At 49.7% G+C, this 105,059-nt stretch overlaps 2 protein-coding genes across 3 annotated transcripts in view; both read left to right on the forward strand.

The window, feature by feature from the left end:
- Nucleotides 1-11,305: 11,305 nt before the first annotated feature.
- On the forward strand, nucleotides 11,306-68,632 carry CFAP91 (cilia and flagella associated protein 91). Its single transcript, XM_073576968.1, is given in 18 exon segments — nucleotides 11,306-11,354; nucleotides 11,357-11,449; nucleotides 21,057-21,133; nucleotides 30,988-31,145; nucleotides 35,579-35,659; nucleotides 35,830-35,886; nucleotides 35,995-36,164; nucleotides 36,294-36,471; nucleotides 46,942-47,099; nucleotides 48,638-48,820; nucleotides 49,528-49,667; nucleotides 52,000-52,116; nucleotides 52,198-52,269; nucleotides 53,014-53,160; nucleotides 63,786-64,007; nucleotides 65,360-65,508; nucleotides 68,139-68,230; nucleotides 68,337-68,632. Coding segments are annotated over 18 exon segments (2,265 nt in total). The 5' UTR covers nucleotides 11,306-11,320; the 3' UTR covers nucleotides 68,474-68,632.
- Nucleotides 68,633-100,604: 31,972 nt separating this feature from the next.
- The window catches only part of NR1I2 (nuclear receptor subfamily 1 group I member 2), a 69,865-nt gene continuing 65,410 nt past the window's right edge, over nucleotides 100,605-105,059 (forward strand). The window contains exons 1-2 of one of the 2 annotated variants that reach the window (XM_073576973.1): nucleotides 100,617-100,727; nucleotides 102,330-102,516. The gene's annotated coding sequence lies outside the window, so the exon portion shown is untranslated. Of the gene's footprint in view, nucleotides 100,728-102,329; nucleotides 102,517-105,059 lie in introns of both variants that reach the window. The other variant, XM_073576972.1, reaches the window with a different exon arrangement.

The raw sequence follows: 105,059 nt of genomic DNA on the forward strand, positions 1-105,059 counted from the left end.
TATCCTGATGTATTTCTTCATCGTTTTCCTGCGTGAGAGCCTGGTACTGGTTTCTGAGCAGTATGGGTGCTGACTGCCTCCTGATCCTCCTGCTTCTCTGGGTCACATGTCTCCATTCCTCTGTTTCTTCAGGTGCACTTCGAATTTCTTCTCTTTCTGTAACATGAAGTGTGTGTGCACAGTGTGTGTGTCACTGACATGTGTATATACAGTACATGTGTGTGTCACTGACATGTGTATATACAGTATATGTGTGTGTGTCACTGACATGTGTATATACGGTATATCTGTGTGTGTTACTGACATGTGTATATACAGTATATGTGTGTGTGTCACTGACATGTGTATATACAGTATATGTGTGTCACTGACATGTGTATATACAGTACATGTGTGTGTCACTGACATGTGTATATACAGTACATGTGTGTGTCACTGACATGTGTATATACAGTATATGTGTGTGTGTCACTGACATGTGTATATACAGTATATGTGTATGTGTCACTGACATGTGTATATACAGTATATATGTGTGTGTCACTGACATGTGTATATACAGTATATGTGTGTCACTGACATGTGTATATACAGTATATGTGTGTCACTGACATGTGTATATACAGTATATGTGTGTCACTGACATGTGTATATACGGTATATGTGTGTGTCACTGACATGTGTATATACAGTATATGTGTGTGTCACTGACATGTGTATATACAGTATATGTGTGTGTCACTGACATGTGTATATACGGTATATGTGTGTGTGTCACTGACATGTGTATATACAGTATGTGTGTGTGTCACTGACATGTGTATATACAGTATATGTGTGTGTGTCACTGACATGTGTATATACAGTATATGTGTGTCACTGACATGTGTATATACAGTATATGTGTGTCACTGACATGTGTATATACAGTATATGTGTGTGTCACTGACATGTGTATATACAGTATATGTGTGTGTCACTGACATGTGTATATACAGTATATGTGTGTGTGTCACTGACATGTGTATATACAGTATATGTGTGTGTCACTGACATGTGTATATACGGTATATGTGTGTGTGTCACTGACATGTGTATATACAGTATGTGTGTGTGTCACTGACATGTGTATATACAGTATATGTGTGTGTGTCACTGACATGTGTATATACAGTATATGTGTGTCACTGACATGTGTATATACAGTATATGTGTCACTGACATGTGTATATACAGTATATGTGTGTCACTGACATGTGTATATACAGTATATGTGTGTGTGTCACTGACATGTGTATATACAGTATATGTGTGTGTGTTACTGACATGTGTATATACAGTATATGTGTGTGTGTTACTGACATGTGTATATACAGTATATGTGTGTCACTGACATGTGTATATACAGTATATGTGTGTCACTGACATGTGTATATACAGTATATGTGTGTCACTGACATGTGTATATACAGTATATGTGTGTCACTGACATGTGTATATACAGTATATGTGTGTTACTGACATGTGTATATACAGTATATGTGTGTCACTGACATGTGTATATACAGTATATGTGTGTGTGTCACTGACATGTGTATATACAGTATATGTGTGTGTGTCACTGACATGTGTATATACAGTATGTGTGTGTGTGTCACTGACATGTGTATATACAGTATATGTGTGTGTCACTGACATGTGTATATACAGTATATGTGTGTGTGTTACTGACATGTGTATATACAGTATATGTGTGTGTCACTGACATGTGTATATACAGTATATGTGTGTGTGTCACTGACATGTGTATATACAGTATATGTGTGTCACTGACATGTGTATATACAGTATATGTGTGTATGTCACTGACATGTGTATATACAGTATATGTGTGTGTGTCACTGACATGTGTATATACAGTATATGTGTATGTGTCACTGACATGTGTATATACAGTATATATGTGTGTGTCACTGACATGTGTATATACAGTATATGTGTGTCACTGACATGTGTATATACAGTATATGTGTGTCACTGACATGTGTATATACAGTATATGTGTGTCACTGACATGTGTATATACGGTATATGTGTGTGTCACTGACATGTGTATATACAGTATATGTGTGTGTCACTGACATGTGTATATACGGTATATGTGTGTGTGTCACTGACATGTGTATATACAGTATGTGTGTGTGTCACTGACATGTGTATATACAGTATATGTGTGTGTGTCACTGACATGTGTATATACAGTATATGTGTGTCACTGACATGTGTATATACAGTATATGTGTGTCACTGACATGTGTATATACAGTATATGTGTGTGTCACTGACATGTGTATATACAGTATATGTGTGTGTCACTGACATGTGTATATACAGTATATGTGTGTGTGTCACTGACATGTGTATATACAGTATATGTGTGTGTCACTGACATGTGTATATACGGTATATGTGTGTGTGTCACTGACATGTGTATATACAGTATGTGTGTGTGTCACTGACATGTGTATATACAGTATATGTGTGTGTGTCACTGACATGTGTATATACAGTATATGTGTGTCACTGACATGTGTATATACAGTATATGTGTCACTGACATGTGTATATACAGTATATGTGTGTCACTGACATGTGTATATACAGTATATGTGTGTGTGTCACTGACATGTGTATATACAGTATATGTGTGTGTGTTACTGACATGTGTATATACAGTATATGTGTGTGTGTTACTGACATGTGTATATACAGTATATGTGTGTCACTGACATGTGTATATACAGTATATGTGTGTCACTGACATGTGTATATACAGTATATGTGTGTCACTGACATGTGTATATACAGTATATGTGTGTCACTGACATGTGTATATACAGTATATGTGTGTTACTGACATGTGTATATACAGTATATGTGTGTCACTGACATGTGTATATACAGTATATGTGTGTGTGTCACTGACATGTGTATATACAGTATATGTGTGTGTGTCACTGACATGTGTATATACAGTATGTGTGTGTGTGTCACTGACATGTGTATATACAGTATATGTGTGTGTCACTGACATGTGTATATACAGTATATGTGTGTGTGTTACTGACATGTGTATATACAGTATATGTGTGTGTCACTGACATGTGTATATACAGTATATGTGTGTGTGTCACTGACATGTGTATATACAGTATATGTGTGTCACTGACATGTGTATATACAGTATATGTGTGTATGTCACTGACATGTGTATATACAGTATATGTGTGTGTGTCACTGACATGTGTATATACAGTATATATGTGTGTCACTGACATGTGTATATACAGTATATGTGTGTGTCACTGACATGTGTATATACAGTATATGTGTGTGTGTCACTGACATGTGTATATACAGTATATGTGTGTGTGTCACTGACATGTGTATATACAGTATATGTGTGTGTCACTGACATGTGTATATACAGTATATGTGTGTGTGTCACTGACATGTGTATATACAGTATATATGTGTGTGTCACTGACATGTGTATATACAGTATATGTGTGTGTCACTGACATGTGTATATACAGTATATGTGTGTGTCACTGACATGTGTATATACAGTATATATATGTGTGTCACTGACATGTGTATATACAGTATATGTGTGTGTCACTGACATGTGTATATACAGTATATATATGTGTGTCACTGACATGTGTATATACAGTATATGTGTGTGTCACTGACATGTGTATATACAGTATATGTGTGTGTCACTGACATGTGTATATACAGTATATGTGTGTGTCACTGACATGTGTATATACAGTATATGTGTGTGTCACTGACATGTGTATATACAGTATATGTGTGTGTGTCACTGACATGTGTATATACAGTATATGTGTGTGTGTCACTGACATGTGTATATACAGTATATGTGTGTGTGTCACTGACATGTGTATATACAGTATATGTGTGTGTGTCACTGACATGTGTATATACAGTATATGTGTGTGTCACTGACATGTGTATATACAGTATATGTGTGTGTGTCACTGACATGTGTATATACAGTATATATGTGTGTGTCACTGACATGTGTATATACAGTATATGTGTGTGTCACTGACATGTGTATATACAGTATATGTGTGTGTCACTGACATGTGTATATACAGTATATGTGTGTGTGTCACTGACATGTGTATATACAGTATATATATGTGTGTCACTGACATGTGTATATACAGTATATGTGTGTGTCACTGACATGTGTATATACAGTATATGTGTGTGTCACTGACATGTGTATATACAGTATATGTGTGTGTCACTGACATGTGTATATACAGTATATGTGTGTGTCACTGACATGTGTATATACAGTATATGTGTGTGTCACTGACATGTGTATATACAGTATATGTGTGTGTCACTGACATGTGTATATACAGTATATGTGTGTGTCACTGACATGTGTATATACAGTATATGTGTGTGTGTCACTGACATGTGTATATACAGTATATGTGTGTGTGTCACTGACATGTGTATATACAGTATATGTGTGTGTCACTGACATGTGTATATACAGTATATATGTGTGTGTCACTGACATGTGTATATACAGTATATGTGTGTGTCACTGACATGTGTATATACAGTATATGTGTGTGTGTCACTGACATGTGTATATACAGTATATATATGTGTGTCACTGACATGTGTATATACAGTATATGTGTGTGTCACTGACATGTGTATATACAGTATATGTGTGTGTCACTGACATGTGTATATACAGTATATGTGTGTGTGTCACTGACATGTGTATATACAGTATATGTGTGTGTGTCACTGACATGTGTATATACAGTATATGTGTGTGTGTCACTGACATGTGTATATACAGTATATGTGTGTGTCACTGACATGTGTATATACAGTATATGTGTGTGTCACTGACATGTGTATATACAGTATATGTGTGTGTGTCACTGACATGTGTATATACAGTATATGTGTGTGTCACTGACATGTGTATATACAGTATATGTGTGTGTGTCACTGACATGTGTATATACAGTATATATGTGTGTGTCACTGACATGTGTATATACAGTATATATGTGTGTGTCACTGACATGTGTATATACAGTATATGTGTGTGTGTCACTGACATGTGTATATACAGTATATATATGTGTGTCACTGACATGTGTATATACAGTATATGTGTGTGTCACTGACATGTGTATATACAGTATATGTGTGTGTCACTGACATGTGTATATACAGTATATGTGTGTGTCACTGACATGTGTATATACAGTATATGTGTGTGTGTCACTGACATGTGTATATACAGTATATGTGTGTGTGTCACTGACATGTGTATATACAGTATATGTGTGTGTGTCACTGACATGTGTATATACAGTATATGTGTGTGTGTCACTGACATGTGTATATACAGTATATGTGTGTGTCACTGACATGTGTATATACAGTATATGTGTGTGTGTCACTGACATGTGTATATACAGTATATATGTGTGTGTCACTGACATGTGTATATACAGTATATGTGTGTCACTGACATGTGTATATACAGTATATGTGTGTGTGTCACTGACATGTGTATATACAGTATATATGTGTGTGTCACTGACATGTGTATATACAGTATATGTGTGTGTCACTGACATGTGTATATACAGTATATGTGTGTGTCACTGACATGTGTATATACAGTATATGTGTGTGTCACTGACATGTGTATATACAGTATATGTGTGTGTCACTGACATGTGTATATACAGTATATGTGTGTGTCACTGACGTGTATATACAGTATATGTGTGTGTCACTGACGTGTATATACAGTATATGTGTGTGTCACTGACATGTGTATATACAGTATATGTGTGTGTGTCACTGACATGTGTATATACAGTATATGTGTGTGTGTCACTGACATGTGTATATACAGTATGTGTGTGTGTCACTGACATGTGTATATACAGTATATGTGTGTCACTGACATGTGTATATACAGTATATGTGTGTGTCACTGACATGTGTATATACAGTATATGTGTGTGTCACTGACATGTGTATATACAGTATATGTGTGTGTCACTGACATGTGTATATACAGTATATGTGTGTGTCACTGACATGTGTATACACAGTATATGTGTGTGTCACTGACATGTGTATACACAGTATATGTGTGTGTCACTGACGTATATATACAGTATATGTGTGTGTCACTGACGTGTATATACAGTATATGTGTGTGTGTCACTGACATGTGTATATACAGTATATGTGTGTGTGTCACTGACATGTGTATATACAGTATATGTGTGTGTGTCACTGACATGTGTATATACAGTATATATGTGTGTGTCACTGACATGTGTATATACAGTATGTGTGTGTGTCACTGACATGTGTATATACAGTATATGTGTGTGTGTCACTGACATGTGTATATACAGTATATGTGTGTGTGTCACTGACATGTGTATATACAGTATATATGTGTGTCACTGACATGTGTATATACAGTATATGTGTGTGTCACTGACATGTGTATATACAGTATATGTGTGTGTCACTGACATGTGTATATACAGTATATATGTGTGTGTCACTGACATGTGTATATACAGTATATGTGTGTGTGTCACTGACATGTGTATATACAGTATGTGTGTGTCACTGACATGTGTATATACAGTATATGTGTGTGTGTCACTGACATGTGTATATACAGTATATGTGTGTGTGTCACTGACATGTGTATATACAGTATATGTGTGTGTGTCACTGACATGTGTATATACAGTATATGTGTGTGTCACTGACATGTGTATATACAGTATATATGTGTGTGTGTCACTGACATGTGTATATACAGTATATGTGTGTGTGTCACTGACATGTGTATATACAGTATATGTGTGTGTCACTGACATGTGTATATACAGTATATATGTGTGTGTGTCACTGACATGTGTATATACAGTATATGTGTGTGTGTCACTGACATGTGTATATACAGTATATATATGTGTGTTACTGACATGTGTATATACAGTATATATATGTGTGTTACTGACATGTGTATATACAGTATATGTGTGTCACTGACATGTGTATATACAGTATATATATGTGTGTTACTGACATGTGTATATACAGTATATGTGTGTGTCACTGACATGTGTATATACAGTATATGTGTGTGTCACTGACATGTGTATATACAGTATATGTGTGTGTCACTGACATGTGTATATACAGTATGTGTGTGTCACTGACGTGTATATACAGTATATGTGTGTGTTACTGACATGTGTATATACAGTATATATATGTGTGTCACTGACATGTGTATATACAGTATATATATGTGTGTCACTGACATGTGTATATACAGTATATGTGTGTGTGTCACTGACATGTGTATAAACAGTATATATGTGTGTGTGTCACTGACATGTGTATATACGGTATATATGTGTGTCACTGACATGTGTATATACAGTATATGTGTGTGTCACTGACATGTGTATATACAGTATATGTGTGTGTGTCACTGACATGTGTATATACAGTATATGTGTGTGTGTCACTGACATGTGTATGTACGGTATATATGTGTGTCACTGACATGTGTATATACAGTATATGTGTGTCACTGACATGTGTATATACAGTATATGTGTGTGTCACTGACATGTGTATATACAGTATATGTGTGTGTGTCACTGACATGTGTATATACAGTATATGTGTGTGTGTCACTGACATGTGTATATACAGTATATGTGTGTGTCACTGACATGTGTATATACAGTATATGTGTGTCACTGACATGTGTATATACAGTATATGTGTGTCACTGACATGTGTATATACAGTATATGTGTGTGTGTGTCACTGACATGTGTATGTACGGTATATATGTGTGTCACTGACATGTGTATATACAGTATATGTGTGTGTCACTGACATGTGTATATACAGTATATGTGTGTGTCACTGACATGTGTATATACAGTATATGTGTGTGTGTCACTGACATGTGTATGTACGGTATATATGTGTGTCACTGACATGTGTATATACAGTATATGTGTGTCACTGACATGTGTATATACAGTATATGTGTGTGTCACTGACATGTGTATATACAGTATATGTGTGTGTGTCACTGACATGTGTATATACAGTATATGTGTGTGTCACTGACATGTGTATATACAGTATATGTGTGTCACTGACATGTGTATATACGGTATATATGTGTGTGTGTCACTGACATGTGTATGTACGGTATATATGTGTGTCACTGACATGTGTATATACAGTATATGTGTGTCACTGACATGTGTATATACAGTATATATGTGTGTGTGTCACTGACATGTGTATGTACGGTATATATGTGTGTCACTGACATGTGTATATACAGTATATGTGTGTGTCACTGACATGTGTATATACAGTATATGTGTGTCACTGACATGTGTATATACAGTATATATGTGTGTCACTGACATGTGTATATACAGTATATATGTGTGTCACTGACATGTGTATATACAGTATATATGTGTGTGTCACTGACATGTGTATATACAGTATATATGTGTGTGTCACTGACATGTGTATATACAGTATATATGTGTGTGTTACTGACATGTGTATATACAGTATATGTGTGTGTCACTGACATGTGTATATACAGTATATGTGTGTGTCACTGACATGTGTATATACAGTATATGTGTGTGTGTCACTGACATGTGTATATACAGTATATGTGTGTCACTGACATGTGTATATACAGTATATATGTGTGTCACTGACATGTGTATATACAGTATATATGTGTGTGTGTCACTGACATGTGTATATACAGTATATATGTGTGTGTGTCACTGACATGTGTATATAAAGTATATATGTGTGTGTGTCACTGACATGTGTATATACAGTATATGTGTGTGTCACTGACATGTGTATATACAGTATATATGTGTGTGTTACTGACATGTGTATATACAGTATATGTGTGTCACTGACATGTGTATATACAGTATATATGTGTGTCACTGACATGTGTATATACAGTATATATGTGTGTCACTGACATGTGTATATACAGTATATGTGTGTGTCACTGACATGTGTATATACAGTATATGTGTGTGTCACTGACATGTGTATATACAGTATATGTGTGTGTCACTGACATGTGTATATACAGTATATATGTGTGTGTTACTGACATGTGTATATACAGTATATGTGTGTCACTGACATGTGTATATACAGTATATATGTGTGTCACTGACATGTGTATATACAGTATATATGTGTGTCACTGACATGTGTATATACAGTATATGTGTGTGTCACTGACATGTGTATATACAGTATATGTGTGTGTCACTGACATGTGTATATACAGTATATGTGTGTGTCACTGACATGTGTATATACAGTATATATGTGTGTGTGTCACTGACATGTGTATATACAGTATGTGTGTCACTGACATGTGTATATACAGTATATGTGTGTGTGTCACTGACATGTGTATATACAGTATATGTGTGTGTCACTGACATGTGTATATACAGTATATATGTGTGTGTGTCACTGACATGTGTATATACAGTATATGTGTTACTGACATGTGTATATACAGTATATATGTGTGTCACTGACATGTGTATATACGGTATATGTGTGTCACTGACATGTGTATATACGGTATATGTGTGTGTCACTGACATGTGTATATACAGTATATATGTGTGTGTGTCACTGACATGTGTATATACAGTATATGTGTTACTGACATGTGTATATACGGTATATGTGTGTCACTGACATGTGTATATACGGTATATGTGTGTCACTGACATGTGTATATACGGTATATGTGTGTCACTGACATGTGTATATACAGTATATGTGTGTGTCACTGACATGTGTATATACGGTATATGTGTGTCACTGACATGTGTATATACGGTATATGTGTCACTGACATGTGTATATACAGTATATGTGTGTGTGTCACTGACATGTGTATATACAGTATATGTGTGTGTGTCACTGACAGAGAGCGGCTCTATGTAAACGCTCTTGATAATATCGTACTGCACTCGGATGTAAATCGGATGCTTGGTGTGAGAAACTGGATTGCACTCACATACTACACGCCTGACACTCGTCCGACCCTCCTGCATCAAGTTCGGAACGATTTGAGGCTGTGTGCACACGCTGCGGTTTTTCATCTCTACAATGGAGGAGATGGTAAACCGCAGTGGAATCTGCAGAAAAGAATGACATGTCAATTCTTTCTGCGGACTGAAAACCGCAGATAATCCGCACAGAAAATTCCGCACCGTCTGCACAGCGGTTTCCATTTCCCATAGGGAATCATGGTACTGTACACCGCAGCACAATCCGCAGCGTGTGCACACAGCCTCATAGCCTCCGGCCACGTTCACACCTCCAGGGTTTGGTGAGTTTTTCACCCCAGTAGCTGCAGAACCAGGAGAGGGTGATGAAGGCGGTGCCGGCCTCTGTCCTGTGTGCACACCGCAGCTGCAGGGATCCGGAGCTATGGATCTCCGGAGGTCACAGATCTGGAGGGGGGTCGTGGATCTCGGGGGTATCACGACACATTGCGACAGCCCCCCGCAGGCTGCGCTGTTCTCGTCCTCAGTCCAGGCCATGCTGGGACTTGTAGTGCACAAGCCGAAGCTTGGACGATCATCCCACACAGCAGAAGACTCGTCACAATGTCTCAGGGTAGGATAACGTGTGGATGTTACTGTACCGAACCCTCAGCGCTGAGCACAGGATCTGTGGTTTCCAGTCACAGACTGCAAGCAGAGGGCGGAGTATGAGACGCGGCTTTCTGCATTGATGGACGCCATGTGACAGAGGAGCGGAGGGAGATGGAGGGCGCCGGAGACTCCTCGGTGCAGCCCGCGGTGCTCGGCCTCGTGCTCTCCTCCTCCCGTTCCGTGCGCACAGCTCCTCCGACCTCCGCAAGGCTCCATATCTCCATGGTTACCATGAACACCCCTCATATGGGCGGGGCCTGTTGTCACGTGTCCACCGCCCTAAGCTCTACCCAAGTAAGAAGGCGGAGCTACGCAGTGCGCATCCTCGCACCTTCACCGCTCAGGATGCCGGGAAATGTCGTCAGCAACACCGATCACGTGACCGCTGTGTCCCTGGTAACGCAATACCGCGACCCTCAGTCTCCATGGTGACAGGTGACACTGATCCTCAGCGGCCGGAGCCCACAGCAGCACCATGAGCCGGACCCTGACCCGAGCCCCGCCGGGCCCCAGAGCGCGGTACCGGGCCGGCCGCAGCTACGACTTCCTCTACGGTACCGAGACCGACGGCACAGACGCCCCGAACTAAGACCCCGAATTCACACCGACACCCCGAAATTATACCGAGATCCCGAGAGCTGACACCCGAGACCCCGAATTATACCGAGACCCCGAGAGCTGACACCAGAGACCCCGAGAGCTGACACCCGAGACCCCGAGTTATACCGAGACCCCGAGAGCTGACACCCGAGACCCCGAGAGCTGACACCCGAGACCCCGAGAGCTGATACCAGAGACCCCGAGAGCTGACACCCGAGACCCCGAGTTATACCGAGACCCCGAGAGCTGACACCCGAGACCCCGAGTTATACCGAGACCCCGAGAGCTGACACCCGAGACCCCGAGTTATACCGAGACCCCGAGAGCTGACACCCGAGACCCCGAGTTATACCGAGACCCCGAGAGCTGACACTCGACACCCCGAGTTATACCGAGACCCCGAATTATACCGAGACCCCGAGAGCTGACACCCGAGACCCCGAGTTATACCGAGACCCCGAGAGCTGACACTCGACACCCCGAGTTATACCGAGACCCCGAGTTATACCGAGACCCCGAGAGCTGACACCCGAGACCCCGAGAGCTGATACCAGAGACCCCGAGAGCTGACACCCGAGACCCCGAGTTATACCGAGACCCCGAGAGCTGACACCCGAGACCCCGAGTTATACCGAGACCCTGAGAGCTGACACCCGAGACTCCGAGTTATACCGAGACCCCGAGAGCTGATACCAGAGACCCCGAGAGCTGACACCCGAGACCCCGAGTTATACCGAGACCCCGAGAGCTGACACCCGAGACCCCGAGAGCTGACACCCGAGACCCCGAGAGCTGATACCAGAGACCGCAAGAGCTGACACCCGAGACCCCGAGTTATACCGAGACCCCGAGAGCTGACACCCGAGACCCCGAGTTATACCGAGACCCCGAGAGCTGACACCCGAGACCCCGAGAGCTGACACCCGAGACCCCGAGAGCTGATACCAGAGACCGCAAGAGCTGACACCCGAGACCCCGAGTTATACCGAGACCCCGAGAGCTGACACCCGAGACCCCGAGTTATACCGAGACCCCGAGAGCTGACACCCGAGACCCCGAGTTATACCGAGACCCCGAGAGCTGACACCCGAGACCCCGAGTTATACCGAGACCCCGAGAGCTGACACCTGAGACCCCGAGAGCCGACACCCGAGACCCCGAGAGCTGACACCCGAGACCCCGAATTATACCGAGACCCCGAGAGCTGACACCCGAGACCCTGAGTTATACTGAGACCCCGAATTATACCGAGACCCCAAGAGCTGACACCCGAGACCCCGAGTTATACCGAGACCCCGAGAGCTGACACCCGAGACCCCGAATTATACCGAGACCCCGAGAGCTGACACCCGAGACCCCGAGAGCTGACACCCGAGACCCCGAATTATACCGAGACCCCGAGAGCTGATACCAGAGACCCCGAGAGCTGACACCCGAGACCCCGAGTTATACCGAGACCCCGAATTATACCGAGACCCCGAGAGCTGACACCCGAGACCCCGAATTATACCGAGACCCCGAGAGCTGACACCCGAGACCCCGAATTATACCGAGACCCCGAGAGCTGACACCCGAGACCCCGAATTATACCGAGACCCCGAGAGCTGACACCCGAGACCCCGAATTATACCGAGACCCCGAGAGCTGACACCAGAGACCCCGAATTATACCGAGACCCCGAATTATACCGAGACCCCGAGAGCTGACACCCGAGACCCCGAGTTATACCGAGACCCCGAATTATACCGAGACCCCGAGAGCTGACACCCGAGACCCCGAGTTATACCGAGACCCCGAGAGCTGACACCCGAGACCCCGAATTATACCGAGACCCCGAGAGCTGACACCCGAGACCCCGAATTATACCGAGACCCCGAGAGCTGACACCCGAGACCCCGAATTATACCGAGACCCCGAGAGCTGATACCAGAGACCCCAAATTATACCGAGACCCCGAGAGCTGACACCCCAGACCCCGAATTATACCGAGACCCCGAGAGCTGACACCCGAGACCCCGAATTATACCGAGACCCCGAGAGCTGACACCCGAGACCCCGAATTATACCGAGACCCCGAATTATACCGAGACCCCGAGAGCTGACACCCGAGACCCTGAATTATACCGAGACCCCGAGAGCTGACACCAGAGACCCCGAATTATACCGAGACCCCGAATTATACCGAGACCCCGAGAGCTGACACCCGAGACCCCAAATTATACCGAGACCCCGAATTATACCGAGACCCCGAGAGCTGACACCCGAGACCCCGAATTATACCGAGACCCCGAGAGCTGACACCAGAGACCCCGAATTATACCGAGACCCCGAATTATACCGAGACCCCGAGAGCTGACACCCGAGACCCCGAATTATACCGAGACCCCGAGAGCTGACACCCGAGACCCCGAATTATACCGAGACCCCGAGAGCTGACACCCGAGACCCCGAATTATACCGAGACCCCGAATTATACCGAGACCCCGAGAGCTGACACCCGCGACCCCGAATTATACCGAGACCCCGAGAGCTGACACCCGAGACCCCGAATTATACCGAGACCCCGAGAGCTGACACCCGAGACCCAGAATTATACTGAGACCCCGAGAGCTGACACCCGAGACCCCGAGTTATACCGAGACCCCGAGAGCTGACACCCGAGACCCCGAGAGCTGACACCCGAGACCCCGAATTATACCGACACCCGAGAGCTGACACCCGAGACCCCGAGAGCTGACACCCGAGACCCCGAATTATACCGAGACCCCGAGAGCTGACACCCGAGACCCCGAATTATACCGAGACCCCGAGAGCTGACACCCGAGACCCCGAATTATACCGAGACCCCGAATTATACCGAGACCCCGAGAGCTGACACCAGAGACCCCGAATTATACCGAGACCCCGAATTATACCGAGACCCCGAGAGCTGACACCCGAGACCCCGAATTATACCGAGACCCCGAATTATACCGAGACCCCGAGAGCTGACACCCGAGACCCCGAGTTATACCGAGACCCCGAGAGCTGACACCCGAGACCCCGAATTATACCGAGACCCCGAATTATACCGAGACCCCGAGAGCTGACACCCGAGACCCCGAGTTATACCGAGACCCCGAGAGCTGACACCCGAGACCCCGAATTATACCGAGACCCCGAGAGCTGACACCCGAGACCCCGAATTATACCGAGACCCCGAGAGCTGACACCCGAGACCCCGAATTATACCGAGACCCCGAGAGCTGACACCCGAGACCCCGAATAATACCGAGACCCCGAATTATACCGAGACCCCGAGAGCTGACACCCGAGACCCCGAATTATACCGAGACCCCGAGAGCTGACACCAGAGACCCCGAATTATACCGAGACCCCGAATTATACCGAGACCCCGAGAGCTGACACCCGAGACCCCGAATTATACCGAGACCCCGAATTATACCGAGACCCCGAGAGCTGACACCCGAGACCCCGAATTATACCGAGACCCCGAGAGCTGACACCAGAGACCCCGAATTATACCGAGACCCCGAATTATACCGAGACCCCGAGAGCTGACACCCGAGACCCCGAGTTATACCGAGACCCCGAATTATACCGAGACCCCGAGAGCTGACACCCGAGACCCCAAATTATACCGAGACCCCGAGAGCTGACACCCGAGACCCCGAATTATACCGAGACCCCGAATTATACCGAGACCCCGAGAGCTGACACCCGAGACCCCGAATTATACCGAGACCCCGAGAGCTGACACCCGAGACCCCGAATTATACCGAGACCCCGAGAGCTGACACCAGAGACCCCGAATTATACTGAGACCCCGAGAGCTGACACCCGAGACCCCGAGTTATACCGAGACCCCGAGAGCTGACACCCGAGACCCCGAGAGCTGACACCCGAGACCCCGAATTATACCGACACCCGAGAGCTGACACCCGAGAGCTGACACCCGAGACCCCGAGAGCTGACACCCGAGACCCCGAATTATACCGAGACCCCGAGAGCTGACACCCGAGACCCCGAATTATACCGAGACCCCGAGAGCTGACACCCGAGACCCCGAATAATACCGAGACCCCGAATTATACCGAGACCCCGAGAGCTGACACCCGAGACCCCGAATTATACCGAGACCCCGAGAGCTGACACCAGAGACCCCGAATTATACCGAGACCCCGAATTATACCGAGACCCCGAGAGCTGACACCCGAGACCCCGAATTATACCGAGACCCCGAATTATACCGAGACCCCGAGAGCTGACACCCGAGACCCCGAATTATACCGAGACCCCGAGAGCTGACACCAGAGACCCCGAATTATACCGAGACCCCGAATTATACCGAGACCCCGAGAGCTGACACCCGAGACCCCGAGTTATACCGAGACCCCGAATTATACCGAGACCCCGAGAGCTGACACCCGAGACCCCGAATTATACCGAGACCCCGAGAGCTGACACCCGAGACCCCGAATTATACCGAGACCCCGAATTATACCGAGACCCCGAGAGCTGACACCCGAGACCCCGAATTATACCGAGACCCCGAGAGCTGACACCCGAGACCCCGAATTATACCGAGACCCCGAGAGCTGACACCAGAGACCCCGAATTATACTGAGACCCCGAGAGCTGACACCCGAGACCCCGAGTTATACCGAGACCCCGAGAGCTGACACCCGAGACCCCGAATTATACCGACACCCGAGAGCTGACACCCGAGAGCTGACACCCGAGACCCCGAGAGCTGACACCCGAGACCCCGAATTATACCGAGACCCCGAGAGCTGACACCCGAGACCCCGAATTATACCGAGACCCCGAGAGCTGACACCCGAGACCCCGAATTATACCGAGACCCCGAATTATACCGAGACCCCGAGAGCTGACACCAGAGACCCCGAATTATACCGAGACCCCGAGAGCTGACACCCGAGACCCCGAGTTATACCGAGACCCCGAATTATACCGAGACCCCGAATTATACCGAGACCCCGAGAGCTGACACCCGAGACCCCGAATTATACCGAGACCCCGAGAGCTGACACCCGAGACCCCGAGAGCTGACACCCGAGACCCCGAATTATACCGACACCCGAGAGCTGACACCCGATACCCCGAGAGCTGACACCCGAGACCCCGAATTATACCGAGACCCCGAGAGCTGACACCCGAGACCCCGAATTATACCGAGACCCCGAGAGCTGACACCCGAGACCCCGAGTTATACCGAGACCCCGAGTTATACCGAGACCCCGAATTATACCGAGACCCCGAATTATACCGAGACCCCGAATTATACCAAGACCCCGAGAGCTGACACCCGAGACCCCGAATTATACCGAGACCCCGAGAGCTGACACCCGAGACCCCGAATTATACCGAGACCCCGAGAGCTGACACCCGAGACCCCGAATTATACCGAGACCCCGAGAGCTGACACCCGAGATCCCGAATTATACCGAGACCCCGAATTATACCGAGACCCCGAATTATACCGAGACCCCGAATAATACCAAGACCCCGAGAGCTGACACCCGAGACCCCGAGTTATACCGAGACCCCGAGAGCTGACACCCGAGACCCCGAATTATACCGAGACCCCGAGAGCTGATACCAGAGACCCCGAATTATACCGAGACCCCGAGAGCTGACACCCGAGACCCCGAGTTATACCGAGACCCCGAGAGCTGACACCCGAGACCCCGAATTATACCGAGACCCCGAGAGCTGATACCAGAGACCCCGAGTTATACCGAGACCCCGAGAGCTAACACCCGAGACCCCGAATTATACCGAGACCCCGAGAGCTGATACCAGAGACCCCGAATTATACCGAGACCCCGAATTATACCGAGACCCCGAGAGCTGACACCCGAGACCCCGAGTTATACCGAGACCCCGAGAGCTGACACCCGAGACCCCGAATTATACCGAGACCCCGAGAGCTGATACCAGAGACCCCGAATTATACCGAGACCCCGAATTATACCGAGACCCCGAGAGCTGACACCCGAGACCCCGAGTTATACCGAGACCCCGAGAGCTGACACCCGAGACCCCGAGTTATACCGAGACCCCGAGAGCTGACACCCGAGACCCCGAGAGCTGACACCCGAGACCCCGAGAGCTGACACCCGAGACCCCGAGTTATACCGAGACCCCGAGAGCTGACACCCGAGATCCCGAATTATACCGAGACCCCGAGAGCTGACACCCGAGACCCCGAGAGCTGACACCCGAGACCCCGAATTATACCGAGACCCCGAGAGCTGACACCCGAGACCCCGAGAGCTGACACCCGAGACCCCGAATTATACCGAGACCCCGAGAGCTGACACCCGAGACCCCGAATTATACCGAGACCCCGAGAGCTGACACCCGAGACCCCGAGAGCTGACACCCGAGACCCCGAATTATACCGAGACCCCGAGAGCTGACACCCGAGACCCCGAATTATATCGAGACCCCGAGAGCTGACACCCGAGACCCCGAATTATACCGAGACCCCGAGAGCTGACACCCGAGACCCCGAGTTATACCGAGACCCCGAGAGCTGACACCCGAGACCCCGAATTATACCGAGAGCTGACACCCGAGACCCCGAATTATACCGAGACCCCGAGAGCTGACACCCGAAACCCCGAATTATACCGAGACCCCGAGAGCTGACACCCGAGACCCCGAATTATACTGAGACCCTGAGAGCTGACACCCGAGACCCCGAATTATACCGAGACCCCAAGAGCTGACACCCGAGACCCCGAATTATACCGAGACCCCGAGAGCTGACACCCGAGACCCCGAATTATACCGAGACCCCGAGAGCAGACACCCGAGACCCCGAATTATACTGAGACCCCGAGAGCTGACACCTGAGACCCCGAATTATACCGAGACCCCGAGAGCTGACACCCGAGACCCGAATTATACCGAGAGCTGACACCCGAGACCCCGAGTTATACCGAGACCCCGAGAGCTGACACCCGAGACCCCGAATTATACCGAGACCCCGAGAGCTGATACCAGAGACCCCGAATTATACCGAGACCCCGAGAGCTGACACCCGAGACCCCGAATTATACCGACACCCGAGAGCAGACACCCGAGACCCCGAATTATACCGAGACCCCGAGAGCTGACACCCGAGACCCCGAATTATACCGAGACCCCGAGAGCTGACACCCGAGACCCCGAATTATACCGAGACCCCGAGAGCTGACACCCGAGACCCCGAGTTATACCAAGACCCCGAGAGCTGACACCCGAGACCCCGAGTTATACCGAGACCCCGAGAGCTGACACCCGAGACCCGAGTTATACCGAGACCCCGAGAGCTGACACCCGAGACCCCGAATTATACTGAGACCCCAAGAGCTGACACCCGAGAGCTGACACCCGAGACCCCGAATTATACCGAGACCCCGAGAGCTGACACCCGAGACCCTGAACTATGCCGAGACCCCGAGAGCTGACACCCGAGACCCCGAATTATACTGAGACCCCGAGAGCTGACACCCGAGACCCCGAATTATACCGAGACCCCGAGAGCTGACACCCGAGACCCCGAATTATACCGAGACCCCGAGAGCTGACACCCGAGACCCCGAATTATACCGAGACCCCGAGAGCTGACACCCGAGACCCCGAATTATACCGACACCAGAGACCCCGAATTATACCGAGACCCCGAGAGCTGACACCTGAGACCCCGAATTATAACGACAACAGAGACCCCGGATTATACCGAGACCCCGAGAGCTGACACGAGAGACCCCGAATTATACCGAGACCCCGAGAGCTGACACCAGAGACCCCAAATTATACCGAGACCCCGAGAGCTGACACCAGAGACCCCGAATTATACCGAGACCCCGAGAGCTGACACCCGAGACCTCGAATTATACCGAGACCCCGAGAGCTGACACCAGAGACCCCGAATTATACCGAGACCCCGAGAGCTGACACCTGAGACCCCGAATTATACCGAGACCCCGAGAGCTGACACCTGAGACCCCAAATTATACCGAGAGCTGACACCCGAGACCCCGAACTATGCCGAGACCCCGAGAGCTGACACCCGAGACCCCGAGAGCTGACACCTGAGACCCCGAATTATACCGACACCAGAGACCCCGAATTATACTGAGACATGAGACCCCGAATTATACTGAGACCCCGAGAGCTGACACCCGAGACCCCGAATTATACCGAGACCCCGAGAGCTGACACCCGAGACCCCGAATTATACCGAGACCCCGAGAGCAGACACCCGAGACCCCGAATTATACCGAGACCCCGGATAATCACTGACTTAGACACTATATATCTCAAATAACGAAGTTATGACATCACGTTTCATTAGAAAACCTAAAAAGACCAATCAGAAATATATGTACACAAAACAGCGAGTGTGCGGCCAGGCCAGCACAGCCCCTGGTACCACCACAGGGAGCATAAGAGGACCCCATAAAGACACTGGTGTCTCCCTACCAGTCCGCGGAGGATGGCACCCTACCCTATGATGCAGCCCCCTATCATACCCAGATGGCCCTAATAAAGGGGTGAGAGAAGACCTCGAAATGACGGGCCTGCAGAACGCAGCACAGTGTGGAGTGTGCGGACATCATACGCTGGAGAGAAGGACACAATGACACATTCATGAATCTCTGCCACCGCCACAGGGGGCAAGAGAAGATCACGGGGTAATAATCTGCATAGAAAACTGTTCCCAGCATTGTTAGGTGCTGAGTATGCAGGACACCCGATATTTCTCAATGTCTTACCCCACCAATGGGATCCTCAGGTGACAGAATCGGGAGAAAAACTTAGATGGTCCACTATGCATCGGGGAAGGGGGTACAATGTCCTCCTCCCATTCTCCACCATCCTCCCCCTTCTCTGTTCTCCATCCTGCTCCTCTGTCCTCCATCCTCCTCTTTCCTTTCTTTCCTCTGTCCTCCCCCTCCATCCTATGTCCTCTTTCTCTTCCTCCTCCATCCAGTTCCTCCACTTAGTCCTCTTCATCCTTCCCCACCTCCATCCAACTCCTCCTCAGTTCCTCTCTATCCTCCCCCTCCTCTGTCCACCTCCTCCATCCTCCCCTTTCCTCATTCTCCACTGTTCTCCCCCTCATTCTCCATTATCCTCCTCCTTCATCCTCCTTTTCCTCTGTTCTCCATCCACCTCCTCTTTCCTCCCTTTTGTCCTCTGTCCTCCTTCCACCTCCTTTTTCCTCCTTCTCCATCCTCCTCCTCTGTCTTCCTCTTCCATCCTCCTCTTCTGCCTCCTCCGCAGTCCTCCACCTCATCTGCCCCTCCATCTTACGTCCTCCTCCATCTAGCTCCTCCTAGTCCTCTTTCTCCTTCACCTCCTCCTCCATCCTTCTTTCTCCTCCATCCATATCCTCCCCCTCCTCCTCTGTCCTCCATCCATCTCATCCGTCCTCCCCCTCTACTTTCCTCCTCTGTACTCCTCCTCTATCCTCCTTCTGTCTGGTGCTTTCCCTCCACAGTCCTCCTGGTGTGGTGACACTTGTTGCTTTCCTCCCTCCAGATCCCGTACACACGTTGTCCAGTGAGAAGGACCATGCTCAGGCCGCGCTCCGAGCGCACGTGTCCCACGACAGGATGGTGCGTACAGTGAGGGTCTACACCTGACCATTCTGCCGTTGGTGGGCGATATAATAATAATAATCTTTATATAGCGCAAACATATTCCGCAGCGCTTTACAGTTTAACAGTTTCAAAACACAAGTCATAAGTAACAACGTTAACAATACAATAATTAAAGCACAATAAGCCGCCCCTGCTGGTGAGAGCTTACAATCTACAATGAGGTGGGGGGGATACAGAGGACAGGGGTGTATTTACAATGGTGTATCTACAATGATAGTCCAGCCATCCTGAGGGAGTGAGAGATGGATGGAGGTAGTGAATGGGCTACACACGCACACTTACACATAGAATGACTGTGATTAGTGAATGTGATAGGCCGCTCTGAACAGATGTGTTTTGAGGGAGCGCCTGAAACTATGCAAATTGTGGTTAGTCCTAATTTCTTGGGGTAGAGCATTCCAGAGGATTGGCGCAGAGCGAGAGAAGTCTTGGAGTCGGGAGTGGGAGGTGCGGATTAGTGCAGAGGTTAGTCGAAAGTCGTTTGCAGAGCGCAGTGGTCGGTTAGGCCGATAGACAGAAATGAGGGAGAAGATGTAGGAGGGTGCCGCACTGTGGAGAGCTTTGTGGGTGAGAACAAGTACTTTGAATTGGATCCTATAATGAATGGGCAGCCAATGTAAGGACTGGCGAAGAGCGGAGACATCTGAGTACCGATTAGTCAGATAGATGACCCTGGCTGCTGCATTAAGTATGGACTGGAGAGGGGATAGTGGAGTAACGGGGAGACCAATTAATAGAGCGTTGCAGTAATCCAGGCGGGAGTGGATCAGGGCGACAGTGAGGGTTTTTGTTTCCATGGTGAGAAAAGGGCGGATTCTAGGGATGTTTTTTTAGGTGTAAGCGGCAAGAGCGGGCAAGAGATTGTATATGGGATGTGAAGGAGAGATTGGTGTCAAACATAACACCCAGACAGCGCGCCTGCTGCCGGGGTGTTATTGTGGTACCACCCACAGAGAGGGAAATGTCAGATTTAGGGAGGTTAGTAGACGGCGGGAGCAGAAGAAGTTCAGTTTTGGAGAGGTTGAGTTTCAGATGGAGAGCGGACATGATGTTGGAGACTGCGGACAGACAGTCAGTGGCGTTCTGTAGTACAGCGGGGGTAAGGTCGGGGGAAGACGTGTATAGTTGTGTGTCATCAGCATAAAGATGGTACTGAAAGCCAAAACTGCTGATGGTCTGTCCAATTGGGGCCGTCTAGAGAGAGAAGAGAAGGGGGCCAAGGACTAAGCCCTGAGGTACCCCGACAGCAAGAGGAAGAGGAGATGACGTGGAGCCAGAGAACAAAACACTGAAGGAGCGGTCAGAGCGATAGGAAGAGAACCAGGAGAGAGCAGTGTCCTTAATGCCTAGTGACTGGAGCCTAGAGAGTAGGAGATGGTGGTCAACAGTTTCGAAAGCTGCAGAAATGAGAAGAATGAGCAGAGAGTGGTCACCGTTACGTTTTGCTGTCAGAAGGTCATTGGTCACTTTGATGAGTGCAGTTTCTGTCGAATGTAGGGGGCGGAAGCCGGACTGTGAGGGGTCTAGAAGGGAGTGACTGGAGAGGTAACGGGTAAGGCGGGAGTAAACTAGGCGTTCCAAAAGTTTAGAGATGAAGGGGAGATTGGAGACTGGTCTGATGGGTCGAGAGCGGGTTTCTTTAGTAATGGAGTAACGATGGCGTGTTTGAAGGAGGATGGGAAAATGCCAGAGGAGAGGGTGAGATGTGACGACTGGAGAGAGAGACTGGAGGAGATGTTGTGATGGTCAACGTGTGACTGGACACACCGCCTCCAGCAGGGCGAATTTCTATGGCACACGTGACCCTGGATACACCGCCTCCAGTAGGGCGAATTTAAATAATATAACGTGCAGCCGGATACACCGCCTCCAGGAGGCGAATTTCAGAATTACACATATAACTGGATACACCGCCTCCAACAGGGCGAATTTAAATAATAAAGGGAAACACCAGGGAAACTGATACAATGGAGGGCCCTGCGATAGGGAACGGGGACGTGGAGACCTTCTGCATTCCCCTGAGTCAGTGTCTCTACACTCCTAACGATCCCTAGGCCGGTTCCGCACCGGGCGCCGATCAGGAACCTAAAAGCCCTAGCTCGCCCTGCACCTATCCCTTTGTAGTGAAATGGCCGGTGCAGAAACTAATCTCACCACTGCATTGAAACACACAAAAGGAAAGTTACAAAACAGGGGTAACACCACTTAGCTTTGCTCTGTTGCTCTTGCTCCCAGCAACAGAGTCCACCACCAGAATGCAGCTTTCCTCCAGAATAGCTGCTACACCAGAGCTCTGCCTGAGCTGCAAGGAACTCCTCTCTGTAGTTCCTTCCTCCACCAGACTTGGTTGGAAATGAGCAATATCACCAACCGTGAGTGAGAGAACAAGACACACCTATATAGTTAAACCAGAGCAATCACACCTGTTAGTGATAATCACGTGCACTAAACTAAAGAAACCAGAGTGCAATGACTCTACCGGCCACCGGGGGCAAAACTAGAACTGAAATCACAGTGCAATGACCCCAATGGCAAAACTACCTTATAGCCAAAGGCTTGAAGGAAAAAAAAAGGTTACTAGTGCATTTATCTGTCATAATCCAACCTGGATCATGACTGATGTGAGGGAATGGGGTCGGTAGTGCAAGTGGTCGGACAAGAGGAAGAGAGGAGTCTGGAGACTTCTTCTGTGATGGGATCATAGAATCATAGGGTACCGTTACACCTAGCGACTCACCAGCGATCCCGACCAGCGATATGACGCGGTCAGGATCGCTGGTGCATCGCTAGGTGGTCGCTAGTGAGCTAGGGGTCGCTACTTACCTGTCAGACGTGGCGATCCTGCGTCCTCCCGCCCGGCTCCATGCGTCGCTCGTCGTCACAGCAGGAAGCGCCGCAGGAAGCTGACGATGAGGAATGGTCCAGGACGTTCTCGCGTGATCAGCGATAACCAGCGGGGGAGCCGGTCGGAGGTAAGTATCACATGCAGCGATACCGCTAGCAATATCGCTGCAACGTCACAAAATCGGTGACTTTACAGCGATATTGCTTGCGATATCGCAGTATGTAACGGGGGCTATAGAATCATAGAATCGTAGAGTTGGATGGGACCTCCTGGGCCATCTGGTCCAACCCCCTGCTCAAAGCAGGATTCGCTAAATCATCCCAGTCAGATGTCTTTCCAGCCTCTGTTTGAAGACTTCCATTGAAGGAGAACTCACCACTTCTCGTGGCAGCCTGTTCCACTCATTGATCACTCTAACTGTCAAAAAGTTTTTTCTAATATCTAATTTGTGTCTCCTCCCATTCAGTTTCATCCCATTGCTTCTAGTCTTTCCTTGTGCAAATGAGAATAAAGTTGATCCTTCTACAATGTGGCAGCCCTTTAGATATTTGTAGACGGCTATTAAGTCTCCTCTCAGTCTTCTCTTCTGCAAACTAAACAATCCCAAATCCTGCAACCTTTCCTCATAACACAGGGTTTGCAGACCGGTCACCATTCTGGTCGCTCTTTTCTGAACTTGCTCCAGTTTGTTGATGTCTTTTTTAAAATGTGGCGCCCAAAACTGGACACAATATTCCAGATGAGGTCTGACCAAAGAGGAGTAGAGGGAAATAATGACTTCACGTGATCTAGACTGTATGCTTCTGTTAATACATCCTAGAATTGCATTTGCCTTTTTTGCTGCTGCATCACACTGTTGACTCATATTCAGTCTGTGATCTATTAGTATTCCCAAGTCTTTTTCACATGTGCTGTCACTTAGCCCTATTCCTCCCATTCTGTATATGCTTTTTTCATTTTTGTTGCCCAGATGTAGTACTTTGCATTTCTCCCTGTTAAAAACCATTCTATTAGTTGCTGCCCACTGCTCCAGTTTATTTATATCTTTTTGAATCCTCTGTCTCTCTTCTCTAGTATTAGCTATCCCTCCTAGCTTTGTGTCATCAGCAAATTTAATCAGTTTACCCTCAATTCCTTCATCTAAATCGTTGATAAAGATGTTGAACAATACAGGGCCCAGGACAGAGCCCTGTGGTACCCCACTTGAGACATTCTTCCAACTAGATGTGCAGCCATTTACGACCACTCTTTGGGTCCGATCACTAAGCCAGTTATGAATCCACCTAACAGTTGCCTTGTCCATTCCATACTTAGTCATTTTTTCAATAAGGATTGTATGAGAGACTTTGTCAAATGTGGAAAGTGAGCCAGGGGAAATGCAGGGAGGGATGGGAGTCACAGCACTTGGTGGTTGGGAGCAGATTTCCTGACGGATATTATCTATTTTTTCTGTAAAGTGGGAGGCCAGGTCATCTGCACAAATGTCTGTGATAAGGGCTTGTGCTTTTGGCCTGAGGAGGGAGTGAATGGTGTCAAAAAGTTTCTTGGGGTTGTTGGCTAGTGAGGAGATCAGGGTGGTGTAGTAGGTCTGTTTGGTGAGGTGAAGGGCAGCGTTATAGGTTCTTAGCATAAATTTGAAGTGGATGAAGTCTTCTGGTGTGCGGGTTTTTCTCCATCGGCGTTCAGCACTCCTAGAGCCGTCACCTACATCTCACTGCTGGGAGCTCATGACGCTCAGATATCACCCAGCAGACAATCAGGGTTCTCCTTTAGTTTTGGGGGCAGGACCTTTTATTTCCTTACTGACATGTCTTTATAGCATTAGAGTTTTTTTTTGTATTTTCTGAATTCTCATTATTTATTGTTATAGCGCCATTTATTCCATTTACATGTGAGGAGGGGTATACATAATGCATACTAGTACAGTAATCTTAAACAATACAAGTCACGACTGGTCCAGGAGGAGAGAGGACCCTGCCGGTGAGGGCTCACAATCTACAAGGGATGGGTGAGGATACAGTAGGTGAGGGCAGAGCTGGTCATGCAGCGGTTTGGTGGATCGGTAGTTACTGCAGGTTATAGGCTTGTCGGAAGAGGTGGGTCTTCAGGTTCCTTTTGAAGGTTTCCATGGTAGGCGAGAGTCTGATATGATGGGGTAGAGAGTTCCTGAGTAGGGGGGAAGCACGGGAGAAGTCTTGTATGCGATTGTGGGAAGAGGAGATAAGAGGGGAGTAGAGGAGGAGATCTTGTGAGGATCGGAGGTTGCGTGCAGGTAAGTAGCGGGAGACGAGGTCACAGATGTATGGAGGACACAGGTTGTGGATGGCTTTGTATGTCATACTTAGGGTTCTGAACTGGAGTCTCTGGATAATGGGGAGACAATGCAGGGATTGGCAGAGGGGAGCGGCCGGGGAATAGCGGGGGGACAGGTGGATGATTGACAGAGGGAAGAGGCCGGGGAATAGCGGGGGGACAAGTGGATGATTGACAGAGGGGAGAGGCCGGGGAATAGTGGGGAGACAGGTGGATGATTGACACAGAGGAGCGGCCTGGGAATAGCGGGGGGACAGGTGGATGATTGACAGAGGGGAGAGGCTGGGGAATAGCGAGGTGACAGGTGGATAATTGACAGAGGGAAGCGGCCGGAGAATAGTGGGGGGGACAGGTGGATGATTGACAGAGGGGAGAGGCCGGAGAATAGTGGGGAGACAGGTGGATGATTGACACAGAGGAGCGGCCTGGGAATAGCGGGGGGACAGGTGGATGATTGACAGAGGGGAGAGGCCGGGGAATAGCGAGGTGACAGGTGGATAATTGACAGAGGGAAGCGGCCGGAGAATAGTGGGGGGGACAGGTGGATGATTGACAGAGGGAAGCGGCCGGAGAATAGTGGGGGGGACAGGTGGATGATTGACAGAGGGGAGAGGCCGGAGAATAGCGGGGAGACAGATGGATGATTGACAGAGGGGAGAGGCCGGGGAATACCGGGGAGACAGTTGGATGATTGACAGAGAGGAGAGGCCGGGGAATAGCGGGGGTGACAGGTGGATGATTGACAGAGGGGAGAGGCCGTGGAAGAACGGGGAGGGGATAGAGGTGGATGATTGATAGAGGGGAGAGGCTGGGGAATAGCGGGAGACAGGTGGATGATTGACACAGAGGAGCTGCCTGGGAATAGCGGGGAGGACAGGTAGATGATTGACAGAGGGGAAAGGCCGAGGGAATAGCGGAGGGGAAAGGTGAATGATTGACAGAGGGGAGAGGCCGGGGAATAGCATGGGGACAGGTGGATGATTGACAGAGTGGAGCGGCCGGGGAATAGCGTGGGGACAGGTGGATGGTTGACAGAGGGGAGCGGCCAGGGAATAGCGGGGGGGACAAGTGGATGATTGACAGAGGGGAGCGGCCGGGGAATAGCGGGGAGGACAGGTGGATGATTGACAGAGGGGAAAGGCCGGGGAATAGCGGGGAGACAGGTGGATGATTGACAGAGGAGAAAAGCCGGGGAATAGCGGGGGGGACAGGTGGATGATTGACAGAAGGGAGAGGCCGGGGAATAGCGTGGGGACAGTTAGATGATTTACAGAGGGGAGCGGCCGGGGAATAGCGGGGAGGACAGGTGGCTGATTGACAGAGGGGAAAGGCCGGGGAATAGCGGGGAGACAGGTGGATGATTGACAGAGGAGAAAGGCCGGGGAATAGCGGGGGGGACAGGTGGATGATTGACAGAAGGGAGAGGCCGGAGAATAGTGGGGGGACAGGTGGATGATTGACAGAGGGGAGAGGCCGGAGAATAGCGGGGAGACAGATGGATAATTGACAGAGGGGAGAGGCCGGGGAATACCGGGGAGACAGTTGGATGATTGACAGAGAGGAGAGGCCGGGGAATAGCGGGGGTGACAGGTGGATGATTGACAGAGGGGAGAGGCCGTGGAAGAACGGGGAGGGGATAGAGGTGGATGATTGATAGAGGGGAGAGGCTGGGGAATAGCGGGGGACAGGTGGATGATTGACACAGAGGAGCGGCCTGGGAATAGCGGGGAGGACAGGTAGATGATTGACAGAGGGGAAAGGCCGAGGGAATAGCGGAGGGGAAAGGTGAATGATTGACAGAGGGGAGAGGCCGGGGAATAGCATGGGGACAGGTGGATGATTGACAGAGGGGAGCGGCCAGGGAATAGCGGGGGGGACAAGTGGATGATTGACAGAGGGGAGCGGCCGGGGAATAGCGGGGAGGACAGGTGGATGATTGACAGAGGGGAAAGGCCGGGGAATAGCGGGGAGACAGGTGGATGATTGACAGAGGAGAAAGGCCGGGGAATAGCGGGGGGGACAGGTGGATGATTGACAGAAGGGAGAGGCCGGGGAATAGCGTGGGGACAGTTAGATGATTTACAGAGGGGAGCGGCCGGGGAATAGCGGGGGGACAGGTGGATGATTGACAGAGGGGAGCGGCCAGGGAATAGCCGGGGGGACAGGTGGATGATTGACAGAGGGGAGCGGCTGGGGAATAGTGGAGAGGACAGGTGGATGATTGACAGAGGGGAGCGGCCGGGGAATAGCGGGGACCCTCCTCCACCCTCCTCCACTCTCCCCATCCTCCTCCGCCCTCTCCACCCTCCCTCTACCCTCCTCGGTCCTCTCCATCCTCCTCTGCCCTCTCCACCCTCTCCACCTCCGCCCTCTTCACCCTCCTCTGCCCTCTCTCTCGACCCTCCTCCGCCCTCTCTCTCCACCCTCCTCCGCCCTCTCTCCCCACCCTCCTCCGCCCTCTCCATCCTCCTCCACCCTCTCTCCCCACCCTCCTCCGCCCTCGCCATCCTCCGCCCTCTCCACCCTCCTCCGCCCTCTCTCTCCACCCTTCTCCACCCTCCTCCGCCCTTTTTCTCCCCCCACCTCGGCCCTCTCCACCCTCCTCAACCCTTTCTCTCTGCTTTTCTTGTCCTTTTCTCTCCGCCCTCCTCGCCCTTTCTCTTCTCCCTCTTTGGCCCTTTCTCTCTACCATCCTCGCCCTTTTCTCGCCGCCTTTCTCTCCACACTTTTTGCCCTTTTCGTCCCTTTCTCCCCTTCCTCCTTGCCCTCCTCGCCCCTTGCTCTCCATCCTCCTCGTCCCTTGCTCTCCTCCTTCCTCGCCCTTTGCTCTCCACCCTCCTCGCCCCTCTCTCCGCTCTCCTCGACCCTTTGTCCGCTCTCTTTGCCCATTTCTCGCCGCGTTCTCTCCACCCTCCTCGCCCTTCCTCTAGACCCTCCTTGCTCCTTTCTCTCCACCCTCCTCGCCGCTTTCTTTCCACAGTCCTTGCCCCTTTCTCTCCGCCTTCCTTGCCCCTTTCTATTCACCGTCCTCGCCCCCTTCTCCGCCCTCCTCTCCCCTTCCTCTCCGCCATCCTCGCCTCTTTCTCTCCGCCATCCTCGTTCGTTTCTCTGCCTTCCTCTCCACTATCCTCGCCCCTTTCTCTCTGCCCTCCTCGCTCTTTTCTCTCCACTCTCCTCGCCCCTTTCTTTCCACCCTTCTCACCCTTCCTCTCCGCCATCCTTGCCCCTTCCTCTCCACTCTCCTCGCCCTTCCTCTCCGCCCTCCTCATCCCTTTCTCTGCTCTCCTCGCCCCTTTCCCTCCACCCTCCTTGCCCCTTTCTCCGCTCTCCTCGCCCCTTTCTCCGCTCTCCTCGCCCCTTTCTCTCCACCCTCCTCGCCCCTTTCTCCGCTCTCCTCGCCCCTTTCTCCGCTCTCCTCGCCCCTTTCCACCCTCCTCACCCCTTTCTCTCCACCCTCCTCGCCCCTTTCTCCGCTCTCCTCGCCCCTTTCTCCGCTCTCCTCCTACCTCCGCTCTCATCGCCCCTTTCTCCGCTCTCCTCGCCCCTTTCTCCGCTCTCCTCACCCCTTTCTCCGCTCTCCTCGCCCCTTTCTCCGCTCTCCTCGCCCCTTTCTCCGCTCTCCTCGCCCCTTCCTCCGCTCTCCTCGCCCCTTTCTCTCCACCCTCCTCGTCCCTTTCGCCGCTCTCCTCGCCCCTTTCTCCGCCCTCCTCGTCCCTTTCTCCGCTCTACTTGCCCCTTTCTCTCCACCCTCCTCGTCCCTTTCTCCGCTCTCCTCGCCCCTTTCTCCGCCCTCCTCGTCCCTTTCTCCGCTCTCCTTGCCCCTTTCTCTCCACCCTCCTCGCCCCTTTCTCCGCTCTCCTCGCCCCTTTCTCTGCTCTCCTCGCCCCTTTCTCCGCTCTCCTCGCCCCTTTCTCCGCTCTCCTCGCCCCTTCCTCCGCTCTCCTTGCCCCTTCCTCTGCTCTCCTCGCCCCTTTCTCTCCACCCTCCATGCCCTTTCTCCACTCTCCTCGCCCCTTCCTCTGCTCTCCTCGCCCCTTTCTCCGCTCTCCTCGCTCCTTTTTCTGTCTCTCTGGGCAGAGGATGGTGATCGGGTGTTACCTCAGGTGATCCATGAGAGGGATGTGTAAACCCGCCATATCCTGTTGCTCACCGCTGATTTCTCAGTTGCTCCTCAGTGGTGCAGTTGGTGATTTTTTGGTTTGTCTTTGGTGTTTGTGTCCTCTGGTTCCTCGGTTCCTCTATATGCTTCTTGATCTTCCATGCGTGTTCATCTCTGCCTTCCCGGTGTAGTTTATTGCTGTGTTTGACCCAACTGTGACCGCCAGCAGCCCCGCTATTGGCACCTGGGAAGGGTTCTGCAAAAGACCCCCTGCAGGTGGGAGTAGGTGTAGAGTACCCCGGCCCTCGGGGTATTAGGGTGACGGTATACTGCCCTCCGTCCGGTCATCTCACCACTACTCCAGGGTCACAACCACATAATCCCTGGCTTGTGTAACTCGGCACCGCTGCTCCTGGTGATTGACAGCTCGGGCCGTCAGCATAGTTTCTTTTATGGATGTCCCTACAGGTGCAGGACAGCCATAATCTTGCATTTAGGGGACGACACTCGGTACAGACATAAGGGGACTTTATTTCTCTTTTTTAATTTCAGCAAAAAGTCCCAGAATTTCCCACAATGTTCAGTGAGTTGGTGCATGAGCCGCGCTTCACCCTGCGCCTGCAGCTCCAGGACCCCGTCCCCCAATTCATTAATCGCCAGTGGAGGGGAAGAGACGAGCAGAAACGGAAGGCACTGCAGCAGCTGAACGTGTAAGTCATAACTGAGAACAACCAGCGGGGGCAGTGCAGACCTGGAGTGACTGCTGTGTAATAGCTGATAGTGACCAGTGGGGGCAGTGCAGACATGGAGTGACTGCTGTGTAATACCTGACAGTGACCAGTGGGGGCAGTGCAGACATGGAGTGACTGCTGTGTAACATCTGACAGTGACCAGCGGGGGCAGTGCAGACCTGGAGTGACTGCTGTGTAACATCTGACAGTGACCAGCGGGGGCAGTGCAGACCTGGAGTGACTGCTGTGTAATACCTGACAGTGACCAGCGGGGGCAGTGCAGACATGGAGTGACTGCTGTGTAACATCTGACAGTGACCAGCGGGGGGCAGTGCAGTCCTGGAGTGACTGCTGTGTAACATCTGACAGTGACCAGCGGGGGCAGTGCAGACCTGGAGTGACTGCTGTGTAACATCTGACAGTGACCAGCGGGGGCAGTGCAGACCTGGAGTGACTGCTGTGTAATACCTGACAGTGACCAGCGGGGGCAGTGCAGACATGGAGTGACTGCTATGTAACATCTGACAGTGACCAGCGGGGGGCAGTGCAGTCCTGGAGTGACTGCTGTGTAACATCTGACAGTGACCAGCGGGGGCAGTGCAGACATGGAGTGACTGCTGTGTAACACCTGACAGTGACCAGCGGGGGCAGTGCAGACCTGGAGTGACTGCTGTGTAATACCGGAGAGTGACCAGCGGGAGCAGTGCAGACCTGGAGTGACAGCTGTGTAATACCGGGGAGTGACCAGCGGGGGCAGTGCAGACATGGAGTGACTGCTCTGTAATACCTGACAGTGACCAGCGGGGGCAGTGCAGACATGGAGTGACTGCTGTGTAATACCTGGCAGTGACCAGCGGGGGCAGTGCAGACATGGAGTTACTGCTGTGTAATACCTGGCAGTGACCAGCGGGGGCAGTGCAGACCTGGAGTGACTGCTGTGTAATACCTGAGAATGACCAGCGGGGGCAGTGCAGACATGGAGTGACTGCTCTGTAATACCTGACAGTGACCAGCGGGGGCAGTGCAGACATGGAGTGACTGCTCTGTAATACCTGACAGTGACCAGCGGGGGAAGTGCAGACATGGAGTGACTGCTGTGTAATACCTGGCAAGTGACCAGCGGGGGCAGTGCAGACATGAAGTGACTGCTCTGTAATACCTGACAGTGACCAGCGGGGGCAGTGCAGACAGACATGGAGTGACTGCTGTGTAATACCTGACAGTGACCAGCGGGGGCAGTGCAGACCTGGAGTGACTGCTCTGTAATACCTGACAGTGACCAGCGGGGGCAGCGCAGACATGGAGTGACTGCTGTGTAATACCTGACAGTGACCAGCGGGGGGCAGTGCAGACAGGCATGGAGTGACTGCTGTGTAATACCTGACAGTGACCAGCGGGGGCAGTGCAGACATGGAGTGACTGCTGTGTAATACCTGACAGTGACCAGCGGGGGCAGTGCAGACATGGAGTGACTGCTGTGTAATACCTGATAGTGACCAGCGGGGGGCAGTGCAGACAGACATGGAGTGATTGCTGTGTAATACCTGACAGTGACCAGCGGGGGCAGTGCAGACCTGGAGTGACTGCTGGGTAATATCTGACAGTGACCAGCGGGGGGCAGTGCAGACATGGAGTTACTGCTGTGTAATACCTGGCAGTGACCAGCGGGGGCAGTGCAGACCTGGAGTGACTGCTGTGTAATACCTGAGAATGACCAGCGGGGGCAGTGCAGACATGGAGTGACTGCTCTGTAATACCTGACAATGACCAGCGGGGGCAGTGCAGACATGGAGTGACTGCTCTGTAATACCTGACAGTGACCAGCGGGGGCAGTGCAGACCTGGAGTGACTGCTGTGTAATACCTGACAGTGACCAGCTGGGGCAGTGCAGACAGACATGGAGTGACTGCTCTGTAATACCTGACAGTGACCAGCGGGGGCAGTGCAGACATGGAGTGACTGCTGTGTAATACCTGACAGTGACCAGCTGGGGCAGTGCAGACAGACATGGAGTGACTGCTCTGTAATACCTGACAGTGACCAGCGGGGGGCAATGCAGACATGGAGTGACTGCTGTGTAATACCTGACAGTGACCAGCGGGGGGCAGTGCAGACAGGCATGGAGTGACTGCTGTGTAATACCTGACAGTGGCCAGCGGGGGCAGTGCAGACATGGAGTGACTGCTGTGTAATACCTGAGTGACCAGCGCGGGCAGTGCAGACATGGAGTGACTGCTGTGTAATACCTGACAGTGACCAGCGGGGGGCAGTGCAGACAGACATGGAGTGACTGCTGTGTAATACCTGCAAGTGACCAGCGTGGGCAGTGCAGACATGGAGTGACTGCTGTGTAATACCTGATAGTGACCAGCGGGGGGCAGTGCAGACAGACATGGAGTGATTGCTGTGTAATACCTGACAGTGACCAGCGGGGGGCAGTGCAGACCTGGAGTGACTGCTGTGTAATATCTGACAGTGACCAGCGGGGGGCAGTGCAGACATGGAGTTACTGCTGTGTAATACCTGGCAGTGACCAGCGGGGGCAGTGCAGACATGGAGTGACTGCTGTGTAATACCTGAGAATGACCAGCGGGGGCAGTGCAGACATGGAGTGACTGCTGTGTAATACCTGACAGTGACCAGCGGGGGCAGTGCAGACATGGAGTGACTGCTCTGTAATACCTGACAGTGACCAGCGGGGGCAGTGCAGACCTGGAGTGACTGCTGTGTAATACCTGACAGTGACCAGCGGGGGGCAGTGCAGACATGGAGTGACTGCTGTGTAATACCTGGCAAGTGACCAGCGGGGGCATTGCAGACATGGAGTGACTGCTCTGTAATACCTGACAGTGACCAATGGGGGCAGTGCAGACATGGAGTGACTGCTCTGTAATACCTGACAGTGACCAACGGGGGCAGTGCAGACATGGAGTGACTGCTCTGTAATACCTGACAGTGACTAGCGGGGTCAGTGCAGATCTGGAGTGACTGCTCTGTAATATCTGACAGTGACCAGCGGGGGCAGTGCAGACAGACATGGAGTGACTGTTGTGTAATACCTGAGAATGACCAGCAGGGGCAGTGCAGACAGACATGGAGTGACTGTTGTGTAATACCTGAGAATGACCAGCGGGGGCAGTGCAGACCTGGAGTGACTGCTGTGTAATACCTGACAGTGAACAGCGGGGGCAGTGCAGACAGACATGGAGTGACTGCTGTGTAATACCTGACAGTGACCAGCGGGGGCAGTACAGACCTGGAGTGACTGCTGTGTAATACCTGACAGTGACCAGCGTGGGCAGTGCAGACCTGGAGTGACTGCTGTGTAATACCTGACAGTGACCAGCGGGGGGCAGTGCAGACATGGAGTGACTGCTGTGTAATACCTGGCAAGTGACCAGCGGGGGCATTGCAGACATGGAGTGACTGCTCTGTAATACCTGACAGTGACCAACGGGGGCAGTGCAGACATGGAGTGACTGCTCTGTAATACCTGACAGTGACTAGCGGGGTCAGTGCAGATCTGGAGTGACTGCTCTGTAATATCTGACAGTGACCAGCGGGGGCAGTGCAGACAGACATGGAGTGACTGTTGTGTAATACCTGAGAATGACCAGCGGGGGCAGTGCAGACCTGGAGTGACTGCTGTGTAATACCTGACAGTGAACAGCGGGGGCAGTGCAGACAGACATGGAGTGACTGCTGTGTAATACCTGACAGTGACCAGCGGGGGCAGTACAGACCTGGAGTGACTGCTGTGTAATACCTGACAGTGACCAGCGGGGGCAGTGCAGACATGGAGTGACTGCTGTGTAATACCTGGCAAGTGACCAGCGGGGGCAGTGCAGACATGGAGTTACTGCTGTGTAATACCTGGCAGTGACCAGCGGGGGCAGTGCAGACCTGGAGTGACTGCTGTGTAATACCTGAGAATGACCAGCGGGGGCAGTGCAGACCTGGAGTGACTGCTGTGTAATACCTGACAGTGACCAGCGGGGGCAGTGCAGACATGGAGTGACTGCTGTGTAATACCTGGCAAGTGACCAGCGGGGGCAGTGCAGACATGGAGTGACTGCTTTGTAATACCTGACAGTGACCAGCGGGGGCAGTGCAGGCATGGAGTGACTGCTGTGTAATACCTGACAGTGACTAGCGGGGGCAGTGCAGACATGGAGTGACTGCTCTGTAATATCTGACAGTGACCAGCGGGGGCAGTGCAGACATGGAGTGACTGTTGTGTAATTCCTGAGAATGACCAGCGGGGGCAGTGCAGACCTGGAGTGACTGCTGTGTAATAGCAGAGAGTGACCAGCGGGGGCAGTGCAGACATATGGTGATGGGTGCAGGGTCCTCACACATTTCTGCGCTCTCATGTGCACGGATGACCATTAACCCTTTGTGTTGTGTTCCAGATCCCGACCGTCCTCTTTTGTCTCGGGTGACACTGATGCTGGAGATGTCTCCGGCAGGGACAGATACAGGTTCTTTGAGAGGTTTGTGCCCCATAGACAGATGGCAGCAGGTGGAGCCGGATGAGTGGGAAGCCACCATGGACTCTAGATCACATGATTCCTGGCGTTGGCTGCAGTGTAGGGGTCCGTGACTCCGCGGTCATGTGACGTGTGCGCCGGCCGCTCTTATCCCACCATCTGTTATATTTCAGGCCGCTGATCCCGTTCTCTCAGCAGACAGCGCCCAACGTGCTCCTCGCGGTCTCCAGGTGAGCGGACGTGTCCGGGGGCAGCCGTCATCACTGCACACGATGGGAGTTATACTCCTCCTGCAGTCAGGTAGTAAGTGTTGGTGCTAGCCTTATTTCTAACGGCAGGTTGGAGCAGCCCGAACGGCCGGACGCGGCACCCTCACCCCTGGTGCGCACAGTGGCCATCCAGACCGACTATCGTGACAGCGAAGCGCAGACTGACCCCTACAGTCCGCAGTTTATAGTGCAGCCGGGGTCGGTGCCCGAGGTGCTGATGCTGGCGAACCTCTCGTGGGGTGAGTATGTGCTGTCTCTTTGCTCAGGTGCAGAAGTCTCATTGTTTTGGACTCTATTTCCTGGTTGCATGCTGAGGGTTTGCTGCAGTGTGTCGGTGCAGGTCATCGTTACTGTCTCTGGGTCCCCAGGACGCGGCCTTCCGGCTGGATTGGCCGAGGTGGAGATGATCGAGCGTGCCCGTGAGAAGCGAGCCTGGGAAGCCACCCTGCCGCCGCTCAGTGATCCCTCCCAGCTGGAGAAGAGGCGGAGGATGATGGACGAGCAGGAGAGGAAGGAGTGGGCCTTCAGGGAGCGGGAGATTGAGAAGTAAGTCCATGATGGCCGCTGCACTGCTGTGTGTCCAAGTACCATGCGACTGAGCACGCGGGGTCGAGCCCTGTGTGGCTGAGTCCTGTGTGGCCGAGCCCCATGTGGCCGTGCCCTGTGTGGCTGAGCCCTGTGTAGCCGAATCCTGTGTGTCCGAGCCCTGTGTGTCCGAGCCCAGTGTGGCCTATCCCTGTGTGGGTCCGAGCCCTGTGTTATCGAGCCCTGTGTGGCCGAGCCCTGTGTGTCCGAGCCTGTGTGTCCGATCCCTGTGTGTCCGATCCCTGTGTGTCCGATCCCTGTGTGTCCGATCCCTGTGTGTCCGAGCCCTGTGTAGCAGAGTCCTGTGTGGCCGAACCTTGTATGTCTGATCCCTGTGTGGCCGGGTCCTGTGTGTCCGAGCCTTGTGTGACCGAGCCCTGTGTGTCCGAGCCCTGTGTGTCCGAGCCCTGTGTGTCCGAGCCCTGTGTGGCCGAGCCCTGTGTTGCCGAGCCCTGTGTGGCCGAGCCCTGTGTGTCCGATCCCTGTGTGTTCGATCCCTGTGTGTTCGATCCCTGTGTGTCTGAGCCCTGTGTAGCAGAGTCCTGTGTGGCCGAGCCTTGTGTGACCGAGCCCTGTGTGTCCGAGCCCTGTGTGGCCGAGCCCTGTGTGTCCGATCCCTGTGTGTCCGATCCCTGTGTGTCCGATCCCTGTGTGTCCAAGCCCTGTGTAGCAGAGTCCTGTGTGGCCGAACCCTGTATGTCTGATCCCAGTGTGGCCGAGTCCTGTGTGGCCAAGCCCTGTGTAGCCGGGTCCTGTGTGTCTGAGCCCTGTGTGGCCGAGCCCTGTGTGTTCGATCCCTGTGTGTCCGATCCCTGTGTGTCCCGAGCCCTGTGTGGCCGGGCCCTGTGTGTCGGATCCCTGTGTGGCCTATCCCTGTGTGTCCGAGCCCTGTGTGTCCGAGCCCTGTGTGGCCGAGCTGTTGTGAAATCGCTTTCTGGCCTCCCTCTGGTTATTACTGAAGGTAGTGGAGCTGGTCAGATTGACAGAGGGGTTGTGAGTTCTCTTTCTGGGCTCCCTCTGGTGGTTACTGGAGGTAATAGAGCTGATCTGATAAACAGAGGTCTGCCACCTGATAATGGAAATCTGGGGCTTCAGATTGGGATTGTCTGATCGTGTAGAGCAGCTGGCTGTTGAATTGCAGGGAATTTCCGCCTATCTTGCTTATTCACATGCTGCGGAACCAAAGATCCCTACTCCTGATGTGTTTTTTGGGGATCGGTCTAAATTTTTGAATTTTAAGAATAATTGTAAATTATTTCTTGCCTTGAAGCCTAGCTCATCGGCGAGTTCTGCGCAGCAGGTTAAAATTGTCATCTCCTTGCTGCGCGGCGATCCCCAGGATTGGGCTTTTTCTCTGACACCCGGAGATCCTATTCTGACTAATGTGGACGCATTTTTTCAAGCCTTGGGGTTGTTGTATGATGAACCTAATGCTGTTGATCAAGCTGAGAGAACCCTGTTGGCATTAAACCAGGGTCAGGATTCTGCAGAGTTATACTGTCAAAAATTCCGAAAGTGGGCGGTCCTTACTACATGGAATTATAGTGCTTTGTCAGCTCTCTTTCGGAAGGGTTTATCAGAGACCGTAAAAGATGTTATGGTGGGATTTCCTGTTCCTTCTGGTCTGGATGATTCTATGTCATTAGCCATTCAAGTTGATCTGCGTTTACGTGAACGTAGAACTACACGAGAGGCGCTGCTACCTTTTGAACAAACGTCTGAACCTATGCAATGTGATAGGGTTTTGTCTAGGGCGCAACGTCAGGCGTTTAGAAGGTGTAATAAGCTGTGTTTTTTCTGTGGAGACGCCTCTCATACTATTTCTGTCTGCCTTAAACGAGAAAAACATTTTGGGCACACATTTGCTGTGGGCAGTGTACAACCTAAGTTCCTTTTGGCAATTACTCTGATCTGCTCCTTATCCACATTTTCCGCTAAGGCTTTTGTGGATTCAGGAGCAGCTCTGAATCTGATGGATTTGGACTTTGCTAAACGTTGTAGTTTTCCCATGATATCCCTGTGGACGCCTATCCCTTTGAGGGGTATTGATGCTACTCCTTTGGCGGAGAATAAACCCCAGTTTTGGACCCAGGTGATAATGCGGGTCGCCCCGGACCACCAAGAAAATTGTAAATTTTTGGTGCTGCACAATTTGCATGATACTATTGTTCTGGGTTTTCCCTGGTTGCAGACTCATAATCCTGTGTTGGATTGGAAATCTGTGTCTGTGGTGAGTTGGGGTTGTCAATGTGCCCTTGGTGACACTCCTATTTTCTCCACCTCTCCCCAGTCTCATGATGTTCCTGATTATTTGGCTGATTTTTCTGATGTATTTAGTGAGAGTAAGTCTGCGTCTTTGCCTCCTCATAGGAGTTATGACTGTGCAATTGAGTTAATGCCTGGGTGTAAATTTCCCAAGGGTCAGCTTTTCAACTTATCAGTACCCGAACATGATGCTATGCGATCCTATATTAAGGAGTCGTTGGAGAAGGGTCATATTAGACCATCCTCGTCACCTTTAGGTGCTGGGTTTTTTTTTGTGGCCAAGAAAGATGGTTCATTAAGACCGTGTATTGACTATCGTTCCCTTAACAAGATGACGGTTAAATATCAGTACCCGTTACCCCTGATGTCTGATTTATTCTCCAGAGTTAAGAGTGCCTGCTGGTTTACTAAGCTTGACCTCAGGGGGGCGTATAATCTTATTCGCATCAAGCACGGGGATGAATGGAAGACGGCGTTTAATACTCCGGAGGGACATTTTGAGTACCTGGTGATGCCTTTTGGGCTCACTAATGCCCCTTCTATCTTCCAATCCCTTATGAATGATTTTTTCCGGGACTTTGTGGATAAGTTTTTGATCATCTATCTGGATGATATTTTGATCTTTTGTAGTGATTGGGATTCTCATGTGGAACACGTCCGGACTGTGTTACGGATTTTGAGGGAGAATTCCCTGTTTGTTAAGGGATCGAAATGCCTCTTTGGTGTACAGAGGATTTCATTTTTGGGATTCGCTTTGTCCCCGTCGGCTATTGAAATGGACCCGGCCAAGGTACAGGCCATTTATGATTGGGTTCAGCCCATTTCTTTGAAGGCTCTCCAGAAGTTTTTGGGTTTTGCTAATTTCTGCCGTAAATTTATAAGTAATTTTTCTGGTATTGTCAAACCACTGACTGATCTGACCAAGAAGGGAGCTGATGTGCTGAATTGTTCTCCAGAGGCAGTCACGGCATTTCAGGAGCTTAAGCGGAGATTCACTTCTGCTCCGGTTCTTCAGCAACCTGATGTCTCACTCCCATTTCAGGTGGAGGTAGATGCTTCTGAGATTGGTGCAGGAGCCGTTTTGTCCCAAAGAGATCCGGTGACTTCTAAGATGAATCCCTGTGCCTCCTTTTCTCGAAAATTCTCCCCATCTGAACGCAACTATGACGTGGGGAATCGGGAATTGTTGGCCATGAAATGGGCATTTGAAGAGTGGAGACATTGGTTGGAGGGAGCTAGACATCAAGTTGTGGTCCTCACCAACCACAAGTATTTGATTTATCTTGAATCAGCCAAACGCTTGAATCCTAGACAGGCTAGGTGGGCCTTGTTTTTCACGTGTTTTAATTTTGTGATCACCTTTCTTCCGAGCACTAAGAATGTTAAGGCAGACTCCATTTCTAGGAGTTTCTTTCATGTGACCGAGCCTACTACCATTCTAAATGAGGGTGTAGTTCTTTCTGCCATCTCACCCAATTTGAGACGTGCCCTGGAGGAATTTCAGGAGGACAAACCTGAACGTTGCCCTATAGGAAAATTGTATGTCCCTGACCTGAGGAGGAAGAGAGTAATGTCTGAAATTCATTGCTCCGCGTTGGCTGGTCATCCAGGTATTTTTGGTACCAGAGATTTGGTGAGTCGGTCTTTTTGGTGGCCTGCCTTATCTCGTGATGTCAGGAATTTTGTGCAGTCCTGTGGGACTTGTTCCCGGTCTAAACCCTGTTCTCGCTCTAGTGGGTTGTTGATGCCCTTGCCGGTGCCCAGGAGGCCATGGACCCATACCTGAATGGATTTTATTTCCAATCTTCCTGTCTCTCAGAGAATGACTGTTATAAGGGTGATTTGTGATAGATTTTCTAAGATGGTCCATCTTGTACCACTCCCAAAGTTGCCATCTTCTTCAGAGTTGGTGCCCTTGTTTTTACAACAGGTGGTTCGGTTACATGGGATTCCTGAGAACATTGTGTCGGACAGAGGAGTCCAGTTTGTCTCCTGATTCTGGAAAGCCTTTTGTTCCAATCTGGGAATTCAGTTATCTTTCTCCTCTGCGTTTCATTCTCAGACCAATGGGCAGACTGAGAGAACAAACCAGACCTTGGAATCTTATTTGAGATGTTTTATATCTGCTGATCAGGATGACTGGGTCTCATTTTTGCCCTTGGCCGAATTCGCACTAAATAATAGAGCTAGTTCTGCCTCTTTGATGTCACCCTTTTTCTGTAATTTTGGGTTTCATCCTCGATTCTCTTCAGGGCAGGTGGAATCTTCGTCCTGCCCAAGTGTTGACACTGTGGTTGTGAGAATGCAGCAGATATGGGACCAAGTGGTGGATAAGTTGTCCCTCTCTCAGGAAAAAGCCCAACGGTTTTCCAACCAGCATAGGACCATTGGTCCCCGGTTTAAAATAGGTGATATGGTTTGGTTGTCTTCAAAAAATATTCCTATGAAGGTTGCGTCTCCAAAATTCAAGCCAAGATTCATTGGACCTGATAAGATTTTGGAGATCCTTAATCCTGTTTCTTTCCGATTGGCTCTTCCAGTTACGTTTAAGATCCATAACGTATTTCACAAATCTCTGTTGAAGAGGTTTGTGGAGTCAGTAGTTTCTATGGCGGCACCTCCTGACCCTGTATTAGTTAACCCCTTAAGCCCCAAGGGTGGTTTGCACGTTCATGACCGGGCCAATTTTTACAATTCTGACCAGTGTCCCTTTATGAGGTAATAACTCTGAAACGCTTCCATGGATCCCGGTGATTCTGACACTGTTTTCTCGTGACATATTGTACTTCATGTTAGTGGTAAAATTTCATTCAAATAATTTGCTTTTATTTGTGAAAAAAAATGGAAATTTGGCGAAAATTTTGAAAATTTTGCAATTTTCCAACTTTGAATTTTTATGCCCTTAAATCAAAGAGATACAGCACACAAACAGCTTGATAAGTGACATTTCCCACATATTTACTTTACATCAGCACAATTTTGGAACCAAAATTTTTTTTTGTTAGGAAGTTATAAGGGTTAAAAGTTGACCAGCAATTTCTCATTTTTGCAACACCATTTTATTTTTACGAACCACATCACATTTGAAGCCACTTTGCGGGGTCTATATGATAGAAAATACCCAAAAGTGACACCATGCTAAAAACTGCACCCCTCAAGGTGCTCAAAACCACATTAAAGAAGTTTATTAACCCTTCAGGTGCGTCACAGGAATTTTTTGAATATTTAAAAAAAAATGAACATTTAACTTTTTTTTTTCAAAAAAAATACTTCAGGTTCAAATTTTTTTATTTTACCATGGGTAACAGGAGAAATTGGACTGCAAAACTTATTGTGCAATTTGTCCTGAGTACGCTGATACCTGATATGTGGGGGGGAACCACTGTTTGGGCGCATGTCAGAGCTCGGAAGGGAAGCAGCGCCATTTGACGTTTTTGGCTGGAATTGAGATCGGACACCATGTCGCGTTTGGAAAGCCCCTGATGTACCAAAACAGTGGAAACCCCCCACAAATGACACCATTTTGGAAACTAGACCCCCCAAGGAACTTATCTAGATGTGTGGTGAGAACTTTGAACCCCCAAGGGCTTCAGAGAAGTTTATAATGCCCGGGCATGAAAATAAAAAAATCGTATTTTTTCCACAAACTTGATCAATTAGTCCCCAATTTTTTTATTTTCCCAAGGGTAACGAGAAATTGGACCCCAAAAGTTGTTGTCCAATTTGTCCTGAGTACGCTCATACCTCATATGTGGGAGAAAACTACTGTATGGGCACACGTCGGGGCTCGGAAGGGAAGTAGTGATGTTTTGGAATGCAGACTTTGATGGAATGGTCTGCGGGTGTCATGTGCGTTTGGAGAGCCCCTGATGTACCTAAACTATTGAAACTTCCCACAAGTGACCCCATTTTGGAAACTAGACCCATTGTGCCGGTTGTCAGCTGTGATAATTAGCTGACACCCGGCCGCGATTAGCGGCGCTCACCACGTGGGCGCCACTGATCGCTGTGACGTACTATCCCGTCCCTGAGAATTAAGTCCCAGGGCACATGGACGGGATAGTACATCACATGGGATTAAGAGGTTAAAGGCAATTTGTAGTATGAGGTAGAGAAAATATTGGATTCTCGTTTGGCTAGACGGAGACTCCAGTACTTGGTCAAATGGAAGGGTTATGGCCAGGAGGATAATTCTTGGGTCTCTGCTTCTGACATTTGGAAAACATGTATTTGGAAGTCGCCTTGCTACACTTGTAAGGAGAGCTTTAAACTAGAACAACATGGGAAGGGAAGCAAAAGACCAGAAAAAGCCATACACCTGACAAATGCTATTGATAACTCTGCTATTACAAGTGGAAAGGAAGAACAAAGACAAAAGAATCTAATTAATACAAATATTGGAGAAAGAGAAACCAATCACAAACTAAAATGTTTCTATACTAATGCACAAAGCATGGGCAACAAACAAGGAGAATTGGAACTACTAACACAGGAAAAGAAATATGATGTCATTGGAATCACTGAAACTTGGTGGGACGATACACATGATTGGAATACAAGACTAGAAGGATACAACTTATTTTCAAGAAACAGACTTGATAAACGAGGAGGAGGTGTCGCATTGTATGTTAGAAACACGTATATCTGCGCAGTGATCCAAGCTTCAGAGACTGGGAGTTCTGTGGAAACTGTTTGGGTAAGAATACAAGGACAGAACAATGGAAAGGACACCATTGTAGGCATTTACTACAGGCCGCCTGTGCAAGCTGAAGATATGGATGAACTCTTTATGCATCAAATGGCCAAGTTCTCCAAAAAATATGACATAGTTGTCATGGGAGATTTCAACTATCCAGACATTTGTTGGGAATCTCTCTCAGGCAAAACTAACAGGTCAAGGAAATTCTTATCCTCTCTTGCTGACAACTTTATCTTCCAAAAGGTAGGGGAGAAAACAAGGGGAACTGCTACCTTGGATCTAATCCTTATAAACGGGGAGGAAATGGTTGAGGAGGTAAAAGTGGCTGGAACCCTAGGAGGTAGCAATTTTGGATAACTAGAGGCGGAAGACCTGTGAAGACTCAGACGTCAAGGTTAGATTTCAGAAAGGCAGATTTTAAGGGATTCAGAAAGAGAATTGGAGGGATCCAATGGCTGGATATCCTTAAAGACAAAAATGTCCTGGAAGGATGGGAAATCTTGAAAAATGAAATTCTCAAAGCACAATTGTTAACAATTCCGAAAAGAGGGAAGAATAGGAAGCATTTAAGGAAGCCAGGATGGATGAACACAGAACTAAAGCACATGCTAAAAAGGAAGAAAAAAATGTTTATAAAATGGAAAGAGGGAGGCATATCTAAAGAAGAATATAATGCCGTCTGCAGAACCTGCAGGGCACAAATCAGATTAGGTAAAGCTGACAATGAATTGAGGCTTGCAAGAGATGTCAAAAGCAATAATAAAGGATTTTGGGGATATGTCAAAAGTAAAAGAAAAGTCAAAGATGCTATAGGATTTTTACAGGATGAAAATGATGAAATGGTAAGACAGGATGTTGAGAAGGCCGAACTTTTAAATTCCTATTTTGCATCTGTTTTCTCTCAGAAAGGAAATGTAACATCAACTGTTCTTCACTGTCCTATTAAGGGAATAGAAGAATCCAGGATATCTATAAACAGAAAGATAGTTAGGAAACACTTAGCTAACCTAAATGAATTCAAGTTTCTAGGTCCAGATGAATTACACCCCAGAGTACTGAAGGAGATAGCAGAAGAAATTTTTGAACCCCTCTCTATAGGCCAGTGAGTCTGACTTCTATACCAGGAAAGATCTTTGAACAAATTATTCAAAAACATGTATGTCAGTACCTGGATAAGAATGAAGTGATTAAACAGAGTCAGCATGGGTTTGTAACTAATAAGTCATGTCAGACTAACTTAATTTCCTTCTATGACGGAATCACTGATTGGGTGGATCAAGGAAATGCTGTAGATATACTATATCTTCACTTCAGCAAAGCATTTGACAAAGTATCTCATACAATCCTTATTGAAAAAATGACTTAAGTATGGAATGGACAAGGCAACTGTTAGGTGGATTCATAACTGGCTTAGTGATCGTAAATGGCTGCACATCCAGTTGGAAGAATGTCTCAAGTGGGGTACCACAGGGCTCTGTCCTGGGCCCTGTATTGTTCAACATCTTTATCAATGATTTAGATGAAGGAATTGAGGGTAAACAGATTAAATTTGCTGATGACACAAAGCTAGGAGGGATAGCTAATACTAGAGAAGAGAGAGAGAGGATTCAAAAAGATATAAATAAACTGGAGCAGTGGGCAGCAACTAATAGAATGGTTTTTAACAGGGAAAAATGCAAAGTACTACATGTGGGCAATAAAAATGAAAAAAGCATATACAGAATGGGAGGAATAGGGCTAAGCAACAGCACATGTGAAAAAGACTTAAAAAAGACATCAACAAACTGCAGCAAGTTCAGAAAAGAGCGACCAGAATGGTGACCGGTCTGCAAACCCTGTCTTATGAGGAAAGGTTGCAGGATTTGGAAATGTTTAGTTTGCAAAAGAGAAGACTGAGAGGAGACTTAATAGCTGTCTACAAATATCTCAAGGGCTGTCACATTGTAGAAGGATCAACTTTATTCTCATTTGCACAAGGAAAAACTAGAAGCAATGGGATGAAACTGAATGGTAGGAGACACAGATTAGATATTACAAAAAACTTTTTGACAGAGTGATCAATGAGTGGAACAGGCAGCCACGAGAAGTGGTGAGTTCTCCTTCAATGGAAGTCTTCAAACAGAGGCTGGACAGACATCTGACTGGGATGATTTAGCGAATCCTGCTTTGAGCAGGGGGTTGGACCATATGGCCCAGGAGGTCCCTTCCAACGCTACGATTCTATGATGCTATGATTTATGCCGAAAGATTGGTTCGTGCTTTTCACCGGGCCCATCCTGATCGGCCTGGTGGCGTGGATGAGGGTTCGGTGAAACCTCCTCAAGGGGGAGGATGCTGTTGTGAATTCGCTTTCTGGCCTCCCTCTGGTTATTACTGAAGGTAGTGGAGCTGGTCAGATTGACAGAGGGGTTGCGAGTTCTCTTTCTGGGCTCCCTCTGGTGGTTACTGGAGGTAATAGAGCTGATCCGATTAACAGAGGCTTGCCACCTGATAATGAGGACGACGATGGAGATCTGGGAGTTCAGAATGGGATTTAAGACAGACGACGCCCTCTATGCCTGCTGGTGATTTTCTTCTGCCTCCTGAGGTCTGATGTCTCCTGCTCTTTCCCTGCATGTTCAGCTAAGTGTTCATTTGCTATTCTGTTCACATTTGATCTGGTTATGTCTATTTCAGTTTTGTGTGGTCAGCCAGCTCCGGCTGGGGCTGTGCTGAATCACCGCCCATATGTTACTGCTTGTGCCAGTTTGTTTTTGTTCCTTATTGGATTGGTCTCTTTTTGCTCTGCTTTCAGAATATACCAGAGTGCTGATATAGTGGGCGAAGTCGTGTGACTTCACTGTTTTTTGCATCAGACGTGTTGGACCTTTTGCAGGGTTTGTGCGTGATTGCAGACAGCGTCTTTTCTGTCCTGTCTAGTCAGTGTGGGCCCCATCATTTGCTCAGTCTATTTTCCTGCCTACGTTTGTGTTTTCACCTTGTCTCACCGACAATGCATGTGTGGGGGCTATCTATTCCTTTGTGGTCTGCTCTGGGGCAGTTTAGATTTCCCCTTTCTTGCTTTAGGCATAGTTAGCTCTCCTGCTGTGCCGAGGCGTCTAGGATCATCGTAGGTACACTCCACGGCTACTGCTAGTTGTGTGGATAGGATCAGGGGTCTGCAATCCGCTTAGTTACCAACCTCTCTGGTTTTCTGTGACTTAGCTTGTTTTGTTTTTTTCCTCCTCGGTGACCATTTCATAACACCGAGCCCTGTGTGTCCGAGCCCTGTGTGTCCGAGCCCTGTGTGTCCGAGCCCTGTGTGCCCGCGCCCTATGTAGCAGAGTCCTGTGTGTCCGAACCCTGTGTGTCCGAACCCTGTGTGTCCGAGCCCTGTGTGGCCGAGCCCTGTGTGGCCGAGCCCTGTGTGGCCGAGCCCTGTGTGGCCGAGCTCGTGCTCTCCTCTGACTTGCGCCTCTTCCTTCCAGGTTACAGGAGACGCGACTGGAGGTTCTCTGGAAACTTCTTCAGAAAAGGAAAGAAACTGAGAAAGAACTGGACACCAAGAGACTGGACGCCAAGTGGACGAAGCTGCAGATCCTGAAAGAAGAGCGTGACCAGCGCATCCGGAAAGAGCACATCAAATGTGAGATCCCCGCTGCCAGGGCGCGAGGGAGGTTGTCCACTACTTTTTCATTGATGACTTGCCCTTAGAATAGGTCACCAATGTCTGATCGGTTGGAGTCCGACACTCGGTACCCCCTCCGATCGGCTGTCACCAGTTTTGGTGGCGGCCGGCGGCACCTGGGAGTACTCATCGAGCTGCTCCGTCTAGTTTGGCTTGGGCCGGGTACTGCAAATCCGCTTTATATTCAAATCAGTAGGATGTGGATGTGTAGCATCCTCCGGCGGCCACTACAAGCAGTTGGAGCAGCTCGGTAAGTGAGTACTTTCGGCCGCCGCCAACAACGATATCAGCTGATCGGCGGGGGTGCCGGATGTTGGACCCTGACTGTTCAGACATTGGTGACCTATTCTGAGAATAGGCCATCACTGGTAAAGTAGCGGACAGCCTCTTTAATGTCGCCTACGAGCTGTTCAAGTCAATAATAAACTGAAATCTTTTCGGGTGGAAAAAAAATCCATCTCTCAGTAAATCTGGTGATTTGGCGTTCGCTCAAGGTTATCTTCAGCTTTTTAGCAGAGGCTGGAGGGTTCCGATGTGAAATTGTCTGATAGTTGTTCTGTGCATAATCCCCTCCCCCTTGGCTAAAGCCCCATTCACAGCTGCCGAAAACTAGCCCTAGAGAACAATGCTGCCCCCACCGTGCCTCACTTTAGGGATGGGGGTCTTCTGGTGATGACTCGTGTTGGCTTTATACCTAGTGGAATTATGGCCATAAAGTTCCCCCTCGGCCTCATCAGGCCGATCACATTTCCTGCTTTGGGCCGATGTGATTGAGGTTCTGGCAGAACATTGCCGGCCTGGAGGTTTAAGTAGGAAAAGGCTCAGTTTTCCCCATGACTCCACAGGCCGGACATGAGATTGTGGTCACATGCGCGACACAACCAGGACTGGTCCGAGATTCCTGCAGCGCATCTAATGTTGCCGTCGGCCTCTTATAGCCTCCAGTGATGATTTTCTTCTCAATTTCTGAGGGACGTCCTGTTCTCTGTAGCGTCACTGTTGTGCCAAATTGAAGCCCCTTCTTGATGACATCTTCAGTGTCCATGGTGGATCTGATGTCTAGGAAATCTTGTGTTTCCTCTCCTGACAACTTTCCACACTGAGATCCTTTGCTGTGTTGTCAGCTGTTTACAGATCAGAAAATGTCAGGAAAATCCTAGTGCAGCCACTCTTTCTCTGGGGTTAATCAAAATCGCTGTTCATGACGGCAGCTGAGCCGCTGACTACTGTGTAACATGGGGGAAATGTGACTGGCTGATTCTGAGCAAAATCACAGCTTCAATTATAGAGGGGTGTGCACACTTATGCAACCACATTATTTCAGTTTGCTTCTCACTGGATTTGCACAGATTTATTGGTGACATTAAAGTCCTGAAGTGATTGTTCTTGGAGGGATTTATATGGATAAAACCTGAGCTGTTATCAGGGGCGTGTAGACTTTATATCCACGGTATAATGTCCAGTATTAGATATTGCAGCTTCTCATCCCTCTTCAGCCATCAGAAAGTTGTCCCAGAAGATGAGGAACGTGGAGGAGAAGCTGGAGAGACGCGACGTGATCCGGGACTACACGGACTACTCCTCCCAGGCATACGCACCGCTCTCCCGCATCGGTTACTTCCCGGACCGCCTCTCACAGCAGTTCACAGTGAGGAGCCCCTTCCTGAACTCCTACCAGGGTCAGTGGCCTCAGCGCCATGCGTCATACAGTGTAATGAGGGCATGGACTCAGTCACGGGAGAGGACCAGGAAAGACACCGTACTCACCAACACTACTCACACTCCATCATCCACTCACCAACACTACTCACACCCCATCATCCATTCACACCCCATCATCCACTCACCAACACTACTCACACTCCATCATCCATTCACACCCCATCATCCACTCACCAACACTACTCACACCCCATCATCCACTCACCAACACTACTCACACTCCATCATCCTCTATGGAGGATTGTAAATGCAGGTGGCTGAGGCTGGTGTGATGGGACGTGCGTGTCTATTAGTGCTCCCCCTGAGCGGCCTCCGCCCTGGAGTTCTTTACTATATTATTATTATATTACTGTTACGCCCACTTCCTATGGATGTTGGGAGTATGAGTAGATGATGGGAGTGTGAGTGGTTGTCCCTCTGCTGAGTATCGCGGGGTCCTGCTGCACGTTACTGTTGGGCCCGGTCAGTGCGGCCACCTTACTCTCTGGCCTGGAATAGGAGGGGGGTGAGGACTACATCTCTCAGAATGCTGTGTGTCTGAGCGCAGCGCATTATGGGATGTGAGTGACGTTTCCTGCAGATGTGTGCAGCTCTGGTTGTGACTGGAGTAGTACTCTCATTATCCTCATTATCTTCTGCGTCTCTGATAAGGTCTCGTTCTCAGGGCTGTTGGACCTGGAGGCGAATCTCCCCGACTTTGTAACACAACCTCGTATCCACGTGTCCAGACCCAAGAGCACCACCGAGGACGGACACCTGAAGCACCAGGCCTGGCACGAGCGCCAGCTGCAGCATGTCCACGAGGTGACACTGATGGAGGCGTATACAGGGGCGGTGTGATGAAATGTGAAGGTGTATATAGGGGCAGTATAATCACATGTGGAGGTGTATACAGGGGCGGTGTGACGATACGTGGAGGTGTATATAGGGGCGGTGTGACGATACGTGGAGGTGTATACAGGGGCGGTGTGACGACACGTGGAGGTGTATACAGGGGCGGTGTGACGATACGTGGAAGTGTATATAGGGGCGGTGTGACGATACGTGGAGGTGTATATAGGGGCGGTGTGACGATACGTGGAAGTGTATACAAGGGCGGTGTGATGACACGTTGAGGTATATACAAGGGCGGTGTGATGATACGTGGAGGTGTATATAGGGGCGGTGTGATGATACGTGGAGGTGTATACAGGGGCGATGTGTCGACACGTGGAGGTGTATACGGGGGCGGTGTGATGATACGTGGAGGTGTGTACAGGGGCGGTGTCACTATTCATGGAGGTGTATACAAGGGCGGTGTGATGACACGTTGAGGTATATACAAGGGCGGTGTGATGATGCGTGGAGGTGTATACAGGGGTGGTGTGACGACACGTGGAGGTGTATACAAGGGCGGTGTGATGATACATGGAGGTGTATACAGGGGCGGTGTGACGACACATGGAGGTGTATACAAGGGCGGTGTGATGATACATGGAGGTGTATACAGGGGTGGTGTGACGACACATGGAGGTGTATACAAGGGCGGTGTGATGATACGTGGAGGTGTATACAGGGGCGGTGTGATGATACGTGGAGGTGTATACAGGGGTGGTGTGACGACACTTGGAGGTGTATACAAGGGCGGTGTGATGATACGTGGAGGTGTATACGGGGCGGTGTGATGATACGTGGAGGTGTATACAAGGGCAGTGTGATGATACGTGGAGGTGTATACAGGGGCGGTGTCACGACACATGGTGTATACAAGGGCGGTGTGATGATACGTGGAGGTGTATACAGGGGTGGTGTGACGACACGTGGAGGTGTATACAAGGGCGGTGTGATGATACGTGGAGGTGTATACAAGGGCAGTGTGATGATACGTGGAGGTATCTACAGGGGCGGTCTGACACGTGGAGGTGTATACAGGGGCAGTGTGACTACACATGGTGGTGTATACAAGGGCGGTGTGATGATACGTGGAGGTGTATACAGGGGTGGTGTGACGACACGTGGAGGTGTATACAAGGGTGGTGTGATGATACGTGGAGGTGTATACAGGGGCGGTCTGACACGTGGAGGTGTATACAGGGGCGGTGTGACGACATGTTGAGGTGTATACAGGGGCGGTGTGACTACACATGGAGGTGTATACAAGGGCGGTGTGATGATACGTGGAGGTGTATACGGGGGCGGTGTGACGACATGTGGAGGTGTATACAAGGGTGGTGTGATGATACATGGAGGTGTATACGGGGGCGGTGTGCCGACATGTGGAGGTGTATACCAGGGCGGTGTGATGATACGTGGAGGTGTATACAGGGGCAGTGTGACGACATGTGGAGGTGTATACAAGGGCGGTGTGATACGTGGAGGTGTATACAGGGGCGGTGTGACGACACGTGGAGGTGTTTACAGGGGCGGTGTGACGACACATGGAGGTGTATACAAGGGCGGTGTGATGATACGTGGAGGTGTATACAGGGGTGGTGTGACGACACGTGGAGGTGTATACAAGGGCGGTGTGATGATACGTGGAGGTGTATACAGGGGTGGTGTGACGACACGTGGAGGTGTATACAGGGGTGGTGTGACGACACGTGGAGGTGTATACAAGGGAGGTGTGATGATACGTGGAGGTGTATACGGGGGCGGTGTGACGACATGTGGAGGTGTATACAAGGGCGGTGTGATGATACGTGGAGGTGTATGCAGGGGCAGTGTGACGACATGTGGGGGTGTATACAGGGGCGGTGTCACGATACGTGGAAGTGTCGGTGCAGTGTGTATCCGTGTCAGTGCAGTGTGTATCCGTGTTGGTGCAGCGTGTACCCGCATCCGTGCAGTGTCTGTGCAGTGCACCTGTGTCGGTGCAGTGTGTACCCACGTCCTGGAAGTGTCTGTGCAGTGTACCTGTGTCGGTGCAGTGTGTACCCGCGTCCTGGCAGTGTCTGTGCAGTGTACCTGTGTCGGTGCAGTGTGTACCTGCGTCCGTGCAGTGTCTGTGCACTGTACCTGTGTCGATGCAGTGTATACCCGCGTCCTGGCAGTGTCGGTGCAGTGTGTACCCCCGTCTGTGCAGTGTCGGTGCAGTGTGCGCCCTCTCTGCGGCTGGCAGACGTCTGGACATCATGGCGCCGTCTCTGTGCTGCAGGTTTTGCTGGAAAAGAAAAACAAATCACAGCCGTCAGAGAAGTCGCTGCGCTTCCTGCAGAGGATAGAGAAGCCGGCCCCCCGCCCTGCCACCCCCACAGTGCCGGAGCCCCCCGAGGTGAGCATGTGACATCCGCTCATGCAGGTTGCAGGTGTGACTGGCGTCTGTGCCAGGTAATGGTGACATCCTCCCTTGCAGGGCGACGAGGAGCAGGAGCTGGCCATCATCGCCTTACAGAAGCTGCTCCGCGGACGAGCCGTGCAGAACATGGTGCGCCATCTTGTCACAAAGAGACCCCTGTAGAGGGCACCCTGAGCACAGGGCGGTCCTCTGCACGTGGGAACTGAGGGGTCAGCGCTCAGACTGACAGGTGGACCCTCCTAGACTGACCTTAGAGCGGGGGGAGGGGGCATCTGACAGCGGGGGAGGGGTCGTCTGACAGCGGGGGAGGGGACGTCTGACAGCGGGGGAGGGGGCATCTGACAGCGGGGGAGGAGTGTCTGACAGCGGGGAGGGGGCATCTAACAGCGGGGGAGGGGGCGTCTGACAGCAGGGAGGGGGCGTCTGACAGCGGGGAAGGGGACATTTGACAGCGGGGGAGGGGTGTCTGACAGTGGGGAAGGGGGCGCCTGACAGCGGGGAAGGGGACATTTGACAGCGGGGGAGGGGTGTCTGACAGTGGGGAAGGGGGCGCCTGACAGCGGGGAAGGGGACATTTGACAGCGGGGGAGGAGTGTCTGACAGTGGGGAAGGGGGCGCCTGACAGCGGGGGAGGGGGCTTCTGACAGCGGGGGAGGGAGCGTCTGACAGCGGGGGAGGGGGCGTCTGACAACCTTGTTCCGCTCTCTTCAGCGACCTGTGGGACAGTCAGATTTAGTTCTCTGGTAACACAGAGTGATAGATCCCAGCAGGGCCCCCATATCACATGTATGTAACTGAGAGCGGAGGGTATGAAGGACGATAGGGCAGGGAGGCCGCCAAGATGTCGTAACCCGCTGTCTGTGCCGATCTCAGATGTTTGAAGGGAAGGAGAAGCGTCTAGAGCTGATCCGGGAGCTGCGGACGACCCACGCCCTGCAGGAGGAGGGGCAACTGCTGAAGACGCGGGACAAGGAGGCAACCGTCGCCCTTCAGAGGCAGCGGGAGCTCCAGGAGCACCAGGTAACTGCAAGTGATAACCAACTGGGGTCCAAAGTAACCTCCAGAGCTGCAGTCACTATTCTGCTGTTACATCGTGTCTTATCCTCCAGAGCTTCACTCACTATTCTGCTGCTACATCATGTCTTATCCTCCAACTCTTTTATTTTACAAAATTATCAAAATTACACTCAGAAACAAACCACAATACATAAACTAAAGAAAACCAACATAGACAGACATAAAATGTGCAAAACATGCGCAAACAACTGAAAGTCCAAATCCTTTCCTTGTCCTCCACTGAGCTCGGCAGCTTAGGGTCCCCCAGCAGGAATCCACTTAAAAGAAAATACAAAGAAACATAAACCCCTCTCACACGATTCCACACGAAAACTCTTTCCAGGGTCCGCAGAGTCTACTTCTCCTGCCCTGCTCCTCTGCTCCTTCATGTTGCTCTTGGCATCCGGTCATCCATCCACCACCCCCCATGCACCCCCCTCCCCACCTGACTACACCCCATCCACACATTCTAACTAAAAAAAAAACGTGTGTTATATGTTTTTCCTTTTACCAAAGCACAACCAAAAGACATTTTCCAAAACTCTCAATACCATCCCATCTACTTACGGATTAATATACAAACTAAACACAGCATTTACATACCCAAGGCCCAAGTTTGGCACCTGTAAGCCCAATATCCATTATATGTCCTGTTTTTAAAACAAAAGGCTAAGGTGGCATGCACCAGCCCACCACCAGTAAAAAGGGGTTCTAGAGGCTCCATCCCTCACTAACACATTCATCCTATCCCTCAAGAACTAAGACTGTCCCTACTTCTGTCCCTAAAAAAAAGAAACCTGTCCCTATCTGTCCCTACCTGCCCCTACTCTACCTAACTTATCATAACTCTCTATCTGTCCCTCAGTGCCTGTCCCTCCCTGTCCCTATCTGCCCCTACTTCTGTCCCTAACACACCCAGTGAAACTTATGCTATCCCTACCTTCATTCACACGGAGCTAGCTCTCCCTTGAGTGCGTTTTTAAAAGGAGAGGCCTCTCCAAAGCCAAGAGGCCTTCCTCACACCCAACCTTTCGAACTCCAAAGAACGGACCTTCACCAGGTCACCCAAGATGTTTCCTACCACCTCATCCCTCGGGAGGGTTTTTTTCCGCGTCAAAACTAGGCACCGTGCATTCCAAGTGTGGAACCTAACCGCTGCACTGACTAGGAATAAAGTGCACGGGTCCCGGCCACCCAGGGATCTGAACGCTCCATAGGCCCATTCAGCGTAGGAGAGGGACGCCAGCCGCGGCCAACGTATGGAAGCACCCACCCTGTTGTAAACCTCTGCATTAAAGGGACAATGAAGCAGGAAGTGCTCCATGCTTTCCAGCACGTCGCCACACTCCTCACGAGGGCAACCCCGGTCATCGGAGTTCCTGCACTTCAAGTTGTGCCTTACATACAGCCTCCCGTGGAAGCAATGCCAGGTCAAGTCCCAAAACTTCATGGGGATCCGCTTAGAATTTAAAAGCCCCAGCCCGACCTCCAGATCCCGGCCTGGGCATTCCTTAAGGGCCAGGGGCTTCTGGAAATGGGTCAACAGGACCCTCCTGTCAAGGCACTGCCTCGACATGGTCCTGATTTCCCACATTCCCAGACCCCACCGGCGGATCACCTTCAGAACCGGGGTAGCATAAGCCGGGAGATGCCCATGAGGTGTGCGTAGGTCCTTCACCTGCCCTCCTGTCTCCCATTCCTGGAAGAAAGGCCAAAGCCAACCCTTGCAGGAGACTACCCACGGAGGAGCCCTCTCTAGCCAGAGGTTGGAGATGTTAGTCTTAAGAAAGGTGTTTACTAGAAACACCACCGGGTTGACCATACCCAACCCGCCTAGTCTCCTCGTACGGTATGTAACCTCCCTCTTGATTAGGTTAAGCCTATTCCCCCATAACAATTGGAAGAACAGGCTATAGACCCGGGTCCAGAGAGGTTCCGGCAAGATGCACACACTGCCCAGGTATATCAATAAAGGTAGCAGATAGCCTTTAGCCAGGGCAACCCTTTCCCTCAGGGTTAAAGACCAACCCTTCCATTGGTCCACCTTTTGGGCGGCGATCTTAAGTCTGCCCTCCCAATTTTGCTGGGGGTAGTCCCCGGGGCCAAATTCGATGCCTAGAATTTTGGCGGTGGCCTGGGGCCCTGGAAGGGTGTCCGGGAGATCAAAACTAGGATCTCCCCCTCCCAGCCAGAGACTTTCACACTTATCCCGGTTGATCATGGACCCGGATGCCTCCGAGTAGCGCACTACCTCTGACATGACCCAATCCGCCTCCCCTCTCGAGGATACGAACAGGGAAACATCATCGGCGTACGCCACCACCCTCAGAGAGGACCCAGAGCCCGCCTAGTCCATCCCGACTCCCGCCAACGGTCCACGATCTACCCTCCTTAAGAAGGGATCAATCGCAAACACGTATAAAAGCGGGCTCAGCGGACAGCCCTGACGGACCCCAGAACCCACCTCAAAAGGACGACCTGACCAACCGTTAACCAGCGGAAAAGTCTCAGCCCCTTGGTACAAGATCTCTAACCATTTTACAAACCTCCCAGGCAGACCATACCTCAAAAGGACGGACCAGAGGTACTCGTGGTTGACCCGGTCAAAGGCTTTCGCTTGATCTAATGACAGCAAGTACCCCTTCCAGTGACCTGCCCTACCCTGCTCCACTGCCTCTCGGACACCGAGCACAGCACTAAAAGTACTGCGGCCCGGAACAGAGCAATGCTGGGCCCCTGAAAGGAGCCGGGGTGCAAACTTCACCAGCCGATTAAACAGCACCTTGGCCAGAACCTTCCGGTCCGTATCGAGAAGCGCTATGGGACGCCAGTTCTCGATACGGGACGGATCCTTACCCTTTGACAGAATAATGAGGGCTGACTTCCTCATTGAGCCGGGAAGAGTGCCCGAGGAGAGACACTCATTAAAGACCCCTGTCAAGAGGGGGACCAAGGAGTCCCTAAAAGTCTTATAGAACTCAGATGTTAAGCCATCCGGACCTGGCGATTTCTTGAGCCGAAGCCCATCAATGGCCAGTCTCACTTCCTCTTCCCTGATTTCTTCTGCCAAAACACCAAGAGAGGGATCACCCCCTGGCTCAGGGACGGCTTCAGCCAGGAAAGCCGACATCCTGTCCCGATCCAGATCCTTCTTTTCCAAGAGGTGTGAGTAGAAGGATCTGACTACCTCCAGGATCCCTGATTTGGATCTGTTCAGGGACCCCGTACTGTCGATCAGTCCTGTCACCATCTTACAATTCACTGACATCTTACAGTTTCTGTAAGGGTCGGGCGAGCGGTACTTCCCGAAGTCCCTCTCAAAAACCAAAGATGTGTGCCTATCATACTGACACCTCTTTAGTAGTGTTGAGCATTCCGATACCGCAAGTATCGGGTATCGGCCGATACTTGCTGTATCGGAATTCCGATACCGACTTCCGATATTTTTTCAATATCGGAAGTCGGCATCGGAATCGGAAGTTCAAAGTTGATTGACAGCCTGACGTCATCATGATGCGCGGTGTGTGCGCTTCATGATGCGCCGTCATTTCGGGCCTTCCGGGGGTCTCTGCCGGCCTGCCGGGGGGCTGTGTGGACTGCCCGGGGTCTGTACCGGCCTGCCGGGGGGCTGTGCCGGCCTGCCGGGGGGCTGTGTGGACTGCCCGGGGTCTGTACCGGCCTGCCGGTGGTCTGTGCACCCTGTGGGGGTCTGTATCGGCCTGCCGGGGGGCTGTGCCGGCCTGCCGGGGGGCTGTGCTGATGTCCGGGGGTCTGTGCAAGCATCGTCCGATGGGACTATAAGTCCCATCTGGCGATGCCTGCTACCATGACAGTGATTGACACATTAGCCAATGATGGGACAGTAGTAGTCCCATCATCCGGCTAATGTGTTAAATGTTAAAAAAAAAAAAAAAAAAATACTACATACATACTACATACATACTACATGCATGCTACATACATACTACATGCTACATACATACTACATATATACTACATGCATGCTACATACATACTACATGCTACATACATACTACATATATACTACATACATACTACATGCCTGCTACATACATACTACATACTAAATACATACTACATGCATGCTACATACATAACACATATATACTACATGCATGCTACATACATACTACATGCTACATACATACCACATACATACTACATACATACTACATGCATGCTACATACATACTACATGCTACATACATACTACATATATACTACATGCATGCTACATACATACTACATGCTACATACATACTACATATATACTACATACATACTACATACATACTACATGCATGCTACATACATACTACATACATACTACATGCATGCTACATACATAACACATATATACTACATGCATGCTACATACATACTACATGCTACATACATACCACATACATACTACATACATACTACATACATACTACATGCATGCTACATACATACTACATGCTACATACATACTACATATATACTACATGCATGCTACATACATACTACATGCTACATACATACTACATATATACTACATGCATGCTACATACATACTGCATGCTACATACATACTACATACATACTACATGCTACATACATACCACATATATACTACATACATACTACATACAATACATTCATACAATATATACATAGACATACAGTACATATAACATAGAGTAACATACTTACCAATACTTGTCACATTGTTCCCCGAAGCCATTGTCTTTTACGGAATAAATATTAACATAACAAACCACAAAAATACTCACCCACGATCCGAAGCAGTCCACGAGTGTGTCCCACGACGATCTTGGGTAGAGAACTGCAGCATCAGCTGATGCTGCCGTTCTCTACGGGCTGCAGGAATCCAATGACGGAAGGTAGGTATCCTTCCGCACTGTATTCCTCCGCCACTTAAAAAAAAAAAAGTCCCTAGTCTCACTTTATGCCATTGCTGTGTGGGAAATTCCCACGCAGCAATGGCATAAAGTGAGACTAGGGACTTTTTTTTTTTTTAAGTGGCGGAGGAATACAGTGCGGAAGGATACCTACCTTCCGTCATTGGATTCCTGCAGCCCGTAGAGAACGGCAGCAACAGCTGATGCTGCAGTTCTCTACCCAAGATCGTCGTGGGACACACTTGTGGACTGCTTCGGATCGTGGGTGAGTATTTTTGTGGTTTGTTATGTTAATATTTATTCCGTAAAAGACAATGGCTTCGGGGAACAATGTGACAAGTATTGGTAAGTATGTTACTCTATGTTATATGTACTGTATGTCTATGTATGTATTGTATGAATGTATTGTATGTAGTATGTATGTAGTATATATGTGGTATGTATGTAGCATGTAGTATGTATGTAGTATGTATGTAGCATGCATGTAGCATGCAGTATGTATGTAGCATGCATGTAGTATATATGTAGTATGTATGTAGCATGCTGTATGTATGTAGCATGCATGTAGTATATATGTAGTATGTATGTAGCATGTAGTATGTATGCAGCATGCATGTAGTATGTATGTAGTATATATGTGGTATGTATGTAGCATGTAGTATGTATGTAGCATGCAGTATGTATGTAGCATGCATGTAGTATATATGTAGTATGTATGTAGCATATATGTAGTATGTATGTAGCATGCAGTATGTATGTAGCATGCAGTATGTATGTAGCATGCAGTATGTATGTAGCATGCATGTACTATATATGTAGCATATATGTAGTATGTATGTAGCATGTAGTATATATGTAGTATGCATGTTGCATGTAGTATATATGTAGTATGTATGTTGCATGTAGTATATATGTAGTATGCATGTTGCATGCATGTAGTATATATGTAGTATGTATGTTGCATGTAGTATATATGTAGTATGAATGTAGCATGTATGTAGTATGTAGTATGAATGTAGCATGTATGTAGCATGTAATTTTTTTTTTTTTTTTTACATTCAACACATTAGCCGGATGATGGGACTACTACTGTCCCATCATTGGCTAATGTGTCAATCACTGTCATGGTAGCAGGCATCGCCCGATGGGACTTGTAGTCCCATCGGACGATGCCTGCACAGACCCCCAAAGCCTGCACAGACCCCCGGCAGGCCGGCACAGCCCACCGGAGCCTGCACAGACCACCGGCAGGCCGGCACAGCCCCCCGGCAGGCCGGCACAGCCCACCGGAGCCTGCACAGCCCCCCGGCAGGCCGGCACAGCCCCCCGGAGCCTGCACAGCTCCCCCGGCAGGCCGGCACAGCCCCCCGGCAGGCCGGCACAGACCACCGGAGCCTGCACAGACCCCCTGGCAGGCCGGCACAGCCCCCCGAAAGGCCCGTACAGACCCCAGAGAGGCTGTACAAGGCAAAAACAGGGTTTTTCTTATTCCGATACCGGAAGTCCCATAGACTTGAATGGGACTTCCGGTATCGGAATCGGCGATACCGATACTTTTTTTTAAGATCGGCCGATCCATTCCGATCCGATACTTTGAAGTATCGGACGGTATCGCTCAACTCTACTCTTGAGCAAAGATTTCACTCTGGAGATTTCCTCTCGGTCACCTCCAGTCGAGACAAGCTGCTCGAGTTTCCTCCCCAGAGCCTGGTACAAGCGGTGCCTGTTCAGACTCCTGAGGTTCGAGAGCTGACGGAAGAACCCTGCCACCCGCTTTTTGAAGATCTCCCACCACTCTGACTTACTACTACAGAGATCCAACAGCGGTACCTGGCTCTGAAGAAAATCCTCGAAGGATTGTCTCACCTCCGCTTCTTCCAGCAGGGACGAATTGAGCTTCCGCAACCCTCTTCCCATCCGAGGAGTCTGCAACATTCAGAGAAAAGAAAATTAGACAGTGATCGGAGAACTCCACCTCAACGGCGGACACAGCAGAAAAGATGGCGTCCTCCTTCAAAAAAAACCTGTCTATTCTAGACCTACTGCTACCCCTATGGTAGGTGAAACCCCCGTGACCTGGGGTGTGCCGGATGTGGACATCCACCAGGCGAGCTTCACTGGCTATGCTATTCAACGAGACGCTATCATAAGCCAGGCGATCTCCGGGACCCCCCCGGTCACGGGACCTCGTAATGGTGTTGAAGTCCCCACCGAAGACCACCTGTCGGCTCGTAAAAAGAAAGGGCTTGATCCTCAGGAAGAGACATTTGCGGTCCCACTTGGACTGCGGGCCGTAGATGTTGATGAGCCGGAGCTCTTGTCCCCTCATGAAGACATCTAGGATCAGGCACCTCCCCATTTCCAACTCAGTAACCCGTCGGCATTCAACTGCTGCAGTCTTAAAAAGGACTGCCACCCCGCTATACGGCTCGGCCGCAAGAGACCAGTATGAGGGACCGCACCTCCACTCCCTCCGTGCTTTATAGATGGCCCCCATGTCTGTTAGTCTGGTCTCTTGCAAGAATAAAATTTCTGCCTCAATCCGGGAGAAAAAATCAAAGGCCGTGAAGCGAGCCACATCTGACTTAATGCTGGCGACATTAATAGACGCCAGCGTCAACGGGGCGAGTTCAGCCATCATGGGTGATCGAGTTGGATGGCCAATTTCTTCCCTACCCCGCTATTACCTCCTCCTGGGGAGGGGTCAGACACCTTCCTTTTCAGGGAAGCTCCCGACGTGTCCATCCCTCCCGTTCACTCTTTTATTATTTCCACTCGCTCCGGCACTCACTCCAGCATTTACTGCCACATTCACACTCGCACTCACTCCCTCATCCATATCGCTCACATCACCATTTATGTCCTCAAACAGCTCTTCAAAAATATCTCCTATCTCACTCCCACTCTCACTTCCAGATAGACCACTATTTACATTAGCAGACTTGGTGTTGCAGTACCCCTGCCTGCCTGCTGGGGGCCCTGACTGGCCAGTGCTCTGCTCCTTGGAGCTGCTGGCACTGCTCCAACTCTTGTCCAGGAGTGCCGCTGCCCCTTTAAATACCTCCGAGCAGAGCGCACTCAGTACGCCCTGCCCGAGCCTGGGAGCAGCAGCAGCTCCTGGGTTCTCTGGCTCCACTTTTTTTCTTTTTGCGGTGTCTTTGCACTGAGGACAGGGACGGCCACTGCCACCGCACCCTGCCCTCTGCTGTTCGCCCCCGCCGGCTTCCCAAGGAGCGCCAGAGCCCCCGCACCACCAGATGGAGGTAAGCGGGCTGGGGACCCCGACAACTCCCTACCGACTTTTGGGGGCACTATGCTGCTTGAGGGGGTAGGCGGGACAGGAGGCAGTGGGCCCGCCAAGGCCACGCCCCCCCGCCGGCCGCAGCCACCCCGGGCATAGCAGTGACCCCTTGCGAGGCCACGCCCTCCCCAGGTGACACGGGCACAGCGGGCGGGACAGCGGCTGAGGAGGACACGCCCCCCCGCATGCCGCAGCCTTTGCAGGCTGGGCAACACTCGGGGAGGCCACGCCCCCCTCACGGACCGTCACTGCGCCCCTGAACCCACCACTTGATGTTGGCAGGGCTGGCCACTCCCCCTCGTCGCCCAGCGGCGGCGGTGCCCCCAGCACGGACCCCTTTTTGGGTCTACGCGCCGGGGACCCTGCTCTTGCCACAGGCGCCGTCAGAGGAGCTACCAGCCCCTTGCATTTTTTTAGCTGCTGCTTTACAGCAGCCTCCAAGCCCTTTCTAGGTCTCTGGACCCCCATAAGTGGACCAGACTTAACGGACCCGTGCGTGGGGGATCCAGAGACCCCAGCACTCACCGCCGGAGGTGCGGTCCTGGCTGTACCCGTGCTGAGCGCCAGGCCAGCCCCCCCTGCCACCGGGGACTGAGCCCGGATACCACTACTGCCAATACCGCCAGCGGCTGTTACACCACTGGCACCAGCACCGACCTCCATGTCGCTGCCTGAACCCTCCCCGCCACCACCAGATGTGACGGTAAGGTCCAGGCACACATCACTCTGCCCGCGCCCCCGCTGCGGACCCACCACAGGGCCCGAGCCGGGGTGGGCAGCAGGTTCCATACAGAGGGGCCCCGGAAAGAGGGTCAAACATAAGTTTTTCAGTCACGGTGATTTTTGGCTTGTGCTTGTTTTTTTTCTTTTTCCTCTTTCCGGTTGCCTCGTCCTCAGGGCAGACCTCATCCCCAAAGAGCAGTGTGCCAAACCGCTCTGGGGACTCAATCTGCCTCACCTGTTGTAGGACGAGGCAGCCCCCCTCACTACTACTGTCCCCACTTCCACCAGCCTCCCCCTCGCCCCCACTTTCCTCCGAGTAACTGGAGTCCGGTGGGAGAGCCACTTGCTCAGGGGCAACCCCGCTGCATGTTACCTGGGTGTTGTTGCTCACCAGGCCTTCAGGTGGGGCAGGCGTAGATGTTCCGCCATCCTCCTCCTCTTGGCCCTCCACCTGGCAGGGGCCTCCTGACCCCCCAGGAGACCCACCGGTCATGGCTCTAAACCGGTCATCGTTTTTCAGTTTCTCTGCAAAGGGGCCGCTCCCACTCAGGATAGCCGCTCGTATCTCCTCCAAGGCCCTGATAGCCCCCTTCAGCCTCTCCACCGTGGCGGAGACCTCAGCTCGTCTCGAGGCGGGGAGCCGGTTCTTAGCCACCGCTCGTGCTCCCCTTAACTCCTCCCGGAGTTTTCTCAGCTGTTTGGCGGCCTCCTCATATTCGCAGAGGTACGCATGGATGCGGGAGGCGTAGATGGTAGATGGCTCTCCCTCAGCTGTGGAGCCCCAGATGTTGGGGGGCTCTGCCACTGCACCTCTGCTCTGGGCCGCCACTCCTCCGGGAGGAGGAGCCGCCACGGTACCAGCTTCGGGGGGCCCGGTGTCCCGGGGCTCCTGGGTCCTGCGACCCCCTCTCTCCTGGCTCCGTCTCTTCCCCATCTCCCTGGGACTGGCTGGCTGCACCCTGGCCTCCGGATGGTGCTGACGCCCCCCACCCCCAGCTGGCTTGCCGGGGGATGGGAGCCAGGGGCACATCCCCGGCGCTCAGTCCCAGGGAAAGTCCTCTTTCCTGGGAAGGGGGCAGATGGAAAGTCCTTGCAGGAAAAAACCTCCCTTACCAGGAGATTAGCAAGACCCTAGCCTGCAGACCTCAGCACAGATGCTCCTCCTCTTCCTGGGCGTGCTCTATCCTCCAGTCACCACCAGAGCTGCAGTCACTATTCTGCTGTTACATCATGTCTTATCCTCTAGTCACCTCCAGAGCTGCAGTCACAATTCTGCTGTTACATCTTGTCTTATCCTCCAGAGCTTCACTCACTATTCTGCTGTTACATTGTGTCTTATCCTCCTGTCACCTCCAAAGTTGTACTCACTATTCTGCTGCTACATCATGTCTTATCCTCCAGTCACCTCCAGAGCTGCAGTCACTATTCTGCTGTTACATCGTGTCTTATCCTTCAGTCACTTCCAGAGCTGCAGTCACTATGCTGCTGTTACATCGTGTCTTATCCTCCAGTCACCTCCAGAGCTGCAGTCGTTATTCTACTGTTACATTGTCTTATCCTCCAGTCCCCTCCAGAGCTGCAGTCATGATATTTAGAGGTATTTGCCCTCCTGTGATGCTGTTTCGTCTCTTCTCGCTCAGGCCTCCTTACAAGACGAGCACTTGTCCCGGCTGGAGGGAGACGTCCTGTCAGACATGTTTGCCTTCCTCTGTAAGGAGCTGGTCCGGCTGCAGGAGGAGCGCAGGATCCACGCCTTCGCTATGCTCGCCGAGCGCCACCGACGCATCAGAGAAGCAGAAGAGAGCGGGCGGAGACAGGAGGAGGAGCGGCGCCGGCGAGAGGAGGACGAGATATTCAGACAGGTCGGCTCAGAAATGTCTACACGTTCGCTGCCGTGGCTGACACATTTTGTTTTTTACATTTTCAGTGTTGTCGTTCGTTAATTCGCTGTTTCTATGGTTACTGGCAGACAATTATAAACATTCCGTACATTGTTACTGTTTCTGACAAATCAATGAAGTTCCTGTGATGCCTCAATATTCTGGGCAGCGCTGCCCCCTTATTCTCCACATTCCCGCCCCTTATTCTCCACACTCCCACCCCTTATTCTCCACACTCCCGCCCCTTATTCTCCACACTCCCGCCCCTTATTCTCCACGCTCCCGCCCCTTATTCTCCACGCTCCCGCCCCTTATTCTCCACACTCCCGCCCCTTATTCTCCACACTCCCGCCCCTTATTCTCCACACTCCCGCCCCTTATTCTCCACACTCCCGCCCCTTATTCTCCACGCTCCCGCCCCTTATTCTCCACGCTCCCGCCCCTTATTCTCCACGCTCCCGCCCCTTTTTCTCCACGCTCCCGCCCCTTTTTCTCCACGCTTCCGCCCCTTATTCTCCACGCTCTCGCCCCTTATTCTCCACTCTCTCGCCCCTTATTCTCCACGCTCCCGCCCCTTATCCTCCACGCTCCCGCCCCTTATCCTCCACGCTCCCGCCCCTTATCCTCCACGCTCCCGCCCCTTATCCTCCACGCTCCCGCCCCTTATCCTCCACACTCCCGCCCCTTATCCTCCACACTCCTGCCACTTATCCTCCACACTCCTGCCACTTATTCTCCACACTCCTGCCCCTTATTCTCCACACTCCTGCCCCTTATTCTCCTGACTTTTGCCCCATATATATATATTACTTTCTCGTGCGCCCTGATGTGTTATTCAGAGCAAGTGAGCATCTTTTTTTGAAGTTCTTGATGATTTGATATATAGTATATTTAAGGGCAATCTTACAAGCAGCAATGTCCTTGCCTGTAAAGCCATTTCCTTGGAGGAAACAATGGTCAACAGAAAAAGACAATGATTTCAGCACCAGTCCAATTATAAAGCCTTCAGTCTGCTCATATAACTCAGTGACATGACAGAGTGACATCAGCTGCCTTGTCCTCATTATCACTTTCTCCTGAGCCACTGAAGATCCCTGCAATGATATAAGCAGTTCACCTTGTGGCAGGACTGAAAATCTTGAGGTTCTTCATTAAGTGAATTAAATTAATTTTTATGGCAAGAAATAACTTTGTAAATGTTTGCAATTCATCTGATCGCTCCTCATCACAAATCTAGAGTCAATGCAAATAACCGCTATAAAAACTGAAGACTCTGGCTGTGACTGTATATTCCAATGTTCTGCTGTACATTATTATGTGTTTACATGCTGCAGGTTGTCACCGTCCATCAGAGCACCGTGGACTCGTATCTAGAAGACGTCATCCTCCGCACCACTGACCACACTGCAGAAGATCAAGCCCGAGAGGAGATCCAGAGGAAAGCGCTGGAGATCAATGACATCGCCTACCAGATGGAGAGCAGGTGAGGGATCCTGCTGTAGTACTATAACATCACAGATCAGCACTCATCCATTATAGTGGAGAGGTCTGATCCTCCTGTCAGTGTGAACATTCCACTGGTAAGGAGCATGTCCTTCTGACCACCCTCATACACTCATGTCTCACCTCCTCTTGTCAGTCCTGGTGATCTCTTCTTATACAGTCTTTGGTCCAAGTCATGTCCTTATGTCGGTCTTGGTGACTTCCTCTCGTATTGTCTCTGGTCCGGGTCACGTCCTCCCGTACAGTCTCTGGTCCAGGTGACGTCCTCTCGTAAGTCTCTGGTCCGGGTCACGGCCTCTCGTACAGTCTCTGGTCCTTTTCACGTCCTCTCGTGAAGTTCTCTGGTCTGGGTCATTTCCTCTCGTACAGTCTCTGGTTCGGGTCGCATCCTCTCGTACAGTCTCTGGTCCAGGTCACGTCCTCTCATACAGTTCTCTGGTCCGGGTCACGTCCTCTCGTACAGTCTCTGGTTCGGGTCACGTCCTCTCGTACAGTCTCTGGTCCAGGTCACGTCCTCTCATACAGTTCTCTGGTCCGGGTCACGTCCTCTCGTACAGTCTCTGGTTCGGGTCGCATCCTCTCGTATAGTCCTCTGGTCCGGGTCACGTCCTCTCGTACCGTCTCTGGTCCAGGTCACGTCCTCTCATACCGTTCTCTGGTCCGGGTCACGTCCTCTCGTACAGTCCTCTGGTCCAGGTCACGTCCTCTTGTACAGTCTCTGGTTCAGTCGCATCCTCTCGTACCGTCTCTGGTCCAGGTCACGTCCTCTCGTACCGTCTCCGGTCTGGGTCACGTCCTCTCGTACCGTCTCCGGTCTGGGTCACGTCCTCTCGTACCGTCTCCGGTCTGGGTCACGTCCTCTCGTACCGTCTCCGGTCTGGGTCACGTCCTCTCGTACCGTCTCCGGTCTGGGTCACGTCCTCTCGTACCGTCTCCGGTCTGGGTCTCGTCCTCTCGTACCGTCTCTGGTCCGGATCAGGTCCTCTCTTACAGTCTCTGGTCTGGATCACATCCTCTCTTACAGTCTCTGGTCCGGGTCACGTCCTCTCTTACAGTCTCTGGTCCAGATCACGTCCTCTTGCACCGACTCTGGTCCGGTAGCTGCCTCTCGTACCATCTCTGGTCCGGATACATCCTCTCGTACAGTCTCTGGTCCAGGTCACATCCTCTTGTACAGTCTCTGGTCTGGGTCACGTCCTCTCGTACAGTCTCTGGTCCGGGTCACGTCTTCTCGTATAGTCTCTGGTCTGGGTCATGTCCTCTCGTACCGTCTCTGGTCCAGGTCATGTCCTCTCGTACCATCTCTGGTCCGGGTCACGTCCTCTCGTACCGTCTCTGGTCCGGGTCACGTCCTCTCTTACAGTCTCTGGTCCGGGTCACGTCTTCTTGTATAGTCTCTGGTCTGGGTCATGTCCTCTCGTACCGTCTCTGGTCCAGGTCATGTCCTCTCGTACCATCTCTGGTCCGGGTCACGTCCTCTCGTACAGTCCTCTGGTCCGGGTCACGTCCTCTCGTACAGTCTCTGTCCGGATCACTTCCTCTTGTATAGTGTCTGGTCCCGGTCACTGCCTCCAACCGTCTCTGGTCCCGGTCACTGCATCACGTACAGTCTCTGGCCCGGATTACATCCTCTCATACAGTCTCTGGTCTGGGTTACGTCCTCTCGTACCGTCTCTGGTCCCGGTCACTGCCTTTCGTACCGTCTCTGGTCAGGATACATCCTCTCCTACAGTCTCTGGTCCGGATCACGTCCTCTCGTACAGTCTCTGGTCCGGGTCACGTCCTCTCGTACAGTCTCTGGTCCGGGTCACATCCTCTCGTACAGTCTCTGGTCCGGGTCACGTCCTCTCGTACAGTCTCTGGTCCGGGTCACATCCTCTCGTACAGTCTCTGGTCCGGGTCACGTCCTCTCATACAGTCTCTGGTCCGGATACATCCTCTCGTACTGTCTCTTGTCTGGATCACGTCCTCTCGTACCGTCTCTGGTCCCGGTCACTGCCTTACGTACAGTCTCTGGCCCGGATTACATCCTCTCATACAGTCTCTGGTCCGGTTCACGTCCTTTCGTACCGTCTCTGGTTCGGATACATCCTCTCCTACAGTCTCTGGTCCTTGTCACATCCTCTCGTACAGTTTCTGGTCCGGGTCACGTCCTCTCGTACAGTCTCTGGTCTGGGTCATGTCCTCTCGTACCGTCTCTGGTCCAGATACATCCTCTCGTACAGTCTCTTGTCTGGATCACGTCCTCTCGTACCGTCTATGGTCCCGGTCACTGCCTTTCGTACCGTCTCTGGTCCGGATACATCCTCTCTTACAGTCTCTGGTCCGGGTCACGTCCTCTCGTACAGTCTCTGGTCCGGGTCACGTCCTCTCGTACAGTCTCTGGTCCAGGTCACGTCCTCTCGTACAGTCTCTGGTCCGGGTCACGTCCTCTCGTACAGTCTCTGGTCCGGGTCACGTCCTCTCTTACAGTCTCTGGTCCGGGTCATGTCCTCTCGTACAGTCTCTAGTCCAGGTCATGTCTTCTCGTACTGTCTCTGGTCTAGGTCACGTCCTCTTGTATAGTCTCTGGTCTGGGTCATGTCCTCCTTCACTGTCTCTTTCTCACAGCCGCACCCGTCTTCAGTCGGAGGAGATTGTCTCAGAGCTCGTTTACAGTTTTCTTATTCCCGAGATCCAGAAGCAAGGCGTCAGGGAGAGAGGTGAGAGCGTCCGTCGTCTCGTGGCCTTATAGACCCGTGTATACTGTATACTCTGCCTCGTCTCCCTTATGTCCTGTCCCGTTGTTTTGTCTCCTCTGTTTTGCAGTGAGGAAGTCCCAGCGGAGACATCTCCAGGCCGCGCACCGCGTCATCCACAGAGATACCGCCACTCTGCTGAACGAGGCCGCTGACTGTTCTCAGCCCCCGACTGATAGGGACGACCAGGCCGGAGAGCCCGAGTGATGGGCACGGACCCTCACCCGGGTGCCCGCAGCCTCGGAGCCTGGACATCCGGACCCTGCCTATTACAAGGACCCTCATATTAACCTCAGAGTGACCGCTGACAGGTTATGGTGCGGGGGAGGGGTGCGGAGGACGCATAAATATACATTATATATCCATCTCCGCAGTGTTGTGATCTGTGATTCTGCCGCAGATTTACATGAAAGCTCCTCACAATTATTAACATCTCTGTTTCCTGTTATGGCAGCATTTTTCTCTACACCAGTCTGCTGCAGGATTGTTACAGTGTTTCAGTGGAGTCCAGGACAGAAGAGAGATTGTGATTGCTCAGCTCAGAGGATTGTGTAGACTGTATTCACAGCTGAGGGTCTGTTACAGTTGTATCCAGTCAGTCAGGATGAGGTTTCTTTAGCACAGTTGTGCTCAAAAGTTTACACACCCCGGCAGAATTTTTGCTTTCTTGGCCTTTTTTTCAGAAAATATGAATGATATCACCAAAACTTTTCTCCACTCATGGTTAGTGGTTGGGTGAAGCCATTTCTTGTCAGACTACTGTGTTTTCTCTTTTTAAATCATAATGACAACCCAAAACATCCAAATGACCCTGATCAAAAGTTTACATACCCTGGTGATTTTGGCCTGATAATATGCACAGAAGTTGACACAAATGGGTTTGAATGGCTACTAAAGGTAACGTCCTCACCTGTGACCTGTGACAACCGCCAGGAAAATTGTTCAAGATGCAAAGAAAAACGCACAAATAACATCAGCTGAAATCCTGGACTCTCTGAAAACTAGCGGTGTGGCTGTTTCAAGATGCACAATAAGGAGGCACATGAAGAAAATGGGCTGCATGGTCGAGTCTCCAGAAGAAAGCCATTACATTAGGTAATTTGGAGTGATGAGACCAAAATTTAACTTTTTGACCACAACCATAAACGTTACATTTGGAGAGAGATCAACAAGGCCGATGACGAAAGGAACACCATTCCTACTGTAAAGCATGGAGGTGGATTGCTGATGTTTTGGGGATGGGTGAGCTACAAAGTCACTGGAATCTTGGTCAAATTTGAAGGAAAGATGAATGCAGCACGTTATCATCAAATACTGGAGAAAATTTGCAATCATCAGCCCGGAAGCTGCGCATGGGACGTACTTGGTCGTTCCAACATGACAACGATCCAAAACACAAAGCCAAGTTGACCTGTCATTGTCTACAGCAGAACAAAGTGAAGGTTCTGGAGTGGCCATCTCAGTCTCCTGACCTCAATATCATTGAGCCATTCTGGGGCGATCTCAAGCGTACAGTTCATGCTAGACAACCCAGGAATTTACAGGAACTGGAGGCTTTTTGCCAAGAAGAGTGGGCCGCTTTACCATCTGAGAAAATAAGGAACCTCATTCCCAACTACCACAAAAGACTTCAAGCTGTCAGTGATGTTAGAGGGGGCAATACATGGTATTAAGAAATGGGGTATGTGAGCTTTTGATCAGGGTCATTTGGATGTTTGGGGTTGTCATTATGATTTAAAAAGAGAAAACACAGTAGTCTGACAATAAATGTCTTCACCCAACCACTGACCATGAGTGGAGAAAAAGGTTTGGTGTGATCATTCATTCTCTGAAAAAAGACAAAGAAAGCAAAAAATCTGCCGGGGTGTGTAAACTTTTGAGCACAACTGTATCTATTCTATCTATTCTCAGGGTTCGGGCTGTGAATTTACTGTTCTTGGCTGAAGAAATGTCGGGTTTCATTTTGAGATGTGTGTGTAAAAATTGGACACCATATGGCAAGGTCTGTGGGCCGTGTGATTTTTTTTCTTGCACCCATTGACTTGGCAAGTGCGATCCAAGCTGAGAAAAAAATTGCAAATGAGCAGTGATTCATAACATTTAATAACATTGGTCAGAGGGCAGTATGACGCTTTCTCACACTGCACTCCTCCATATTATACAACAGTGTGAACGAGGCCTTATACAGAGCAGACGGCTGTATGCAAAACCAACCAGTCGACTCCACAAATCGCAGACATGACTGGCTCCGTGCGTGCAGCTCTGGGGCCTCCGCGTGTGCAGCTCTGGGGCCTCCGCGTGTGCAGCTCTGGGGTCTCCGCGTGTGCAGCTCTGGGGCCTCCGCGTGTGCAGCTCTGGGGTCTCCGCGTGTGCAGCTCTGGGGTCTCCACGTGTGCAGCTCTGGGGCCTCCGCGTGTGCAGCTCTGGGGTCTCCGCGTGTGCAGCTCTGGGGTCTCCGCGTGTGCAGCTCTGGGGTCTCCACGTGTGCAGCTCTGGGGCCTCCGCGTGTTCAGTTCTGGGGCCTCCGCGTGTGCAGCTCTGGGGCCTCCGCATGTGCAGCTCTGGGGTCTCCCCGTGCTGTTCTGGGGTCTCGGTATGCAGCTTTGGAATCTTGGCATGCAGCTCGTCTGCACTGGGTCACATCCTGTAGAAGTATCTGCTCCTGAGCCGCCAAGTTCTCTGGAAGTATCCACTCCTGAGCCGCCGTGTTCTCCTCTAGAAGTATCCACTCCTGAGCCGCCGTGTTCTCCTCTAGAAGTATCCGCTCCTGAGCCGCCGTGATCTCTAGAAGTATCCACTCCTCAGCCGCCGTGCTCTCCTCTAGAAGTATCCGCTCCTGAGCCGCCGTGTTCTCCTCTAGAAGTATCCGCTCCTGAGCCGCCGTGATCTCTAGAAGTATCCACTCCTCAGCCGCCGTGCTCTCCTCTAGAAGTATCCGCTCCTGAGCCGCCGTGTTCTCCTCTAGAAGTATCCGCTCCTGAGCCGCCGTGATCTCCTCTAGAAGTATCCGCTCCTGAGCCGCCATGTTCTCCTCTAGAAGTATCCACTCCTCAGCCGCCGTGCTCTCCTCTAGAAGTATCCGCTCCTGAGCCGCCGTGCTCTCCTCTAGAAGTATCCGCTCCTGAGCCGCCGTGTTCTCCTCTAGAAGTATCCGCTCCTGAGCCGCCATGTTCTCCTCTAGAAGTATCCGCTCCTGAGCCACCGTGTTCTCCTCTAGAAGTATCTGCTCCTGAGCCGCCGTGTTCTCCTCTAGAAGTATCCGCTCCTGAGCCGCCGTGTTCTCCTCTAGAAGTATCCGCTCCTCAGCCGCCGTGTTCTCCTCTAGAAGTATCCGCTCCTCAGCCGCCGTGTTCTCCTCTAGAAGTATCCGCTCCTGAGCCGCCGTGTTCTCCTCTAGAAGTATCCGCTCCTGAGCCGCCGTGTTCTCCTCTAGAAGTATCCGCTCCTGAGCCGCCATTCTGCTACTCGCCCTGTATGTTTTCCCATCAGTCTGAAGCTCCTGGAGGTTACAGGGTTTGTGTCAGACTCTGGAATGTACAGGGATATATATATATACACCGTGCGTCAGCTGCCGTTAATGATTACATGATTCCATTATTGCTGCAGTGAATACAGTGTGTCACCTGCATATTAGTATAACACAGCTTCTATGGTGCTGATTACATGTGGCCTTCAGATCTCCGCAGCAAGAATGTACACTTGAGTATCTAATAATCTCATCCTGTGTGATACTGACTGCTGAGCCGTGTATCTAATCCTCTCCTGTGTGATTCTGACTGCTGAGCCGTGTATCTAATAATCTCATCCTGTGTGATACTGACCACTGAGCCGTGTATCTAATCCTCTCCTGTGTGATACTGACTGCTGAGCCGTGTATCTAATCCTCTCCTGTGTGATACTGACTGCTGAGCCGTGTATCTAATCCTATCCTGTGTGATACTGACTGCTGAGCCGTGTATCTAATCATATCCTGTGTATACTGTGTGCTGAGCCGTGTATCTAATCCTATCCTGTGTGATACTGACTGCTGAGCTGTGTATCTAATCCTCTCCTGTGTGATACTGACTGCTGAGTCGTGTATCTAATCCTATCCTGTGTGATACTGATTGCTGAGCCGTGTATCTAATACTATCCTGTGTGATACTGACTGCTGAGCCGTGTATCTAATCCTCTCCTGTGTGATACTGACTTCTGAGCCATGTATCTAATCCTATCCTGTGTGGTACTGACTGCTGAGCCGTGTATCTAATCCTCTCCTGTGTGATACTGACTGCTGAGCTGTGTATCTAATCCTATCCTGTGTGATACTGACTGCTGAGCCGTGTATCTAATCCTTTCCTGTGTGATACTGACTGCTGAGCCGTGTATCTAATCCTATCCTGTGTGATACTGACTGCTGAGCCGTGTATCTAATCCTCTCCTGTGTGATACTGACTGTTGAGCTGTGTATCTAATCCTATCCTGTGTGATACTGACTGCTGAGCCGTGTATCTAATACTATCCTGTGTGATACTGACTGCTGAGCCGTGTATCTAATCCTATCCTGTGTGATACTGACTGCTGAGCCATGTATCTAATCCTATCCTGTGTGGTACTGACTGCTGAGCCGTGTATCTAATCCTCTCCTGTGTGATACTGACTGCTGAGCTGTGTATCTAATCCTATCCTGTGTGATACTGACTGCTGAGCCGTGTATCTAATCCTTTCCTGTGTGATACTGACTGCTGAGCCGTGTATCTAATCCTATCCTGTGTGATACTGACTGCTGAGCCGTGTATCTAATCCTCTCCTGTGTGATACTGACTGTTGAGCTGTGTATCTAATCCTATCCTGTGTGATACTGACTGCTGAGCCGTGTATCTAATCCTATCCTGTGTGATACTGACTGCTGAGCCGTGTATCTAATCCTATCCTGTGTGATACTGACTGCTGAGCCGTGTATCTAATCCTACCTGTGTGATAATGACTGCTGAGCCGTGTATCTAATACTATCCTGTGTGATACTGTCTGCTGAGCCGTGTATCTAATCCTCTCCTGTGTGATACTGACTGCTGAGCCGTGTATCAAATCCTATCCTGGGTGATACTGACTGCTGAGCTGTGTATCTAATCCTATCCTGAGTGATACTGACTGCTGAGCTGTGTATCTAATCCTATCCTGTGTGATACTGACTGCTGAGCTGTGTATCTAATCCTCTCCTGTGTGATACTGACTGCTGAGCCGTGTATCTAATCCTATCCTGTGTGTTACTGACTGCTGAGCCGTGTATCTAATCCTATCCTGTGTGTTACTGACTGCTGAGCCGTGTATCTAATCCTCTCCTGTGATACTGACTGCTGAGCCGTGTATCTAATCCTATCCTGTGTGATACTGACTGCTGAGCCGTGTATCTAATCCTATCCTGTGTGATACTGACTGCTGAGCTGTGTATCTAATCCTCTCCTGTGTGATACTGACTGCTGAGCCGTGTATCTAATCCTCTCCTGTGTGATACTGACTGCTGAGCCGTGTATCTAATCCTATCCTGTGTGATACTGACTGCTGAGCAGTGTATCTAATCCTATCCTGTGTGATACTGACTGCTGAGTTGTGTATCTAATCCTCTCCTGTTTGATACTGACTGCTGAGCCATGTATCTCAGTAGCTTTGCTACCGGGGGGCAGAGGGCGCTGTCGCCCCGCGGGCCCACCTAGAGCTACACTAGATGTGACTGTATCGGCGTGCACAGCCTCCGCTAATCATCATAAGTTCAGTTGTATCAGTGTCTTGGATGTCAATACATGAAAGTGGGAGACTCAGCTGACATATCATCCCCAATCAGTCTCCCTCATTGCCTGATGTCTCAGTGTAGCGAGTGTGATGACATCACTACATGGCACCCGATGCACTGAGATGTGCAGCGCTTCAGAGCCCAGAGCAGCGGGGGAACAAGGAAGAGAGGTGAGTATTGTATTATTATTTAATTAGTGAGAACATTGTGGTGGCCTTAATACTGTATGGAAGACTATGGGAATTTACTATTTGTACTACGGTATACGGAGGACTATGGGGAGTGCATTATACTGTATGGAGGACTATGGGGAGTGCATTATACTGTATGGAGGACTATGGGGGTGCATTATACAGTATGGAGGACTATGGGGAGTCCATTATACTATGTAGAGGACTACGGAGAGTCCATTATACTATATGGAGGACCATGGGGGGTGTATTATACTGTATGGATGACTATGGGGGTTCATTATACTGTATGGAGGACTATGAGGGGTGCATTATACTATATGGAGGACTATGTGGGGTGCATTATACTGTATGGAGGACTATGAGGGGTGCATTATACTGTATGGATGACTATGGGGGATGCATTATACTGTATGTGTCATGTGCGCCATGTCTGTCATGTCCGCCATGTCTATCATGCCCGCCATGTCTGTCATGCCGCAAGATGCCTGGAGCAGTGTGCACGCGTGCCATACCTCATGGCTGCACGCTTTTGCTGGGTAACCATCCGTCTCTGTCTGACTCTGCAATCCACTGTATTCCTGGAAGCTCCTGATCATGTGACCCTTCCTATGTTCCAGTCCTGCTCTGATTCTGCAATCCGCTGTATTCCTGGAAACCCCTGATCATGTGACCTCCTCTATGGTTCTACCCAGGCTGTTCTAGCGATGCTCTCTATGATCCTGGAGGATCTGAACCCAAAGTCCCTCCCTGGTCCTGACCCGGAAGTACTGGTGCTATGGTGCTATATCAGACCGCTCCTCCCTATGGTCAGGGCCTGAGTATCGTGTTGCTTCCCTGCATGGCTGCTTGGTCTGCTCGGTCGCTCTCTGTATTCTGTGCCCCTGCACTTTGCCCTGTCGTGCGTCTCTGCACACACTCTGTGCTTGTACTCTGCCTCTTGTCTCATGCCATGTCTTGTGTTGTCTCTCGTGCCATGTTTGTCCTTGCCTTGCTTTGCCTTGTAGTCCTTCCTCTGTTCTCTGCCTTTCCTGTTTCGCCATGTCTGGTCTTTGCTATTCTGAGCCTTGTAGTACTTCTAATTTTTCTTGTCTCTGCCTGGTTTTCCGTACTCTGCCCTTGGGTGCTCTCTTGCACATTTCCATGTCTAGTCTCAAGGCTCTGCCTTGGTCCGGCTCTGGGCTTCGGCCTACGCTCCGCTGCTAGCTCTGTTCTTGCTCTGATCTGACTCTGTGTCTCTGCCTAAGTTTCCGCTCCGTGTTCCGTACCTGCCTACCTCTGCCTTGTTACTTGTCTTGCTTTGCTTTGTTGCTTCTTGTGCCCTTTGCATGCGCCTGGCCTTCCTAGCCTTCTGTTTGTGCCTCAGCCTTGCCCGCCCTAGCTGTGCCCGCCTGCTTGTGCCTCAGCCGTGCTCGTCTGTCAGTGATAGCTGTTGTGAACTCATTTTCTGGTTTACCTCTGGCTTCTGGTGAGGGTGGTGGAGATGACTGTGTTGACAGAGGAGTCATGAGTTCTCCATCCGGGCTCCCTCTAGTGGTGACAGTAGGTAATGAAGCTGATCTAAATGGCAGAGACCTGCCACCTGAGGAGGACTGTGAGTGGACATCAGGAGTCTCTGAATGGATTTAAGACAGCTGACTCCCTTATTTTGTGCTGGTGATTTTTTTCCTGCCCTGTGGTTCTGGTTTCCAGCTCTGTTCCTGCCTTCTCAAGCTAAGTGTGCTCTGCTATTTTTTCACATGAGATTTGGTCTGGTTTACTCAGTTTTTGTGGTCAGCCAGCCCCTGCTGGGGCTGTGCTGAATTTCCATTCTTATGTCTCTGTTTATGCCAGTTTGCTTTTTGTCCTTGATCGGATTGGTCTCTTTTTGCTCTGTCTTCAGAATATACCGGAGTGCTGATATAGAAAATTTAAGTCTAGCGACTTCAGGGTTTTTGTTATCAGAAAGTGTTGGACATTTTTTGGCAGGATTTTGTGCGTGATTGCAGACAGCATCTTTCCTTTCCTGTCCTTTCTAGTTAGTGTGGGCCCCATCGTTTGCTCAGCCTATTTTTCTATCTGTGTTTGTGTTTTCATCTTGTCTCATCAACAGTACATGTTTGGGGGCTGTCTATTGCTTTGGGGTCTGCTCTGGGGCAGTTTAGATTTCCCCTTTTCTTGCTTTAGGCTTATTTAGTTCTCCGGCTGTGATGAGGCGTCTAGGATCATCCTAGGTACGCTCCACGGCTACTGCTAGTTGTGTGGATAGGATCATGGGTCTGCAATCCGCGTAGTTACCAACCTCTCTTGTTTTCTGTGGCTTAGCTTGTTTTTGTTTTTCCTCCTCGGTGACTCAATCATAACAGAATCACCAGCCATACCGCAGATTCTAGGGTACTCAAAAGCAGGAAAAATAAAATTGTAAAAAAAAAAAAAGAAAAAGTGTCAGAATTTTTTTTTTTTATTATATGTATTTTTTTTCTGTGAGGCCGTGGGAGGATTTTTTTCCTTAATGGAGATTAAGCAATTGTCTGATCGTGTGGAGCAACTTGCTGCTGAAGTGTGGGGAATTTCCGCCTATCTCGCTCAATCACATACTGTTGAACCAACGATCTCTACTCCTGATGTGTTTTCTGGGGATCGGTCTAAATTTTTGAATTTTAAGAATATTTGTAAATTATTTCTTGCCTTGAAGCCTAACTCATCGGGGAGCTCTGCGCAGCAGGTTAAAATTGTCATCTCCTTGCTGCGCGGCGATCCCCAGGATTGGGCGTTTTCTTTGACACCTGAAAATCCTATTCTGACTAATGTGGATGCATTTTTTCAAGCCTTGGGATTGTTGTATGATGAACCTAATGCTATTGATCAGGCTGAGAAAGTCCTATTGGCATTAAACCAGGGTCAAGATTCTGCAGAGTTATACTGTCAAAAATTCCAAAAGTGGGTGGTCCTTACTACATGGAATGATGGTGCATTGGCTGCTCTCTTTCGCAAGGGTTTATCAGAAACCGTAAAAGATACTATGGTGGGATTTCCTGTTCCCTCTGGTCTGGATTATTCTATGTCATTAGCCATTCAAGTTGATCGGCGTTTACGTGAACGTAAAACTACACGAGAGGTGTTGCCATCTTTTCAACAAATGTCTGAACCTATGCAATGTGATGGGGTTTTGTCTAGGGCGCAACGTCAGGCGTATAGAAGGCGTAATAAGCTGTGTTTTTTCTGTGGAGATGCCTCTCATATTATTTCTGTCTGCCCTAAACAAGAGAAACGTTTTGCACACACATTTTCTGTGGGTGGTGTACAACCTAAGTTTCTTTTGGCAATTACTCTGATCTGCTCCTTATCCACATTTTCCGCCAAGGCTTTTGTGGATTCAGGAGCTGCGTTGAATCTGATGGATTTGGATTTTGCGAAACGTTGTGGTTTTCCCATGATACATCTGCGGACGCCTATTCCTTTGAGGGGTATTGATGCTACTCCTTTGGCGGAGAATAAACCTCAGTTTTGGACCCAGGTGGTAATGCGGGTCGCCCCAGACCACCAAGAAAATTGTAGATTTTTGGTACTGCATAATTTGCATGATACTATTGTTCTGGGTTTTTCCTGGTTGCAAATCCATAATCCAGTTTTGGATTGGAAATCTGTGTCTGTGGTGAGTTGGGGTTGTCGGTGTGTTCTTAGTGACACTCCTGTTTTCTCCACCTCTCCCCAGTCGCATGATGTTCCTGACTATTTGGCTGATTTTTATGATGTATTTAGTGAGAGTAAGTCTGTGTCTTTGCCTCCTCATAGGAGTTATGACTGTGCAATTGATTTGAGGCCTGGGTGTAAATTTCCCAAGGGTCGGCTTTTCAACTTATCTGTACCTGAACACGAGGCTATGCGATCTTATATTAAGGAGTCGTTGGAGAAGGGTCATATTAGACCATCCTCTTCACCCTTAGGGGCTGGGTTTTTTTTCGTGGCTAAGAAAGATGGTTCATTAAGACCGTGTATTGATTATCATTCCCTTAACAAGTTTACGGTTAAATATCAGTATCCGTTACCTCTGATGTCTGATTTATTCTCCAGAGTTAAGAGTGCCTGCTGGTTTACTAAGCTTGACCTCAGGGGGGCGTATAATCTTATTCGCATCAAGCATGGGGATGAATGGAAGACGGCGTTTAATACTCCGGAGGGACATTTTGAGTACCTGGTGATGCCTTTTGGGCTCTCCAATGCCCCTTCTGTCATCCAGTCCTTTATGAATGATATTTTCCGTGACTTTGTGGATAAGTTTTTGATTATCTATTTGGATGATATTCTGATCTTTTCCAGTGATTGGGATTCTCATGTGGAACATGTTCGGACTGTGTTCCGGATTTTGAGGGAGAATTCCCTGTATGTTAAGGGATCGAAATGCCTTTTTGGTGTACAGAGGATTTCATTTTTGGGATTTATTTTGTCTCGTCAACTATTGAAATGGACCCGGCCAAGGTACAGGCCATTTATGATTGGGTTCAGCCCACTTCTTTGAAGGCTCTCCAGAAGTTTTTGGGTTTTGCTAATTTTTATCGTAAATTTATAGCTAATTTTTCTGGTATTGCCAAACCACTGACTGATCTGACCAAGAAGGGAGCTGATGTGCTGAATTGGTCTCCAGAGGCTGTTTTGGCATTTCAGGAGCTGAAGCGGAGGTTCACTTCTGCTCCGGTTTTACGGCAACGTGATGTCTCACTTCCATTTCAGGTAGAGGTAGATGCTTCGGAGATTGGTGCAGGAGCTGTTTTGTCCCAAAAAGATCCGGTGACTTCTAAAATGAATCCCTGTGCCTTCTTTTCCCGAAAGTTCTCCCCATCTGAACGCAACTATGATGTGGTGAATCGGGAATTGTTGGCCATGAAGTGGGCATTCGAGGAGTGGAGACATTGATTGGAGGGAGCTAGACATCAAGTTGTGGTCCTCACTGACCACAAGAATTTGATTTACCTGGAGTCGGCCAAACGCTTGAATCCTAGACAGGCTAGGTGGGCCTTGTTTTTCACGCGTTTTGATTTTGTGGTCTCCTTTCTTCCAGGCAGTAAGAATGTTAAGGCAGACGCCCTTTCTAGGAGTTTCTTTGCTGATTCTCCTATTGTGACCAAACCTACTACCATCCTAGGTGAGGGGGTAGTTCTTTCTGCCATCTCGCCCGATTTGAGACGTGCCCTGGAAGAATTTCAGGAGGACAAACCTGAGCGTTGTCCTATGGGAAAATTGTATGTTCCTGACCAGTGGAGGAAGAGAGTGATGTCTTTTGTTCATTGCTCCGCGTTGGCTGATCATCCAGGTATTTTTGGTACGAGAGATTTGGTGAGTTGGTCTTTTTGGTGGCCCGCCTTATCTCGTGATGTCAGGAATTTTGTGCAGTCTTGTGGGACTTGTTGCCGGTCTAAACCCTGTTCTCGTTCTAGTGGGTTGTTGATGCCCTTGCCGGTGCCCAAGAGACCATGGACCCATATCTCAATGGATTTTATTTCTGATCTTCCTGTCTCTCAGAGAATGACTGTTATCTGGGTGATTTGTGATAGATTTTCTAAGATGGTCCATCTTGTACCACTCCCAAAGCTGCCATCTTCCTCAGAGTTGGTGCCCTTGATTTTACAACAGGTGATTCGGTTGCATGGGATTCCTGAGAACTGTAACGTCCGTCTGCAAGTCTGGGCAGCGAAAAGACAGCGCCCCGAGCAACCCCAATACCCTTTACCCCTATACAGGGATCTGGATTTACAGCAGAGCCCAGGAGGCGCTGTCGGAATAGGAGCAGTGCGCCAGAGCAGGACGGTCGCCAATAGAAAAGCAGGAGGGGAGCCAAAAACGTAGTCAGAAACCAGGCGAGCGGTAGAGGTGCAAAAACGGCAGGCGGTAGTAGAGTCGAATATCCACGCCAACGTCACAAACCGGGAGAATAGCAGAGGTACAGAATCAGCAGGCAGAAGAGAGGTCAGGGAATCCAAGCCAAGGTCAGTAGTCGGGAGTAAGGCAAAGGTACGAAAACGGCAGGCAATAGAATAGTCAGAATCCAGGCTGAGGTCAGAGTTAATTATAGAATCACAAAGTAGCACGCAGGGGAACCAAGAATATATCCGGCGGCTTGCAAGCCCAGTCCCAAAGTATTTGAGGGGTCAGGTCATCTCTCACAGGCTCCCGGCCTGCTGATGTCATCAGGACCGCCCCCAGGACCAGACCCGACGATGATGCACCAAACCCTTCATGACTGACATTGGAGCGGAGTCTGTGTCCACTAGACGTCGGCGCAGAAGCCCTTTCACTGTTGCCGCCATCACTTGGGCGTGAACCACGGCGCCTCCCAGTGACCGAGGCAGGAACAGCAGGCCCCGAGTTCGACGGCGATGTGTCAGTCCGGCGCCTCCTGGTGGCCGAGGCCTGGACAGCATGCGCCGAGCCCGAGGGCAGCGTGACAGTCCGACGCCTCCTAGTGGCTGAGGGCGGAACAGCAGGCCTCGCGTCGGTGACGTGACAAGAACATTGTGTCGGACAGAGGAGTCCAGTTTGTCTCCAGATTTTGGAAAGCTTTTTGTTCCAAGCTGGGAATTCAGTTATCCTTCTCCTTTGCGTTTCACCCACAGACCAATGGGCAGACTGATAGAACAAACCAGACTTTGGAGTCCTATTTGAGATGTTTTATATCTGCTGATCATGATGATTGGATCTCATTTTTGCCCTTGGCCGAATTCGCCCTAAATAATAGAGCTAGTTCTGCCACATTGATGTCGCCCTTTTTCTGTAACTTTGGGTTTCATCCTCAATTTTCTTCAGGGCAAGTGGATTCTTCGTCCTGCCCAGGTGTTGACACTGTGGTAGAGAGAATGCAGCAGATTTGGGACCAAGTGGTGGATAAGTTGTCACTCTCTCAGGAAAAGGCCCAGCTATTTTCCAACGGGCATAGGACCATTGGTCCCGGTTTAAAGTGGGTGATATGGTTTGGTTGTCGTCAAAAAATATCTCTATGAAGGTTGCGTCTCCAAAGTTCAAGCCAAGATTTATTGGACCTTATAGGATTTTGGAGATTCTTAACTTGGTTTCTTTTCGATTGGCTCTTCCAGTTATGTTTAAGATCCATAACGTGTTTCATAAGTCTCTGTTGAAGAGGTTTGTTGAGCCAGTGGTTCCTATGGTGGCACCTCCTAACCCTGTGTTGGTTGAAGGTAATGTGGAATATGAGGTAGAGAAAATACAGGATTCTCGTCTGGCTAGACGGAGACTCCAGTATTTGGTCAAGTGGGTTATGGCCAGGAGAACAATTCTTGGGTCTCTGCCTCTGACATTCATGCCGATAGATTGGTTTGTGCTTTTCACTGGGCCCATCATGATCGGCCTGGTGGCGTGGATGAGGGTTCGGTGACCCCTCCTCAAGGGGGGGTATTGTTGTGAACTCATTTTCTGGTTTACCTCTGGCTTCTGGTGAGGCTGGTGGAGCTGGCTGTGTTGACAGAGGAGTCGTGAGTTCTCCATCCGGGCTCCCTCTAGTGGTGACAGTAGGTAATTGAAGCTGATCTAAATGGCAGAGACCTGCCACCTGAGGAGGAGGACTGTGAGTGGACATCAGGAGTCTCTGACAGGATTTAAGACAGCCGACTCCCTAATTTTGTGCTGGTGATTTTTTTCCTGCCCTGAGGTTCTGGTTTCCAGTTCTGTTCCTGTCTTCTCAAGCTAAGTGTGCTCTGCTATTTTTTCACATGAGATTTGGTCTGGTTTACTCAGTTTTTGTGGTCAGCCAGCCCCTGCTGGGGCTGTGCTGAATTTCCATTCTTATGTCTCTGTTTATGCCAGTTTGCTTTTTGTCCCTGATCGTATTGGTCTCTTTTTGTTCTGTCTTCAGAATATACCGGAGTGCTGATATAGGGAATTGAAGTCTAGCGACTTCAGGGTTTTTGTTATCAGAAAGTGTTGGACATTTTTTGGCAGGGTTTTGTGCGTGATTGCAGACAGCATCTTTCCTGTCCTTTCTAGTTAGTGTGGGCCCCATCATTTGCTCAGCCTATTTTTCTATCTGTGTTTGTGTTTTCATCTTGCCTCACTGACACTACATGTTTGGGGGCTGTCTATTGCTTTGGGGTCTGCTCTGGGGCAGTTTAGATTTCCCCTTTTCTTACTTTAGGCTTATTTAGTTCTCTGGCTGTGACGAGGCGTCTAGGATCATCGTAGGTACCCTCCACGGCTACTGCTAGTTGTGTGGATAGAATCAGGGGTCTGCAATCCGCTTAGTTACCAAACTCTCTGGTTTTCTGTGGCTTAGCTTGTTGTTGTTTTTCCTCCTCGGTGACTCATTCATAACAGATAGCTGTGTCGCCTGCTATGCCTCAACCGGGTTCGCTGGAGTCTTGCCCGCCTGTTAGTGCTGCAGCCCGTCCAGCTAGCCAGTGCCCTAGCCGTGCTCGCTGTGCTTCCTTGCACTTCACGCTGTTTCTGCATTGCGCTCTACGTGCTCTCTATAGCACGCGCAGGTCCTTGCCTGCCCTTGGCATACCTCCCCGTGCTTCTCTAAAAGTACGCGCAGGTTTTGCTATGTACCCTGTCGTGCCCTCTTGCACGCACAGACCCTATCCTTTACCCTGGCGTGTCCCTTGCACGCGCAGGTTCTTTCCCTGCCTTGAACCCTGGCGTGGCTCCAAGCACGCACCCTGCCTTGAACCCTGGCTTGCCTGCCAGATTCCCGAAACCTGCCGACAGCTGCCAGAGGTCCGGAACCAGATGACTGCGGCCTGATGTCCGGAGCTGATTTCCGCAGCCTGATGCCTGGATCGTGTTGGTCGTTGCCAGTAGTCCGGAGTCCGATGCCATCGCACCCTGTCTTGGATCCTGGCGTGTCTCCTTGCACGCACCCTGCCTTGGACTCTGGTGTGTCTCTCAGCGCGCATCTTGTCTTGGACTCTGGCGTGTCCTAGCACGCATCCCTCCTAGGACCTCTTGTGTGATCCCTAACACGTACCATGCCCTGGACTCCGGTATGTTTTCTGCACGTGTTATGTCTGAACTTTTGGCGTGCCCTTGCACGCACCTTGCCGTGTTTCACCGTTGGTGCCCTGCATCTGATTCTCTGTTTTTGCCTTATATCTGATTAAAGTGTGTAACCACGTTTGCTGAAGAAACCCTGTGACCTCGCTTATGTTTCCTATCCTGTTCGTCCTGTTGCTAGACACTCAACAGTGTCTCCCTGAGCTGGCCGTCTGGTCCAGCTGCCGTGGTGGCTCACCCCCTTGGTCTTGCCCCTGACACTCCCTATACAGGGGGTGGGTTCTCACTAGGCCAGCTCGCCCTAGGTGGGTGGGTGCCACGGCCCAGAGGGTCCACTCTAAAAAGGAAAAAACGACTCAGCGTAAGCTGACGCTCGTCACAGTATGGAGGACTATGAGGGGTGCATTATACTATATGGAGGACTATGGGGCGTGCATTATACTGTTTGGAGGACTATGGGGAGTGCATTATACTGTATGGAGAACTATGGGGAGTGCATTATACTGTATGGAGGACTATGGGGAGTCCATTATACTATGCAGAGGACTACGGAGAGTCCATTATACTGTATGGAGGACTATGGAGAGTGCATTATACTATGTGGAGGACTATGAAGGAGTCCATTATACTATGTAGAGGACTACGGAGAGAGTATTATACTGAATGAAGAGACTCCAGCTCCACAAACTGTGATTATTCACATAAGCAATGTGGAGGACATACACAGTCAGCGATACAAATTCACATGACTCGCATCAACGCGATTCATGTGCCTGCGCACCCTTAATCATGATGCCTAGTCTTGAGAAGTGACCTCTTTTATGTTGTCTATCCGGGGAACACACCAGTTCACTAATTAGCTTAACTCATTAACCCCTTTACCCCCGAGGGTGGTCTGCACGTTAATGACCGGGACAATTTTTACAATTCTGACCACTGTCCCTTTATGAGGAAATAACTCTGGAACGCTTCCATGGATCCCGGTGATTCTGACGTTTTCTCATGACATATTGTACTTCATGTTAGTGGTAAAGTTTCATTCATATAATTTGCGTTTATTTGTGAAAAATATGGAAATTTGGCAAATTTTCATGCCCTAAAATCAGACATATGGCACACAAAAAAATTAATAAGTAACATTTCCCACATGTTTACATCAACACAATTTTGGAACCAAAATTTTTTTTTTGTTAGGAAGTTATAAGGGTTTTAATTTGACCAGCGATTTCTCATTTTTCCAACATAATTTACAAAGCCATTTTTTTAGGGGCCACCTCACATTTGAAGTCAGTTTGAGGGGTTTATATGATAGAAGATACCCAAAAGTGACACCAATCTAAAAACTGCACCCCTCAAGGTGCTCAAAACCACATTCAAGAAGTTTATTAACCCTTCAGGTGCTTCACAGGAATTCTTTTAACATTTACCTTTTTTTCACAAAAAATTGACTTCAGATCCAATTTTTTTATTTTGACAAGAGTAACAGTAAAAAATGGACCCCAAAATTTGTTATGTAATCTGTCCTGACAATGCTGATATTGTCCCATATGAGGGAGAAAACCACTGGGCGCACGGCAGATCTTGGAAGGAAAGGAGCACCATTTGACTTTTTGAATGTAAAATTTGCTGGAACAATTGCCAAACGCCATGTCGCGTTTGGAGAGCCCCTGATGTGCCTAAACAATGAAAATCCCCCACAAGTGATATGATATCTGACAATAGACCCCTCAGGGAAGTGATATTGATGTGTGGTGAGCACATTGAACCCTCAGGTGTTTCATAGAAGTTTATAACGTTGAGCCGTAAAAATAAGAACAAATCTAATTTTCCCCACAAATGTTTTAGCACAAAATATTGCATTTTCAGAAGGGTAACAGGAGAAATTGCACCATAAAGTTTGTTGTGCAATTTCTCCTGAGTGCAACGATACCCCATATGAGGGAGAAAATTACTGTTTAGGTGCACGGCAGGGCTCAGAAGGGAAGGAGCGCCATTTGACTTTTTGAATGCAAAATTTCCTGGAATCATTAGTGGACGCCATTTCCCATTTGGAGAGCCCCTGATGTGCCTAAAAGGTGGAAACCCTTCAAAAGTGGCCCCATTTTGGAACTAGTTCCCTCATGGAATGTACTTAGATGTGTGGTGAGTTCCTTGAACCCTCAGGTGCTTCACAGAAGTTTATAACATTGAGCCGTGAAAATAAAAAAAATCACATTTTCTCCACAAAAATGTTATTTTGTCCCCAAATTTTTCATTTTCATAAGGGTAACAGGAGAAATTTCTCTAAACAGTTTGTTGTGCAATTTCTCTTATATGTGGGGGAATACTACTTTTGAGGTAAAGTGCAAAGATCAGAAGGGAAGAGGCGCCATATTGGAGATCACATTGTGGTGGAATGGTTTGCGGGTGCCATGTCACACTGGCAGAGCCCCTGAGGTGCCAGAACAACAGAAACCGCCTATAAGTGACCCCATTTTACAAACTGCACCTCTCATCAAATTCATCTAGGGGAGCAGTGATCATATTGACACTAGAGATGAGTGAATATTTCAATGTTCGGTTCGGATTACGATTGCTAAATTTGCAATATTCGCCGAACATAACCGAACACCATTCAGCTCAATGGGAAGAAAAAACAAACGCATGCACAACACCTTATACCGGCCCCAGGAAAGTGGCCTCGATTCACCCACCCACAGTACAGATTTTAGCATGGCACTGCAGCAATCAGCCAGGCATGAGGTATCGGGGTCTGGGACAGCATTTATGGCTTTCAATTGAACGTCACAGTAAGACGAGGTAGGTGAGGGATCCGTATAGGCCCCTGTACTCGGAGCCCTGATACCACATGCAACACCTCTACCTGCTTTCATGCTGAGCCACACTCAGGTGGCACAAATATCAGTTTTGTAGGCTACCATTGTCAGAAAAATGCCAGGATAGTAACACGGGAAGTTGAGTCCAAGGAAATGGAGGTCTGATGGTCTCAGAGGCCTACTGCTGCAGGCAACACGCATGAAGGAGACTCAATCAGGAGTCTACACATTTCTAAGAATTAGTGGCTGACACCATCAAAGTGTCATCAATTGCCATAAAGTAGAATTAGTATAGGAGGGAATGACACCTCTTCCACTACAGCCAACCCAGCAGATGGAGACTAACAGGCTAGGTGGTGGAATCACTGTTCCGTATCCCTCTGAAAGCCGGGAAGGGGCGTAACTAGGTGGCCTACCAAATCCCTACTCAGACAAGTGGCAGCAGGCGAAAACTGCGACCCAAGGAGGTACAAAGAGGTGGTTGACCTACAGAATGCTGCAGCTGACCCCCTACAGCGGCTCAAAAGAGGGATGAAAAATGCAGGTAGGCACTGTAGGGATTCTGGCACCACGAGTGCAGATGGATCGGCTGAGGAACAGAAAAGCACTGGCAGGTGCAGGCTGGACCGGGTGTTAGACAGATGGGCCCTGGCAGGTGCGATCAGGACCGGCTGATGGACAGAAGTGCGCAGACAGGTACGAGCAGACAGGCACAGAAAGGTAAGAGCAGACGGATACAGGGTAGACAGGCAGACCTGGGGAACCTGACAACTAGGAAGCATGCAAGGCAAGCTAACAATGTAGCTCAGGCACCTCCATATTGGAGGAGAAGCCTTAAATAGAAGGTGTTGCCCAGCTATAGGTTGATGTGGCGGTCCCTTTAAGAGGGAGGGAGCGCGCGAGTACACCCTCTAAGCATAGTTCCCAGTCCTACAACTGAACCTTGGTGGACACCGGCACATAGGGGGCGAGATGAGGTGGTGTGTGAGTGGGAGACACAGAATTTCCTGCCTGTTAGGTACAAGAAAGGGCAAAGTCTGTAATGTCAACAGACCACAAAGTCTGTAGTAAGATGGAATGGTCCACTGTGCCAAAGACATGCCAGGTCCAGCAGAAGGAGGACGACAAACTCGCGTCGCTATTATTTGGTGGTTAGTAGGTCGTTGGTGACTTTAGTCAGGGCAGTTTCAATGGAATGGTGTGATCTGAAGTCAGATTGTAAGCGGTCAAAGATGGAGCAGGTGGAGAGATGGGAGGACAGTTCAAGATGGACGTGTTGTTCCAGTAATTTGGTGGCATAGGCGAGAAATTATATGAAGCGATAGGTAGACACAGAGGATGGGTCAAAGGTGGGCTTTTAGAGGATGGGTGTGATCGAGGTATGTTTCAATCAGGATGGAAGACACCAGTTGTTAGTGACAGGTTGAAGAGGTGGGTTAGGCTTGTGAAGAAAACTGTGGTAAAGTTTGGAATGAGGTGGGACTATATTGGGTCAAGTTCACAGGTGGTGAGGCCAAGTATTCAGCTGAGAGGAGAGGGAGGAGGAACTGGTGGACGCAATAACTAAATCACACTTGCAGCCAGTTGACATGGATTAAAGTTGACTCAACCTCTGTCCTGTGTCCTTGTGTGCACCACATTGAGCATGGAGAAAAGAAAGAAGACCAAAGAACTGTCTGAGGACTTGAGAAACCAAATTGTGAGGAAGCATGAGCAATCTCAAGGCTACAAGTCCATCTCCAAAGACCTGAATGTCCCTGTGTCTACCGTGCGCAGTGTCATCAAGAAGTGTAAAGCCCATGGCACTGTGGCTAACCTCCCTAGATGTGGGCGGAAAAGAAAAATTGACAAGAGATTTCAACGCCACATTGTGCGGATGTTGGATAAAGAACCTCGACTAACATCCAAACAAGTTCAAGCTGCCCTGCAGTCCGAGGGTACAACAGTGTCAACCCGTACTATCCGTCGGTGTCTGAATGAAAAGGGACTGTATGGTAGGAGACCCAGGAAGACCCCACTTCTTACCCCGAGACATAAAAAAGCCAGTCTGGAGTTTGCCAAAACTTACCTGAAAAAGCCTAAAATGTTTTGGAAGGATGTTCTCTGGTCAGATGAGACAAAAGTAGAGCTTTTTGGGCAAAGGCATCACCATAGAGTTTACAGGAGAAAAAAAGAATCCTTATGGATAAAATAACTTTCTCGGACTTACTGTGCGCTGCTAGACAGCGCACAGTAAGTCCGAGAAAGTTATTTTATCCATAAGGATTCATATTGGCGGTCACGGAGTGGACCTTCGGGCGTGCAGCAGACTGACATTTGGTTCTTATGCCTTTACTTCTCCTGGATCAGGTGAGTGGATTTCTTACATTTATTTGATTCACCACCCGGATAAGACCCGCGCCTTCTTTTTTCCTTAGCTTTTACAATATAGGAGAAAAAAAGAGGCATTCAAAGAAAAGAACACGGTCCCTACAGTCAAACATGGCGGAGGTTCCCTGATGTTTTGGGGTTGCTTTGCTGCCTCTGGCACTGGACTGCTTGACAGTGTGCATGGCATTATGAAGTCTGAAGACTACCAACAAATTTTGCAGCATAATGTAGGGCCCAGTGTGAGAAAGCTGGGTCTCCCTCAGAGGTCATGGGTCTTCCAGCAGGACAATGACCCAAAACACACTTCAAAAAGCACTAGAAAATGGTTTTAGAGAAAGCACTGGAGACTTCTAAGGTGGCCAGCAATGAGTCCAGACCTGAATCCCATAGAACACCTGTGGAGAGATCTAAAAATGGCAGTTTGGAGAAGGCACCCTTCAAATATCAGGGACCTGGAGCAGTTTGCCAAAGAAGAATGGTCTAAAATTCCAGCAGAGCATTGTAAGAAACTCATTGATGGTTACCGGAAGCGGTTGGTCGCAGTTATTTTGGCTAAAGGTTGTGCAACCAAGTATTAGGCTGAGGGTGCCATTAGTTTTGTCTGGCCTATTTTTGGAGTTTTGTGTGAAATGATCAATGTTTTGCTTTTTGCTTCATTCTCTTTTGTGTTTTTTCATTTAAGACAAATGAAGATAACAATACCAAAGAATTTGTGTTTGCAATCATTTTCAGGAAGAAACTGAGTATTCCATTGCAGAGGTGTCAATACTTTTTGCCACAACTGTAGATAAGTTCCTTAGGGGGTCTAGTTTCCAAAATGGGGTCATTTGTGGGGGTTTCCACTGTTTAGGTACATTAGGGGCTCTCCAAAGGCAACATGACACCCGCAGACCATTCCATCAAAGTCTGCATTCCAAAACATCACTACTTCCCTTCCGAGCCCCGACGTGTGCCCATACAGTAGTTTTCTCCCACATATGAGGTATCAGCGTACTCAGGACAAATTGGAAAACAACTTTTGGCGTCCAATTTCTCCTGGTACCCTTGGGAAAATAAAAAAATGGGAACTAAAACCTCATGTTTGTTGAAAAAATACGATTTTTATTTTCACACCCGGTCGTTATAAACTTCTGTCAAGCACTGGGGGTTCAAAGTTCTCACCACACATCTAGCTAAGTTCCTTAGGGGGTCTAGTTTCCAAAATGGTGTCATTTGTGGGGGGTTTCCACTGTTTTGGTACATCAGGGGTTTTCCAATCGCGACATGGTGTCCGATCTCAATTCCAGCCAAAAAAGTCAAATGGCGCTGCTTCCCTTCTGAGCTCTGCTATGCGCCCAAATAGTGGTTTACCCCCACATATGGGGTATCAGCGTACTCAGGACAAATTGCACAATAACTGTTAGGGTCCTGTTACCCTTGGGAAAATAAAAATCGGGGGTGAAAAGATCATTTTTTTGGAAAAAATATGATTTTTTAATTGTACTGCTGTATGTTATAAACTTCTGTGAAGCCCTTTGGGTTCAAAGTTCTCACCACATATCTAGATAAGTTCCTTGGGGGGTCTAGTTTCCCAAATGGGCTCACTTGTGGGGGGTTTCCTCTGTTTTGGTACATCAGGGGCTCTCCAAACGTGACATGGCGTCCAATCTGAATTCCAGCCAATTTTGCATTGAAAAAGTCAAACGGCGCTCCTTCCCTTCTGAGCTCTGCCATGCGCCGAAACAGTGGTTCCCACCACATATCAGGTAACAGCGTACTCAGGACAAACTGCACAATAAGTTTTGCAGTCCAATTTCTCCTGTTACCCTTGGTAAAATAAAAAAAATTGAACCTGAAGTATTTTTTTTGTGAAAAAAAGTTAAATGTTCATTTTTTTTAAATATTCAAAAAAAATTCCTGTGATGCACCTGAAGGGTTAATAAACCTCTTGAATATGGTTTTGAGCACCTTGAGGGGTGCAGTTTTTACAATGGTGTCACTTTTGGGCATTTTCTATCATATAGACCCCTCAAAGTGGCTTCAAATGTGATGTGGTCCGTAAAAATAAAATGGTGTTGTAAAAATGAGAAATCACTGGTCAACTTTTAACCCTTATAACTTCCTAACAAAAAAATTTTGCTTCCAAAATTGTGCTGATGTAAAGTAAATATGTGGGAAATGTTACTTACTAAGTTTTTTGTGTGCCGTATCTCTGTGATTTAAAAGCATAAAAATTCAAAGTTGGAAAATTGCGAAATTTTCAAAATTTTCGCGAAATTTCTGTTTTTTTCACAAATAAACGCAAGTTATATGAATGAAATTTTACCACTAACATGAAGTACAATATGTCACGAGAAAACAGTGTCAGAGTCACCGGGATCCATGGAAGCTCCAGAGTTATGACCTCATAAAGGGACAGTGGTCAGAATTGTAAAAATTGGCCCGGGAGTTAATGTGCAAACCACCCTTAGTAGTGAAGGGGTTAAAGGGGATTTTGCATTTTTTTTTTTCCTCTGGTCATGGATCCGCTTGGTAACTTAGCAGATCAAGTTTCCAGGTTGACACAGGAGATGCGGAGTTTTTCAGTGGAACAGCAGGCCCTTATCATGTCTCATACTCTCTTACAGAAAAAACTGACTGAGACTGTTCAGACTGTGCAGGAAACCACCCATCATGCTGTTAGTCGACCTGGGGATTCAGTTGATGTTGTGCATTTTCCCAAACCTCAGGTTAAGCTTCCTGATACCTTTACTGGTGTAAGAGATAAGTTTCAAAGTTCAGGGAGAGTTGTAAATTATTTTTTTCTTTGAGACCTCAATCGTCTGGGGATGAGACTCAGCGGGTAAGGATTACTATCTCCTTACTTAGGGAGGGTCCCCAATCTTGAGCTTTCTCGCTGCCCCCTTCTGCCCCTGAACCGATGTCGGTAGATAGGTTCTTTGAGGCCCTAGGACTTATCTATGACGATTCGGAACATAGGGTGGCAGAGGACTCTATTATAGGTCTGGTTCAGGGAGAGCACTCAGCCGAGTGGTACAGCTCCGAGTTCCGTCGATGGTCCACTGAAGTGAGGTCCCAATTATTCTAAGAAATGTCTTGTATCTGTGTCTATGTCATCCGTCAGTCTGGAGGATATTCTGGAGTACCTGAAGGACTTTGAGGATGTGTTTTTCGAAAAGGAGGCTGAGGTTCTACCACCACACTGTCCATTCGATTGTGCTGTTGATCTTGCTCCCGGTGCCAAATTGCCCAAAGCCCGTCTGTACAATCTCTCCGCTCCTGAGCGGGCCGCTATGAAGGAGTATATCTCTGATAGCCTCCGTAAGGGCCACATTCGGCCATCTGTCTCTCCTGTGGTGGCTGGGTTCTTTTTCGTGAAGAAAAAGGATGGTGGTTTACGCCCATGCCTCGATTTTCAAGATCTTAATAAAATCACTATAAGAAACACTTATCCCCTCCCACATATACCAGATTTGTACAATCAGTTGTTGGGGGCCAAGTGGTTCTCTAAGTTGGACCTCAGGGGGCATACAATCTCATCCGTATGTGGGGGGGGATGAGTGGAAAACTGCATTTCTCACCTCTGAGTGCCTGTTTGAGAATTTGGTTATGCCCTTTGGCCTGACTAACACGCCAGCAGTATTTCAAAATTTCATGAATCATGTTTTCTCAGATTTTATTGGGCGTTTCATGATTATTTATTTGGATAACATTCTTATATAGTCTACTGACAAGCAGAGTGACATGGGCCACCTCCGTGCAGTTCTTCAGAGGCTTAGGGAGAACTCACTGTTTGCTAATCCAGAGAAGTGTTCATTCTTTGCTCAAGAATTGGCCTTCCTAGGGGTCATTTTGTCTGCTGAGGGGTTTCTTATGGACCCTAGGAAGGTACAGGCTATTGTGGATTGGGTACAACCCAGAGATCTCAAAGGTCTTCGGTGTTTTCTCAGTTTCGCCAATTATATAGAAAATTCATTAAGGGGTTTTCCAAGATTGTCAAACCCCTCACGGATTTAACTTGTAAGGGGGCTGATCTTAAAAACTGATCAGCTCCAGCTGTGGCGGTGTTTTCTTCTTTAAAATACTGTTTCATGACCGCCCCTGTATTGGTTCAACCTGATTTGTCTAAACCATTTATCGTAGAGGTGGACGCCACGGAGGTGGGAGTGGGGGCTGTGTTGTCCCAGGGGCCCACCACGTTGACTAACTTAAGGCCCTGTGCCTTCTTTTCGAGAAAATTTTCCTCTGCTGAGAGGAATTATGAAGTGGGTAACCGTGAGCTATTGGCCATTAAATTGGCGTTTGAAGAATGGAGGCATTTTTTGGAGGGGGTTGTCCATCGTATCACTGTCATTACAGATCACAAGAACCTATCGTACATCGAGTCAGCCAAACGTCTGACTTCGAGACTGGCAAGGTGGGCACTTTTTTCTTCCCGATTTCAGTTTTCTATTACTTTCAGGGTCCAAGAATGTGAAGGCTGATGCCTTATCTTGTAGCATGGATTCAGTTTCACCTCCTGAACCTTCTTCCTCCATTCTTCAGCGTGGAGTGGTGGTGGCTGTGTTGTCCTCGGCATTGGAATGAGAGATTCGTGAGGTTCAATCTCTTGCTCCTTCGTCCATACCTGATAATAAGCTCTTTGTGCCTGTTCAGTTTCGGTTAAGGGTGTTTCGGGAGTTCAATGACTCAGCTCTGAGTGGGCATCCTGGAATCTCGGCCACATGTAAAGCCATTACTAGGTTGTTTTGGTGGCCTTCGATAGCTTCTCATGTCAGTGGATTTGTGTCTTCCTGTGAAACGTGTGCTCTTGCTAAATCCTCTCGTAACCGGCCGGCCGGGGAATTGATGCCACTGCCAATTCCAGATAGACCGTGGACTCATCTGTCCATGGATTTTATCACCGATCTTCCCCCTTCTAATGGCAAAACCGTGATCTGGGTAGTTGTTGATAGGTTCAGCAAACAGGCGCATTTTGTACCTTTGGCAGGCCTCCTTAATGCTGAGACTCTATCTAAACTGTTCATTGAGCATGTGGTCCGATTGCATGGTGTGCCTGTCAGTATGGTGTCTGATAGAGGGGTGCAATTCGTGGCAAAATTCTGGAGGGCTTTTTGTAAAAGGCTGGGTATCAGTCTGACCTTTTCATCAGCCTACCATCCCGAGACCAACGGTCAGACTGAAAGGACCAATCAGTCTTTGGAGCAGATATTGCAGTGTCTTGCTACTTCCAGACAGGACGATTGGTGCTCTGCGGTACCCATGCGGTACCCATGGCGGAGTTTCAATAATCGTGTGAATCAGTCCACTGGTACTTCCCCGTTCTTCTGCAACTATGGGTTTCACCCTCACTTTGGTGAGTTTTCCCGGCTGGATTCAGGGTGTCCAGGGGCTGATTCGGCCTTTTTGCAGTTGGGGTAGATCTGGGGGGAGGTTTAGAGAAACATTGGGGAGGCTTAGGGCAAATATAAATTTTTTACGAATAAACGACGTTCTGTGGTGCCGGCCTACCAGGTGGGGGATAAGGTATGGTTATCCACCAAGAATATTAGATTGAGGATTCCTTCTGCTAAGTTGGGTCCCAAATTTATTGGCCCTTATGAAATTTTAGAGGTGGTCTTCCACCTGCGCTTGCGTCTGTCTTTGCGGATCCCCAATGTATTCCATAAGGCGCTTATGAAGCCGTCGGTGCCTTCCTCTGGTGAGTCTCCCTCGCTCCCGCCGCCTGTTGTGGTAGATGGCCAGACCGAGTATGAGGTGGAACGGGTGGTGAATTCTCGTATGCTCCGCCGTTCACTTCAGTACTTGGTCCTTTGGAAAGGTTACGGTCCTGAGGACCAGTTGTGGGGCCAACACATTCGGTCCATGCCGATCGGTTGGTCTGGGCCTTTCACGCTCATTGTCCAGGGAAGCCTGGGGGTTCTGTTGCCCCCCCCATTGAGAGAGGGGTACTGTCATGATCCAGTCCAGAGTTTGTTTTCTGCTGTCTTCTCTTTGGACTGGTCATGCGGGAGTTAATCCCCTCTGCCTCGTTCTGGAGCTGGCTGGGCTATTTCAGTACTCTGCAGCCTGCGGGCCAGCATCAGCTATACTGCAAGCTTCCAAGCTACTGCCTCTGACCTATATTCCTTTAGTGTTCCTTCTGCCCCCGATTACCTGGACCTGCATATGACCCGGCTTGATCTCTGGACTCTGCTTCTGGTTTTTCTGTTTCTGATACCACTCTTTCTGACTAGCTTTGACCCTTTGGTTTGCACCCTGACAATGGCTTACTTCTTACGTTTCTGATACCACGTTCCTGGTAGGTCCTCACTTCTCACTCGTCCCTGACTGCGCACTTGCCGTGTCCCTTGGTACTTCTGCTCCTGACAGTTGCTGACTTTGGCTCGTCTGACCACGCTTTCATCACCTGTGACACCTGTGCTGTTACTCTGTGTTACTACGCTGTGTGTGTGCAACCTCTCTTCCCTTACCATCACCCCCTAGTGGAGGTTGCGCTGTACTGCACTGCAGCAGCACATTACATTTAGCACCTGTACTCTTTCCCCAATCCATTACCAGTCACTTTATCCTTAACGCCCCCTCACTATGTACCTACCGCTCTAACCCTATCCCCGATTCATTATTCATTATATTTACATGCCCCTCCTGCCCCAATTCATTGTGTCTTTCTCTCCCACCCTACATTCATTAGAAACTGCTCTACCCCACATTCAATACATCATATACTCCCATCACCCTGAAAATTCATTATTTGTTCTCAGCTAGATCATTTGCTCTCACCACCCCACCCTTAACCCCCAATTCATCATGTGCATCCCCACTTACCCCCTACTCCATCATGTGCAGCCCCACTCCCCCTTCATCATGTGCAGACCCACTTACCCCCACTCCATCATATGCAGCCCCACTCCCCCTTCATCATGCGCAGACCCACTTACCCCCACTCCATCATGTGCAGCCCCACTCCCCCTTCATCATGTGCAGACCCACTTACCCCCACTCCATCATGTGCAGCCCCACTCCCCTTCATCATGTGCAGACCCACTTACCCCCACTCCATCATATGAAGCCCCACTCCCCCTTCATCATGCACAGACCCACTTACCCCCACTCCATCATGTGCAGCCCCACTCCCCCTTCATCATGTGCAGACCCACTTACCCCCACTCCATCATGTGCAGCCCCACTCCCCCTTCATCATGTGCAGACCCACTTACCCCCACTCCATCATGTGCAGCCCCACTCCCCTTCATCATGTGCAGACCCACTTACCCCCACTCCATCATATGAAGCCCCACTCCCCCTTCATCATGCGCAGACCCACTTACCCCCACTCCATCATGTGCAGCCCCACTCCCCCTTCATCATGTGCAGACCCACTTACCCCCACTCCATCATGTGCAGCCCCACTCCCCCTTCATCATGTGCAGACCCACTTACCCCCACTCCATCATATGCAGCCCCACTCCCCCTTCATCATGCGCAGACCCACTTACCCCCACTCCATCATGTGCAGCCCCACTCCCCCTTCATCATGTGCAGACCCACTTACCCCCACTCCATCATATGCAGCCCCACTCCCCCTTCATCATGTGCAGACCCACTTACCCCCCACTCCATCATGTGAAGCCCCACTCCCCCTTCATCATGTGCAGACCCACTTACCCCCCACTCCATCATGTGAAGCCCCACTCCCCCTTCATCATGTGCAGACCCACTTACCCCCCCACTCGATCATGTGCAGCCTCCTTTACCCCCAAAACTACATCATGTACATCCGCACTGACCCCCACCCACTCCATGTGCAGCCCCACTCTCCCTTCATCATGTGCAGCCCCACTCCCCCTTCATCATGTGAAGCCCCACTTACCCCCCACTCCATCATGTACAGCCTCCTTTAAACCCCCACTTACCCCCCCACTCCATCATGTGCAGCCCCACTTACCCCCCACTCCATCATGTGCAGCACCACTTACCCCCCACTCCATCATGTGCGGCCCCACTTACCCCCCCACTCCATCATGTGCAGCACCACTTACCCCCCACTCCATCATGTGCGGCCCCACTTACCCCCCCACTCCATCATGTGTAGCACCACTTACCCCCCACTCCATCATGTGCGGCCCTACTTACCCCCCCCACTCCATCATGTGCGGCCCCTTTTACACACCCTCACCCATTGAATTCATTTTGCAAAGAAAACAAAAAAGTTTTTCATACTTACCTGACAGTCGCTCCGCAGCAGCGCCCCTCTGCTTCCAGCGTCCGCCGGGACATGTTGGCGCATGCGCGATGATGTCATCGTGCATGCCCGACACTGACCCGGAAGTACAGAATATGAAGGGAGCGAGAGCTACACAGCCGTCAAGGTTAGATGGCCATGCACAGCTCCTGGCACAGACGTGTACGCTGATAGACTGTGATGCGGCTGGTCTGCTGCCGGCAGCGTCACAGTACAGCGGACACGGCCGCACACAATTTGCTGTGCGCAGCGGAGCCATCAGGCCGCCGGCCCTGTACAGCTGCTGGGTGAGCGGCCCGGGCAGCATTTGCTTCTCTGTCCCCCGGCCCAGCCTGCCCCTGAGTATATTTCCCGCCTGAGACTGGGAATATGCATACTGCCCTCCCTGCAGAGCGCCAATAGCCAGTACACAGGAAGGAAGCCCTTCTGGCGACTGCTTGTCCTAGGTGCAGTTCCCTGACTGACCTGAGGGTAAGGGGGGCGCCGGAGAGCTGCAAGTATCAAACTGGAACTGGAAGGTGGGATATAATAAATCCCTGATGACCTGGGGGCAACCAAATACCCCAGAGGTGTATGTTACAGAGCGGTATATAGAGGTGTATATTACAGAGCGGTATATAGAGGTGTGTGTTACAGAGCGGTATATAGAGGTGTGTGTTACATAGCGGTATATAGAGGTGTGTATTACAGAGCGGTATATAGAGGTGTGTGTTACAGAGCGGTATATAGAGGTGTGTGTTACAGAGCGGTATATAGAGGTGTGTGTTACAGAGCGGTATATAGAGGTGTGTGTTACAGAGCGGTATATAGAGGTGTGTATTACAGAGCGGTATATAGAGGTGTGTATTACAGAGCGGTATATAGAGGTGTGTATTACAGAGCGGTATATAGAGGTGTATGTTACAGAGCGGTATATAGAGGTGTATATTACAGAGCGGTATATAGAGGTGTATAATACAGAGCGGTATATAGAGGTGTGTATTACAGAGCGGTATATAGAGGTGTGTATTACAGAGCGGTATATAGAGGTGTGTATTACAGAGCGGTATATAGAGGTGTGTATTACAGAGCGGTATATAGAGGTGTGTATTACAGAGCGGTATATAGAGGTGTGTATTACAGAGCGGTATATGGAGGTGTGTATTATAGAGCGGTATATAGAGGTGTGTACTACAGAGTGGTATATAGAGGTGTATATTACAGAGCGGTATATAGAGGTGTGTGTTACAGAGCGGTATATAGAGGTGTGTGTTACAGAGCGGTATATAGAGGTGTGTGTTACAGAGCGGTATATAGAGGTGTGTGTTACAGAGCGGTATATAGAGGTGTGTGTTACAGAGCGGTATATAGAGGTGTGTGTTACAGAGCGGTATATAGAGGTGTGTGTTACAGAGCGGTATATAGAGGTGTGTATTACAGAGCGGTATATAGAGGTGTGTGTTACAGAGCGGTATATAGAGGTGTATATTACAGAGCGGTATATAGAGGTGTATATTACAGAGCGGTATATAGAGGTGTATGTTACAGAGCGGTATATAGAGGTGTGTGTTACAGAGCGGTATATAGCGGTGTGTATTACAGAGCGGTATATAGCGGTGTGTATTACAGAGCGGTATATAGAGGTGTGTATTACAGAGCGGTATATAGAGGTGTGTATTACAGAGCGGTATATAGAGGTGTATATTACAGAGCGGTATATAGAGGTGTATGTTACAGAGCGGTATATAGAGGTGTGTGTTACAGAGCGATATATAGAGGTGTGTATTACAGAGCGGTATATAGAGGTGTGTGTTACAGAGCGGTATATAGAGGTGTGTATTACAGAGCGGTATATAGAGGTGTGTATTACAGAGCGGTATATAGAGGTGTATGTTACAGAGCGGTATATAGAGGTGTGTGTTACAGAGCGGTATATAGAGGTGTGTGTTACAGAGCGGTATATAGAGGTGTGTGTTACAGAGCGGTATATAGAGGTGTGTGTTACAGAGCGGTATATAGAGGTGTGTGTTACAGAGCGGTATATAGAGGTGTATGTTACAGAGCGGTATATAGAGGTGTGTATTACAGAGCGGTATATAGAGGTGTGTATTACAGAGCGGTATATAGAGGTGTGTATTACAGAGCGGTATATAGAGGTGTGTGTTACAGAGCGGTATATAGAGGTGTATGTTACAGAGCGGTATATAGAGGTGTGTATTACAGAGCGGTATATAGAGGTGTGTGTTACAGAGCGGTATATAGAGGTGTGTGTTACAGAGCGGTATATAGAGGTGTGTGTTACAGAGCGGTATATAGAGGTGTGTGTTACAGAGCGGTATATAGAGGTGTGTGTTACAGAGCGGTATATAGAGATGTGTGTTACAGAGCGGTATATAGAGGTGTGTGTTACAGAGCGGTATATAGAGGTGTGTGTTACAGAGCGGTATATAGAGGTGTGTGTTACAGAGCGGTATATAGAGGTGTGTGTTACAGAGCGGTATATAGAGGTGTGTGTTACAGAGCGGTATATAGAGGTGTGTGTTACAGAGCGGTATATAGAGGTGTGTGTTACAGAGCGGTATATAGAGGTGTGTGTTACAGAGCGGTATATAGAGGTGTGTATTACAGAGCGGTATATAGAGGTGTGTGTTACAGAGCGGTATATAGAGGTGTGTGTTACAGAGCGGTATATAGAGGTGTGTGTTACAGAGCGGTATATAGAGGTGTGTGTTACAGAGCGGTATATAGAGGTGTGTGTTACAGAGCGGTATATAGAGGTGTGTGTTACAGAGCGGTATATAGAGGTGTGTGTTACAGAGCGGTATATAGAGGTGTGTGTTACAGAGCGGTATATAGAGGTGTGTGTTACAGAGCGGTATATAGAGGTGTGTGTTACAGAGCGGTATATAGAGGTGTGTGTTACAGAGCGGTATATAGAGGTGTGTGTTACAGAGCGGTATATAGAGGTGTGTGTTACAGAGCGGTATATAGAGGTGTGTGTTACAGAGCGGTATATAGAGGTGTATATTACAGAGCGGTATATAGAGGTGTGTGTTACAGAGCGGTATATAGAGGTGTGTGTTACAGAGCGGTATATAGAGGTGTGTGTTACAGAGCGGTATATAGAGGTGTGTGTTACAGAGCGGTATATAGAGGTGTGTATTACAGAGCGGTATATAGAGGTGTGTGTTACAGAGCGGTATATAGAGGTGTATATTACAGAGCGGTATATAGAGGTGTATATTACAGAGCGGTATATAGAGGTGTGTGTTACAGAGCGGTATATAGAGGTGTGTGTTACAGAGCGGTATATAGAGGTGTGTGTTACAGAGCGGTATATAGAGGTGTGTGTTACAGAGCGGTATATAGAGGTGTGTGTTACAGAGAGGTATATAGAGGTGTGTGTTACAGAGCGGTATATAGAGGTGTGTGTTACAGAGCGGTATATAGAGGTGTGTGTTACAGAGCGGTATATAGAGGTGTATATTACAGAGCGGTATATAGAGGTGTGTGTTACAGAGCGGTATATAGAGGTGTGTATTACAGAGCGGTATATAGAGGTGTGTGTTACAGAGCGGTATATAGAGGTGTGTGTTACAGAGCGGTATATAGAGGTGTGTATTACAGAGCGGTATATAGAGGTGTGTATTACAGAGCGATATATAGAGGTGTGTATTACAGAGCGGTATATAGAGGTGTGTGTTACAGAGCGGTATATAGAGGTGTGTATTACAGAGCGGTATATAGAGGTGTGTGTTACAGAGCGGTATATAGAGGTGTGTATTACAGAGCGGTATATAGAGGTGTGTGTTACAGAGCGGTATATAGAGGTGTGTATTACAGAGCGGTATATAGAGGTGTGTGTTACAGAGCGGTATATAGAGGTGTGTATTACAGAGCGGTATATAGAGGTGTGTGTTACACTCCAGTGATGTCGTCACAGCCGCGCGGACTCCAGGAAACTACCTGTTGCGCTGACGTCACATATTTACATAGCCCCGCCCTCTGACCATATCTGGCCACTGTCTTCGCTGGCCCCGCCCTACTCTCTTGTGATTGGCTGGGCTCTTCCTGGTCAGGGTTGTTCTCTGTGTGGGGTTTCCAGGCGGCGGAGTCCTGACCGGGAGCAAAGGTGAGTGCGAGCGGGGGACGGGGGCCAGCGCCGGGGACACACTGACACGTGACCTGCAACCAACACACACCCGTCACTCGCTGTCACCGCTTCCCGTCCCCGGGTGGGGTCCTCGCTGTCACCTGTCTCCGGGGGTCCGCCTGTTTGCAGTCTGTGTCTTCACCAATCGTCCTGACACCTGCAGATTCCGGCTCTGTTCACACGCTGCGGTTTTGCTCTCCTGTTATATTTTGCTTTTTGCCTCAGATCTCCGCTCTGCTTTCGTTATATTTAAGGTTTGATAAAATTACTGAGGGCTTTATCATTGGTAAAAAAAGGCAGCAAAACTGCAACGTGTGAACACGGCGAGCGTGTGTGATAACGTGCGCGCTGCACGGTTTATCAGAGCAACATAAAAAGGCGCCTGTCCGTCCAGGTCAGCCTCTACTCCGGTTACATTCTATAACCTACACAGTGTGTGTGTATATATATATATTATGTGTTTTCTTGCAGTTTGTCACAAAAATGGATGTATTCCCTCTCACCTGCAAAGTGTTTGGGATTCCTGAGGTCTCGTGCACACAGCGCTCAATGTTTCTTTGCAGATTTGAAGCAGCTTCATAGTTACATTGTCAGTTCTCTCACCTCGGCCGTGTCTCTGAGCACTGAACACCTTGTACTTCTGCGTCTTCCTCAGTGGCGGTCGGGCTCGGCCTCCTCACCTCGGCCGTGTCTCTGGGCACTGGACACCTTGTACGTCTGTGTCTTGCTCAGTGGTGGTCGGGATCAGCCTCCTCACCTCGGCCGTGTCTCTGGGCACTGGACACCTTGTACTTCTGCGTCTTCCTCAGTGGTGGTCGGGATCAGCCTCCTCACCTCGGCAGTGTCTCTGAGCACTGGACACCTTGTACTTCTGTGTATAGCTCTGTGGTGGTCGGGCTCAGCCTCCTCACCTCGGCCGAGTTTCTGAACACCTTGTACTTCTGTATCTTGCTCAGTGGTGGTCGGGCTCAGCCTCCTCACCTCGGCTGTGTCTCTGAACACCTTGTACTTCTTTCTGTGTCTTCCTCAGTGATGGTCGAGCTCAGCCTCCTCACCTCGGCTGTGTCTCTGAACACCTTGTACTTCTGTGTCTTGCTCAGTGGTGGTCAGGCTCAGCCTCCTCACCTTGGCTGTGTCTCTCGGCATCTTGTACTTCTGTGTCTTGCTCAGTGGTGGTCGGGCTCGGCCTCCTCACCTCGGCCGTGTGTCTGAGCACCTTGTACTTCTGTGTCTTGCTCAGTCTCCTCACCTCAGCCATGTCTCTGAGCACTGAATACCTTGTACTTCTGTGTCTTGCTCAGTGGTGGTTGGCCTCGGCCTCCTCACCTCGGCCATGTCTCTGAACACCTTGTACTTCTTTCTGTGTCTTCCTCAGTGATGGTCGAGCTCAGCCTCCTCACCTCGGCCATGTCTCTGAGCACCTTGTACTTCTGTGTCTTGCTCAGCCTCCTCACCTCAGCCGTGTCTCTCAGCACTGAATACCTTGTACTTCTATGTCTTGCTCAGTGGTGGTCGGGCTCGGCCTCCTCACCTCGGCCATGTCTCTGCGCATGTGTCTCTGATTGTAAGATCTCTCCACAGGTGATCAATGAGATTTAGATCCGGACTCATTGTTTCCATCCATTTCTGGGGGCTTCTTGATGAGTGTTGGGGTCTTTGTCCTGCTGGAAGACCCATGACCTAGGACACACATCTTTGTGACACCGGGCACTACATGTGGGGAGTCCCCGGTATATGGCGGGTCCTGTGAGTCGTTCCCTGTTATAAGGTGGGTCTTGTGGGGGGTTCTCTGTTATATGGCGGGTCATGTGGGGAGTCCCCGGTATATGGCGGGTCCTGTGAGTCGTCCCATGTTATAAGGTGGGCCTTGTGGGGGGTTCCCAGTATACGGAGGGTCTTGTGGGGGGTTCTCTGCTATACGGAGGGTCATGTGGGGAGTCCCCGGTATATGGCGGGTCATGTGGGGTGTCCCTGATACACAGCAGGTGGTTGGATGCATTAAGGAGTCAAAACAGAACATTGCAAGAAGCTGAAAGTCTGGACACCTGATAACTGCACCGCTGAATCAGCAACATAAGGAAGTACATGTATTCAGCTAAGTATTGCCTTCATGCCGTGCCTCAGCGCTCGGGGTGTCTCAGCGCTCGGGGTGTCTCAGCGCTCGGGGTGTCTCAGCGCTCGGCGTGTCAGTGTCTCAGCGCTCGGGGTCTTGCAGTGCTGCGTCTCCTCTCTGCTGTATATTCTCGGCGGTCTGATGTTGGGGGAGGAGGCGCAGCAGCTGCAGGTGCTCAGCTCTCTGCATGAAATGGACATTGACACTTATTAGCTGAAGTGTCCTCGCTATTGTGATGGACGGCGGTGTGTATGTACGGGGGGATACAGGCGAGGGTGTAGGGTTATCCGTCTGCTTCCTCTCTTCTGCACCGTGACTGCGGGGACCATTAACAACTCTCCATTGACCATTGAGTCAGACACACAGACCGTCTCTGAGCGCACGTCTCTGAGTGCCCGTCTGAGCGCCTGTGTCAGTCTTTCTTGCTATGACAGTCGGTGACAATCGTACAACTACGGACATGTAGATTAGTGATGGGAGCCACATTATAAGTTCACAGAGAGCTCGGGTGTGCCTGACTGGCCTCAGCAGTGGCCCGGCGTCTTGTGGTGTTCCATTTCTCGTTGTCCGCGCCTCGGCTTCATACACCTCCCTCTTTCTCGTCGTCCACACCCCGGCTTCCTACCCCCTTTCCTCTTTCTCGTCGTCCACACCCCGGCTTCCTACCCCCTTTCCTCTTTCTCGTCATCCTCTCCCCGGCTTCCTACCCCCTTTCCTCTTTCTCGTCGTCCTCTCCCCGGCTTCCTACCCCCCTCCCTCCCTCTTTTTCGTTGTCCGCACCCCGGCTTCCTACCCCCTTTCCTCTTTCTCGTCATCCTCTCCCCGGCTTCCTACCCCCTTTCCTCTTTCTCGTCGTCCTCTCCCCGGCTTCCTACCCCCCTCCCTCCCTCTTTTTCGTTGTCCGCACCCCGGCTTCCTACCCCCTTTCCTCTTTCTCGTCATCCTCTCCCCGGCTTCCTACCCCCCTCCCTCCCTTTTTCTTGTTGTCCGCACCCCGGCTTCCTACCCCCTTTCCTCTTTCTCATCATCCTCGCCCCGACTTCGTACCTCCACCCCCTTTATCGTCGTCCGCGTCCCCCTTTACTCCTCGTGTGACGGGTCACGTGACACTTTCTCATGGCTCTCGCACCTTATAAACGTATAGAGCCTTCTCAGCCAATATGTGCAGCCAGGCGTGGTCACATGACTGGCCCGGAGCCTTTGGCAGAAAGTGACTTTCTATCAGCAGAGCCCATTGATATCGCACGCTTGCCTCCTTAGATACCACAGTAATATATGACAGACATAGATGTCAATGCATTCAATAGATCCTGTGTATATAGACAGTGTTCTAATACATCAGTAACCAAGCATTGTATAGATGTCCGAGGATAGACACGCACCCCTGATGAAGGAGATCAGTGCGAGACACGTGTAGGGCCGGCGGCAGGTCGTGTGGACGTTTCTGCTCCGGGGTCCTGATGATTTATATGATGGCAGCTAATTATTACGACTGAACGTTCATCAGGCGTATGCCCTCACCTGTCCTTAGTGTGTTATCTGCATATATATTATAGCACTTACTAACCTTTTGTAACTACCACTTGTGGCCGATGTATTGGATCTGTCATTATATGGTATATTATGTGTTTATCCCGTGGGGCCTTTGCCCGTCCTTGCTGATGAGGGTTTACGTAGACCCATGGTTTTCTACCACCATTTTTTATGTTTCTTATTTATTAATAAAGATTTTTGTATTTTCAATAAGTTGAGGGCTCAGTTGTCCTTGTTGGATCCTTTCCTCCCCCCTTTATGCTCCTCAGATAGCAGACTGTTGCTGAGCGGTCTGGCACTGAAGCTTCGTTAGGCCCCCGTCACACGTAGCGACTCGCCAGCGATATCACCGTGTCCGGATCGCTGGTCACACAGGCAGATCTCACCAGCGATCAGCACCAGCCACGCCGAGCGCGCAGCGGCGCTGTGTACGTTAGTTACCAGTGCGCTGGTGCAGGGAGCCGGTAACCAAGGTACACATCGGTAAGGGGGCGCGCCGCTTAGAAACCCCATGTATACCTTAGTTACCAGCACGCCGGTAACTAAGGTAAACGCAGGGTTTCTAGGCACAGCGCGCCCCCTTACCGATGTGTACCTTAGTTACCAGCTCCTGCTCGCTGGTTTCCCGCCTGTCACACGCAGCGATGCGTGCCGGCCAGCGGGAG

The sequence above is a fragment of the Dendrobates tinctorius genome, unplaced genomic scaffold (assembly GCF_039654945.1).
Source record: "Dendrobates tinctorius isolate UK_male_01 unplaced genomic scaffold, ASM3965494v1 ptg000054l, whole genome shotgun sequence".
NCBI classification, from domain to species: domain Eukaryota; kingdom Metazoa; phylum Chordata; class Amphibia; order Anura; family Dendrobatidae; genus Dendrobates; species Dendrobates tinctorius.